General features: G+C 39.9%; 1 protein-coding gene across 2 annotated transcripts; it reads right to left on the reverse strand.

Annotated features, from left to right (window-relative positions):
* Positions 1–55,702: 55,702 nt before the first annotated feature.
* Positions 55,703–117,479, reverse strand: SLC7A11 (solute carrier family 7 member 11). Of its 2 annotated transcripts, XM_058024874.1 has the most exons (13): positions 117,411–117,479; positions 116,644–116,718; positions 113,851–113,977; positions 109,219–109,334; positions 100,613–100,738; positions 97,766–97,865; positions 94,740–94,784; positions 67,602–67,725; positions 66,248–66,351; positions 65,680–65,776; positions 62,519–62,668; positions 60,604–60,781; positions 55,703–55,870 (listed from the first exon to the last, which is right to left on the reverse strand). In XM_058024874.1, the coding sequence occupies exons 2-13, from the start codon at positions 116,687–116,689 to the stop codon at positions 55,803–55,805; spliced, it is 1,281 nt and encodes a 426-aa protein (XP_057880857.1). In that variant the 5' UTR covers positions 116,690–116,718; positions 117,411–117,479; the 3' UTR covers positions 55,703–55,802. The 2 variants fall into 2 exon arrangements, with proteins under 2 accessions (XP_057880857.1, XP_057880856.1); XM_058024873.1 differs by lacking the exon at positions 117,411–117,479 and having other exon boundaries at positions 116,644–117,183.
* Between the last annotated feature and the right edge of the window lie 26,700 nt (positions 117,480–144,179).

The following is a 144,179-nucleotide window of genomic DNA, read 5'->3' on the forward strand; positions in this document are numbered from 1 at the left end:
GTAGTTCCACAACGTTCGGCTCAGAGGGTTTGACTTTTTTAGACCTTTCATTCCACATCTGTGTGGCAGAAGTGCTCTCCAGATGCTGCCATTAGTCACAGCAAGGTGCAAATGCAGCCCTTCAACATGGCCCTAGAGACATCACCCACAGGGAAGAGAACTCACCTGGCTCATTTTGCAAATCTGCAAATATACACTCAAAGTCTGGGACCTCTGCTAATGGTCCTCAACACTTTACCTTCCCATTGCAGGCACACGGACAGTATTGCCTATTCATAATCAACTCAAAATTAAATTTTCTCTTGACTCATCCTGTAAACCAGTTACTTTTAAATTAATTAAGACACTAAGTATAGTTATAAATAATTAGCAAGTCATATGTGCTGCACCATAGAGCAAAATGCTGCAGTTCCTTTGGTGTTTAGCCTTTTTAATGCTCTTCTGATAAAAATGAAAAAAGAAAAAAATAAAAAGGAAAATAAAAAGAAAATAAAAAGTAAAAGAATGTATTTTAATAGACTGGCACCAAAGATTGGCATTCTACAGATCTGTGGCACTCTCCCTTCTCCAGCACACCCAGAGCACTGTGCTCATGAACAGCTCTAGACTGGAGCACTTGGGTTGGCAGTGACCACAGAGGTACTCATGGAGCAAGCAGGGATCTGGAAGGGGAAAAAGGATTCTCCAATGGAATTTCTCAAAGCCCCTTGGCTGTGTATCAGTCTGCCTGCTTACACATACTGTTTTTGGCTTCCAGGGGACTAGGGTCCTGTCTCACAGCGAGTGGTACTCTTTCCTCTGCTTAAATAAATATGAGCTGTGCTGAGAAAAACAATCTGTGCTGGTCCTCACCACAATGGCACATGATTTTTAACATATTTCCTGATGCCAGGGGCTGCCAGGTGTACAAAAACACTCACTGCAAGCATGGCATTAAAGTTTGGTGACAACCATTTTCCTGCAGAGTGAGCAGACCAGGCTATAGTCAATCTTCCTGGCATGGCTATTGCACATTTATACCTACTAAACAATTTCTCCTAGTTTTGCACAATACTGGCAAAGGGTCAAAGTCCCCTTATCCATGTTGAGTTTATTCCTCATAGCTTCAAACACTCTGACACTATTTCTATGTGCTAAAAAGGGGGCTCTGCACCCCTTATGTAGTACAAGGGATGCACAGGTCTCCAAAACCCATCTGCATCCTAGAGAGCATAGAAAAGCACAGTCCTAGAGAGAATAACCTCTGCAGGGTTCAATCCCACATAAACTATTTCATGGGAGTACATGGACTGAAGTGGGAAGCATTTGAATCCTGAAAGAAGAGATTTCTGCACGAACCAATTCTTCTCAAACATTTGCAGAAAGTGAATTAAAATGATAGAATAGTTGAATTAACCTCTATAAATTATACCCAGGGGTGTACATTACCTAAATAACGTACATAAAATAAAAACAGGATAAAAAAATTGTTCTGATTTTCATACATTAATCAAAAGCATTGGAAGGATTAATTTATTTTTTGTTGTTTTCTAAAATAATGCACCATACTAAATATGTAAATGCTGACCCTGAGTAATTAACTACAATTCAAGTTGCAGACAAGCTGCTGCTCTTTATTTGTTATATAGGTTGAAGTCTCTGTCACTTTTAAGTGCACCATTATCTTCCACTGAAATGTTTGATTTATGATACAGACACAGAAGAAGTTTTAAGTTTTATTCCCCAAAGTCTCAAAAAAATAAAGACAAAGCAAGCATGTAACTAGGAATGACACCAAATGACAACATCCTAACAGTTTATACAAGAAATGGATTCACATGGGTAGTGCTGTGGAGGGCCAGGGCAAAACAAAATAAATGGGTCACCCACAGGGGGGAAAAGGCCACTTTGGGGTGATTATATAATACATTTTTTGACAGAACCTTAGTCATTCAAAAACAGCTTTCTCTTCCCCAACCAAAATCAACATGTTTTTCCTCTGCTTTGCTTTGACCTTGACCACAAGCATACATCCTTCCTGAGAAACAATTCTAAGTCAACAACATAAGCTTCATTATTGCCTACATTTTTCAAACAGACAAGAATGATGCACAGCCCAAATCCATGCTTGAGACCCTTGTGAACTGCAGTGATCCTTCTGTACATGGAGGAGCTTGGAGGAAAAGCAGCCTGATTTTTTTTTTGTCAGGATTCACATAGTTAATTTAGCACTAGCAGGAGTGTGAACTTAGGAAATGTCATGTCAGGGATGTCAGACCATGATATTACTTTAACTTTTCAGTTAATAGCACAGCACTTAAAGTCACTTGATAGTCATTTGGTGGGCAAGAAATTGTGACTCAAAGGTCGAGCTGGTCAGGATGCCCACCTAGTTGCAGGTAACAGGGGGCCTGTTGTTTCCTGGGCCAGCACCCCTGGCAGAGAAGGAAGGTGCATTAATGACTGCAAAAGCCTCTGCACAAAACAAGCCCACCAACATTCAGCCAGGCTGACATGCACACATTATCACACACTGTGCTAGACATGCCACAGCCCACACAGAAAAGGAAAAGGAGCCCTCAACTCTGAGATCAGAGTTTACATATTTGTAGAGATTAGCACAGAGAAATCTGCATCCTCACTGCCATGGCTCTTAATGGCCCACCACATAGTCTCTGCAGAGCAGTCTTGTTCATGCTCAGGAAGATGTTACCCAGACTTTAGTGAGTGCCTCCATTGGTCAATAAACCTGTTGACTTTCAGAAAAATATTTAGATGTTCTATGAAGGGTAAGTTTAGACACTGTTTTAATAAAATCTTTATATTTATGTAGAAATACACAAAGTAAATTTTACAGATATTCTTTTCAGATATTGATGCACAGAGAAAAGCAGCAGAGATACAATATGGAAAGTTGCTAGAAGAAAAAATAATTACAACCTTACAATGTCCTGTAAAACTGAATCAGTGGATCCTTACCAAATTTTACTGGAGAAACAAGAAAAAAACAGTAGCGTTGTAGTAATGGCATAAAATTTTTATTGACATTCCCAGAATAAGTTTCTCAATATTTCTGCCCTTAAAAAGTGGCAAAACTCCTACATGCTAAATGTCTAGGACAGCAAGTGCTATTGAACTGTTTTGCTTTCCCTGTGGAAAGGAAAAGAGATGAAGCTGTTATTCTCCCAAATACAAAGCTGTGCAAAAGAGAGGCTGGCTAAAATTCTCAGATTTACTCTGTGGCTACAGGCAAGCTTTTTGTAATGAATTAAGAGTGTGAACACACCTGTGATTGGTGGCCATGCAGAAGAAGTATCTGTGCCTCAGGCTGCCCACTGTGCTCTGGGTGAACAAAGCAGAGCAGCTTCTCTCTCATGCTCCAAATGGTGCAAAACATGTTCTCAATAATGCCACTCATGGAAGCACTAGTGGTTCTGGGGCTGATGTCCAAGAAACAGCTGTTTTCTGATCTCTGTAGAGCTTGTGCCACCAGGGTTTTAAGCCTTATTAAGCAGAAGTTGAGATTTTACCTAAATACTGCAGCAATAGGGACATATGTTAAGTAGCAGTGATTAGTTTGCTACCAAAAAACCTATGCCTAATCTGAGAGCAAACACTCAGAGTTCAGTAATTCAGCTTAGTTATTCACCTCCCTTCCAACTTGGAGATAACTTTGGAAAAAAAATATTACTATTCAAATTGGAAGTGTTGTTACTTTATCTAACTTGGAACTAAGGTGCCGCCTACTAGAATAAATCAGGAGGATTTAACTGGGTCCATTGAAAAGAGCAGGTCAAAAGCAAATCTGTCTGCTTACATAACTGCTAAGTAAAATACACTATAATTAGATTTCTGTATCCACAGATACCAAAAAGGGGGTCATTATACCTGCTCTTCCCAAGAAGACTTGGTACTATTCAGTAGTTAACTGTCCATGTCCATTTTCCCAAAAAATGGTGATTATAACAAGTACTCATCTTCAGTTCTTAACTACTTGACAAGGATTATTCAGTGCTTAAAATTGCAAGCTGAATACCTTTCTTAATTATTACTATTAATGTTGAAATGTCTGACTTAAGAGTCCCAGGCTTTTTCAAGATAGCCAGATGCCTCAGCCTTGCAACAAGGGGGCAAGAATGAAGGAATGAGAACTTCCCACACAGAAGGGGGGATGAGGAATTTAATTTCTAATTGCAGATGCAAGTGTCTCTCTACACTGCTAAGTACCAACTGCAGAGAAGCAGCAATACATGCCTATTCTTAAAGGATTTGTATGGTGGTGGACAGATGCAGGCTTTAACTTTAAAGAGGGAGAAAGTAATAAATGTTTTAAAACACCCACGGGTAGTTTTGAAGAGTAGTTAAAGTCTGTTCCAGCTACCGAGGACACCTCAAGGAGAGAAGACCACCAGCAATTTGCCCTCCATCACTTCCACAACTTTCCCTTCAAGCATAAGATGCTTCACTTATCTTCCTGCAGTTACCTCTGCCAATATAATTTGTCCATTTGGAATAGAAAAATGCCTCATCACCAATGCCTCACTAAGTCCTAAGAGCTGTGAATTCTGTCATGAAGCATCTGAAACACAATTCCTCTTACTTTAGCAATAAGAGTTCAATGCGCAAATTTTATGCCTTAAGGTGCTAAAGATTTCCCTACTAACAACAGACAGGAACGGAACCAAACTTGAGTAAGCCAAAGCCTTTGACATACTCCAAGTAGCATGCCCTGTCAAGTTTATCTTATATCCATCTCTTGTCCATGTGACTGAGATATACATAGATAAAAATGAGTGGAAGAGCATTGCATCAACTGCTCTTCAGAATCAGTTGATTTATATCCATTACTTTTTTCTGTTTAAGGCAAGAAGTTTATATTTATAGGGCCTAGAAACTTGAGACTGACTGAGATTCAGATCTCATAATGCAATACTGGGAATTGAAGCCTGACAGCTGACAGTCTGCCAAGTGTAGGTAAGCACATAACACAGTTTCTCTCCCTTGAATTTGGTCACTTAAATACTTTGGGAATCTGAATTACAGAAGAGGCTTTAACCTGCCCTTGCTCAGGACACTAAGTAAAGCAAAATATATTGAAACTTTCCCTAAATTGGCAGCATGCTCTCAGAGCTAAAGGAACCTCTGAAATGGAAGGGACACTCAGAGAAGTTACACTGAAGAAACTTGTAGCTTTTTCAGCAACTACTATAACACAGATTCAAGTTGTAGCTCACAATCCTGCCATACAGTCCACAGGTCTGTTTGCCCAATGCTCAGGACCCAACCTCATGACAACAAAAGATTTGGGAAAGTGGGCACTTATTCCTGGACTTAACATCCCTGTGATTTTTGTAAACTTGCCTGTTAGATGACTTTTGCACTTTTGGTTTGGTACAGGCATTAAACCGTTGCTGATGAGTTTTGCATGCACAGTGGAATTCCTCAGGGCTATTTGGAGAGCAGAGGAAATGATGTGTTACTGGGTTTGACCCCAGTAACATCTGTGGAATTGAAATATTTCTTTCCAGAAAGACTGAAGTGTGTATATACCTTCATAACAACCTCAGTGAAAAGGAGGCAATGACTAGTCTGGCTGTGTATGACCTTGCTTCCAGATATTGCAAAGCACACAGAAAAAAAAAGTTTAAATAATACTCCATGAGTCATGGACTTACAAAAAGAACTTGAAAGAGTCAATTCTGATAAAAGAAGATCCAGCACATGTACAGAAGACCAGGTGTGTGCAATTCCTCAACAGGGGAGACCACAGGCCTGTTTCAGGTTTCTCACATCCTCTCTCAGGGTCAAGCTCCACTTGCTCCTACAGCTGTGCTTTGTCCTTTATAACACAACAAAATGCACTTGAACCCCAACTCCTTTTCCACTCCCCTGGCATGAAGTCTCCTGTTTCCAAATCAAACAAGCAGAACGTTTACAGAAGGAAAGCAGAGAACATAATCACCTCCCCCTGCTAAGCATGCTGGCTTCACACTCCAGAGCAAAACCATTAAATAAAGCAACCCAAAAGCCTCCAAACTCCTACCCCTACCCCAAAGCAAGACAGCCTTTGCACAGAGCCCACCCACCACTGTACCCAAAAGGTTTTACTGTGCTCACAACGTAAACTCTAGACACTCCAGAATTAAATCCAAACTACCTTGGAGTCTTTATTGTTAAGGTGGTGCAAAATATGGCACAAATTATGAGCCAGTGAAGCCATAACTCACCCCTCATGTTTTACTTAAATATAGATCAGCCTAATATGTTGCAGCCTTATATTGCAGCCTAATATCAAAACATTTATGTGGTCCTTAAAGCATAACATGAAACTACAGTTATTCTGCTTGTGATTCATACATGTTAAAAACCTCTTTCAAAACACTGCTCTTTCATCTGTGAACTGCAAGAATCTATTTCTCTAGTGAAGCATATATAAGACTAAGGACTATTCTGGAACTAGTTTTTCCCCCAAAATATGCCAATGTGCATACATAGTGGATGTACCTCTTGTCTTGCAATAATTTCTGAATTATAGCATATATTCTACTAAAAAGAAAAAAGCAGAAATATGAAGGTTGAGTGATTGACTGACTGCTTTATTCATCCAAGTTATTACAAGACCTAAGGAAACACTTCAATGGGTAAATTTATCACTGTATGTCTAAGCTTATCATATCATCTGGTTATGGTTAGAATCTCATTCTAAAACCATCCTGTCATTGAAATAAATAGCACAGTGTCCCATAGCACAGAAAAATGACTAGATGTGAGAAGACACTGAGCATATAGACACCAGATGGATAATGTAGTTCTGAGCATTGTAGAACACAAGTGAACACTATTTTCCAAAATTTCTTTTCCTGCTAGTGTGTTGGAGTTTAGAGGAGAAAAATAATATAAATAGTTTTTTATAATCTGCATTTTAACAATTTGCTGTGAAGTTATACAGTGAATTTTTTCTGAAATTTCAAGCAGTGTTCAGTATCTTGTTAGAATGATGTGAGAAAATTCCTTTAAGACTTTTATGCACATTATTGTAGCCCCTTTATTACAAAAAAAAATCCCTTCATCTAAATTTTCAGAGTAACAATTTTTTGAAAAGAGAAGACAAGCAGGAAAAGAGTAAGAGCACCTTTGCATTCACTACCGTCACCAAATGCAGGAAACATCACATGTTGTTAATCTTAGGGCAGCTTTCAGTGTAATTGTTGGTTCCACCCTGACTATTTGACTCCCCAAAATGGCAGAAGGCGATGTTGACACAAGATAACAGTCAAGGTACAGAACGTCTAAAAGAATGAAAAACTGGAAATGGTGTAATAATGATAGTCCATCACCTCGATTCTGAAACTCCTGACCAATTTGGGGATGGACGTCCATCCTTTTCACCAAGCCACTCTGATTTTTCCACTTCGTTTTCATTTTCCTTTGATCTTTCACTCACTTTGAACAAAATGAAGTGCAGACTTAAGAGCCTGTCAGGAGTGGGAAATGATGCAAACTTTAGAGCTGCCAGAGTTAGCTCTGTCAGCTGCTCCAAGTGAAGGGTTGTACAGCCAAAGGGTGTCTAACATATAAATCCTAATGAAGAACTGCACCAATCAGCAGTGAGAGTAAGTCAGAGTGAATTTTCAGGTATGTTCATAACTTTCAGACTTTTACCCAAAACAAAAGAGGTACTAATTACAAAATATCTAAACTACACAACAAAGTAAATTTGAAAACTTCACAAGACCAAAGGTATTTTCTTAATCTATTTTGCTTCCTATAGCAGCAGGGAAAGAAATTACTCTAAAACTTTGAAAAACTGCACTTCTAATAGCATCTGCTGTCCCAAAGTTCTTGGAAACCTACTTAGCATATGTTTCTTTATGAATGTAGTTTTTTTTTTTTCCCACCACAGCAATACAAAATAAAGAGGAGAAATTTGGTTGTAGAGTATCTTTTCCCAAATATAAGCAGTCCAGTCTTCAGTGCCTAAAGCTACTGAAGATGGTCAGAAATGGCTTCAAAAATAACATCTCTTCTTCCTTTTGACAGAAACAGCATATTCCCCAGAGCAAAAAATATATTTGCCTGTGGCTGAAGACTTGTTGAGGATTGTGAATCAGGACTTCCAAACCACCAGCAACATTTGTTCTGCCGTCCCATACCTGGAGTACGAAGTCCCCCACCCAGGCACAGATCTGGGAAAGCCATGATTAAAATAGCTTGTGAAAATCTGTCAGACCACAGAACAAGGTGGGAAGGAAGGCTGCAGATTTTCCTGACATGAAAAACTGAGGACATTAAAGGACATTTCTGGGGTTCCCAAAAAATCCTGAAAAGACAGAGAACCCACATGGGGAATATGGCTCTGTATCTTCTGACATTTGGATAGGTCTAGTAGAAAATACAAATATGATCAAAAAAGAATCCCCCCACACACCACAAGTACATCCAGTTCCACTTACATGCTTGCAGTAAAAACTAGCTGTGTTCACATCCCAGCCAAAGAACTGAAACATCAGGAAAAGCCAAAGATGTAATGTTTCCTCACCACTCCACTGAGTTACTATACCAAAATTATGTAGACAAACACGAACTCCAATTTATACTTCTTTCTCATAAGACTAAAGAAATTGCACACAAAGCAGCTTGTTAAGAAATAAGTAATAAATTTTTAAAGGCATTTAGCAATCTCTTCCTGCTACAACTCCTTTCCAGTCAATTTGCACCTATAAGTGCAACTGTACATAGTATTATATATATAATACTATATATACTACATTGTATGTAGTACAACTGCTTTGGAATCCAGAAAACATGAGTTGCATGTTTTTATTACACATGAAATGTATAACAATACCATTAGTGCATATATACATAGTTTTCCTTCACTGCATATCACGAACACTTCAGCAAAGACTTCTTATGTGTATAAAATTACTTAAAGGTCCAATATGTAAAATGGTAGAAAATTGGCAGAAACCGAAGAATGAGTTTTGTTCATCTTCTTTTCAATGTCCTCTGCACCAAAAATGGATTTTTGAATGTCCCTGTGACATTTCTGCCTTCAGATAAACACTTTGCCTAAAGTACTTTATTCTCTTTTAAAGCAGAACCTACTTACCCAGAGGGAAAAGACCCCAAGACTTGCCACAATCAATAGTCCTTACAGTAAATCCCTTGTCATTGCATACAACACCAAGGCAATCTGGGCCTGGGATTTTCATTTCCCCATGGGCAGCACTCAAGTGCCCATTTATATCACTTTGTGCTCAGGTATTAACTATAAACATTGCTGGCTCTTTCTTCCATAAAGGGCCACTGGTACCAGTGGTAGAGACTATTTTTGTCTCATAAAATATCAATCAAAAATCTGTTCAGCCTTTCTGAAGATGTGTATTTGTCACATGGCACGTGGGGGGTTGGAGGAAAAACGTGGAATAGATCATAGAATGGACCTTAAAGATCACCTAGTTCCAACCTCCTTCTGCGGACAGGAACATTTTTTGCTATATCAGCTTGCTCAGATCTCCATCCATCCTGGCCTTGAACTCTCCCAGGGATGGAGCATCCATAACTTCTCTGAGCAACCCATGCTAGTGCCTCACCACCATCACACAGTGAAGAATTTTTTCTTAATATTTCATCTAAGCCTACTTTTTCAGTTTGAAGACAGTGCCCCTTGTCCTGTCTCTACATGTCCCTATAAAAACCCCCTTTCCTTCTATCTTGTGGTCTCCCTTCAGGTACTAGATGGCCACAATTAGGTCATCCTGAAGCCTTCTCTTTTCCAGTCTGAACAAACCAAATTTGCTCAGCCTTTCCTCAAAGGAGAAGTCCTCCCTCCCTCCAGTCACATTGGTGTCCCTCCTCTGGAGTAACTCCAACAGCTCCATGTCCTTCCTGTGCTGGGAGCCCAGAGCTGGATGCAGCTCTGCAGGTGGGCTCCCAGCAGACCAGAGGGGCAGAATCCCCTCCCTCCCTCCCTCCCCTGTGCTCTGGATGCAGCCCAGGACACCTTTGGCTCTCTGGGCTGTGAGTGCCATGGCCAGGACATGTCCAACCTCTCCTAAACCAGTACCCCCAAGTCTGAGCAGGTGTCATGGTTTAGCCCTGGCTCAGAGCCAGTGCCCCCATGAGAATACCCTCTCTCTGCTGTGAGATGTGACCAGGAATAAGCAAAGCAGGCTCCAGCTTAGAAATAAAGAAAACTTTATTAACTAAACTACAAGAAAAGAAGAAAAAACACTATAAGGGAAAAAAAAATGAAAACCTTACAAAAAGCACTTTCCTCCTCCCCCCCCACCAAAATTTCCCAATCCAATACATTCCCCCAAATCACCAACTCTCAGTCTAGCACCACCCTTTAGAATACTCAGTCTTCAGTTCATGAAGAGGAGAGGAGTCCTTCTTGCACCATAGGCTTCCCTGGAAACACGCTGAAACCTCGTGTGTTTCCATGTCACTCAGCACCGTCCGGAAATCCTTTTGCCATCGTGACATCTTCCTTCCATGCCCAGTGCTCTCACCACTGTGCATGGACCAGAGCTGCTTCTAGGGTTGTCTTTCAAGGATGCCTTGTCTCACTCCAAAAAAGGCACAGTCTCTGCTTTGGGACATCTGTCCCCCCCACATTTTTCACCCCCTGGGGCGGAGGGGTACCCACACTGAACCCTCCTGGTTCTGAGGCACTGCCTCCCCCTAAATGCAGTCTCTGTGTCACAGGAATAAAAATGGTTGTCTATGGCCACACAAGAAAATTCCAGCCAAAAGGTCACTCCAGTCATCTCTACCCCCACTCAGCAAGCCTTCTCCACTTCCTCCGGGCCTAGTCCTTGTTATCTCATCTCTTATCTCTCTTCTTATTCAGCTCTAGGAGGATCAGCATTTTGCAAGGTCTCAGTCATGTAAGAAAAGGGTTAAAAATTTCAGTCTCTGCCTGTCCCAGAGCTCCAGCACTCCCACGTTGCCCTGGCCGGGCACCTTCTGGCTGCACTCCCCTTCTCCTCCTGGTTGCTATCACATTCCATCACCGGCTCTCCCTCTCTCTCTCCTGGGGGCGGGGATGGCTGCCTGATGTCTCTTGGTGCTTCCACCCTTCCATCCTCAAGGGCCTCCTCACCCCCCATCTCTGTCCAGGCCCAGGCCTACCACATGGCTGCCCCTGCCCTGCCCAGCAGCAGTGGCTGGACGAGGGAGGGAGATCCGACCTCCGTCCCTCGACGTCCCAAGAGAGTCTCCCAGGGCCAAAGCTCTGCTTTTAACCCCTGTGTGTTCTCGGAGGTGTGTCCAAAACCCAACTGGCCACACCAGGTGCCAATATCAAAATCCGAGCACCCATTGGTTTGACCACAGCATCCCAGAATTCCCACTTCTTCCTGGTCAAACCAGCACAGCAGGGCTGCTCTCCACCTGCTCATCCTCTAGCCTGGATTGATACTGGAGGTTGCTCCAACCCAGGTGCAGCAGCAGCACTTGGTCTTGTTAAACCCTGTGATATTCCCATGGCCCCACTTCCTGAGGTTGTCCAGGTCTCAGTGGATGACATCCAATCCTTCAGGTGTGTCAACTGCACCACTTAGCCTGGTGTCATGGGCTGAGGGTGCGCTTGATCCCTCTGCCAGCATCATTAATGAAGATATTAAATAACACTGATCCAATACAGACCTGAGGGACACCACTTGTCACCAATATCCACTGGGACTCTGAGCCATTGACCACAGCCCTCTGGATGTGACTATCCAACCACTTTTATCCATGTAACAGACCATTACCAGACCATTTAAAGAAAAATTATATTTGGATTATCAGATCTTGTTGTCATTCACATATTTTCCAGTATAAATTACGAATTGCCATTTCTGAAGCATCAGGTCACTGTTCTTATGGACTCCCACATTTGTGGTGTTTTCTGAAATCCCCATCGTAGGGAGGAATGAATGAATCTGACTCCATGTTCTTAGAAGACTAATTTATTATTTTATGGTATTATATTACATTGTATTAAAGAATATTAAACTAATCTATACTAAAGAATAAAGGGTACAGACAGAAGGCTAAAAGATAATAATGAAAAACTCATGAGTGTCTCCAGAGTCCCAACACAGCTGGCTGTGATTAGTCATTAAGTAAAAACAATTCACATGAAACCAACGAAACAGCCACCTGTTGGATAAACAATGTCCAAACCACATTCCAAAGCAGCAAAACACAGGAGAAGTAAATGAGATAATTATTGTTTTCCTTTTTCTCTGAGGCTTCTCAGCTTCCCAGGAGAAGAATCCTGGGCAAAGGGATTTTTCAGAAAATGTGACAGCGGCACACATTAACTTGCAGGATGGTCCCAGATAACATGAAGACATCAGACATGCTTTCCTCCAATGCCTTTGTCATTCCTTGTCACCCAGTGTGTGACAGGACAGCTGCTTTCAAAAGTTATGCTGAAGGAACTCCTGGATGCATGGTCAGAAGCACAGGTGCTGTCTTCCTGGACAGGTGTAATTTTGCTGAATTTCTTGCTTTTGTAACAGAAACAGAGAGGGCACCTAAAATCAAAGGTCTCAAAGTAGTATGAAAATACATGAGTAAGAATGAACGTTAGTCCTTTTACTTGAAATTTCAGATATGCTCTATAGCAAAAAAAAAAAAAAAAAAAAAAAAAAAGCCTCTCTACTCTGAAGCTGTGTATGCAAAAAGCTTAGGGAATTACAGAATATTCAGATATTCAGAATCATCACAAAATAATTGTATTATTGCTCTTCATTGAATTAAGTCATTATTCAGTCTCCCTCCATTTAGGCATGACATGCCTGACAGGTGTTTCATAAATCTAGTTCCTAGTGAGAGAAACATATATTCAGCTTTGTTAGTGAATTCAGTCAGGTCAAATTTGGTTTTCTGGAGATGTTGGAGGCAAAAGAACTGAATAAATGTACTTGAGAAATTGAATGGAATACGGGAAAATGTCTGGAATTTTTACTTTTGCTAAATGCTTCTTCCTCTGTCTAAAAGATATTTATACTTTTTCAATGATTTGACTTGCCAGTTTAGACACAATTAGCCTAATACTGTCATCATAATTAGCAACACTCATTCTACTCCAGTGTCTGTTGAATTATAAACGTTATTCATCTCACTGTTAACAAGAAAATTTAAATTAAAATGGTTTCAGCAGAGCACCAGAATTTCACTGTTGCACCCTCAGTCTGTGACAGCTCTTTTCAGAAACTCACAGGGGTCAGTTTTCTCCAGACTTTTTTTTTTTAACTGTTCAGGGAAGAGGATGCAACATTAAGCTCAGATTTTTCTGTGTAATTTTGGGCCACTCTGCTGGAGTTTCCCATCTATCAAATGGTGACCACAGTAAATGTCATTCAATACCCTTAGATAAGTGATTTAGAGTAATAACCAGTCATGCACACAAAAAGTGAATTTCTAAGTAGTCAACAACATAAGATTGCAATTCATACATTTTTTTAGTAATAAAATTGCTAACCTAATTATAATTTAGGATATGCAATGTCTTCTGGGCCAGCCTACCATGCAAGAAGCTAGAATTTGGAAAGAGCTCCATAGGAGCACAGTTAACATTTTCACCTGTGCTGACACTATTATCAATGAGGGAGAAATGCAGAGAAATAGAAGCAAAAGGAAAGATACAGTGAGTTTGTTAAAATCTATATGCACATTAAGAAGAGAGAAAAAGCCTTTTAACCCCTTTGACATTTATATATGCCACCAGTTAATACTTTTCCAAAGATATTTTATTTCCGATTCATGTGCATACTATAATCAACATAAATTAGTGTTTGTCATCAATATTTTAAGGTTCCTGACTAGAACTAGATATTTGATTTCTCAGCTGAAGATAGAAGCTAAGCTGTACTAGATAAGGGTGTGCAAAGAGAATGATTTGACAAGAAGCAACAAAAAACTAAAGGAGACAAACATATCACACCAAAAAAAATGGGCTGGAGAAAAACAACCTGCTGCTTCACTCCCTGGCAAAAAAAAAAAAAAAAAAAAAAAAAAAAAAAAAAAAAAAAAAAAAAAGCCAAAAAGCACAGAAAAGCACAAAAAATATAAAACAAACCCCACCAAAAAAAAAAAAAAAAAAAGGCAAAGCGAGATTGCCCAAAAAGAAAAAAGAAGCATTGAAGAATTGCCAGGAAAATAGCTTTTGAGTTTTTGTGGCTAAGAAGGGAGTGGTGTAAGTCCTTCAGTCTCACACAGATGCTTCTCTAAGACATGATAAATTTTCCAACACAGCTTCGCCATTAGGACTCCATTTCAGGTTACCTTTTCCTGAGTACATGTTCAATAACATCCACACATATCATTTAAAACTTAAACACTGCAAAGGACTCTCCAAATGCATTTGGAGTTAATAGATGCCAGTTTTGTTCTCCGAGGATGAAACTTCAATATTGTTATATAATTGAACATAATTCCCATAGCTGTCACCTATAACCTTATAGTAGCACCTTCCAAACACTGCCATTTTTGATCATCCAAAAAAATCTCTATCCTGATCCTCCAAAAGGTTTTGAAAAAGGCAAATGCCATGTACAGATTAATCAACACAGTTGTCTGAAGGTCTGCATTAAGCCAAGATGAGAGCAGTTCAGCAGAACACAACTATTTAAGTGATCACTGCTATTGTTTCAAATCAATACTCAATTAAAAATTTCCTACAGTCTTAGCTGTTAATTGCTTCACAGTAGAACAAATAAGATTTTAACTGCCTGTAGGCCTGTAACAATCCCATTTCTTTCTGTTGTAATTGCTTCTCTTCTTGCTTGGCACTCTCACATTTCTTCCCTGATCCTGTTGAAAGAAATTGAATGAATGGATGATAGGATAATGTACACACAGAGATTGATTGTACACATTTTGATTATAAAATATCTACTGAGATAAATAAGAGCAAGTAGAAAAAGTGTAAAAAGTGATAATTTTGATCAAAAATATCTTTCCAATGTTTTTTGTTCTTAATTTGTAAAAACATTTCAAACTTTTTCTAATTTAAAAAGCATTCAGACTTCAAAAAACAGAATATATTTATATTTTAGAATATTCAAGTTTCTTTTTATATATAGTTTGCAATTGGGATGATGTCAGTAATATTACCACAAAATCTTACAAAGAGAGTCACAAACATCTAGCTAGATGTAGAAAGTATTTTGTATCCAAAGTTTCCAACGCCCAAATCATGAAAGAAATTTCTTGTTGGCATCTTGTTCCTGCAGCTTACAGAACAGCAGAAGTCGATACACGATGCTGGACTTTATTCTCACCATAAGATAAGCAGTAAAACATCGGCTCTGCCTAAAAAATAAAAGAACTTTATTTTCATTCAGAGACTTCTTGCATACCCTAGGTCATTGCATCACCTGCACAGACCTCTGCTGTTGCTTCCTTTCTGCAGAAGAATTCGTATGATGCTTTAATTTCCTCCTTCCCAGAGTGGTCAAATACCCTTCTGTGTGTTTTTTTTCTGCTCCAGGAAGCTGCTCAGACCTCAGGAACACAGGGACTTGAAGGACTGCATCTCTCTCACACAGCTCCACTGCCCCCCATTTGTCAAGATTGGTTTGCTAACAGGTTTGCAAAACCTCAATAGATTTGTTTGCGAGGATATCTGCTTTTGTACTTGATCCCTAGCCTACCCGTCCCTACCTGCCACTGAACATCTGTATTCGTGGGCTTCTGGGGCCTTTATCTAGAACAGCCTTTCCACAGCTTCTTCTCTTGACCTAATTACATCAATAAAAGAATTGCAAAACGCCTTTAAAAGTAATGAGTTCTCTCTCACACACACACTACTGCTGTTTCTTTGCTTATGTAGTCCATAAAATGTAGCAGGAACTGATGATTCTACTTTACAAACTGTAACCAACTCTGGCGATACAGTGCCCAGCCCTCTGTTTATAACTTATTTATTAATAGCAGTAATAAACAGTAAAACTACTTCATGCAACAAAGCAGGGACCTCAATCTGATGCTCAAGATCAAGACTTCAACAGGTAAACTGTGACTGATATTCTCTGAGCATCAGTGAAAATTAAGAACACTGAAAACACAGCTTATCTGATTTTATCACTCAAAAATTGACTACACCCTGTCACATTGTTTTTCAAGTATGAGGTGCAGCCCATGTGAAATTATTATGTCTTCAAATACACTTCTAATAGGAATTTTCAAGGCTTCCCTGCAGCTCACATTCTTAAAAATAAAAAGTTCTGCGTGTCTACAAAAAATCTTCTGTTAGTAACAATAAAGTAATTTTCACACAAACATCTAATGAGACGACACAAAGATATAAATCTCAGTGGGATGAACTGACATAACTTTCTCTAGACTAAACTAACTTGATTTGTTTAAATCCATTTCTATGGAACTATGCACTTGTGTTCTGTGCCCCACTGTGGCCCAATCACATCCAAGATAAGAAATGAACATTTCTGATCGAAAATCACTTTTAAATGTATATGTATATTTTTTTCCTATGTTCTTTATTTGGTTATTGTTTGAAAATAACATGAAACTAACAATAAATTATTATATAGCAAACTGGCTATCTTACTGAAATACTAAGAGGAAAAAGATCAAGTCATTGTATTCCAATGAGCTTACAGGAATGCTTCTGCCACAGCAAATGCAACTGTCCAACAGCACTGAAGGCAAAATTAAATACTGGGGAGGTTGTTTCCTTTGATTTTTCACATGAAATATAATCTAAGAATCCTGAAATCACTGCTTCTAGAGACCACACAGGAATTTAGTTTAATTGCACTATGAATCTTTCCAATGGTGGAAAAACTTTAAGGGGGAGAGGGGAAAAAAAGAGAGAATTTCATATGCCATCTGAACTTCTCAAGTGAGCTGTGTTCCTGTTTTCCAAATAGTAAAATTCAACCAGAGGGTTAAAACACAAAATCACTACATTGTTCATTCACACCTCCAAGAAGTTCTGATCAAAAACTTGCAGGAAACCAGTTTTTAGCCTTCAGCTTATGCTTGGAAAGGACACACAGAGGAAGTGATGTCCCAGACTGCCTTTACAGTCATTCCCTCTCAAAGCTCACAAGTTTCTCCTTTTAGAATGAGGACAAGCTCTGGCAGGCTGTTGACACCTCAATGCTGCCCACAAACACCCCAGATTCTGGCTGTCAGTGGGTTTTTAAAGCATTTTAAGGTCTTCCTGCAGTTATTTGAATGGGCTACTCCATTTGGATGCTCTTCTAAGTAATTTTCCACTGGTATATTCACAATTACTCCTTAAGAGGAATTGTGACATCTGTTCCTCACAGAAAGAAAGGGTGGACTGAGCAATGCTCTCAACCCTCAGCCATTTTTTTCTTGGCCAGTGGCTAAAACAAAGTTTTACATGAGAATTTAGAACTAATGGGATCAATAATAACTCTTAAAATTGTGCGCACAGCAAGAGTCTGGAAATTTTGCCTTTTGTCTATTCCATCTTACACAGCTTTAGCTTGCAATAATTTCACAGTGAGTGATACAGGAAGTCAAATCAGGAAGCATATTGCCAGTGTTCTATTCCCACATTCCCAATGTATTCTACCAGTTCTTGTAAACTGTGTCACCAAAAGTAATTAAAATTGAGAAAAAAGGATAATAAAAGAGGAAGGAAAGTACAGTTCCCTCCCTCCTCATGTATATACTTACTGTTTTTAAAATATTGCACAATGTTTTTCAAAATTCAACTTTCCACTGATGTCAACTTCTTATATAGTTATATTTTGGGTTATATAAATAAGGATAGATAGATATCATCAGTTGCTTCCTTTTGACTGGTGAATGAAGCAATTTCTAGAATTCTTTTATTTTTAAAATATTGATAAACCATTCATTCTTTTCACATAATATAGGAAAATACATCTTCATTTTGTAGGTATGGTAAAGAGAAATAAGACGTTTCCCCTTTCCAGATAATTTGTGTAACAATAAGAGGCAGTCTCCAAATTTTTTTTCCATGAAAAATTTGCTGAGGATTTTATGTAGTTTTTCTTCTAAATACCCTATTTGTTCTACCTATTCATCAGAGCAGCACTCGAGATCCAGCTGTCACTGAACTTCATCCATCCATAAAAGTAGGAGAATAAATTATATATAAATAAATCCAAACTGTACAGTGACAAAGAGCACTCAGTATGCCTTAGTTAATAGCAAGTGTGCCCTGATAAAGGATAATGATGATCTTTTGTGATCTTTAGGTGATCTTTTTCTTATGAAGAATCTGTAGAGAGAAAATAATAAATGCATGTGCTAAGCTAAAATAAATAAAAATGGAAGATTACAGGAAGGAAGGTTTCCTATGTGCAACTTGAGAAATTATAGCATCAATAAATAGTAACACATTTCCATTCTGTAACATTTATTAATAATCTTCCAGGAAGTTCAGCACAATAAATTAGCATTCCTGCTTTCTAGAAAATTCTGAAAGGAATTGGAAAAATCAGATCATCTGAATCCAGTGTCCTGCATTCAGGAGAGTACCTTTTTGAATTAAGATAAAAACCATGCTTAAGTCTTTTATTGACTGCATTAAAACTTTCTTTAGGGGATTATGTCACATAAAGTATAATGGCTGAGAAATTTAACCTATATAAAAATACATTTAAAAAATCTAAAATTATGGTGTTCTATGGTAAAAAGAACTCAGCCAACCCAAAACTCAGTTTTTACAATATAATAAACAAAAAACAAAAATAAAACCCGCAAAAAATAAAAACAAAAAAAAAAGACAAAAATAAAACCGAAGTTGTATCGTTCTTCATAATGAAAAAGAGTGTCTCTAGAATAAAATGGGACTCCGACTTCTTCGACTACATATTACTTGGGGTAATTACATAGTGCCTCACTACAGCCCACAGAATCTACCTTTACTACATGGTCCTTTTCTTTTGCATCGAAGAGTTGTCACATTTTACCCTGCTAGAGACCACATTTCAATAGGGATGAACAGCTCTTGTGTACTGCTTGCAAACAATTTCAAGCTTTAAAAGCTTCACAGGGCTACTTGGTCAATTGTTCCTTACAGAAGATACAAGGAACATATATAAAATATACCTTTTTTTTCTCAGAGGTCATGTGAAAATGTTCTCCACCACAAGGACAATTTCTCTATAATGACAAAATAACTTATTTTCTACTCATTCTTATGAAGAGGTGCTGTTAAATCTTCCAGTTAAACCCTAAAACCCCGAGATGAGAAAGATTTGGAAACTGTTCAGTTTTCTTTGGGTTTCTATAATAATTCCTTCAACAATATTTCTAATGTGGCTCGTGGTCAATTAATACAGATAACATAGTCTTATGACTCCAGGAGTTTCATAACAACCACATGAGATCACCTGCAGCAAGAGCAAACACAGCGCCACAGTTTTCTTTTTTTTAAATAAGCCCTTACTACTTAACAACAAAAACAGCAATGTTTTGCTGTCCTGTGTTTTGCAGAAAGACTCAGTTCTGATGCTCTGGATCCTGCCAAGACCTCCTTCCTGCACAAACATTTACTCTGACTGCAGTGTGGTTATGCAAATCCTTGAACCAGGAGGCAAACTTGAACTCTGGCATGTAAAGAAACCTCAAGTTAATTGCATTCTTAAATGTAAGCAGAGGCATAAATTCTTTGTTGAATTTTGCTTAAGATGATAGTCAAGACAGAAAAAAATTAATTAGAATTTTACTTGAAAGACTCTAATCATCCATAAGGGAAAAAAATACTACGGTTTAACTGCATTGAACTTCAGTAATTTGATATCCAAAGAAAATTCATCCACGTCTGGTTCTGACAAAATGCCATAACATAGACATAAACCTCATTTACCATCTCTTAATTGTCTTTTGAAAATATTGTCATTCCAGATTTAAATCTTATCACAAAATTCTGCAGCCATTCTTCTCCTAAGGATATAACTCTGGAGAGGAAAACAGTAACATAAAATTGAGGGAGATTTCCAAAGACAGTTAGTGTAATCCAGCCTGAGTTTTGCATAATAAATAATTATGCAAAACTCAGAAAAAGTAGATGAAAGTAGACACAGTATTTATGTCAAAGGCTATTGAACACATGACATAAACCCCATATAATTCAGTAGTAGGAGGATTTCCTTATGCCCCAATTTTCTCTTCCAAATGGAACACAGTTGATTTATAACCAGAATTTTCATGGAAAGTGGGATGAAGCAAGTGGATGAAGCATCCTCCCTTTCAGAGAGGGGCAATGAGAGGTTCCCCCACCTTGGAGCAGCCTCCAAGCCACTGCAGGATGAGAAGGTGGCTTTGGAGCATCTTCTCTTACTGACTTCAGGAGGAAGAGGCCAGTCACAAAAAGTGTTCAGAGTGGGTCAGTATTTGGAAAAACCAAAACCAACAACGCAACAGGCAACACCAGCAGTGAATATTTTATAAGACAATGTTCTTTTGGTAGTGTGGTGTTTTTTTGAGGAAAACACCTGCCCGTTTGCCACTGAAGAAGGGTTAATAAATCTATAGTCTCTCTCAAGAGCTCCACAAGCCCAGTGGACTATTCTGCCCAGTGCAGATGAGTCTGTTCTTCTACCAAATGTTGCCACCAGGGAAAATCACAGGCTTGCTGGCCACTTTCAATGTACCAGGGCACAGACATGAAGCAGGAGGAAATCAGCCCCCAAATCTCTGCACAAGCCCTAAAAGAGGCACTTATAGTTCCTGCAGTTTTTAAATGAAACTATCCCAGCTCCTGAAGAAAAAAACAGTGTTTTTCCCTTCTCTACAGTAAAAACACCCTGCTCCTGTTCTCCTTAATCACTTAAATGCTTTCCCAGCAGCAGCACATGGAAAAGGATCCTTACATTCCCACAATGCCTGTGCTAGCAGCAATACCAGAACCAAGGATGGCAGTACACGCCTTTCTTAGTCAAACACTGTTTCTTTCTCTGAATTCTGACCTTCAGCCTCCCCATTAAAAATGTTGCTTTTGGCAGAAGCAAAAGCTTTTAGCCACAACATCGGGTGAAGCTGGAGGAAGAGGAGGGAACAGTGATGAAATGGAAAAAGGCAAGCATCTGACCAGAAATTACACTGTTGTAAGAATAACATTTCCAGCAGAAATTTGTCCCAGCAGAAATAAGGGCGTGAATGAAATGTCACCATTCCCTTTGGGATCCTGAGGGGATGAGGTGATACCATGAAACAAGTCTGCCAGGTGACTTATCTCCATGCCTTTCCCTTTCTCTCCTCCCTCTGAGAGTCTCACCACATCCAGTTCTTGTCACACCCAAACGGGCACCTGCAGCCAGCAGGGACAGAGCCACTCCAGGCCATCTGCTGCTTCTGACTCGATGGCAAAAGCCTCAAGGATGATCTTGTAAAGAGTGCGTTTTACCTAATGCAGCCCAAATAGGAAGGGGCATCTCGTGCAGAACCTCCTTGCCGCAGAGAGATGTGCTTGCATCTCTCAGAAGGGAAAGTCAGGAAAGAGAGGGAGGGAGAATTTATGCCTGATTTTAAAAGGTGTCTGATTTACTGTAAGCCATTAGCCTGTTTTGCTAACCTCTTTTAACTGCTGCTGCTGGGAGCCTACAGCCAGTTCTCTGTTTGTGCCCCACAGTGGGATGAGAGGTGTGTATAAATTTGTGTATAAATTTGTGTATAAATTGGTGTATGTGCACATGTTGCTTCGCCCTTTGCACCACCAAGGCAAAGCACCACAGCAGAAATCTATTCTCTCATTTTCAAGGGGTGTGGGGCTGGGGTACTTAACAAAATGAAAAGCTACCAGCTAAAGAGAAGCATCAGAAAAACAGCTTTGGAAAGGAACAGGCCACGCACTTTGAGTCTGAAACTGCCTCAAGTTAACAACACACATAAGAAGAATAAACTGGTGGTGCTGTAATTGAATTTTTATGGAAATAAACAGGTGGCAGATTTACTGTGGCTGCAGGGATAGCAGGGGGTGAAATGCTGCAGCTACATTAACCTGTTTAATTTAATAGCCTCTCTACTCCAAGAGGGAAAAAAAAATATACTGTGCTGTTAGTTCAGTCAGCTGGATGCCAAATGTAAATAACTGCAATTACCCTACTATGCCCATGTGCTGGATGGGGAAGGGCTTTGTGCCAAGTCCCACTTTCGTTGTCATGTTTATTAATTAAGCTCCAGGAAGTTTAAAAACACAACATTTTCATGAAAAATCAAGGCAAGAGGAGCCTGCATATGGCAGCAAGTGCAGGGTGTGCCTGAGTCATCTCTGTAGTGTCTGCTGCTTAAAGCCAGCACTGCATCAGAGATGTGGCCAAGTCACTGCCTCCATTGGCAGGCTTTTAATGCCTGCTGGAGTCTTTGAAACCGGTCAGCATTTAAGAGCAACCTTTAATGCTCACAGGCATCCTGCAGCAATTCAGCACAGGGAATCCAAAACCATTATGTATTTATAATCAAGGAAATTGTATGGGGAGGGATGGAAATAGTAGATTTAGCTTTTTTTACCCTAACTGCTGATGCAAAACAAAAATAGGTTGAAGCATTAGGAGCAATATATTTGCATCCTAGCATGAGAGAGGTATATGAAAGAAATGCTGCAATAACACTTGAAAAGGGCTCCAGAGCATCCCTATAAAATTACACATTATTGGAGTGGGGAAACTGCACATTTAGGCAGCTGCCAGCCAAAAATGGGTTCCAGGACTCTGCCCCATGTCCATATGGATGATGATACAGGTTTTTAAGTATATGATCAGTCTTTAATGATGTAAAATAATAATAACACATTTCCTGGTGTACTGCCCTTAATAAGCTTATGCAGCCCCCTACACCTGTGAGTAAGTAGACCAGATTAAAATACATAGAATTTTTTTAATTCAAGTATATGAAGGTTCTTCTCTGGAAAATTGCTCTGTTCAAGAAAAGGAATTACATTCTCTATTAGTGTACACTGGCATTGACTCTGAGGGAGCTACAGTCATTTATATGCATTGTGGGTCTGGTCCAAGCAATCATGTAATTAAAGACTGCAATGCAATTGCATCTCATTAGTATGACTGAGATAAAGCTTTAATTTATCACTACCTGCCTTATGAGCAAAATATCTGGGGTTTTAACATACTGCCACTGTTAGTCTTTATGTAATTTTCTGTCTTAAAAGAGTATGACTGAATAAAAGAAGATCCCATAATTTAAAACACTTTGGAAAAACATGACTAGAAGAATGCATATTGATCTCTGTCTCATTTACTATGTCCTGTGCAATATACTGACTGCACACACAAGAATCCTTCCTTATTCCTCAGTAATCTTCAGTAAATTTTTGGCTTTAGTTGTGTATTCATGGACAAAAAAACTCTGTCTTCCCCTTTAAAAATTTCTGCTCAACTTGCCAAACATCTTCAAAATCTTCATCACCAAAATACTTTGCCCTACCTGCCACTTTAAATGATCTAAGAAGGTCAGGAGGACAGTGAAAATGGAAAGGAGAAATTAAAGATAACTGTCTTTTAAAGCAAAACAGGTAACATTTAGCCTGGGAAACTGAAGTCCATTTTTCTATCACTCTAGATATTCTCTGAATCTCAAGGAGAAAAGCAGGACCTTGTACTCCTGGCTCCATTTTAACTTGCTCCACTGCACTTTCTGAAAGAATACTGATTTTGAATAGTTACAGTGATAAAAGTATAAAACATGTGCAGAACAAGGGCTCAGATTTCTGACCCAAATGATGCATCTGAACAAAAGATAAATTTAAACACCAGTAAGGACTTTATGTTGCAAAATATAACTGCTAAAATATAGCTCGTTCTGAGACATTATTAATGGTCTTCCTCTTAGCTGCTATCTATGTTAAATATTGCAATCAAAAATTAGAGTATGCAAAAGATAGGGGATAATCAATCTGAGGGTAAAAACCAACACTGTTAGAGAGATGATTCTTATTTCCTTTGTTTCTCTCAATAGTCTTCAGCCTGATCTGCACAAAGCTGCCATGTGTGCATCCCTGTCCTAAGGAGAAAATCATAGAATGGTTTGGCTTAGAATGGACTTCTAAAGGTCACCTAGTTCAATCCCTGTGCCATGAGCAGGGACATCTTCAATTAGGTCAGGTGCACCTAAATGATCTGTCCAACCTGACCTTGAATGTTTCCAGGGATGGGACATCTACCACCTCTCTGGGCAACCTGCTCCGGTGATTCACGACCATCACAGTAAAAACTTCTTCCTTATATCCAATCTAGACCAAACCTCTTTTAGTTTACCACAGTGGGCTCTGGAAAGAAGTCTGTCTGTGTGGGAATCCATAAAATCTGAGGGTTTTGGGAAAGCTGCAAAAGGCAGGCCTCGGAGACAGCAGAACTGTGATTAGAGCTAAGCAGCAGCCATGAGATTGGTCAGCGGAAAAATTATTTAAAAAGTAGAAAAGCAAGGACAAATAGAACAATGGTCTGTGTATTCATGCTTGGATATAATAACTCTCTAAGCTACAGAAAAGTTTATCTAGCAAGATATTAGGAAGTTTGAAGTTTAATAATGGAGATCTGTGCATTGTGTTTAAGGCTTACAAGCAGGTATTGTATTTGAAATAAGCAAGCATTGTTTCAACCAAAGGTACCTGTGCTTATAGTGGTTGGATAGAACTACTGTCAATGTGCTTTTGCTTTGTGTGATTGGTCAAAAAACTTATAAAGTGAGTTGTAACATTAAGTTCTTTGTCTGCTGCCTGGGATGTGAGCTGGTGGCATCTTCCCATTGTCATAACCATGGAATCAGAGTGATGCTAGAAAATAAAACAGCTCAAGGCACGTTCCACAGCAGCTCTGTCCTGTTTGTGATTTGTACAGAAACCCCGGCCAGCGATATGTCCGCACCCTTATTATAAGCTGCTGAGTGTTGCTCAGGCTGAGCAACTATTTTTCACAGCAAGAGGCGCTCCATCCCTCCAGCAACCTTGGTGGCTCCTCCTCTGGAGTCACTCCATGTCCTTCCTGTGCTGGGAGCCCAGAGCTGGATGCAGCAATGCAGGTGGGCTCCCAGCAGAGCAGAGGGGCAGAATCCCTCCCTGCCTCCCCTGCTGCCCACAGTGCTCTGGATGCAGCCCAGGACACTTCTGGCTCTCTGGGCTGTGAGTGCACATTGCTGGGTCACGTCCAGCCTCTCCTCCACCAGCACCCCCAAGTCCTTCTGGGCAGGGCTGCCCCCAATCTGTTCATGCTCAGCCTGGATTGATTCTGGGGGTTGCACCAGCCCCATCCGATAAACACCGCTGTCACCTTTCTGCTGAGACACCACCCCAGAGGCAGCACGGGGCTCCTCAGAACGGCAAGAACAGAGATTCCTTCCACAAAACAAACCAAAAAAGAAAACATAAAATAAATAAATAAATAAAATAACTTTTTTTTTTTTTTTTAAAGGGCAAATCCCATGGCTGGAGGAGCTGGAATTTGGAGCTGGGATGACACTACCATCTAGTGGGGATGGCTGGGAGAGCCAAAGCAGGGAGGCAGCACAAAACAGCAATCCAGCATCCTCCCAGCCCTCTAACACGCTGCAATTCCACTGGAACCGCGCTAAAAGGGATAAAAGGTAGCCTTTCAGCATATTAACCCTTCTCCTGTGGCAAACAGTTGGGTGTTTTCCTCAAAAAAATAGCACGCTACCAAAGGAACCCTGACTTATAAAATATTGACTGCTAGTGTTGCCTATTCCATTATTGGTTTTTACAAAAAGGTAAGTTACAAATTACCAAGTCTCACAGTGTCTGCTGCTTTTCAAGGAGGTCTCAAACTAAGCAGGAAGACTTGATGGAAAATATTTTATTTGAGCAAAAAAAAAAGTTCAGAGCTATTTAAAAGCAGTCAGGAGTCTGTCATGCACAAGGAGCAAAGGATGATCCATGCACTGTTTCTGGGTTATGAGAAACAGCCTGTATCTGGTAAAAAAACCTCAGTATTTCTTATTATTGAGTCTCCCACTCAATTATTAACAATACAATATCAAATGAAAACAGCAGAAAATTACTTTATTGATATTTTTAATTGGGTTTTTTTTTTTCCTTTTTCCTTTCTTTTTTCCCCTTTTTCTTTTGGGTTTGGGTTTTTTGGGGTTTTTTTTTGGTGGGGAATTTTTGCTTGTTTGTTGTTGTGGAGTTTTGGGGTTTTTTTCTAATTGGGTGTTTTTAATGTAAATAAATAAAACCAGCATTTCTTTTTCCTTTTTTTCCTGAAGTTCTGTTAAACTTCAGGATTTCTGTTCTAGAAGAAATATCTTCAGGCTTCCTGGTCCCTCCCAGCACTAGGATTTAGCACACAGGGAAAAGACATTTTTATAGACAAAATACACAAAATACTATACTGGTGGGGACCTTCTTAGTCAGAAGCCTGTGTATATGTGGCTGCGACTAGCCATAAACATGGGAAAATTATGTTACTCCTCATGGTGGTATAGGATAATGAAAGTGTTCAAACTAGAAAAACATGATATAGGTGTATAAATGTCCTTGGAGTCTGAAGACATCATAAACTACTCATGTTTTTATCTTTTACTACCATAACCCCATAATGCCTACATAGTGGTTTCCCATCAGTTTTTCCTCAGTTGGCTTTTTATATATAATGGATAAAAAACCTCTCATAGCTATGGCTGTAATATTCATCTAAGAAGTACCAGTAACCAAGAAAGTCTGATTTTATTTCTTCTTCAGGAAAACTGGTGGTTTTTAATCCTTGTTACTCTTTGGCACACATGAATGAGAAGTTAATATTCCTTTCAACAAACAAAAAAATTTTAGGTAAACCTAATAGCTACTAAAATAAATCTTGAAGGATTTCCCCCTGACATGATGATGAATATTCCAAAGAACCCAGTTCTATATGAGTACAGGAATTTTACAGCCATTCAACAATGTAAGTGTAAAACCACTGCAAAATGAAGGCCAAAGAAACTTGTATATATTTACTTATCATACTTCTAAATATTTTACCTCTTTTATGCTGTTGTCTCCTTTTTCTTGTTGTTTCTGTATTTGTTTACTGCCAATAAAGCATCTCCTGTTTGTTTTCTAGAACGCATTTTCAGTCTGGAGTAGCATATGCAGCTTATATTTAGGTCTTCTGATAATGATTCTTGCTTTGGTTTTGGGATTTTGTTTTCTTACTTGCTCAATGGTTTCTTTATAGCATTGTACTTCAAAACATGCCAGAATCTGACTTTTACTAATAGATCATCTTGTTTGCAATTACATGGGTGCATGATACAATATTCTTCATCTTCCATTCCAGGAGAATTTAAAAGCTTTTGGTTTAATGGAGTTTTGGTTTGGATTGTCAGAGGGTTATGTAAAACATTCCTCCTAGTCTAATCTGAATGTGATATCCTGGAATTTTATTGTTCACGAGCACATAAAAGGCCTGACCCCAGCGAAACTTTGTCTGAACTTGAGTTTATTCTGAAGTCACATCCCCTCTATCCAAACCTTTTTTTTTTATTTTTCTAGATACAGAATTTTAAACCAAGTGAAATTGAATTCACGTTCAACCTACCGTCAGTGCAGTCACCTGAAATGTTTGAGAAGCTTAGAATGGTGGATCAAGCACTTATCTTTGTGAGCTTTAAGGTAACTTGAATACCATGCAAAAATAAGTCCCACGGTTCTGGAACATCTCACATTCCAAAAGTCTGAACCACCACAGCTGAAGCATGACTTCAATTTACATGTTTCCATTTGTTTGCAAACAGATCACAGTGCTTTTCTGTTAAACCCACCCAGGAGTGGGAATATGGACACATTGAGAGCCCCCAGCTCCTGCTCATGAGAATCAGCTGATGTCAGTGGAATTGGGTAATTTACACTGTTTGAAAATCTGGCCCTCTGGAATTTTCCATCAAATAGAGCTAGAGTAACAGTTGAGTGGCTAAGCATAAATTCACAGATAGTGAGCATATGTAAAACAGTTGTCCATTTTGTAATTGGCAAAGTAAGAAATAGGTTTTTCAGATAAGACTTAGTCCTTCATCTTGCACAAAAGTGCATTCATCTGAAATTTAGATGCTGAAAATACTTGACGATAACTTGCCTTAACACACAGAAGTACTTCAGGCTGGGTACACACAGACCTCCCCAGCGCTTAAACTATGACAAAACCCCTGGAGTGTTCACCAGCCAGTGTTTCCCTCACCACTCAGGGATATGCTGAATTTCTCCTGCTCAAGTGGCTCTGCTTGCAAAAAGGGATTCAATGTTAAAACAGTGAGGAGCCCAGCTCAGGGAGATAACATCTCTCTCTCTTTCTCAGTCGTGGTAGAAACCAAAATCCCCTCAAGCCCCCTGAAAGCTTAGCCTGACACTGATAACCTCTCCAAGTGAGTCCAGAGGAGGGCCAGGATTGAGATCATAGACCTGGAATATCTCTCTTGTGAAGAGAGGCAGGGAGAGCTGGGGGTGTTCTCCCTAGAGATAAAAGCGCACCAGGGGGACCTTAAATTACCTTCCAGTACCTAAAGTGACCTACAAAAGATCTGGAGAGGGACATTTTACAAGGGCAGGTAGTGATAGGAAAAGGGGGAAGGGCTTCAAACTGAAAGAGGGCAGATTTATATCAGATATTAGGTAGAAATTATTTACTGTGAGGATGATTAGGCATTGGAAGAGGTTGCCCAGAGAAGTTGTGGATGCACCATCCCCAAAAGTGTTCAAGGCTAGGCTGGATGGAGCTCTGAACAATCAGTGTATTGAAAGCTATCCCTGCCATTCTGTGATGTTGTGATTCATAGGATTTTTCTGCTTGTTTGCTTTTTCAGAGCAGGGAGGGGCTGGCCAGCTTCCACAGCTGTGCATCCTGAACACACACAGAGACCTTTCCCTCCCATTACTGAGTAAGGTATCTAAACATTTCTCTTGCTTTCTGCTGGGCAGGCTGAACAGCTTCTTACTCAGCATGCCAGTTTTTATAAGCCCCAGTCTTAGACTTTTAAGAGATATTTCTAAGTCCAGGTGGTGCTATTCAAGGCAACACGGGTAGCAAAAGTGATGACTGGGCTGGGCTGTGTGTGCCCAGGGGGGCTGTGGATCCAACACAGCCATGCTACGCCCAGTGCTCTGAGACAGAGCAGAAATTCTCCAGAGTAGAAATCCATTTTAATTTAGGTGAAACGCACATCTTTGAGTCTGTAGTTAGAAAACACAGCCCAGCCATCTGAGCAATGCAAACTGGCTCTCCCTGTGCATCATCTCCCTGCATTGCAGCACTAATCCACTAATTGTGATGGTGTTCACAGGGGTCTCAGGCTGAGGGAAGAGAAGAGGATCTGACTCCATGTTTCAGAAGGCTTGATTTATTATTTTTTGATATATATTACATTAAAACTACACTAAAAGAAGAGAAGAAAGGATTTCCTCAGAAGGCTAGCTAAGAATAGAATAGCAAAGAATGATAACAAAGGTTTGTGGGCCAGCTGACTGTGATTGACCATTAATTACAAACATCCAACATGGGCCAATCACAGATGCACCTGTTGCATTCCACAGCAGCAGATAATCAATGTTTGCATTTTGTTCCTGAGGCCTCCCAGCTTCTCAGGAGGGAAAATCCTAAGGAAAGGATTTTTCATAAAAGATGTCTGCGACAGCTAATCTTAGTTTTTTTTCTATGGCTAGAATAGGTTCATTCGCCTCCTGATGAGGCAATGAGTTAACTGGATTTTTTTTTTCTTTTGGGGCAATCTGAATCCAGACATAAAAATCTTTCTCATGCTCCTATCACCCCCTAAAATTTGTTCCATGAGTCTTCTGAAGCTGTTTGTCTAAGCTTCAGTCATCACACCAAAAAAATTCGGTCATCTCCCAAGTGCCAGCCGCTGCCATCTTCTCAGCGGGAAAAAATGGATCTTTGATCTGAGCTAATTATTCAGCTTGCCCCACACCTACTACTACTGTTGAAACACATAACACATCAGAAGTAGATTGCTATATTTCATGAACATTCACTGCTGGCACGAAGGGACATACCCATCTGTTATTTGCTCTCAGCTTCGCTTGCTGATAAAACAGGAAAGACAGAATGCTGATGGGCTCTTTGGAGCAAAAGGCTTCACTCTTTTACAATTAAAGTCTATAAATTATTTTTTTTCAGTAGACAGCATGCAGCATAGCTCAAATCAAAATTACTTCTACTAAATTAAAACTAAGTACTCTGTACTTTTTTTTCTTTTGCATCATGTAACTTTGAGTGATGGAACCTTACAGCAGCATGACTTTCTTTAAATTGTATTGGACTTTCTCCCAGCACAATCTGCCTTTCTGTTATCTGGATTTCAAACATATGCTCTAGTCTGTTTTTCAGCTGTGTCTTTGTAGAAAAGTCTGTGAGGGGATCTGTGCATTCTGGCTCAGGGACCCAAGGAGGGAAGCAAGGGCAGATAGGCAATGCAAATGTCTGCAGGATGGAGGCTTTGACAGATTCTGTCCTTTCAGAGGTTCTCTCTGCTAATTTTTGTGGCCATCACAGATCCCAAGAACTTCCCAGCACAGAGGACAGACAGCCTGTAACGCACCAGGAGGGAGTCACAACCCACTGGTAGCAGACATGGTGTTTGTTATAAATTTTCACCGGGCTGAACAAAGACACCAGACACGTGTCAGGAGCTCTTCTGTTTTCTTGTACATTGTCGCAGACATTTTTTATGGGAAATCCTTTCCTTAGGATTTTTCCTCCTGAGAAGCTGGGAGGCCTCAGGAACAAAATGCAAACATTGATTATCTGCTGCTGTGGAATGCAACAGGTGCATCTGTGATTGGCCCATGTTGGATGTTTGTAATTAATGGCCAATCACAGCCCAGCTGGCTCCGACTCTCTGTCTGAGATACAAACCTTTGTTATGATTCTTTGCTATTCTATTCTTAGCTAGCCTTCTGAGGAAATCCTTTCTTCTATTCTTTTAGTATAGTTTTAATGCAATATTTATCATAAAATAATAAATCAAGCCTTCTGAAACACGGAGTCAGATCCTCATCTCTTCCCTCAACCTGAGACCCCTGTGAACATGGTCACAGTACATCACACTTCAGTGAGTTTTCAACTCCCACCACAAACTCCTGAAAGGTGCTGACTCACAAGCCACAACAAACCTCCAGCATCTTAACAGGGATGGTTTTCGCCTCCTGGAACAGGTTTTGTACAGGCAAATTGTGCTTTCAGAGCGTGAGTTGCTCCCTCCTTTTTGTCACTCAGAGCAGTCACCACACTCCCAACCCCCATCCATCAGTGCATCAGCTCAGATTTAATCCCAAAAGTATTAAAAGTTACCCTGGAAGATTTCCAGTTTTCCCAGACACATAACCTGGCAGCAGCTCATCTCATACACGTTACCTGTGTCACCCCTCGTGCCCTATCAGTGGATCTCTGGCCAGCCCTGAAGTCTTCATTCAGCACAGGAACACTTGGCAGGGACCTCCCTGAGGATCAGACATACTCAATGTCACTCACATCAGTGACAGGGGACATAGAGTTTCTCTTGATATACATCTCAAAGCAATATTTAAATCTTTATGGAGGAAAGTTAACTTTCTGATAATAATTAAACTTTCTGCATGCTGGTATTCTACAGGCAAGTAGTACAGCAAGAGCCATCCTCTGTGATTCATAGTCAGTGAGTTCTGAGCTTTCAGGATTCAGATGCACTATCCAATAAAGTGCAACAGTTAACAACACCTTCTGTGTGCTTCTCACGATATCTGAAAAAAAGTCATTGTTCTGGCAAGGTCATTTCTACTGCTTGAACCAATTAAACTGCTTAAGGAGAAAAATAGCCTGCTAAGCACAGAAAATTCAGCTCTAGGCTCAAAGCACCTGAATAGTTCTGAGTAAATAACCTTGTAACTTGGGGACAAATTTGCTAACACAAACATCTCTGCATAACTACTGTCATTTTGCTCAATGGGATCAACATATAGATATAATATAACCTTGTGGGTACGCACCCTCCATATGAGATACCCAAATAACTAGAACAGCAAAATTTTGCTGTCCTTCTTCCCCACATCTTGCCCTATTGTCCACAGCAATCTACAACGGGACCAAAACCTGAGGAGGTCTGTTGACTGGTGAATTCTTACTGCTTTGGGAGGCTGGAGGTCTTCATGAGCTGAGTTACTGTGCCACAGACAGCATACTAAAATATCCTAGGAGAACACTTCATGGAAGAACATCAATGCTCCCTGATTATACTATTATTCTATCTTTCCCATACCAACAAGCCTTTTGAGAAGACTGATGCTTCTGTCTTACTGTCATGACTTAACTCCATCCAGCAACCAAGTACCGCTTAGTGAACCGATGCTCACTCGCTCCTTGCCCACTGTGGGATGGGGAGGGGAATCAGAAAAAGAGAAAAAATCCTCATGGATTAAGGTAAGACTTTAATAATAGAAATTAAATTAAATAAATTAAATAAAAATAACAAAATCCATTATAGCGATGAGGGGGAAAAAAAGAGAAAGAAATAAAATCCATGACAGACAAGTTGCACATGATAAAATTGCTTACCACCCACTGACCAATAGGCAGCTCATTCCCAAACAGTGATTGCCCTTTTTCTGGGTAACCCTCTCCAGATTATACTGACCATGACATTCTAAGATATGGAATAGCCTTTTGGCCAGCTCAGTTCAGCTGTCCCAACCATGGTCCCTTCCAGATTCTCGTGCACCTCCTCACTGCAGGGCCTGGGACACTGAAAAGTGCTTTATTTAAGGTAAGCCCTGCTGAACAACAGCCAAAACATCAGTGTGTTATCCATGTTATTCTCATACTAAATCCAAGCCACAGCACTGTTCCAGCTGCTAAGATGAACATGAACTCTACCCCAGTGTGAGTAACTACTGCTCACTTTGAAAATCTAAAAAGGTTCATTAAACCTTGACAAAAATACAACAAAGGACAACATAATGAAAAATTCTCAGTGCTGGGAACTGCCCTGGTGGTTACCACATGGCTAGTTCATCTTCAGGAGGGATGCTCGGTCTTTTATACCCCTGGGGCTGCATCAGCCATCCCCGGCCCTTCCCAAAATCTGTCAGTCAGCTCTTCTTTGCCATTTATCAGTGGAGACTGCTTTGTAACTGGATTGGAGCTCAGGAGTTGCCATGCCTCACCCCCTATGCAGCCCCCTAAACTTCTCCATTCCCCACTGCCCCAGGGAAGGGACACATTTCTTTTTAACCTGTTCTAGACAACACAGGCTGTCTGATGGTCACAATATCAGGGGGAGAGAGAACCATGGGGAGAACAGAGGACATCTAAACTACAATAACATAACTATACATCACTAAAGCTTTTATTAATATCCACACAATAGTTATCCCTTAACTGCAAGAGCAAATCATCTCATTATCCATCTATAACACCAGCCTGAAGCAGGACACTTACCAGCACCAGGGGGGTGTTTTGAGATCCTTGAAGAGAAGCATGGCTGAAGTGCAGGCAGCAAGAGGTTTGGGGCAGCAGAGGAGCTGAGCAAGCACAGCCCGGGCAGCTGGAGCCTGCCAGGGAGCTTTGCTGCTCTTCATGGAGGGACAGGCCTCACAGCTGCAGTAAGCAGCTTCACCTGGCTGATCCCTAAAAAGTTAAATTTAATTTGGAAAGCAGCTGAAGGCAAGTGCAATCAGCCCCTTATGAGCCTCTGGCTGCAGGACTTGGTCTGCCTGGACACACTACTGATGGGTCAGCTGGGTTTATCTGGACTTGGGGGAGGTACATTGATGTGTACAAAGTCAGGATAACCTCACAGTGCAAAAATCCCGACTGCATTACTGCTTTGCCTGCAGCAATCGTTGTTACCTCCTCTGTAACTATATCTGTCATTGTTGCAGCTGGACATAATTACACAGCAATTTGTCTACACTTTGGAAAACAATGTGTAGTTTGACCTCACTCTCACAGAGTGCTCTGACTCCATTGTTCTTCTCCATGCTTGTCACAGGTTTGGGGGGTTTTTCTTCCTCTTGGGCAGAATAAACAAAAGGATACACAGCAAAACCTTTCCTCCTGCAGGCACTGTGCTTGTGGTGCACAGTTCCCCTCCCTGGAGGCAGAAAGGGCCACCTCTCTCTACCAGTCCTGCAGCATTTCCGAGCCACTAGAACAGAAAAAGGGATTTGGTAGCATCAGGCCATGAACTTTGTGTCATAGGGAAAGGGCAACCTCCTGTGCCCCTTCCCTTGCCTAGGAAAGTTAACAAAGGGAAACAAGGGAAGTCATGCGCAGCAGAAGTAAAAAAATGCTGCTGGTAAAAAGTAGGCAGGAATACCTATGTTTGTGCGTTATTTACAATGGGTTAACAAATGGTTTTCATCTCTGATCATCTCATACCTCCTGTCTTGAAATGCCCCTGTATCCGTGTCCACGTACACAGATGTATATAACCTGGTGAAATTAGTTATGTTTTCAACCTGTTTTCATGCCAAAAGCCAGCTGGGAGAAATGCTAAGGACTTTATGGGTAGTCCGAACTTTTCATTTCTTCCTTTCAAACAAGGTCTATGGATTATTTATCCATTCCCTTCAAGTGTGAACACATTCTGTCATTCATTATTGTATGAACATCCTTAGGGACAACATCCTGCAATTAGAACCCCTTCTGTCACCTTCCTGCTAGGCGTGGAGATAATGCACTATCCAAACATCACCTCATACATAACTCATTCATTTAATTCCCTGCAGTGCACTCACTCCTCACCCTTCTTTGCACTTCCTAAAGCATTTAAATACCATTTTCAAACTATTGCTGTGAGACTAGCCCACAAAACAGCACACAGGACTTAGACCAGTTTTTTGGAGATGCTGTGAAGACGACTTTTCTCTGACCCATAAGAGTGTTTTTCATGGTCTTCTGGCAGCTCAGCCCTTTGAGAAAAGGAGGCCCAAGAGCAAGCCCTTCCTAAAAGAGAGCTGCAGTTTATTGCTTTCTCTGCTGCATTTGTGTTGTTTCCAGGGCCTTGCTGAGCATCCTGGGTCATAGGATTTCCTTTTGCTCAAGTGTGTCAGCAGCAAATCATCTCTGTTCTGGTGGTGCTGCACTCAGCATGCAAACAGTGCAGGCAATGAATTTCAAAACAGAAATGCTGGGAGCTACAGAGAATGTTCCTAGTGTGACCATGTTCACAGGGGTCTCAGGATGAGGGAAGAGATGAGGATCTGACTCCATGTTTCAGAAGGCTTGATATATTATTTTATGATATGTATTATATTTAAACAATACTAAAATGATAGAAGAGAGGATTTCATCAGAAGGCTAGCTAAGAATAGAAAAAAAGAAAGAATGATAACAAAGGTTTGTGGCTCGGCTCTTTGTCCAAGCCAGCTGGGCTGTGATTGGCCATTAATTACAAACATCCAACATGGGCCAATCACAGATGCACCTGTTGCATTCCACAGCAGCAGATAATCAATGTTTGCATTTTGTTCCTGAGGCCTCCCAGCTTCTCAGGAAGAGAAATCCTAAGGAAAGGATTTTTCACAAAAGATGTCTGTGACATTCTTAGTTTTTTGAAGCATTGCCACAATGCTCAAACTTCGAGCACCTACAATGAAACATCTGCTTGGAAAAGAAAGGTTATCATTTATAACAGCAAGAGTTTCTTTTGTAAAACAAACAAAACAAAACAAAACAAAACAAAAATCCCAAAAATAATCAAGCACCTGAGGGAGCAAAATAACAACCAAATATCAATTCCTCCTCAAGCAGCCCTCTGGAGAAATCAGCTATTTTCTTACAAGAGGTGCCACTTAGGAGGAAAGCATTCTCCACTTTTCCTTCTGAAATGAATTTTGTGTTCAATAAAAGCACGAGCATGTGATGGCCCTATGCTTCTTACCCTTGCCAGTGCCTGACTATTGTTAGTCTGCTTCCAAAGCCCGCCAAGTGCGCCTATTTCCCCTGTTGTTAAATAGCCTGTTTTGTGCAGTTTCTTCCCTCTGCACAATGAGTACAGTGGTGTGTGTCACTCCTGTGCTGTCATTAGCAGCAGGCTGGAATGAGGCCATGCTTTGCTGGAGCAAAGCCAGACCGGAGAAGTGTCTTAATAAATGCCAACACTTTTCTGAAAGAATACCCCAAACAAAGCAAGCCAGGAAAATTCCAGAAAAATATGTTTTCATTGAAATGTATGGGATTTTCCAAACATCAAATATTGGGGTTTATTCATTTTTATTTATTAACTTTTTTTTAAAAAAAAAAAAGGCAAAATCATTATTTTGGTGAGAGGGGCCTGGAGAAGTATGATTGGTTTCTTGTCAGATGAAGCAACCCTCAGGAGCCTAGAGTCTGTTCTGAAAATGTCATTGCTAATGAAAACACAGAAATTATTCTATGATTCACAGTCCAGGAGCAGGTCCCACTTGCTGGCTGCCACATGTAAGAGGCTCTACAAGTTTCTCAAAGAGTTTTTTTCCTCCTACTTTTCCCTAGGTTTTTTTGGTTTGGTTTGGTTTGGTTTGGTTTGGTTTGGTTTGGTTTGGTTTGGTTTGGTTTGGTTTGGTTTGGTTTGGTTTGGTTTGGGTTGGGTTTTTTTTGGTGTTTTTTTTTTTTTTTTTTGTGTGTGTTTTTTTGGTTTGGTTTGGTTTGGTTTTTGTTTGTTTGTTTGTTTGTTTTTTGTCTCAGGTTTATCACACATACTTCCCTCCCCATTCCCCCAAAAATTAAAAAAGAAAAACAACAAAACAAATATCTCCAAAGCCCCAGGGCTTCTGAATTCCTCAAAACTGCCAAAAGGAATTTCTGTTTTCTGCTCACTGTGCTCTCCAATATTGACTTCTCCAGAGAGTTCACAGTAAGTATGAAATGCAGGTCTACACAACACAACACAACACAACACAACACAACACAACACAACACAACACAACACAACACAACACTCAGGGTGACCATGCAGTTTAAAATGAAAGTTCTTTGGTGTCCCTACAAGCAGAAGAAAACCCCAATAGTAATTGAGCAATGTTGCCTGCTCTTAGGTATTTCTCTCATTTGTTTCTCTTTTGGTGGAATACACTATACTTTAAATATTTCATTGGAGTCATGAGCAACACTGTGCTGCCTCATATGAAATGAATTAGGCTCCTTGGAGAGTTAGTTTGGATTTAATGCTGGGTTTAATGGTCTAGCTAGTGTGGTTCTCTGCATAACCTGAGTGTCATTAAAACTCGCTCTGTGTGGAAAGATGTGAAGATCCAAACCAGATGAATCAGTGCTACATCTGCAAAATTAGTGTAGTGTTGAATTCTGGTCCTCAAAGAGTGCAATGCAGAGCGACTGCAGGGATGACTTATGAGGCAATTTTTCTGTATTCATTTAAATGACATACTCTGCCCTGCAAACATAACTCAGGCATTCTTCTGTCCATGTCACAGGCACAATCTGCTGAGTCAGCTCTTAATGGCTTTTGATTTCAGTGCCATAAATTTCAGCAGCTGCTGATAAAATACCTTCTTGTTCTTGTTCTTATTCTTGTTCTTGCTCTTGCTGACTAGAGCCAGAAGTTAGTTTTACATTTCCCTGAACCTGGAGCTGGGTTTGGTATTACAGTGGTACCTGGAGGTAAAAGTAATTAATTGTTCCTGATCAAAACTTTTCCATAAAAGCTATTCTCCTTTTATATATATGAATTTACAAATTACTCTGTTAAAAAAAACAAATCAAAATGTTTTAGACAAGTTGAAAATTCAAGAGGTGTAAAAATCTGCTTTATAGTTGGGGTGAGTGGGCTGTAGTGACAGACCCTATTTACAAAGAAAACTATGGTCTCTTTCTGTCTTAAACCCCAATACTTTTGCCTTAAGCATTCCTTCAGCAGTAGCACCTATTTAACACAATCACAGAATCACTTTGGTTGAAAAAGTCCTCTAAAACTATGAGTCCAACTGCTAACCTAGTACTGCCATTACAAAACCTTGTCCTTAAGCACCACATCTATTCATCTTTTAAATATCTCTAAGGAGGGTGACTTAAGGACTTTCCTGAGCAGTCTATTCCAGTGCTTGGTAACCCTTTCCTTGAAGAACTTTTTTCCTAATACCTAATCTAAACCTGCCCCAGCGCAACTTGAGGACATTTCATCTGGTCCTATTTGTTGTTACTTGGGAGAAGGGACTTGTGTCACTTATACAGGTCAAATTCTAAAAGTAAAATTTTATTTTACTGTTATTCTCAGTCTAATAGGTTGCTCTTTCTGCCATTTTAATGCTTTTATTTGCTGGCACCTTGTGTGCTGTCATGCCATGGCATGAGAGAAGTTTGCTTTCTTTATGAGAAACCACAAACATTGACTACAGATTCACAGATCTTTAATGGTAATAATGTCCAATATCTTCAGTTCCCTCTGTCCTACTCACACACTCAGTATCAGTCCATAAGCCAGGCTTCAGCATAGACTGGAGTCTGTCCAGTCCATCCATCCATCCCAAATAATCTGTTGAGGTCCCTTCCAACCCAATTTTTCCTCATTTGATTCTTGTGCGCAAATATAAAAGTCCTACAAAGAAATGAAGCAAAATACAAAACCACAAGAAGTGGTATAAATAAAGGGAAGAAACCAGGGCAATTTTAATCCTGAGATAAATTCCTCTACCATTTGAGATGGTTAAGTACTTCACAAACATCACTAGGAAAATGTCCAGTTCCTAAGGTTCATTTATAAAATGCACTAACATTGAGAGAAGCCTTCCAGGATGACATTCTTCCTCTCCTCACAAAATGTGCTCAGATTTTTGATGATATTTCACAGAGGGACAGCCAGCCCTAGAAGAGCTGATTAATTGCACTCCCTGTTCAATGGGCTAGGTGAAAAGTTGGAATGCAGGCATCTGGCCTAGCAATACCAGTAAGGATTGTAAAATGACTAATGAGATGACTAATGGCTTAAAATTTCACCTTTCCCAGAAATGAAAAGTGGAGGGAGTTAGTTGCATTTATGTGCTAATTCCTCCTATAGAGAGACCAGGTGACTTTTAGAACTTGTTCAATTGATTTTCTCTATTTTTTTCAAGGTTTATTTATTGACATTCCAGCAAGAGAATTCTTCTTTCATAGCACCGACATAACTTATCTTTGCAGAGTTTTACATTTATTTCTTCCCTCCCCTTCTTCCTGATCTCTTTTTTTATAACTCAGAAGCCAATTTTGCAAAGTTTAACTGTAACAGCAGTGTAAGGTTGTGTGACAGTGTTCCCAGGGGTCTCAGGTTGAGGGAAGAGACGAGGATCTGACTCCGTGTTTCAGAAGGCTTGATTTATTATTTTATGATATATATTACATTAAAACTATACTAAAAGAATAGAAGAAAGGATTTCCTCAGAAGGCTAGCTAAGAATAGAATAGCAAAGAATCATAACAAAGGTTTGTGGCTCAGCTCTCTGTCCGAGCCAGCTGGGCTGTGATTGGCCATTAATTACAAACATCCAACATGGGCCAATCACAGATGCACCTGTTGCATTCCACAGCAGCAGATAATCAATGTTTGCATTTTGTTCCTGAGGCCTCCCAGCTTCTCAGGAGGAATAATCCTAAGGAAAGGATTTTCCATAAAAGATGTCTGTGACAAGGTTGTTCTTTTGCTTAACCTAGTTTGTCACTTATACTAAACAAAAATTTGGCCCTCAGAACAGGGGTTGCATGCAGGAGATAAATGATGGCTCTGTACAGCAAGTTGAAATTTTTGCCTTCTTCTAGACCCTTGTCCTGTCCAGTATCATATGTCTAAGTCACACCTGAAAAAGCACTTAGGCAATACCTGTTTATAGGCATCAGAAGTGGTTTCCTGACTAGGAATGCACTACTCAGCTGGGGACTGCATTTGCAAATTGCACATTTATCAGTAAATCTGAGTCAGTATTTTAAGAGGAACTGCCTGAATAGCACACATGTGGTGCAGAAATTGCCATAGCACCAGAAAGAAAAGATACAGCAGGGTGATGATAATCACTATTACTAGTATTTTTATCAATGGAAATTATGAGTAAGTAGTAATAATGTATCCCAGTGTTTTGATTTTAAAGGGTTGGTTGGGTTTTTTTCTGAGATTGTTTCACAAAAGTTTGCATTATATTTTAATATACATAAGGCAATATCTCAAGAAGGAAGACAGGCATGTTTCACAGAGCTCTGAACATCAGGACATTTCAACACTTCAGGCCCATGCAATCATACATTTGCAGAGTGTTCCACGGTGGCACTGCTGGATACTGTGCCAGAGGTGTCCTGTTCCCTGCTGAATCCATGAGCAATCCTTGCAGCAGTACTGACCATGCTCAGTGTGCCACTAGGAGCTTTTACAAGTGGAATTAGAGCATTGGGAAAGGAAGATATTTTACTCTCTGCTTTAGACTTTTCACCCATCGACAGCTATCGTGGTGAATAAATAACTTCCAAAGAATTTAGCATCTCCCTGAAAAGGGAGGTTTCTGTTTCCTGTTTTACAAGCTTTGTAATAAGTTTGTTTGCCTCTGTCGAGGAGACAGCTTGAAAGACTGTAATATCTACTGCATTTAGGAATAGGACAACTCCATTAATTCAACCTTATTGCACAGTGGGTGGAGGGGGCCAGTTGCCTTTAGTAGGTGACTCAGAGTCTTCAGATCTCTGGACAAGTTTGAAAGAGATTTTAATGTTTTCAATTTATCATTCTGAATTATTTTCAGTTGAAAGACTGACAGTCTGTTTAATGGCTTGAATTTATAGCCTTCGGTTAATAACTTCATCTGACTATGGGGTTCAAATAACAATGGTAAAGACAGACAGTAGGCTTATAGCAAAATATCCTCTGAAAAATTGAGTTCAGTATATGCTACTATAGCTATAAATAAAAGGAACTAGTCTATGACATCTTTACAGAGGAAAAATACCACAGCAGAGCTTCTTCTTATGGCCTTTCTAACTGTTTTTTTGTGATTGTTCAATGACTTCATGCATTTCAGAGAAGTGCAGCAATGCCTACTTTCCACGTCAGTACTGAAAACAAAATGTTTCACATTCACCATGAGTGTAGTGTCTTGCCTGTACAATTTTTTTTCTCCTGGTACTGTCAGCCACAGAAGGCACAGTCCTGATCCATGCATTGCCAATGGGAAATGGGGAGTATTTGCCTCATATGAGAGGAAGATGTAAACCTTCGGGTGGATAAGATCCTGTTTCTATTGCACACTTCCAGGAGCTATTTATGTTTTCACAGGTGGAAGGCAGACCAGAAGCCACTGGCAGATACACTGGAGAAAGGGGGGTTTCTCACAGTCCTTCCCTCCCTATTCCCCTCCACTTATGGGCATTGCCTAACAGACCTGAAAAAATCCTAGAATAGTTTCATTTGGAAGGGAACTTTAAAGATCATCTAGTCCAACTTTAAAGATCATCTAGTCCTCTACAATGAACAGGGACATCTTAAATTATATCAGATTGCAAAGAGCCCCGTCCTTCAGGCCTTCGATGTTTCCAGGGATGGGGCATCTTCCACCTCTCTGGAAACTTGTTTTACCACTCTTAGTGTAAAAATTTTCTTCCTTATATCTAATCTAAACAGAACCTGTTTTAATTTAAAACCATTACTCCTTGCCCTGTTGCTCTAGGCCCTTCTAAAATGTATTATGATGTAAATCACATTGTTTTGAAAAATAAAAATTTCCTATGACCATTCAACTAAATAGTGGCCATAGGTAATGCCCTTAATTATGAATAGAACTAATCAAAGCTTCTTGAGAGTAACAGTTCTCCTCATTCTGGAGAAAGTCTTCAAAGTCTATCCCATCTTTCTTACAAGCTCCTTGTAAAGAATGAAATGCCACAATCAGGTTTCTCAAGAGCTTTCTCTTGTGCTGAGCAATCTGATTTGGTTTATACTCACAGCAGAGATGCTACATCCCTCTGACTGTTTTTTTGCAGAGAAGAACAAAGAAGCCTCCTCCATAACAGTGAGTTATTGCTGCTGATATTTATCCAGGGTCTAGATCTCACACCTGTCTCCTTCTTGGTCTTCTTTTGGATACGAAGCCTTTCCCTTGTTCAACACTTTCTGACTTGCAGATGGAACTTTGACTGCAGCTGAACCGTTGCCCGTTGTCTCTGTTGCCCATCCAATTGTTCTTCCCATAGGAACACTGCAGTTCAGACGCCAAAGTCTGACCCAAATACACCATCAGGAACTGAGGAACCAAGAGGGTTCCATTCCAAAGCATCACACAGGCGCCTCTGCTACGCAAATATCTGGGTATCTGTGTTTGCATGCACCTGTGGGAGAGTGCATGCATCCCCCAGCTGCTAAGTTACACTCTCTTCATCACTTCAGTCTGAGACAAATGAAATTGCCCCCCAAAAAATGCTGAAAGTGGATCAAAACAAGCTTAACTGAAATAGATGTGGGAGTTTATCAGACTTGATGTAGTAAAACACTAATAAGATCACTCCCATTTCATACATATAAGACTAAGTTTTCAGCACAGATTGATTGTATTGCCAGGGATTAATGGGAATTTTGAGTAACAGATTAGTGCTGCAAAGCATTATTTTTCTTGTCACAGACATCTTTTATGGAAAATCCTTTCCTTAGGGTTTTTCCTCCTGAGAAGCTGGGAGGCCTCAGGAACAAAATGCAAACATTGATTATCTGCTGCTGTGGAATGCAACAGGTGCATCTGTGATTGGCCCATGTTGGATGTTTGTAATTAATGGCCAATCTCAGCCCAGCTGGCTTGGACAGAGAGCTGAGCCACAAACCTTTGTTATCATTCTTTCTTTTTCTATTCTTAGCCAGCCTTCTGATGAAATCCTTTCTTCTATTCTTTTACCATATTTTTAATGTAATATATATCATAAAATAATAAATCAAGCCTTCTGAAACATGGAGCCAGATCCTCATCTCTTCCCTCAACCTGAGACCCCTGTGAACACTATCACATTTTCTAAGAAATAGTAGATTTTCTGCTTACTGCTAGCAAGTTTTTAATGCTGCCTTTCTTTTGATCAGAACACTAGGTGCTCTCTGAAATGCTTTGTTTCAGGAAATAAACCATCAGTTCATTGTCTGCAGCATTTTGAACTGAATGGGACCAGAGAGAAAGAGTATGGGAGCAGAAATCCCTTTCTAGCCATGACTGTTAAAGCAATCCTCTTGGACCTTATTTTGCTCCCTCTACCTGCATTTATCACATAAGGGTTTGGATGAAGTGAAGCAGCCTCAGGGGAAGGGATGGAGAGTCCCCAGCAACCCTGCAGGGATGGGAAGACCTGAACTGAAGGCCCCAATCACTGGCAGTGACCACTGTATATTTGGCACCTTCTCCTTTAAAATTTGTGCTTGAGGTTTACTGGGAAATAAAAAAAAAAAAAAAAAAAAAAAATTAAAACCTCTTTTCCCTTAACTCTTTTCCCTTAACTCAATGTCTATAAAATAGGTCACTCCATCTGCCCCAGTGACAGTCACCAACATAACCTTTTGGAGAGGGACCAAAGCACCCTGGTTCTGCATTCTCCCCAGATGTTTTCTTCCCTCTGCACATTATCCTGGCTTCTCACTCAGGCATGTGCACTGCTAATTGGATGGATAGTCTTGGGTTGGGTTGATCAGTATTGCTTCAAAGAGTAGGATTTATTTCTTCTAAATTCTCGGTTGCCTTGGCATCTGATGTGTGACTTAGCCTCTTCTAATAGTCTAAGAGTGTTCTTTGTGGTCAGTGGGGAAAAAACAGAGTGCTCCAGAGGGGGTGAAGAGAAAAAGAAAACCCACCATTCTCAAAATGCTGTCAAAGGGTGTGAAAAACAGCCAAGTCCAACAGTGCTGGAGAGACAAAAACGTGCAACTCCCCTACAAGCAGAAGGCAGACAGAAAAACTCATCCTTCATAGAGCAGAATATATATATAAAATATATATATTTTATATATATATATATATATATATATATATATATATAATATAACATTATATTATATTATATTATATTATATTATATTATATTATATTATATTATATTATATTATATTATATTATATTATATTATATTATATTATATTATATTATATTATATTATATTATATTATATTATATTATATTATTATAAAATAATCATCTTCAAAGATCCAGCATCCACAGCTCTGAAGTTAGCTCTTCATCTGCTCCTATTCTTTTCTGCAAGGCTGTTCATGCAGATGGAATATAACTTTTTTGCTGCAGCTTGATCTACTTAAGAGAGGGAAAAAAAGAAAGGAGCAAAGAAAAGTATTCTCCTGGTCATTTACATATATATGTATAAATAAATGTATCCAAAAGGAGACAGTCCATGCAGAGTTTTGCCTTTCTTTGAGTGACTCCTAAAATACAAAGAAAACAGAAGGAACTGCTAAGAGAAATCTTGTCCTTTGGACATGAGGAGAAAAAATAAGACTATAAAGTTATTATAGCTATAACTTTTTATAGACTAAAGAGAAAACTATAAGGTTTGTAGATGAAAAAATCCATGTTTTGACTATGTAAAAATTTGTTAATGCGGGGAGGTACTTTGTGTACCATTACACAAAGGTTTTTTGTAACCCAGGCTGAAGCTGGTGCATAATCTTAGAAGTGATGCCTATTATTGTGAGCTCATTTCATTGAATAAATGATTCAGATTCCCTGCTGGTCTTGTGTCCTTGCCTCGGTCCTTCACAATGGGGCATCCCCAGCTTCTCTGGGCAGCCTGTGCCAGGGCCTCACCACCCTCTCAGGGAAGAATTTCCAACTAATATCTATTGCAAACCTACCCTCTTTCAGCTGTAATCCATTCCTCTTTGTCCTATCAATAGTCTGTTTGTAAGGAAATCCTGTAGTTGTTTACAAGAGCAAACACTGAGTACCAAGGACAGCAGAATGATGCTGAAGGTTTTGGCAGAAAAACAAAAAAAACCTGCAGACTGAAGTGCAGGACTCTGAAGATTACCAATTATTAGAAATAAACTTAATGAAAACCAGAAAGAAATTACGAAATTTAAGATTTTCTGGACTAAAACTTCTAAACATAAATTGTTGTCTTAAAAAAAAGCATATTGAAAATGTCGCATGATAGATAGGAAAACCAACTGGAGTCACAATCAATTTTTGTAAGAACAGAAGCATGAATAAAAAAGCAGCAGCATCATGATACTCATCCAACCTGTATTTTGGTAATGAAGAATAAAGGATTTCTGCAAAACAGGCTGTTAATTCAAAATCCACAAATCTGCCTAGACTTCAGCTAGCTGCTTCTGGAATGATAGTTCCTAACATTGCCAAGAATGCAATAATATGAAATGTGTATAAAATAAAAGCAAAGTGTTTTTTTAATCAACAAAATCTTTTAGGAATGGACTTGAACTGCAAGCAAAAATTTCAAAGTGCTTTTGGAGCCCCATGAGCAATATGAACACAGTTAAGAGGAAAAAAAAATATTACCTTTCCAAAAAGAGTCTAGAACTTCTAAATTATGGCTCTGTAAGCTCCTCTTAAATTTGAATACTCAGTTACTCAGTTTAAAATACATCAAATTAGATGTTTCAAAAGAAATCCAAAATCTGTGGCTGTCTTTTAATTTATTATTTTTTTACTTCAAAAGTGTAATTGTAACTAAAGCTTCTTCCTGTTATCCCTTGAACATAAATGTTTGGAATTCAAACATAAAATAGTTTGGGCTGGCGAAGATCTTAAGGATCACGTTATTTTGACCCCCTTGCCATAAGCAGGGTCACCTTTCATCAGACCAGGTTGCTCTAAGCCCCATCAAACCTGGCCTTGAATGTTTCCAGGTATGGGACATCCACAACATCAATAGGTGCCTTAGGAGAAAAGAAACAATATTATGTGCCTGTCTCAATCAATCAATCAATCAATCAATCAATCATCAATCAATCACAATTTTTTTATGGATATAATTCCTCAGTTGTAGACTAAAGATTTCAAAACAATATTTCTCAAATACTGCTGAATATGAGTTGACTGTCAAGAAACCATAGTTTGTTAATTAGTACAATGTCACCCACACTCAAAAGCATTTGTTGCCTGAATGTAAAATGGGGAAAAACATGGAAGGCAAATCAGATATTTTTAAATGTTTATATAAACATTCATTCTCTGTTCATACAAACAATGACACCACAGCTTGGGCCTCTTTTCAGCTCAGTCCTGGTCTTGTCCCAGGCAGTTCTTACCTGCCCCCAGGTTTCATAGAGCAGCCACTCGTTTCTTCTGGAAAAACACACAGGTCTGCATCTCTGGCATCCCCCTTTAAGGGGAATTTAAGTCTGTGGTTTCCTCCTCAAGACACCAGGACTTGAAATTCATAGGGAGAAAACTCTTCCCATTCTCTCCTAGAGGGGATGTCTGTTGGCACCCTGTCCTGATGCTCTCAATTCAGCCTGTCTCCCTGCTGTTACCTTTCTCCTTTTCTCCAGCCTCCTAAAATAACCCAGCTTTCCCAACTGCCCTCCTGAGCTGAGGCTTCTTTTTTCATTTTGTATTTCCTGAGATGTGTTTAGCTCTCCAGGGAGCTGAATTACTCATCCCCCACGGAGACAGCAGCACAATACTGACAGCACCTCTGTGTTCGCTTTGGAGCTCAATTCCTTTTACACAGCCTATTGGAGCTCGATACAAAAGACTTCCTGGTTTTAGAGCTTCCAGTGACTTACATTTGTCACAAACATGGGCTGCTGGGTAGGTTCTCAAAAGCCACCCACTTTTTCCCAGACTGTTCTCACTGTATTTCACAGTCCCACTGGGTATGGGGACTGATGACTTTCCCAGGTACATTGCACCTTTTCCACCACCCAGACAGGAAAAACCACTCCAGCCACATTTCCTCACAGTGGCAGCACCTGAAAGACTGATGCTGGAAGTGCCTGGGAGAAAGGACAGGAATATCAGAGTCCCAAAGTTTTGGCAGCACAACTCCCCTCCCGAAGCACTCAGTCCTTCCCAGAGTTTCAGGATTAGTACACAGAACATTGCTCTCATGTGTTCTCCCTCTGCAATGCTTCATTTCTTCTCTCATGCACATGTATTTGTCTAATTTTATTTAAGAACAAAATGTTTTATATAAGTGTGGAGAAATTGTTGGGTTTTTGTTTCCTAAATATTTGCAGCAGTACTTCTGAAGCATCCCATCATCTGACAAAAAAAGGGAATTTAATGCAAACCCATATTTCCATCTCTCTCCCAATACTGCTGCTTCCTCCACAGAAATTGTTTTGCTGATTCTGATTTTTTTTTTAATTATTTGGTATTCATGAAAGAGCACAGATTGATAGACTAGAAAGTGATGGCCAGATTTCTGCACAGAACTCAGATAAGCAAAACTATCTCAGTTTTAAAAAGGGTTCTGGTGGGATTTTAGTTCTAATCCACAGGGAAACGTTTCACCCCTGTGCACAACATGATGCAAGGCAGTGTCCCCACTTCTTCCCAGGTCCGTTTTAAAGGCTTTTTGCCTGTTTGGAATGCTGTAAGATAGCAGGCTCCCTACCTGGAGACGTTGAGAGGCAGCTTAATGAGAGACAGTGGCCAATAATGTGGTCAAACAGTGATTTAAATAGCTGATCTAACATTAAAAAGATGATTTATTGCCTGAGAGATTGAATTTTCTCTTTCATCAGTTCAGTTAGAAAGAAAGGAAATTGTTGTATTTTAAGAGCAACATTGAAAAAATATGGATTGGATGAAATACAAAAGAAAAAGCATTTTAATTTTGAAAGTATCAGTGAAGAATACCCAGTGTTCCAGTAGTGGTTACGCCCTCTGAAGGACTTCAAAGTTTGCAGCAGCCTTTCTACCTACCCAAGGGCTATGTTCACATGAGCTGGTATGCACAGTCACTTTGATATGAGTAAACACAGGTGCAGATTTGCATCAATCAATCAAAAAAAAAAATCTGTTTAATGTTTTTCCAACAGCTCCTTTTTATTAACTTTTCCTTTTTGATCTAACTTTGTTCCAAGACCAAAATAACAAGCCTTCATCCCATGTATGCACAGTTGCAGTGTTTGGCAAGCTAGGGGCTGGTATGATACCTTACCAAAAAGATGTTCCATTCTTAAGGAAAAGAGGGTTCTTTTGTCTCACTGATGTTGGAGAAAAACAGAGTGTGAAGTACTATAAGTTTGCTACAAAGAGCTTGAAAGAAACCTCTTGATTATCATTCACTGCTTTATAGATCCTTGTTAAAAGTGTTAATTTCAATTATCTAAATGTTTTTCTGGCTTGTGTGTCATTTGCAGTAAAATTACCAGGGCCAGATTTACTGGCGTACACCATTTGCTGACTGCAATTCCAGCCTCAGCTTTAGGGCTGCTTTGTGTTTTTGGAGTGGTGCACTGAGCTTTTTAATTATTCTGGCTTATTGCCTATTCCCCACACATTCTAAATCAATTTATTATTCCATGGTGGATAGCTGTGTACTTGCTGCAATTTACTTTAGAAACAGCATTAAAAAAGAAGTTGGCATGCATTAAATAATGCTTCATTGATTGTCTTAAACTTGCAACACAGGAGTGCAGCTCTGCATCACTAGCCCTAAAGAATACACATATACATGTGTATGTACACACAGAACATTGTTTGTATTATAAAAGAGAAAGCCAAATGAAAGCAATGCAAGCCAAACATAAATGCAGCTCAAGGAGCATCTTGAAAAATCGTGAGAAAACCCAGCACAATGTGCTGCACCACTCTGTAGTTTGTATGCAGGCATATTCCTAACACGAATGAACTGCAATTTCTCCATGAGAGCAGCTTCCAGATGAGTTCTGTTTTTACGACAGATGCACAAAGCCCTCACCAGCAAGGCAGGACAGGGAGATAGTCACAGGCTGCTGCTCCTTGCTCCCTCTGCCGAGATCAATTTTTGGCTTTCAGGTCCAAATTCGGTGTTCAAGACCAGAGCCTTGGTGCAGACATCCATTGCCAAGAGCCAAACAGCAACCAAACTCAAGTTTGTATGACCAGAGAATTTCTGATTCTTGAGTAAGCACTTTTTTCTGAGGTAGGAGGAACATCAGTGTTTGCGTGACCACCTAAGCTTTTGACTAACACATAATGATTTCATTTCTAAAAGCTGCACTCTTAGTGAGTGCACAGATGAGCTATTTTATTACCCACATGGGTCTGCTTTAGCTAAAGGCTTTATGTTTCCATTTTAGAAAGGTTTTTGAACAATTTTTGTTTAAAATATGGGTAAAGGAATAAAAATGGGGAGGATGGATTCAACACAAGAGAGAATTATTACCATGAGCTACACTCTGAAGCCTTTCAGCAGACACACACCACTAAATAAATGTGACAGTGGTGCAGCACTGTATGATTTTCATCATCCAGATGCCTCTGTATGATCAAAGCAGGGCTGCATGAGACTTGCAGTCAAATGCAGTGCTGTCAGAAAGGTAGGATCAATCATCTCTGCCAGCCTGACAGTACAGGATCTGATTTATTCTGCCTCTGACTCCTGTATTTATTACAAAATCAAAGGCAGGGCTTAGCATTAGTACAAAGCACTGGAGTTTTGTTCAATAGTGAGCTGTTGCATGTGGAACAAGCATCAAATCCCCTGATGTTTAGTGATTCATTTTAAATATATCTGGTACGTGAATTAGCAAACAGAGATGGGAAATACTAACAGCAGCCAAAAGTAATTTATGAATATTGAATTGCACTGTGCAGTACCTGTAGAGAAAATACAGTGAGAATTCCCTTAAAAGCTTCTTTGTCTGCCCCAGCTTTCAAAACACCTGAGGGAGCTGTCCTGAATATAATGCTTAAAAGCAAAGGAAAGAAATATGAAAAAGAAAAGGGAAAAAAAGGAAAAAATAAAAGGAAAAAAAGGGAAAAAAAGAAAAAAGAAAAAAAGGAAAAAACCAAAACAAAACAAAAAAGAAAAAGAAAAAAAAAGGAAAAAGAAAAAAAAACCCAAACTCGGGAAACCTGAAATGTCCCTCTAGAACAGTAGAACAGATATTTTTTAATGAAGCTATTGGTAATTGAAAATATGCAAGTAATTAAGTATACATAGAAGGCTAATCATAAAATTCACTGCTGTGCATGTAGTCTTTCAGCTTGTCCAAATCTCTCACTGTCCCCACAGAGTTTTCATAACCTTGAATGAGTTTTGCCACGTGCCTAAATTTTCTAATGCCAAGTTGGCCAAGTCAGGACCTCTAATCAGGTGTTGGAGTGCAAGTGCAGGATTCTATTAAAACACCACACCCTTGATACCTGAAAGGAGCTGGGCATTTGCTGTGATAAACTTTAAGATCCTCTGGCTGCAATCTGCAAACAAAACTATATGAGCCTGTTAGGAGAGAGCAGCTTGGAACCGCTTTAGAGCTTTATGTGACCCTAATTTATGACTGTGTTGTTTTTCAAAAGTACTGGTTACAGCCTGAAAAACCAGTTTTCTATGACATGACAGCTTTTAGGTGAGGAAAAATAGGAGGTGTAAAAAGATAACAAGCAAATGGACAAGAATAGCACCCAGCTTAAAATTAAATCCAGATGTTTCAAAGAGCTGGCTTGCAGAAGAGACACTGAATAGAAATGCTCTCAGTGAAAATGTATTTGTAGCCTTCAGTCAGTGTGAATGCAGAAGAAAGCACTGGGGAAATCATCTGCCTAGGAGGTCACGTTTATACCTCTCAGATTTTCCTCATTTTCTCCCAGAAATTTTGCCAAATGTGGAAGAATGCATACTTATATAGAACCTGAAACATCTCAGGCTTTGCAGTCATGGTGTGCTGGGCTGTGTCATAAGCCCATCTGAAGGCCTGCATCCAGTTTAAGCCAGAGATCCTGCCTTATTGCTTTTAAACACCTTGATAGCATGAAAGCTCAAGTTCCCAAGAAGAGTTATTCATCTGCACCAGTCTGACTGCCTTGCTATGCATATTCATTGGTGGGAATCGTCAGAAATCAGCTGGAAATCATAACTTAGACAAGCCAGCATTGCTAGCAGCAAATTATAGACATGCTTTAGTTCTAATTACACTGTAATGACTGAGTGGCAAAGAGATATTGGCAGCTGAAGCTGCATCAAACAGCTCTCTTCAGGCAGAGCCAAAGGTGCAGGGTAAAATTAGAAGATCCCATAACATTTAACTTCTCATAACTAACAGGGAGGGGGGAAAATAGAAATCACATTCACGCACATTCACACACAAAACCACATTTAAAAAACAGCACTAAAATTCCTATCTAACTGTTTTACAAAACAAATGAGAGAGGTGATTGCAAAAGCCAGCTTCTTTTTAAAACCCAGGGTTCCAACTTCCCTCGAACAGAACAAGCTCTGGGCTCAGCAAAGGGCCTGTCTGGAGCTAAGGTCACCTGCTCACATCCAGGTCAGGTGCACCACGAAGGAAGGGATGGCATTTCCCTTTCAAAGGAGATGTAGGTGAATTCCTGCATCTGAAAAAGGCCAGTGGAAAAGCTTGGCAGTGAGAACATTTTGTAGCCTGGGTTGGGAGCAGAGAATGAGCTAGAGGAGCATAAAACTGACTGTTGCCACAGCATTTTTAGAACCGTGTTGGATCACCCCCAATAGCATATTTAGAAAATATCAAAGCTTTGGTATGCATCACGACACCGTAGACATTGCTGTTATAGGGAATATGAAGAGGATCCAAACTCTCCTGATAAAGTTAATCCTTTGTTGGAACAGGTGTTTTATCCACTTGGTTCTTTGCACTTCAAGGAAAAATTATTTCAAACGTTCTTTGGATAAATAAAGAAATAGGAAAGCGAATGTAAACAGAAATGGTGTCCATTGTTGACATGTCCCCCAAGAGTTCCTTGGCAAAAATACCGTAGAAAACAAATTAAACCTGGACTAACACACAGAAGAAAATTCTACAGGCTTCTGAAGGCAACAAAAAAATTCCATGAGTTTGCCAAGTCTCAACAAATCCCCAGAGGTGTTGAAGGCGTGGAGGCTTCCCGCAGTTACTGCAGACACCCCCAGAGAGGAATGGCTCAAAGGATGCAGGGGGAGGGTCAGGGGGCAAAAGGAAAATCACAAGTGATGTGTTCTACAGAAAAGGCTCAGGGATATCTCAATCTGCCCTCTCCTTTGGACAGTACCAGCCTTTCCTGAGACCTTTCCTGCCGGGGGAGAGCCAGGCTAAAGGGACTCCACAGCACCTTCGGCAGGACACAAACTGGCATGGGCACAAGCATTAATTTTTAGGATGCTTGTCCAGCAGAAGAGTCTCCAGCCTCAATCTGCCCAATCACCATTAGGAGTCATCACACATCGTCCTGCACTGCCCCCTGACCACTCCTGCCTGGGTTCAAATGCCAGACTTCATTCACACTTGGCATCCTTGGCAGACATGAATACAGCTTGTGTATTGGATTTCAGTATATTGGTTACCTGCACCGTGCTCTGATGTCCAAGCTGTCTGTGGTCTGCTGCTCATTGAACACAATATTTGATAGGTACAATGAAAAAAAAATGAAATATCTAGTTCCTCCTAGGAAAGATCAACCCCTATTTCTTGAAGACTTATGCTAATTAAAATCTGCTTGGATTGTGATGTATGGCTAATTCTTAAGTCAGAAATTCTGGAGGCACAGAACATAATGGGAAATCCTCTTTATCTTGTTATATCAATTATGCACCCTGGGAAAATAGGTAACTACTACTTTCTTCTGTAGAAAAATACTTGAAAACTATTCTTAAATTGAAGCCTGATTTTCCTGTGAAAATCAAAAAAGCAGGAGCATATGCATTCCGACAAAGAGTTATATTTATATACATATAGTGAAATGCACATAAAACTTTGGCAAGCAAAGTTTTTGGGGTTTTTTTTTCCATTCAGATTGAAAAATATGGAAGATGTAGCGTGGTCAAGAGAAGCCTCTGTTTCAATTTGAATTGAAAATAAGTAATTCTTATGGGGGAATTGTGATGCTCCAGATTAGGAGATGCAAAGGCATGTCAGCCCCTTCAAAGCTTCAGGTGCTGAACAGTTTCTCTATCTTATACTAAACCTGACCAGTATTTGCTACTCACATAAGATACACATTTCTCTTGCCTTCAGTGAAATTTTTACCTATACCCCAGAAAAGTGACAAATTCAAAGAAGAAAAAAAAAACAGCAACAACCACCTAAACAAACAGGAAAATATCTTTTGGCACATCCAGTTGATATACAAGTGCAAAAGGCAAGAAAAATAAGAACTACTAAATATCTCCAGAGAAATGGTCTCATTGGCTGACCACCTCAGGCCCTAATAAGAAAAAGTATATATAAAGTTTATTCTTTATTCTAGAAGAATTTCCTCTATGACTCTGAAAATAAATACTTAAAAATCTTATAAGAGAACTTGATGCTTTAAAAAAATATATTTTTCCTCCATTTCTGAAGATATGCCTCACTTTCAAGTGCAATAAAAATCCTTAATACTGATTTTCATCATACTGTGGAAACCCAATTATGTTATTTTGTATTGCTTTTGCATGTGCTATAGAAACTAAATCTGAAATTAAAATCCCTGTGCACCTTCAAAAACCCCAGATTTTTATTTTCCATGTATTGTTTTTCCTCCTAAAGTATACAACTTCACAATCAACAAGTCCTAGGATTTCCCTTGGGATAAATTAACCCTTTACATGAACTAATGCTAGTAAAGATATGTTCACTGAATCAGGCTTCAAAAACATTTCTAAACTTTAAAGACCACAATGGGAAAATAAAGCAAAATTCAGTTATATTTATGGAGCCCATTTATTTCTACAAGTTAACACTGCCAACAATCCAATTTTCAAGTAATGTGGCACAACAGAAGTGAATACATGGGAATGAAACAGAGTGAAAAAGTCATATCCGCTGTGGCTCTGGAAGTGGTTTGCTCTGGATCCCATGCACTTTGCATTCATCAGGGGAGGAATGGGTTAGGTGCACTCCTGCAGGGTGCCAGACAGTTTATTTCTGTCAGAGAGGAGCAGAGTTTGTGTGCTTTGGAGATGCTCCATGGTGACAGAGGCCAAACCCCAATGAACGGGGATGACCTCAAAGGCAGAACTGTGACCCAAAGGTAAGTACTAAATAAACACACCCACTGTCAGCACAAAAAGCAAAGCCCTCTCAAAACGTTTGCCTAAAAAAAAATTTCAAATAACACTAAATTACTGTAAACAGAAAACATTTAAAGAAAAACACTATTTGCAAAATGCTTTCTGTGTCTTAAATTACTGCTCTTCTCCATAAGCAGTTACGTGCATTTCCCTACTTTTGTGAAATTCCACCACAGAGATACAAAATGAAAAAACATGTATACATTTAAGACACATTACTCTACGCCTTTAAAGCAGTAGATATTCTGGATATATACAACACATATACAATACACAGTCTCCCTTTACTGTAGTGGTCTGGCTACTAGTTGTGCTTTTCTCCCAGTTTAGGAAGTTAAATGTTGCTTAGTTCCATAAGAATTTTCATGAAACGTGACTTGCTGAAAGCAGACAGCTCAAATAGTAGTGCATTCAATAGTTAGGTGTTATGTTCTTAACAGAGGGATAATAAACCTTAACCTTAAGGTTGGGTAGTCATTAAGAATATAAAATTCAATTTCTAAGTATTAAAAAACTTCTTCAGCTATACAATTATCTTTTAAAAAGGGCAAAATTTCAGCTCACATTTGAGCCAGAGTTCAGCTCAAAAATAGCTCTGGAGATTCATTTCATTTCATTTTATCTGTTTTGAAGGCCTTTCTCTGTTTCTGCTGAGATAAAACCCATGAGAAGACAGGAAAAGCACATGTTCCTCAATGTTCCAAAGCTCTGTTAACTGGAGTGTGCTTGAGTGAAAAGCACACATCCTACTCAAATTAGCAAATCTGCCTTATATCTTACTCATAAGAAAATATTGCATTTATTGCCATGTCTGTACCATTTCCCACCAAGTGACATCTATTTCTGCCCACCAACACTGATATAAAACTTTAAAATCAGGCTTGCCTGACTGATAACTGCAGGATCATATGCTCCTAGATAAGAAATATTCATACAGCAGTGGAGGTGATCTTCAAATATTTTGATTCATTTTGAAGGTCAGTGCTCAACTTGCTGGATTTTGTGTGTGTAGGCCCACAAACACTGGTAAAACCAGTGATCAATTCCAGCCTGGTAAAAAAGTTAGTGTGCATAAAATTACTGCTAAAATTCCCATGCTAAAATCTTTCTGCCCCACTGGCAGAAATGTTGAGTCCCAGGAGATATTTCTGTTGACTACGGTTTAAGAACTCTGGAATGAAGAAACCTGGAGTTTGCCACCACAAAGGTCTGAGGATTGGTGCTCCTGCATCTGTGCACTAGGGCTTCCAGCAAGCCAAAAGAAGTCAAATCAGGCTGCCAAAGAGAGTGGTGGGAAGAATGTAGGATGTGAAACTCAGCAGCTTTACCTCACCCTTGCTCTGGTGAGGGTTGAGATCTCCAGGGACAGAAAGCAAGATCCATCTTCACAGTACACCGAGCTGTTACACATCACTTAAACCCATCTCCAGTGACAAGGCAAACAAAATCCCAGTATGATGAACTTACAGTCTGTTAAAATAATACACTGTTAACCAAAAAAAAACCAGTAAAGAGTTCCCTCGTAGCACAAGTACTTGCTTTCTACATATAGATCAACCGTGTTAAAAAAGTGTTGCAAGAGCATCATGGAAGACAATTCTGGTGAGGGACTTGTTCGGTATCCGTTGCAACTGTGACTTGTTCCTCCAGTTTGCAGCATGTTAGGAAGGGAGATAAATCTCCCTGCTCTTTTTATTTCAGGTAGAAATGAAACACCAAGCCAAAAGCTGTGCATGATGATCATGATTTTTGATTTTCCTCTGCTGGGATGACTTCCAGGAGGATTTGCAATGTTGTGGTTACCCTGCCTGCAAAGATAAAAGCATATACATGGTAAGATTTTGCAGGAGAGATTAAGGAGGAGCGGTCAGGAAAATTATCTTAGCTTCTATGCAGGCTACTTGCACATAGACTTCACACAGGTCATATACATTTGTCATTTAAATTCGACTTTTTCCTATTAACTGTTTTCCATGCCTCTGATCCAAGGCTATGCATACACAATAATAATAGAAGGGTATGGATGTATAATCTTATTCAATAAAAGTCTGCATGCTTTTAACGGCTATCTTAAAAAAATTACTACTCTGCAGAACTGCTTAGCTTTATCAAGATTTTATGTTGAAATAAAAGTCTGGAAAAATTCAAATAACTTAATTTGTGCCAAGACCTGCCTAAGCAAAAAAAAAAAAAAAAGTCACTCATCCAAGTAACTTCATGTTTTCTTTTTTTCACTCTGAACATTTATTTCCTTCTGGTGCTTTTGGTGGTTTTCTTTTTAGGGTACTGATGCATAAATGGCACAGTTAATTCTCGTACAGCACATAGAGAATAGTAAAAGAACATTTTTTTCCAATTTCTTTCACTTATCACTCTTTTTTAATATCCTATTTAAAATAAGCAGAAATTGTTGAAAAGAAAGTTCTCATTTTCCTTGAATGTCTGGCATGAATGTTGACAAGAACACAATGCCAGAAGGGTAAAATAGTGCAGCTCACAGAAGATATGAACTGAAACCGTTTCTCTGATCTCCTGTCTAAGGCAGATTCCACCACCCTTTCCTCTTTTCTCTGGATGTCACCAGTTCAGTGCAAAGCCAGGTTGCCCTTAGACTATAAACGGACAGGGGCAGAGTCTCCAGGCTTTGCATTTTCCTCCCATCTGCTTTCCCTACCCGTTGTGGGGACATCAGAGCTGGGCTGGGTGCAGCAGGGAGCAAAGACAGCAGCAGGAAAACAGCAAGGCTTCACCCCTGCCATCCCAGCCCTTCCAGCTCTGAGGACAAGCAAAGGGAAAAAGAGAATTTTATGAAGCTGAGCAGAGGCATGACAGTTCTTAGGAGAGAGCACAGCAGCAGAAGGAAATCCTGGGCATCTCTAGAGCTGGCTGTGATTCTGTTCACCTCAGTGGACATGCCCACCAGCAGCAAGACCTTGCCCAGCTCTCCATTTCCATGCAGCAGTTTTTCTCTCTCCTGGGGTGAAGCCACAGCGGAGCAGAAAAGTTAGGGGAGCTGGCATTCTTTGCATTTTTTGGTTGCAATACACCCTGAAAAAATCAGTATAAGGAGCATTTTCCCCTATGAAAATGTCCCAATCTGTTTCCAGTCAATACCTACCTCTATGTGGACTGCTTGGAGCAGTACCTAGAGTTACAGGACCAATTTCACATTTGTCACAAGACAACTTAACATGCCATGGCAATGCAGATAACTTCCCCAGCCCACTTAAAATCCTAATTATCCCTTTTTGAAAAAATTCACTGCAAATGGGTCCCAGGGGACAACCTTTATTAAAAAAAAAGAAAGAAAAACAAAAAAAATCCCCAGACTTTGTATCCACACAAGCACTACATAAAGTTTAGGTGAGGAAAGAAAGCAGGAATTTTATCACATATATATATATGTGACTGGACATGAAATCTGTAACAACAAAATGTTGAGATAATCTCCCATGGATCCCACCGCAAACTTGACAAAGAGAAGCAAATTGAGCATATAACACTTTGTCCTAAGTGAACAAGTGTTATCCTCTGGAATTGCTAAATAATCCTGACAGATATTTTTCTATATAAAGAGATCTCATTTCCATCAAGGGCTCAGGTATGAAAAAAAAAGTAGGATTCAACTTTTTACCTCTTTGCAATTCAACTCATTGTAAAGGAATAGATGTTTTTAAGTAAAAGTCTAGGGTTGGGTTTTCACCTGGGGAAGTACAGATAGAAGCATTCTCATGCTGGTGATGCATCCTTTTACACACTGATTTGCTGCTTAGGATTTGCTAGGCTCAACTTTTTTTTCATTTTCACCTTAGTTTTACAAAAAGAAAGAATGCAGTTGTCAAACGAAGCCTGTACCAGCTGAAAATTATTTGTCCCAGCACACCTAGTTCTACAGCAGAATTCCTTTGAAAGAGGACAGAACAAAATGTTATTCTCATTGCAAAACACCATCCCAGAATCTACAAACCCTGAGAGCTGTAAAGTTACCTCTTGTTCAATGCAGCAGTTGCATAAGGAGAATGGGCACTGTAAATGCCCTAAGTACAGATCAAAGCCTTTCAGCCTTGGGAGGGGATTCCTTGGGTAATCCATTCCAGGGCTCTGCTGGTGTGATCAGCGTGAAACTCCTTTCAGAAATACAGGTATCTTCAGCCTGGCTCTTTTATCCCACTACTCATTCTGCCTTTCCTCTGATCCTTACAAAGCCTGTTCAGGATATTCTCTCTGACCTTACATGGGACTGGTCTGCGCCCATGGGCATTTGCACCTTATGGGGTTTATGAGCACAGCTGGGCAGCTGAACCAGTCAATACCTCAGGGAGGTGACATTTTGAAGCCCCACACCAGCTGCCCATGTGCTGATCTGGGCACATGAAACAGCTTGGGAATAGTATTGGCAGCACAGCAGTGTACCCAGACTAGCAGGCTGCTACTTCTCCTCTGGTACCACAGGAAACACTTTGGTCAAGTATAAGTAGATTGGATTCATCACATTTGTAAAAACAACAACAAAAAAAAAAAAAAAAAGTCATTTATATTCTCATAGAAAGTTACCCAGTTACTCTGGCAAAAATCTACCTCTTAAATGAAAATCCCATTTTTTTATGCTGTCCTTTACCTTGTGTCAGGAATTACACTTTCATGCCCATGCAAGACATATTGTTTCAAGGTTAGAATATCAAGCTTGCAGCAGCCCAATTTCTTTTCTATATCTCACAGAGGTACCTTAAGTGAATTTATCCTCAATCAATACCTTTTGTAAATATTCTCAGGCTCCCAAAATAATGCCAGCTTAATGACTCCACAGAGAAGGTTTATTGCTTCTCTTTAGGGAAAAAGAAAAATCTGTTTCACAAGTAAATCTCCACTCTGCCCCTGCTCAAAACTGTCAGCATCAGTTTTCTGTCATTACTGTTGCTATTTTGGGGATAATAATTGCAAAGAAAACGAGCTGTTTCCCTCACTGACTGGCTTCTGCTGCATTCCTCTCTGAGCCAGTACACCATGCCCATCCATAGATATGACACAGGCACACAGGCTTCTTTCTAGGAGGAGAATTTTTTGTTATCTCAAATCTAGAAATTATTCACCTTCCTTGTCACAGTTGGCAGAAAAATCTTCACATCTATCCAGTCTACCTTAAAGAGAAGAATATTCTTTCTCTTGCCCAAGTAATGTAGTTCAACACTGTCATCCCGTGGCCAAAGATTCAAGTAGCTGTATTCCAAAACCTCTGAGGCACAACAGAAAATGCCAAAAAATCTCCTGAATTTTGATGAGGGGAAAATTCCTACACCCTAAATGTCAAGACTGAGAGATTATAAACAGACTAAACCCCAACTGCTTAATAGAATGTCCTTCTGCGTACAACTGCTTTAATTTGTACTGAAGATTTCTACCCATTCCGAGGATAATGCAAGTAATTTATAACATTTTTGCTATAAAATTAAGATTTTGCTAGTGCAAACTAACACATTTTGCTGTAAATACTTCCTGCCCTATTGCCTATGGACTTCCCAGCATGTATTGAGAGGGAAATTCATATATTCTACAGAAGATAGGATATAACTCTATAAATTATTTATATTGAGAAAATATATACAGCTGGTTACACTGTAATTACATATAAAAGCACTATTCTTTTCTTGAGAGCAGCTCATTTTAAATCATCAATTAAGACTGAAGCACAGAAGACAATATGCACTTTTAATTCAGCATCTACAGAAATCAACTAGTTTTAGTTAAAGATTTCACAGGCTGAGTTTTAGTTTTGCAGAAAAATAAATTATCTTTTTTTATGTTTAATAAATTATCCATCATTCCTGAAATACCTTGCCAATAGTCTTATTTGATATTTTGAAAATTCCCTTTATTTTAGACGCCTATCATCCTAGTAACAAAAAAATGAGAGTGAAGAGCTGTAATAAACTATAAATAAATACTGACTTCTAATTGATTTTTTTCAAATAATCCTTCTCTAACACATCAGAACTTCCACAAATCCTTTCAAAACCTTTCAGAAATGGTACAGAAAGTATTCTCAGTGTATTTCAGGCATGAAATACTACCGAGCCAAGCCACACAGAAATCATTCTTCATGAAGCACAGAAATGATTTCCAAAGAGGCCACGGTATATGCTGCTATTGCCCTGTCAGGAGCCACTGCTAAGGAGAGCATCCCCATGAATCCCCACCTGCCTGAATCTTCCAGACACTTCCAGCCCCATTCCAAACACTCCTCAGTGGTCCACAGACACACAGTGTCGGCAGGGAGCACCAAGCTCATCCTGATAGCACACTTGCTTTGCTCAAGATTCCAAACAGATTCTCCAAGGAGTGCAGTGCTGTCTTCATTAGCACAGAGGCAGGGCCAGGAGAAGGTGATGGTGGTTTAAAAGGAATTAGATTTAGGGGAGGGCAGGAAAGAATCATCAGTCCTTTGAAGTCAATCACTGGCTGAGGAACAGCCCTGCTGTGAATGTCCCTCATTAGTTATGGGACACTGGACTTGCCTAGAAGGACTTACCACCCCAGGACTTACCCAGAAGCTTTCTGAACCACTTTGGCTTGTTGTCCCACACAATGAAGAGGTAGTAGGCAGGAATGCCGGTCAGGGTTATGGCAAATCCAATCCCTGTGTTCACTGGGTCAGAGTAAAGCGACAGCGCCACCATGAAGAGGCAAGTGAAGGAAAACAACGCTGGAATAAATAAAGGAACCTGAAAAATAGCCACACAAAGGACCATTAAATAATAAGGTCATTGTAAAGTAATGACCAAGGTATTTAGCTTTCCATGAGATGTAAATTGGATAAGACCCAGCAGTACAGGACAGTTCTGGAGAAATAAGGGTACCTAGAACAGGCACACAAAATGTCAGTGACTGCAGAAGCCAGGCCCTGCCAAGTGCTATGCAGTGAGTACCACAGAAGTGTCTTAATTACACTCTAAAACACTCCAGTGTTTTCCTTCCTTTAAAATGCAAGGACTGTAAATAAGTTACATTGTAAAAGTCCTTCCTCTAATCCCCCAGCCTATAAGCAAGCAGCTCTAACCACAGTAAAGATTTCCATTTTGATAATTACCCATTAGAAAACATTTTAAAACACAACCAGGAGCTCAAGTCACCTTTTAAAACTATTAGGAACATATTGATTTTCTTCCTAAGGTAAAAATCAAAATCTAGCAGGAAGAGAGCAAATTAAACAGCAATTTGATTAGTGATAAAGATATTTGATAGTGTTATGCACCTGATAGGGATTGAAAAAGCACTTTCTGACTGTATGACTGATGGCATTGCCGGTGTCACTGCTGAAAGCACACAAAGTAACCATATCAAATTTATTTGCTCAATTTTCAAAAACACCAATACAATCACTCTCTTAGCAAGTCTCTGAAGGAAATGCCTACAGGCATGGCTTATGAGACATTAAGTGTAATGAAAAATTGAGAATTCCTTGGAGATTGTTCTCTTCCTTTCATGCCTCAAAGCATTACTGTTCTTCTTTTGTGCACTGTCAAAGCTTTTCTTTAATCAAAGCAAAATAGGCTGTACTTATTTACTATTATACCTCCTTATTTACTAATATACCTACAAGAATGCAACAATACACATTCTTAGTTCTGCACAAAATAGTTGTCTTGGCAGCATCTAAACAGAGATATATTTCCCAGTTTTTTGATGATGGATATTATCTTTCTGGATACACAATGGGACAACTTACTTTGTATGATGCTACTTAAAACAAGCAAGAAAAATAGCAGAACCAAGGCCAAAATAGATACTATTCAAGGGGCTGGACTACTAGCATTTTGTTTCAGGGTTCACAATAAGTCTGTCTGCCAATCCACTGCAAGTGCCAAATATTACAATAATCACACTGACCACTTATTTGCACAGAAAATTGGCATACTTGATATTGGACAGGCAATGACATAAATGCCCTCTCTCATAAATTCTTGTGCTTGACATGACTTTTTTGATCATGTTATTATATATTTGATCATAAAATTATCCAGGCCTTTATCAAAGGAGACATTAAACAGAGGACTGGCTGAAAATCAGGTTGGCTCAAGTAACCCCAGTATTTGCAGCCTGAGCCCTATGTGGCTGCAGAGTGCCCGCGGTATTTTCACACAGCTCGCATCGCACAGCCTGAGCACAACAGACAGGCAAAACTGAGCAAATGCCTTCATCTCAGCACAGCACCTTCAGTCTCTGCTCCCCAAGCATAGGCAAGAGGGAAGAATTCTTTTCCAGGATGGAACACAGCTGGGGTAGCACTGGGGACCTTGCAGGAAAGCTTTCACTCTTCACAGCAAAGCACTGTTTTCTCTTAAATCGGTTTTTCCTGAGAAAGAGGTTAGCCTGTTACATCAGAAAATGCTCCCTTGCTGCCTGACTGCAGGACAGAGAGGAGGGAGGATTCATGTAAAAGAGTAGAGAGCAGATGTTACCTTGAAAGGACGAGGCATATCAGGACGTTTATATCTGAGATAAATCAACCCAGCAACTACCAGTCCAATAAAAAGCCACCTGGCAAAGCTGAGGAAATTCAAGAGGCTGTAGAGATCCCCGTTGAATAACATTATCATTGTGAGAGGATGCTGCAAAAGAAATTCAGAGCATAAGAGGGGTTTAGTAGATCGATCTCTATTATTTTACAGCGGCGATGACAAAGTTTTCCTCAGGGACAAGCAGCACAGCCTTATGCACACAGTTGAGTGCCACAGACTTCAGGCTTGCCTTTGTCGTAAAATCAGGTGTGTGATCAATGTCTAGCTGTCCCCTGAGACCATTTTGCATCAATATATATCTGTCCTGGGTGGCCACACATAGTCAATACAGATCTGTCCCCTGTGACCCAGACAAAAATACACAGGCACACTGCACCACCAAAGTGCTGAAGCATCCTGGGCAGCACTCTCGTGGGATATAAGCTCACTGCAGGTTTACTTGCTCATTGCTGATGTAAATAATAAGAACAGTTAAATTTTGGTCACATCTAATCATATGAAAGCAGAAGTTTCTAGGTGTTTTGTGGAAGGAAAAAGTCTTAGTGCCCCAGGCTTCACAGGGGAAGTGAGCAAGGAGGACATGGCAAGGGGCAGTTCCACACCATGAGATGCCAGCTGGGCACACTGGGCTGCCACCAGCTGGGGTTTGCCTTTGTCCAGACTTGCTGAGTGTAGACTTACGGCACATTGGAAATGCAAATATTTATGAGAAGAAGGAAGAATTTAGCTGTCACTCAGGTAGCTACTGAAGAGCAAGAAGGAGAGAGGACACCGGAATACACACAGTTCCTCACTAAAAAACTAGTCTGAGATACAAGGCTTCTGTGGGGCAGGCAGAAGGTTATGTACAAACTGGTGTTTTGTTGTGGGTTAGATGGTTAGGGGAGGCTACATGGATCTATTTCAAAGGCGTATCTGGAGAAAAAAAATGTCCTTGCATTTGGCCATGAAGGAGTAAGTCAAATTCACCATATCCCTCATTCTTCAGCAGGAGGGAAGGTCTTGGAAGTTAGAGGTTTATAACAAGGCCACCGGTGAAATCAACTGCAGATGCAGTAAAACACTGGGCTAAATGTTTACACATAGAAAACTAACTTGTATTATTTACCTAGATTCACAGCCATGCTCTCCTTTTTTTCAAAGGAGTGCGGACAACATGGATTTGAATCAGAAGACTCAATATTTCAAATGTGGGTCTCTGGCCTCCAACCTGTAATAAAGTACTTGGTTCCCTACAATAGATAGTAAGCAAACTCCTATGTAAATGTCAAGGGAAATTATACCACTGAATTGTATTGGGCAAGATTTCTTCTCTGCAAACTCAACCTCTAAAGGCTTAAAATCTGAGTCATAACTAGAATGCAAGCTATATACAATAATGAAAGTGAAGGAGAGCTATCAAGAGAAAATACAAGAAAGCAGGATTACAATCAGATGGCTTGATTTCTATGAGTCACTACACACATCTATCAAATTCCTCATGTTGGTGTTCTGGTCCAGGTAGTTCAACTTGCAGACTGAGATGCAGATTGAAATGCAGGCTGAGCTCTGTGTAGAGGCCTGAGAGAAGAGGCCATGAATAGCCAACTTTTGAGGCAACAAAAAATGGTCAGACTGGAAAATTTCTCTAGCAACATACACACATAAACAGATTTCTTAATTAAAAAAAAAAAAAAAAGGTGTTGGTTTGTTTTGTTTTGGCTTTTTTTTTTTTTTAATTTAACAAGCCTCAAGCGCATGCTCGTTTTCTCAGTTTATCCTCAAAAGCTCTTTCCTTTTTTACAGTGTGTAGAACTTGGAAGGAGAAATAAAATAGGGAAATGCTAAAATTACTATTGATGTAGAATATATCCTGCCATTGCTCTATTTGCAGTAAGGTGAGCTAAAAAATTGCAATCTTTGAAGGAAAGCCATCTTCATACTAGAATCTGACTTTTTCAAAGGAAATCAATGCACTGGTGTAACAGGACCACATGCAATACCAGGAAATGTCTGTCAGGAAAAAAAATAATATTAATCCGTTTTGGGCATTTCATTCCACAAAAAACAGTCAATGCAATTTACCCACAAGGTATGACTACACCCAAAGAAATAAAATGCAAAGTAAATGTTTATGGAAAATTAATTTCATTAAAACATTTCACCATAATCACACTGCCTAATTTTCAAAACTTCAAAGCCTATGGTTATATGTGCACATATGAAATTCAACAATTCAGCGGTGAGCTTATAGGCTTCAAGAGCAAAAACCAATTTAAATTCCACAAGGATTTGCTCTTAGTAGCATAGACTCATAGGTGCATCTTTTGCTTTGGCTGAGAGTCCTTAAATATGGCAGAGACCCATCCAGATACACTGCAGTCATTGATCCCCAAAGTGGGGCTGAATACCCATGAATATGAGGACTGCATGTTAAGTGAAAATCTTCCTGGCACTATGAAAACTGAACTTTGAAGCTGGCATTTTGACATTCAGTCCTAACATTTTACCATAAAAATTAGTCTGCAAAGCTAACACATGGCCAACATTTACCTTTGCTGCTTATTTTAGAAGTCTGTAATAGGATTTCCACTGAAGCACCAGTGGTTTTCCTTAGAAAACCCACCGACCATTTCACAGGCACACGTTCTCTCATTTTTTAATCATCACTATGCTGGACAGCTGAGGGTTCTTCCTCCTTTATCTTAGTTGCAAAACTGCTTGCATTTTTTACTATAAGGTAGTAAAATGAGCCCTTAGGGTACGCCCAGATGCTGGCGTTTAATTCAACTTTCAGTTAACTGAATCCCTTTTTTGTTTGTTTAACTAGAATTTGTTTCTCTGAAAGGCAACTAGCTCACCACTAGCAGGTCCTTAGAAATTAGAAAAGAGCAATAAGAAGTGAATTAGATTGCAGTGAGAGGAAAGAAAGAAAGGAGGAGATGATGGAATAAGAACAACTCACAAATCTCATTCCTCTTTCTCCTGTCCTCCACCCTGCCCAAAGCCCATGTTCACATTAATAAATGAGACTCAAGCAGTGCCCAAATTCTGTTTGAATACTCTAGAGCAAGCCTTGTAATATGAATTCTAGTGCAGGAACATTTGTTTGTATGATTTACCAAAACAATGACAGCTGGCAGAGGAGTGTGCTTGCGGACATGAATCATGGAGAGAATTTCTGGAAGGTGACCCTCACGGGATGCAACGAAGAACATCCTGGTGGGAAATAAATGTGGACAGACTTTAAATGTGCTCATTACTGTGAGTACGCAAAGTGGCTCATGAAAGTCACAGAGCACAGCAGAACTTCTTAGTCTTGTTTGAGGTGTTCTAAATGAAAGCACTGGCAGGAGAAACCCCCACACAGAAAGCAAAACTATCTCTGAAGGTGTCCCTTGACTGGTGTTGGGAAGGAGTTAATATTTTCCCTGCAGTTTTCCTCCTTTACATGAAAAAAAAGCAGCCATTGATTAAGGGCTAGCCTCAGAGACACTCATTTCCAAACCATTCAAAGGATTTTTAAAATAGTACCCCACACAAAGTGAGAAAAAGCCCTACACCTGGTAAACAGTGTAGTCATTCACCATATCCCGCTACAGGAATAAACCTTACTCTCCCTTCCCCTTGCTTCCATACCTTCAGTGTGTCTCCCAAGCCCTGACCCCCAGGAACATCAGCAGTGCTCACCTGGATACTGCAAAAACGCCACCATTCATAGATCCAAAGCAGGAGAGAGCCACAAACACGGGCACAGCTAAAGAGAAGTTTCCCATCAGTCGTTCGGCAAAGGTCTGTTAGAAGAGAGAGAGAAACACACAATGACTTTTCAAAAAACGGGAAAATAATTTCCTTCTATTAACAAATTATCATGGCGTTAGTTATCCCCCTTCTCTGCATCCCTCACTGAAAACTGTGCAGTGCATTTGTTCCTTCTTTTGTGAGAGTTCAGCTGATACAGCTGGGCTGTCCTACCCCCACCGCTGAGGGCGTGTGGAAGGGCATGGCTCCAGCTGAAGCCACGATGGGGAGGTGGAATCAGGCCCAGACTCATACCAATTTAAACCATTATGGCTCCAAAGAAGAAGATCAAGACCTGAATGGATTAAGATTTGATCTGCACACTTAATACCTTTTTTCTCCCATTTTCCTTGCACTCAGCTGGTACTACCCAGTGCTATCATCTATCCATTCAGGCTTTAGTGTTTTAGGCTAGCAGAAGAGCCTTAATGGGAGTTTGGGGCACCACTGATAAGATGCATAATTTTTGTTGTGTTTATAAAATGTTTTCTTTCTAGATCTCCCATTAGCTACAGAATTTGGTCATTTTTCAAAACTCATGTCAATTGAAATAGCCACAGGCAGTATCACTACTGGAAAAGAAATGGAATTATTTATTTCCTCATTGTGCCTCAGACACCAGAAATTTAAAAATATAAAATATAAAATATAAAATATAAAATATAAAATATAAAATATAAAATATAAAATATAAAATATAAAATATAAAATATAAAATATAAAATATAAAATATAAAATATAAAATATAAAATATAGTGTTTCCTAGCCAGGTTGCCTTGCAACTCCTTCCCAAATGAGCTCCAATACTCACAGCAACCCCCTTCCCAAGTACTCAGGACACACATTGTGCAGAGACAAAGTTACTGTATTCTGCCACTCCAGATAGTTCAGAGTTCTCTCTTCCATAAATATCTGTAATTCCTGCTTCCCAGGAGCTGAGTTTACAATTTAGCTCTGAATTTTTCAAGCATGTACTTGGCTATGAAATGTAAGTCCTATTGACTTTGTTATGAGGTAAATAAATACAGTCCAATGTTACATTATAAATGCTACCGATGACCTGAACTGCAATCCCACTCATCAGTCAAAAATCAAATTTCACTGGGATGCTGATAAGTGCTGCCATACTAAAACCTGACTGGATGTGTCCACCCAATCTTTTTCCCCCCCGAAAACAAGAATAATATCAACAAACATAACTGCAGCAGGAATATATCTTTGTACTTTTCTTCTGTAACTTACCACTGCTACAGCTTTTGAAAGCAGCAATTCCCCAGCACTGATTGTAGTGAAATAAGCCACGTTTGTTAACACATAGCCAACTGTGACGATAATCATTGAAATGCATATTGCGAGGGGTATGTTTCTGAAATACACAAGGCAGCTCATTATTTTGCAATCTGGTTGCTAATCCCTGAACATGAAACAGATAACATGGGAAAAAGCCACTAATGATGGTGAATGCACATTTAGAGATCCCAAAATATCATCACTAGAAACTACCAGTAAAAAAAAAGGAATAAACAAAACCTTCTGGACAAAGGAAATAGGTTTATAATGAAGAGGTGAGAAACCATTTGAGGGAGGAGTCCTTTGGGGACGCCAAGGGGATTATGGCCCCCATGCTTCCCATTGGTCCCCCACTTCCCATTTAAGTTGCCTACTCAGATTATTGACCTGTAAGCTGAACCCAAACACCTGGAGGTGTTTGACATCTTCCCCTGGATACCAAAATATCCAGCATGCAAAATTCTGCCCTTTCCTCCTGGGTGTGTTTCTTCTTTTACACACCTTACCACATCCCAGTGACCTCTCTCACTATTCAGGGGAACATGAGAGCAGAACATGACATAGAAAAGGGAAACAGTACAAATTTGTAAATTTAGTACAGCACAAATGATACTGAAAAGCACAACCCTCCTGCCATCCTAGCTAAAATAGAGAACAACAAACAAAAAAATAATAATACCAAACTTTTATGTAGCATGTCCTTCTAGTCAGAAAAGTGGAATTATTTCTGTTTTTAAAAGGAGAAACAGAGGCACAGTGAATGTGTCCAAAGCCACACTGCAAGCAAATGTTTGAGTCAGGAGAAAAACCCAGGTGCCCCAAGTGTTAATCTAGTCTCTTTCCACCTAATATTATTGATATCTACGTCACACCGAGAAAAACCTCAGATCTGAAACCAATCCTTTAGTTCCAAGGCTGGCATGTACAGTCCCTCTGAGGAGAGCTGAGAGCTCCTCCTTCACGGCTGGTTCCTTCCAGCTTTCTATATTAAGGCTGCTTTTGGAGGGATGGTGGGGTTGCCATATTTAAAGAAGGTCACCCTAGCAGGTGGCTAAAGGAAAGACAGGACTAGGAATTCTGGAATTCCAGAAGAGATCACAAGTACATTTCTCAAGGACTTTTGTAATCACCTCAAAGGAAAAGGTATTTTGAAAACCAGCACAAAGATTTTTCTTTTCTGATATTTTTTTTTCTCAAAGAAACATAGCCAGGTAGGAATTTAAGGATCTTCTTCACTTTATTTCTCAAATAGATGCTTCACATCATTATGGCTGTATAGGGCTGAAAACAAGCTCTAAGCTGAGACTGAATAAATAAATGTATTTATAAATAAATAAAACAGAACGGTATCATTGTTGCACATCTTGCCCACCTCAGAAACCATGGTGTCAAATGCTCCCATTAACCCAGACACACAGGTGGGTAAGAGGATCGTGCTGGGAATGTAACACCAAATCTGAGTAGGCATCATGATACTGTATTAAGCCACAGTTACCTCATGCACACATCTCAGGTGAAGAAACTGGAAGAAGGAAAGCCAGTCAGCTTGTAGGATATGTCTGTTGATGGAGAAGATGACAGCAAGGACTAGAGCAAAGAGCCCAGAATACAGGTGCTGTATTGCTGGAAAACCCACAGTTATGAACACAAGAAATAACTGCAGCTCTGTGTGGTGATAATTTATGCCAAAATGAGGTTTGCAACTCAGCTAGATAATAGAAGGCAAAATGGGGTCTGTAAGTTGCTAGATATATTGGAATCAATTGGGTTAAGCTTCTTACCTGACCTGGGTGTATAAATTGAATTCAATCCTCTTAGCATCTGATTCAAGGTAGGGATACATGGATTGAAAGCCTCTCAGAGCAGGTATTTTATCTATATTTTCTGCATCGCAGATGAATGCTTCAACCACCAAGCTTTTGGAAAAATCAGCCCTGACTCCAACCTTAAAAAGAGTGTTTTCAGCCAAATATAGTAAATTTGGACTTTTTTCACAAATACCATTTAAATGACTGAAAGCATAGTGCTAAACTTAATAGATAATCTATGTTTGTTCTAACTCTTACTAAACACATTATATCCACATCTAATTTAAATCCCAGTTTAACTTGTGATAAAACAAAATGGCAATTCAAAATGGGGAGGAGGTGGTGGGGCTAAGAATCATGCTTCCAAACATGTGAAGAATACATATTTTATGATTGGCTTTTCACAAATATTAAAATGAATATTACATGTGTTATCTTAGAAAGTGATGCTGTATTCATTTTCTCAAGTAGCATGTTAAATATAGTTTTAGGTTAAAACATAATGGTAAAATAGAAACTGTGCTATGTAGGATACTTTTTTTCTAAAGAAAGGACTCACACTGAGATGTCACAGGACACCTAAATCTTTGAGAGAAAGAGAATTTATTGCTCCATTATCAGAAGAAACAAACATCTTCCTGCCTCACTCAGCCATGAAGACACCGTTAGAATTGAGAGGAAGAAGCTGACGATGACCAGACAGAATCCTGTGTTTGAATGGAATTTATGCATCATGTATGAAGTGTATGAATATGCAACAGGCTATTATTTTTAAGGGTTAATCCTCTGTTAACGTGTGTCCTTTTTCAGGCTTATTTTGCCCAGAAAAAGGTACCTGGATATCCGTAACTCTTTGTTTCTATTGTCTCATATTGTCCTAATCCAAATTGTCCAAATTATTATTACTCTAATTATATTACTATTGTTATAACCATTTTATTACTATTAAAATTTTAAAATTTAAAAAAAACAAGTGATTGGAATTTTTCACAAAACGTGACCATTCTCTGAGCACTGCAAATCCTGCTTTGTTATGCTGAAGAGTGCTAACGCCCTTGGATAGTAATACCAACAAACACATTCAGAAGAATAAAACCCCTGAACAAGTCAGAACTAGTCAGGAAGCACTGTTAATTAAAAAGCCTGCAAATCATAACCCAGCGCCTGGAGCAGCACAAGGGATTCTGTGACTTCTCAGCCCCCAAGCCCCTGTTCCTGGAAAAAACGAGTGCTCAGGCTGCAGCACCTTTTGTCTCCTGGGCAGGAGTGAGTTTTCAGAGGGCTGTGCTATCCCTGCACAGCCCTTTCAAGTGCTGCTTATTACCCCACTGCTTCCAGTGGCAGATTCTGACAGAAATACAAGGCCAGTTTCGAGATTTCGGGGATAAGCGGTACAGTATGGTTCACTTCTCACTGACACCTCCATTCAGATTCGTATTGGTCCTCAAAACACCTGAAAACACAGGCAGACAGGCAGGAACCATATGCAAAACCACTGAGTGAGGGCTTAAATTGTGTCTTTTCTATCCATCCAGTTTAAGAGACAGTGCCCAATTTGCAACAGAATCCCATTATCAGATTCTCTGCTGTGAACTACAGTCTCCATGCTGGAATAAAAGCTATAATGCCATTAGCAATAAAGACTACATCCTTTCCTTAGAGGATCACTGTATCAATTTTCTTGGAATATTTTAGATACTCTCCAGACCTCCAAATCTGTCTCTAAATAAGAAAAATCATACCTAGGTTCTAGTCTCCATAAACTGCCTCTACTGATGCAGTTTCCACCTTTTCACTGCTGCATTCTATGAATCACACACAACACAGGGTGCCCACAATACTGATAAGCCATGTTTCTGATGTAAAACAAATTCACAGCTGCCTCACAGCTAGCTGAGACTTTTGGACTACAGAGAGAAAACTCAATAATTGGTTGGAAGGGGAAGCTGCTGCCAGGAAAGTCTTCTTGCAACACTCATGTCTTCTCCCAAATCTTTGAAGAAAATCAGTATCAAAGGGAATCTGCGGAAATCTGAATGAGGACAATGTTGACCCTATAATTAAACAGTCTTTTAAAAAGTGGGTGAGAGACAATTAGGATAGCTTCTGTGCAGCTGAATGTTGACTACAGTTGAATTGAATTTTCATACCTTTTAAGACTTACCCATCCTTAGCTGCTATTCAAAGCTAAATCTTCCCCTTCTGCCCTATACACAGAGTAACTGTAATGAAGAATCACACTTGAGCAAAGAGTGCATTTACCCTGTGATTCCCAGAAAAAGAGTCACCAAGGAGCCTACCATCACACAGAAGTTCAGGGTTGGGAATACAGCTAGCCCATCCTGTGCCATACAGGGCTGAAATGGTTGCCAAGCCATGCTGTATATTGCTTGGGAGAAAATTTCCTTCCTCTAGAGCCTGTAAAAGGCACCAGAGCTAGGGCATATGGTTCAGTTAATCAGGATAACCACTGGGCTTTGCACTTAACCTTCAGTGCTGCAGAATCATAGATCTTCTGATAATCTGTTCTAGTACATCTCTACTCCTACAAATATTTTTGCAGGAAAAAAAAAAAAAAAAACGAAAGCAGAGCAAGCAAGAGAAAGGAAAGAAAAAAAAAAAAACAATATAAATGGAAAAAGAGAGAAAGACAGAGGAAGAACCCGAGGGTGACAAAAACCATGTCAATAAATCAGCTGAGGAACATTCCTAGAAATGCATAGCACATATTCCAGGTTAATGTCAACTTTTATAACAGCAAACAGAGCACTAAGAGCCATGTCCACTGAGGGCTCTTTTCCCTATGAAATGACAACCACACAGTCAAAGACACCCCTCCAAGCTGAGCTCACAACAGTGAAGCATCTTCCTGCCACATTCTTTGTCACTTAGAGGTCATACCAAAACCTCTTCCTTGCATCCATATCAAAGCCAAGTTTTACAAATACTAACATAGTCAACTGTCCTGGACAAAGCTGCACTAGCAGGACCCAGCCAGGAAACATAAATAAAAAGGTTGAAATAAATAACTTAATTACTGGTACAGTTACATGAAATTACATCTTTACTGTAGTAAAAAAATTGTGGAAGATAATTTTGCATATAAATTTAGAATGACAATAACAAAGAAGGAAAGAAATCCTAATTTCCTCACATGATTTATGGGCAAGAATTTACTTAGCTTTCATGAGCATGATGCTGTATATTCTATATTTCCTTACTTGAAAATTTACCACCAGAGGAGTTTGAAAAGTTCCCTTGTGCAATAATTTATTCACCATTTGCAATCCGCTGAGCAATTTTTGAAATGAACTCTTTCCAGATTTTAGCACTCTTAAAAAAAAAAATCTAATCATCCACTGCACTGCCCATGGCACCAAAACTTGGCAGAAAAAGAGCACATTTATCACAAGAGTAAATTTATCCAAATAACCTGACACTGAGAAAAAAAAAAAAAAAAACAAACCCAAAAACCAAAAAACAAACAAAGAAAAAAAAAAAAAAAAAAACAAATACAGAAAGTGGCAAGAAAAATTTAATATTTCCAGGACTTCAGTGCAAGACTAGAAGACATACAGGCTTGCCTTAGTAAGCAGTGTGTTCCAGAGTCCAAACTATGTCTCTCACCATTCCCAGGTGGTCATTCCATGAGCTGTGGCAATCCTAAATCCTGGACAGCAAGCAGCACATTTCAATATAAACTCACTTATCCCTGACATGTTTGTCATGTAAAACGCAGCCTATAAGACAAGACTTTACACTGAAGGGGTCAAATCATCCTCACCATATCAATAGGTGAAAAAACTACAATCTCATCCATCTGCTAGGAGAAAAGGCAGACGTAAAACTGCATTTTAGGTCACCTCCCAGGACTGAATCGAAGCCAGGAATGGAGAGACAGAAGGGATGGGCATCATCACAGCACCTCTCAGATCCACATATTTCTACATGCTAACCAGTGTCTCAGCAACTGCTGACTTCAGTGACAAGCTGTTATTTTGTTTATCAAAGATTCCCATCAGCAAACCATCTCTTCACTGCCTTCCAAAATGTTCCATCCTTGTGTTCTAGATGAGAGGGACTTGCAGTCTGTGGGCTTGCAGCTTAGGCAATATTCAATTATAAAACTGCCCTCTGTCATCCTGTGATCTTTTTTTGATTTTTGAGAGGAGGAATGAAAGAAAGGAAAGCTCAGTCATTAAGCTGCACTCTCATTTACACCACCACATGCTCCATGGAAGCTACTGCTGGAGTGAAGTTTTAAAGGGCTCCCCTTATTCATTTCCATGCTTTGGTTCCATATCTCTTACTTCAGAGACACAGCAGCATGATTCTGGGATAAAAGAGTGAAGAATCAGGCTGCAGTCTGTATTTAAAAGCCTTCTTGCCTTCTATTACCTAGCAAGAGAAGAAAAGAGCTTCTGCTGTGCTAATTACTTATTGTCTTCTCAGTGTTTGGCTTCACTGGTTCAGATTATAATTGCTTATACTTTGTAAATAGGGTCTTCCATGACCAACTGACTTTAAAGGGTCATATGTGTATTCAGTGTGCTGCAAAAGGCAGGAAATTTTATTAACTTCTCAGATGTTTTTGGCACTTTTTCCAACAGGTTTTCCTTAAAAACTAATCAGCATAAATACTGCCTTAAGACTTAGGTATTAATTGCACAGGGTAACACTCTTCCATAAAATATCTCCTTTCAGGCAAACTCTCCCAGCTCAAGTCTCAAGAGGCAAATCTATCCACAGCCCTTGAGAAACTAAGAATAGTTGTTATGCTTACAAGGGGATTTGCTTTATTTTAATAGATGTTTAAAGTTGGCTGTGATGTCTTTGTGTAAACTCAGGTTGCCAACCAGATATCTGACCACAGTGCTCATTTATGTCAAGCACCACCCTGTCAAGTCAATACCTTTTATGAAACATCTTTCTTGGAAGAGCAAAATGAACTCTGAAACTTGGACTGCCAGCCAGAGACACTCCTCATGGTCAAGCAGGATCCTGAAACATTTTTCATGGAATGCATAGCACTATTGGCATTCCCAAAGAAAACTGTGCCAACACAGCAGATGTCAAAGGCGACAGCTAAATACACAAAGAACTTTTGAGATTACAGCACTAAATATTAGTCCCTCTGTCTCTGCTTAGCCTTTTCTTCTATAGCAGGCATGTGAGCACTCCCAGGAGCCAGAAATTAAGCATAAGAGGCAGCACACAGAGCTACTATGGGGACTAATTTTTAAAATCTCTGAAAAAGAAGAAATGGAATACAGACTTGAAACATAAAATATCAACCACCCCTGTGATTTCTCAGTCAACTCTATTTCCATAAATACATCAAGTGCCAGTGTTCAACATCTTCATATTGCAAACTTATTGTACTAAGTTTAAAACTGTTTCCAAAAGACGTGTGAATAACCAAATGTGGCTTTTATTTTGCACTGTAACGTGACCCCAAGTTCAAGTGTAAAATAAAAGCCACATTTGGTTATTACAAACGGCATTATCACATCCCTCTTGACAACCTGAAAGTCCCAAGGAGCTTGCTTTTCTTTCCTACTGCTACAGTCATACCTGCAGGGAACTAGGCCTACCCTAGGAACTCAAGTGTGCTTATTGTTAAGAGTCTGGGAGGCTTAACCAGAGAACAGCCAGGTGCCTGGAAAATGCAGGATCTCTAGCAAAGGATCTGCATTTTGCATTTCAGAACTTGAAATGGTGATGAAGATGGCCAGAAGACAATGGTAATTTATCTAGTGTACTGCAATTAAAGTGAGGTTTAGTTAAAAGGTTGTCTGCCACTCTCACAAAAGTTTGCCATTTAAAAAACAGCACAGTCTAAATTCAGAGGATTCAAATACAAATATACTGTCACACCTGGGTTTGATGAATGACTTCTATGTTTCTCTCTTACATCATAATTTAACATCACCCTCCTTTTATTTCATTTGTGGGGAATATTATTGTCCTCGAGGAAGTTTGTGACCTTTTCCACCACAGGGACAAAACGTCAGATTTTACCTTTATTGCCCAGCTCCCTCCCTCCCTCCCTTCCTCTGCTCTCTCAAAGAAAGTTCCAGCATTTTATTTGCTCCTGAGGTCTATTTGTGGAAGTGCTCCCAGTACTGCCAGTGGTGTAGATCATGGTGAAAAGCACTAGCAAATCATGGTGCTTGCTTGGAGGCAAGGAAGCCATAAAAACAAACCTGACACAGGTCTGTAAAAAATAAACATCTACCTGCACCCAGCTCCTGCATGGAAATGAAGGGGAAAGAGGGCAGAGGCACAACCCAAAGCACTTCCTCCAAGCTGCTTTATTTAGTGGGTCTAGTGGGTCAAACTTCCTCTTAACTACTCCATATCATCACATATCTCATTGCCAGACTTAAATAAATGCAAAAGGGAAGAAGTGAAGTGATTGTGTATCAAAAGTAGTTCAATTTATTACAGCAGTGTGACGGTGTTCACAGGGGTCTCAGGTTGAGGGAAGAGATGAGGATCTGACTCCATGTTTCAGAAGGCTTGATTTATTATTTCATGATATATATTACATTAAAGCTATACTAAATGAATAGAAGAAAGGATTACAGCAGAAGGCTAGCTAAGAATAGAATAGCAAAGAATGATAACAAAGGTTTGTGGCTCAGCTCTCTGTCCGAGCCAGCTGGGCTGTGATTGGCCATTAATTACAAACATCCACCATGGGCCAATCACAGATGCACCTGTTGCATTCCACAGCAGCAGATAATCAATGTTTGCATTTTGTTCCTGAGCCTCTCAGCTTCTCAGGAGGAAAAATCCTAAGGAAAGGATTTTTCATCAAAGATGTCTGTGACACAGCGGGCTCTCCTGGGAGTTTGAAATTATTAATTCCCTGAGCGCCTGATTTATGAACAGTGTCTACTTTCTCCAGACAGGATCACTTTTCTTAGGAAAAATGGACCACTGGCAGCAGTTGGCAGTGGGGGAGTGAGGGATATTTAGAATTATAAACAAGGGAACCTGATCTGGGAAATGTGCCGATCAGGCCACGTAGCTGAGAAACCTAACCCACCATCTCCTGCATAACAATATCATGGCCAGGGAAAGAGATCACAGTGGCTATGAAAGGAATCCAACTGAAAACAGTGCTGCCTGTCACAGTACCCTCCCCACACTGCCACAAGTACCTCAGGGTTTGCAGGGAGTGGGGCTGGGGTGGAAGCAGAGCCCTGCCTTGATCTGTGAGTATTTCTACTGTCTATGTTTGTAATTTGGGCCAGGGCAAAGGACAGAGAAGCACTTTGAGGAATGCAAGGGAGCTGGCAAGGCTGCTATCATTCCCAAAATGATCTACTCACACTCACAGCCTGGCAACAAGTAGCCTGAATACCAAACTCCTCACTCAGTTCCAGTGGAAGGTACAGGAGGGAATGCTATCCCCTTAACCCCTCAAATAGCTGGACTTTTGGGGAAGCATCACTGGGAGCATATTAATGACTCTTTACAGGAATAAAGGAAGGCAAATGCTTAGATGCACAGAGCACAAAGGGAAGAACATACATCTCTGCATGTATGTGAATAAAAGGAGCCAGATTTTTCATACTTGCTAAATTCCTTGACATTTAATTTTGAGCAGGAGAGTTTCCACAATTCCAAGGATCATAAAGGAACAATTTGCTGCTGTAGGTTACCATTGATATTTCAGCATGAATGAAAATTGCACCATTTGGTGATGAAAAGAGCAGCTATTTGTAATAAGGAGCACCATGGAAACTGAAATATCATTTACCAATGTGATATGTAATGGAGTTCATTCATGCTGTATAAACAGATATGTGTGGGTATAAAATACTGTAAAAATTATGTTTTAACCTCCCCAGCCAGGAACAGAGATCTATTCAGATTGTAACTAATTCCTGGCAAGAGATCTATTCAGATTGTAACTAATTCCTGGCAGCTCAAGATAGCATCAGACCTGTTTATCGTCTGAATGGAACCTTCCTGGACCATCAAGGATCATTTCGTTATCTCCTGCACCTCTGAGATAACATCGGGGCCTTCCTGGTGATTCATTGCAGTGCCCCAAGAATTTCACTAGATTCAGACACCTCCTGATTGCATCTGGGTACTCAGGGACCTATACCAACTTATTACATGTGAAAGCAAACTTCCCCCGTGTACCAAACTTCTGTCTGCAGACCGGGACCCATCTTTGTCTATTTCAACATATGTATGGAAATAGATTTGCATTCGAAAAAGTGAATAGAAAGATGTGGTCACCTGTGCCTCAGGCAGAATAAACTGTATATAAGCTGGATGCTGGAAACACTCAGGGTGAACCTTAGAGGGGACACTGTCACTCTGTAGGTCAAACCTCTGGTTTCACCCAGCGCCCATACCCGGGACTGACGCTGTCTTGATTGTGGTGGTTGCTCGAAATTATATTTTTTTTGTAATTGACCCAATAAATCGTTGTTAAATTTTTCATAACTTCGGCTATCGATTTGATAATTTATAAAAACCAAGACAGGGTCTTCTTCCAAAGAAATTCAAAATGAGAAAAAATGGTAAATGCAGGTGCCTTAAAGCATTAGCATTTTCAAAGACACAAAAAGGTGTAAATGAAATTAAAAGGAGATGTCTTAACAATACTGCACTGCCATGAAGGTGGCTATCTGGCAGATAAATTGTTTTCTCTGCAGAAAGCAGGGAAATTCTGGTCTTGCTAAGGACAGCCCAGCAAAGCACCTACAGATGTGGGACAGCCTATACAGCCACTGAAATAACTCTGTAGGAGTTCTGACATATAACAGAAATCCAGAAAACTTCATATGTGAGCTTAAATATGCCTTTGCAGCACACAGTAACTGGAAGCACTTGAATGGAGTTCAAATGTGAATATCAGCTTTTTCTACTTTATTACCTTCTGTGCTTTGAGTAGGGAAACAGTAAGCTGAAATCCTCTCTCACTAAAACTTCATAATGCTGAAACTACAATCACAGGCATAGGAGAAAAACTTATCCTTGTCTTTTTTGATGAAGTGATATCATGAATAAAAATATGGACAATTTTCAGAATGGCCAGTAAGGCTGAAGTTTCCTTTTTCTGTGTTCAAACTGAGAAATCTTAAACATCACCTTAAACATAATCTTAGTTAATCCTGAAATTCTGCTGCAAATCAAGTTCCCTGCAGTTGATAGTGACATGAAATAGCCAGACTTAGAAGCCTATTCCAATTATCTTGGACAGTATAATCAATGAGACTCAGGATTTTAAGGCTGACTCATCTTTGCCATTGTACATTGTTCAGTGTACCCTCTGCAAAATGCCCTACTCTTCCATGCTAAAATCTTAAAATGAAAGTGATAACAAGGGTTCATACAGAATTTACCACATTATCTCTTATCCTGACCCATAACATCAGCTTAAAAGGACCATGTACTGGCCATCACAAATCCCTACATCCTGGCACTCCACAGCAGCCTGTCCAGCACCAGCCTCCCTGACTTCTGCATTTGAAAGTAAACCTAGATAATCATAGAGAGAAAGGGACCCTCATAGGTTGAAAGGGACCCTTAAACATTCCCCTACTTCCCCTGAAGAGCACAGACACCTTCCCCTGGATCAGATAGCTCAGAACCCCACCCAGCCTGGCCTTGAATGTTCCCAGGATGGGGCATCCACCACTGCCCCAGGCAACCCATTCCACTGCTTTGCAATTGTAAACCTCTTCTTCCATGTAGCTAATCTAAATCTATTCTCCTTTGGTTTAAAATCATTACCCCTTTTTCTGTACATTGCAACAGATCCTTTATAAAAATTCTGTCTTCATTTTTCTTGCAGGACCCCATTTAAAAACACCAGCTCTGGGGAACAGAGACAAATTTATGTGTCAGTGTAGCAATAGTGCTTGCAAGACATTTTTTCAGTAACCAAAATAAGCACAAAGCAAATGGCAGCTTTTGGGCCTCTCTGTGGGCAAAAATATATTCTTAAAAGCAGAGAAAATATGTAATTCACTGCACTCCAGGGTCATTCCCGTACAGCATCGTGACTCTGTCAACACTTAACACCAAGCTGAGGTGGCCTAAAGCTTGGATCTGTTCATGTCTGGGATAGTCTGCAACTAAGAAAAAGCCTCTGCTCATGACTTTTACAATCACCAAGCAAGAACCTTAAAGCATTGCTGCTTTTTTTTCACATCCACTGAAATATTTCTTCCTTAGACTCACAAGCAGCTTATCCTCTAATGGGAGTTTTGCCCAAGGAAAATGAATTTCATGGTCTTCTACATTCCTTGTGGATAAATCTTTACTTTTATCTGGTTTTGCTTAGCAACTGTTGGGTTTTTTTTCTGTAATCAACAGATACGATGAACTAGAAGTGCCTGTCATTCCTTTACAGTGCTAGATCACTGTAAATTTTCTTTCCTTTAAAACACCCCCACATAGAAGTTAAACCTCTTGCCATATCAGAGTGCTCCTATTCATTATCCATTCTTATTATCTATGGAGTAGGTATCTAAATTGCTGTCAGATCTTTCCAAATGATGGTATCAAAACTATTCTTGTAAGGGATTTTCCATTCCATCATACTTCAAAAAATTAAATACTGTTACTGTATAGTCCACTTTTTGACAATAAACAAAACATAATGTCAAGGTGAAGATGGAAATAACAGCACTTGTTCAACAGCAAGTGCTACAAGTGAATGAGGATTGACAGAATAAACCACAGCAACGCTACTTGTGAAATGCAGATTATTCACTTCACAGCACCCCTGGAGCATTAATAATCTTATATAAATCCTCTTAGTTTACATTTCATGGATATAGGCTGTACTGTAATTTAAATGCTTAAAAACCCTAATGGTCACTTATTTAACAATAGTTGTTCCATAAATAAAATATCACTGTCACTTTGTGTTTAAAATTCCAAGATATTCACAGCCAAATATCAACATGTAAATGATCAGAACCTGCTCCCAGAACATCTGCACACCCATAAGCACTCACATAAAACAGCCATCATGCTGTGAAGGGGTGTGCAGGGGAATAACAATCTTAGCATTCACTAGGTAAAGATCAATTCTCCCTGATGGAAATTCTGCTGTAACACAGGAAATTATGCACTCATCTACAGGAAAGATATACAAAGCCAAATTGTCTCATTTTTATATGCTATTACAGATCTTAAATACAAGCCAGCAATCTCACTACCTATTAAAAATGAACAATCAGATAAGAGAACCCCATTTAATGTCTCATACAAAAAGACTGTGTCAGAGTAAGTCATTGTGCTGGCTGAAGTAAGTGGAACATATTCCTTTTCTTGTGTGTGTAATACCATTGCTATTGGAATTGTGACCATGCCAACTACTCATGGTGACATGGCACATGTTATTAACTCTTTGTGCATTATAAAACTCCAATCTGATCTGCATGACTGCAATAAAGGGCATATGGCCCTTGCCATTTTTGTTGCCCATTGCTTTGTTTGTATTTTGTTCTCTGACTTTTTATCTTATCCCAGTAAAAAATGCTGTCTTGCTTTCTCTGAAAGTCATCTCACCACCTCTGTCAGATGATGCTAGCCAGCACCAGCCTAGTGGTATACTCCAGTAACAGATTTGCTGTTAATGGCAAGCAAGATGCTGCTACATGTGCTGGTGTAACACCCTGCTTACCTAACACTGCCTTAGCACTCTGCTCTTCCTCATTTTCGAGGCTCAGCATTAAAGAGAAAATGAAATAAAAATTGGCAGAAGAGGGTCATCCCCCTCCTGGCTCCAGGAGAGGATGCACCACATACAGATCACAACATTGCACTATGAATTAAAGTAGCTATTGCTGCCCTATATAAATAACCATAGGTAGTGGGGGTCATTTGCTGTCACAAATACCAGGATAAATGGCTGTGAGACCCCTTTTTCTATACCCAGGCTATAAACTAACACTGACTGTACCCATGAGAAAAGGCTGACCTGTAATTTCATAAGGAATTTCAGGGTTTTGGCTGGGGTTTCCAGCAAGATTTCAGTGCCATTTGAAAAACAGATTTAAATCTCAGACCAAAACATTAGGGCGAGTGCTCTGAGTCACGTCCACAAGAACTAATGCTGTTGGTAAACACAGAAATAAGAGCTCAAGCATCACACAAAGCCAGGTTCCAGTTTTAAAGTGGGAAAGAGAAAATCTGGGAGAGGTTTACCTACAACACAGAGCAGCACCCACACTAGAAATTCTATAAAACACATTTGCTTTCACAAAGAGTGCAACACCCCTAGGACCCAGGACAGGAGATGTGAGGTGCAGCTTCAGTGACTGCTCTGAATCACCTCAGCTGGACTTGTCACCCTAGTGAATTTACTCATGTTTCTATCTACCCCTAATACACTATTGCCCATCACTTTTACAGTAATTTCAGCCAGGCCTCCTGCTTAGGAACCACCAAAAGAGAATGGAAATGTCTAATGGAACCTTCACTGTGGCAGAGAGAAAAGCTGCTCAGCCCTGAGAAACCCATCATCTCTCCAGTAAAATACACTCTGTTCTGCAGCAGAGCATCAGTCTTGCAAGGGATTTTTATTCCCACCATGAATATTTTGCTGAGCAACTCAGGTTCCCCATGAAGAGGAAACTGTCACCCTTCTCTACAGGTACTGCTATGTAACTCAGTGAAACAGAAATAGATGTTAGAACAGTTTTGCATGTGTATCAGCTGGTGAAAATGAAGGAAAATCCGGGGCAATGGAAACTTCAAAGGTTACAATATTTTGTGTTACATTACCGTGCTGGTAAAGCAGATTACGATTTTTCCAGCTACCCAGAGAGACCGTGGATAAACATTTGTTTTACTTCCTTAGGAGAGCTGATTCATAGTAACCATGATTCATATAAACAAACAGAAGCGATTTTAAAAAAACAAAAAAAGTAAAACCAGCAACAGGAAAGCAAACAAACCTTACACTCAGCAGGTTATCACATTGGCAAACAAAATGAGCCACGAGAGCTAGAAAGGAGCAATGTGTTGCGCAGTGGCACGACACCGTGCACCACACACTGAATAGCCACTGTGGGGACAGACAGACAGCCACTGTGGGGACAGACAGGGCCAGCACATGGGCTTGCCACATCCTCACACCTTGGAGACACCAGAGCTCCGGGAAACAGAGGGGCTGCAGGACCCTCTGCAGCGCCCAGGACACACCTTCTCCACTGCGGAGCAGGAGGGAGGGCAGGAAGCTCCTGCACCCGAGCTCCCTGGACTTTGCTTCCTCAGAAGAGGTGCCACAGGCTTGGCAGAGGAAAGCCTGTTTGAGGGCTTGTATCCTAAGTGGGCACCTCCACGTAGATGTTTTCCCCTTCTGTGTACACTGCAAGCAGAACCTCACCCATACCTTCCGCTGTCACCTATGAACTAACGAAAACAGGCACTTGTAAAAATAAAAAGATTGAAATCATGCAATAGTTTTGGTTGAAAGGGACCTTAAAGACCATCTAGTTTCACCCTCTGCCATGGACAGGGACACTTTCCCCTTGACCAGTCTGCTCAATCATCATCCCTTCAGAAGAGATTAGTCCAGACCCCCTTTCTCCACTGGCCCTGGATAAAAAGAAGAGATAAGGACAGGCATCACAACAGCCCAGGCATTCACACGGCCATTCATCTGGTGGGTTTGCAGGAACCTCTCCCACCCTCCCAGGATCCTGCCCCAATGATGCATTTTTAGAACTATCAAATAGTTCTAACAAATAATCTTCAAAAAGTTTTAGTTGTCTCCACGATTCTGAAGGAATTTATCCAGTCATTTTCATTTCAAGTTGGTTCTTTTATCTTAAGCCACAGAGTCTACACAAACAGAAACAAACATATCAAAGCAATGGCTTCTGAAGTATTGCCTTAATGTAGATCTGCCTTAGAGGAGGAGGACGATCCCTCGGGCAGCACGCGCTCCCACCCTGCTTTACCATATTCCCTCCCAACAGCACACACAGAACAGAACCACTACTGCCCCTGTGTCCTGGCATATAGCAGTATGGAATTACACTGGGATATAGCAGTATGGAATTACACTCTCTGCCCTTGCAATTCATCTTTTTCCTTCCATCCTCCGCCTATGCTTGCTGCATAGATTTGATTTTTCAGGTAGCTGACTACTGTCACAGACATCTTTTATGAAAAATCCTTTCCTTAGGATTTTTCCTCCTGAGAAGCTGGGAGGCCTCAGGAACAAAATGCAAACATTGATTATCTGCTGCTGTGGAATGCAACAGGTGCATCTGTGATTGGCCCATGGTGGATGTTTGTAATTAATGGCCAATCACAGCCCAGCTGGCTCGGACTCTCTGTTGAGCCACAAGCCTTTGTTATCATTCTTTCTTTTTCTATTCTTAGCTAGCCTTCTGATGAAATCCTTTCTTCTATTCTTTAGTATAGCTTTAATGTAATATAAATCACAAAATAATAAATCAAGCCTTCTGAAACATGGAGTCAGATCCTCATCTCTTCCCTCATCCAAAGACCCCTGTGAACACTGTCACAGACTACCTTCCTGATTTCTGACTAATGTCTTGGCAGTATCCTTATTACATTTTTGGGACATAAAAGAGGTTAAAATCAGATTGTCTATCAGACAATTAAGGGAAAAAGAGCAGAGGTAGCACTATTAATTTCAACTCACATATCCACAGATAAATCCCAGCGCAGCAATACTGTATCTAATCATGCATTTATAGGACTCATTTTTATTCTGCCATTTTCCCACTCACTCTTCTCCAAAACCCATGCCAGGTGTGTGCTATAAGTTAACTTTGTATGAGATAATAATTCAGTTTATAAAAATCAAACAAATACATAGAAAAAGACAACTACTGTGTTTCTTTATTGTGCACAAACCTTTAGGTATGAAAACTGCATTGCCTCATCCTGAATATTTCCACAGCCTTCAGCTTGACTTTTATGTGAGTAGGAGTATTTTACACAAGGAATATAAATGTTAGAACAGGCAATTATACAAGTGACCTTGCCTTGCTTCATTCAATAATGAATTATTAGTCTTCTCAACTGCAGTTTTATAAGACATCCTTATTGTCTTAATTAATGATCAAGGTACATCTTTGAAATCTTTACAGACACTATAGATTACATCACTCTCTTTTCTAATTTACTCATATTGACTGGCATATCAGTTTAAAGCCTGCCACAGGTAGCTCTTCACTACAGTCAATTTCTAAACAGAACATCACTTTTCTTTTTTTTTTCTTTTTTCTTTTTTTTTTTTTTTTTTTTTTTTTTACATAAAACAGAAAGATAAAGAGGAAGTAGGAGTTAGAAAGACCTGAAGACAGCTGAACCAACTCAAATGCTAAACTGGGGTTTAGAAATCAGCTGCCAATGACAAAGATGCAGCACCCCAGGGTCATCTCTCCTATGGTGTAGACTTTCACCACAGGACTCAACAGTGACATAAGCACCCCCAAAAAAATGGGGTAGGGGGAAAAAAAGCAAATAACTGCACATGGGAAAAGGAAAAATAAATAACAAAATCTGATAATATGTATTGAATTATTGAATATGTGTGTCACATACACACCATGAACATCATAGACTGTAACAACATCCCTAACTAAATGCCTTAGGAAAACATGCAGCCTCTGGAAAGCAGCAGGCACACACAGCGGCTGCCCCTGCCTGTGTCAGAGGAAAGGAAGAGGAATAGTGCCCAATGAAATCTGCAGCCCTTTTGTTATCCCTGCTGCTGGAGCCTTTGCTCCCTGTGAATTCATGCAGGGAGTCATCTTCCCAGACCCTCTGCTGCCCGCTTCTCCTGCCCTGGTGAATTCAGAGCGCTGCTCAGACACAAGGTGCATCTGTCAAAGACAGGGCTGGGGATTTGCTGTGTTTTCTGCATGCATCTGGGTCCCTCCAGACTCAGGCTGCACAGCACACTGTGCTCTCTACTCCCTCTCTCTTGTGACACAGCGCTGCTGTGAAGTAGGGCCTCATGCACCTGTGGGGCAGGGGACACTCAGGTGAGGCAGGAGGAATTTGCATTCAACAGCCAAGAGTAAGGAAAACAAGAACAGAAGGATTGAATCTGCATCCTCACTTAATTATATATGGTAGCTACTATGTTGAAAGTCTCAAAAATTACAGGGCCAAAGAAACGTCTTCACTACAAGACTACAGGATAACACACATTATCAAATCCAAAAATCCAGTCCAATGTAATTGAAGTTAACAAAAAAAGAAAGAAACCAATTATTTGGACTTTAGTTTGGGTTACCATCCAATTCTATTCTGAATCTTTCCCCATTTTTACCTCAAGCTGGTAACACAGTTAAAATCACAGTTTTCCTTCTTACTCTGGTTGGAAATATTTTGTGAATTCAGTGACCCCCAACAAATCCTATCACAGACAGAACCCAATTAGGGCTCACAAGCAAGTTGCAACCCTTGAATCATTTGCATCTATCACATGAAACTCAATCATATTTTGTCAGCAGATCCAACAGATTGTCAAGATTAGGGCGTTTATGGCACATCTCCTGAGGGGTGGGATGGAGGGTAATCTTAGGTTACAATGTAAGATGTTACCAAAAGTATGTATTCTATGACCACCTGTTAAAATCAGGTGGGGCAGTGTTCTTTATCTCCTCCATGACTCATTCCTGATAACTCCAGGGGATATCTTCTGTTAAAGGGCCATCAAGCTTCACTGAATGACTCTTAAAATTACACCATCCCATTGCGAGAGGCCCCACCCAAGGGGAGGAGCCAAGCATTCCTAACTGCATATAATCTGAGACTTGGAGCACCACAAACAGCCTTATCTATTGGATTCCCAGAGGACAAGAGCTACATAAACACCCCTGGATGGTCAGAGGAAGACCAAACCCTTCTACAGGATCCCTGCTCCAACAGAATCACACCTGGCACTGCAGGAGGGCTGCAGCCACCATTTAATGGGACTGCTGCCAACACCCTGACCCACAGGGTGTCAGGTTGTATCCTCACTCTGTCAGGTTAAGCCATTTTTTTTTTTCATTTATTTTAATTTTCCTATTAAATTGTAGATCTGATGTGGAGTCTCTTACTGATTTGCTTTCAAACTAGTGCAAGAGTGAAGAAGAGAAATGTTGGAGCCAGAACTCTGGAGTATCCAAGGCGAGGTTGGAGGGGGCCCTGAGAAGCCTGGTCTAAAATCTCCCAAACTAAGAGTGAAGAAATAATATAAATAAAAGGCAAAGCAACTCAGGATAGTTGAGTCCCATTTATAAGAGAATTTCCACCTTCCATCAAGAGCACCATCCTCCAACTAAAAAGAATAAAATAAATTTATGAAAGGAGAAAAGTTTGTGCCCATACTGAGATGTCAGAAATCATCCATCCAAGACTGAAATACTTAGTTTCAGAAATGAGTTATTAGTAATTTCTAAAAGAAACAATAATTAATGAGTTGAAGATGTGAGTCATAGTAAGGAGCCAATAAGATTAGTAAGAAAGCAAAAGTAAAGGAAAGATCATTTTATTAAGAACAGCTGGTGAGTCAGCTCCCCTGAGAGCTAGGAATTGTCTATTTGTCCCTCTCAAACACACACAAATACTACTGAATCACATTCTTAATTAAATGTTTTTCATACATTTTACAAATAGCAAAACCCATGCTTGGTTTCCTGAAAGCAGATTTGAGCTAGTAAATTAATTTGTTTTCTTTATTTGGCAGATTCAGCTCCCCATTAAAGGATTTTCTAGATCTGAAAACACAATTTTATCATTTACAGAGGGCAAAAATAAACTGCAGAAATTGTTGTTGAATTCACCAGGTTCGGACACCTCATCTGAGGTGCCTCCCAGATAACTGAAAGAATTTAAGCAGACTGCAATGCTGTCAGATATAGTCAAATTTAGAAAGTATAAAACTTCTATTAAAGAGACACAGAAATAGCTGGGGGAGGCTAATTAGGATTAGGATGAAGAATGAGTATTCAAGTGCAAAAAATCTACCAAGACATAAATAATATATAGAGGAAAAACTGCAAATGCTCACTTAACAGACCTGGTTTTCCCTTTAAGGTAATCTGATGGATTCACATGAGCAAATGGGCTTTACAAAATACTGGAAAGATTAGCATTTGTCTCTTTTCATTATCTTCAGGTCAAACATCACAATGTAATCCTATAACTTCTGCACTGAATATTTGGCATTGTAGCTTGACATGAAGAAAATGAATTGGAGTCAAATGTATCTTTTAGGAATAAGCAGAATATAATGATACAAGAAAGATGTCAAGCTCCAAGCAGATAAACCTTTCAAGTGTCTAAGAGTAGTGATATTAATATTTCTCTTCAGAGTAAATCTTGTCATTAAATTATAAAATAACAACCAAAAAATGTAAGAAGCAGAGAGGCAGAAATATCAAAGGTTTGCATCCTCTCAATTAACACTGAAATGATTTTTTTATTCTTTTGCTTACTGGGAATCTGATCCCTAATCAGTGGTTAGATTGACAATGAGCGACAGTGCAATTCAAGTTTCTGACTGACTTTGGCAGGGGGCTACATTTTAATGAGAAGTGCCAAAAATCAGACGGCCACAAATAACAGGGGAGCTGGAAGAGTTGTAGCATCTCAGCCACCATTCCCCTCCCATCCATCTGCATCTCTGTAATTCTCAGACAGATTGAAGAACACACCCCTAATATTTTATTTCTCTCACTCAGTCCTCATAGACGCAAAGTTGACTCTACAATTAGAATGAACGGGCGGCACACATTAGCTAGACATGACATTCACATTATTTAAAAACAGTATAAAAATATATTTTATCAAATATTTTGATAGCCTGATTTTATAAAATGTCTGATGATATCAAGCCCGGGTGGCTTGCTATACAGCTACTGTTTCTTGGTATTTTGGAAAAGAAGGAATAAATGAAGTGAGAAGAACGTGGAAAAATCTAATAGACAAACTGACTGATCTCAGACACCAAGGTCATAGCAAAGCAATTCATTTCTTGGTTTTTCAACAGCACAAGACATGATTTATCAATCTGAGACTACACTTATAAACACTATACATCTCAATAATATGTTCTTTGCACTGTGTAATTTTTTAAACAATGATACATTGCCTGGGCTGGACCAAAGTTATTTTGCAAACAAAAATGAAATATTTGCAAATGAAATGGTTCAATAAGGCAGGGGGGTGGAGGTGAAGGAGAAATGGGAAAAAAAAAAAAGACAAGAGATAGAGAGACAAAAGAAAGGATTATGCCAAATAGCAGCTGTGCTTAACTGCAACTGCAAAGTAATCTATGCTGTAAAATGTTTTCAGAATCCACATCCTTCGAAATTCTATTATTTTTGTCCACTAAATGAAAAATATTCCCTAAGTTCAACAACACCAACAAAAACCTACACTGCCAAATAAATAAAATTATTTAGTAAAACAAGAGCCATAAATTCACATCTCTCTCAAGTTGCCCACTTGATGGCAGACAGCCTTGAAGTCAGTAAGGAATTTGAGTCTAAGTTTCCCTCCCCTTAAAGTGAAATAATATTTTCTCTCTCTTCCAACACAATCTTCACAACTTGAAGAATTCAGGCCAATCATCTACTCATAGTGAGGATGGAGCACAATTTTGTTAAAGTGGGATTCACTTTGGCCAGCATCTGACACAACCTGGCTCTGACTTTGACAGGGCTCTGAAAGTGTTGCTGTGATGTGAAAACACTTCTGTGTTAATCTTCTCGTCTGGAGGCTGCCAAAATTCTTGATGAACTACAGCACTGATCCTGCAGTGCTCTGCCTAGGGAGGGAAGAGGGAAGTGCTCTTCAGGCATGAGCTGCTTTCAGGGTCTTTCTTGATTGAAAAAACTCAGCCTGTTTCTTGAGAGTACATAGTGGGTGTGACAGTGTTCACAGGGGTCTGAAGATGAGGGAAGAGATGAGGACCTGACTCCACGTTTTAGAAGGCTTGATTTATTATTTTATGATATATATTACATTAAAACTATACTAAAAGAATAGAAGAAGGGATTTCATCAGAAGGCTGGCTAAGAATAGAATAGCAAAGAATGATAACAAAGGTTTGTGGCTCGGCTCTCTGTCCGAGCCAGCTGACTGTGATTGGCCATTAATTACAAACATCCAACATGGGCCAATCACAGAAGCACCTGTTGCATTCCACAGCAGCAGATAATCAATGTTTGCATTTTGTTCCTGAGGTCTCCCAGCTTCTCAGGAGGAAAAATCCTAAGGAAAGGATTTTCCATAAAAGATGTCTGTGACAAGTGGGTGCTCATGGATACGGATGAGATCAAAGACTATGTACCAAGAAATTAGTCTGGAAGTTCATGCATGATTTCTACTCCTAAAAATTTCCTGCTCCAGAAAACATGGCTCCTGTCAATTTTCAGGTGACAAACTCCCTCAGAGACCTGGCTGTTCCTTCACTCACCTATTATTTAACAATAAGACCTCAGTTTGAGACTGGTCTTTATAGAGTAAGAAATCAAAAAGATCAAAGCTGCAGGTGATGTGGCTGCACAAGTTTGTTTTGGTGAAGTTCTGCTTCAAGGATTATTTAGGTATTTTATTTGAAACAACAATTGCTATTGACCCAGCCTGTACACGCAAAGCATAATTTTTAAAAAAAGGAAAAGAAATTTCTTGTCACACTTTAATGTTATTCCACATATTCTTGATGCTAAAATTACTTCAGGCTATTTTTAAAAATTGTATATTAAGACTGCAACCCCAGCTCCTTCTAAAATAAACATTAACTAAAATAAAATAAACTTTAACTTTCTTCAGATGCTACTAATAGCTACATGAGAGAAGGAGAGAAGCATTTGAACAAAGAGGAATAAAGAAAGGAGTTCAGGCTTAAAAATGAGACATCAAAAAGGGGTTTAGTAAAAGATAGAAACAGCTACTTTTACATCTTATGATAATTGGGGTTATAATAATGTCCTTACACAAAAGAAGGAACAGGGGCATTTCCAAAGTGAGAATTCAACACTACTTCCAAAACTCTGTTCAAAAAGCAATGACAATCACTTTGAGATTTTTTTTAAAGTGTTTCTGTTCTTCCTTCTGTACTGTCAAGGATGCTTGATCCCCTTGCTCCCTTGCTTTGCTCATTCCCTCTGTTTCTGCTCTCCCTCTCTAGGGTTTTGTATTGCCTCAGCACCCCAGTGTCTCAGACCCAGAGTATTTATCCTACTTATAGACCTAAGTGTGGAATTTATTGCACCTGGGCAGGCAGCTGCACCTCTACAGATTCCCACAGCCTCCAAAGCCCTTCCTGCCTCTACAAACAGCTGCTTGGAGCACAGAGGGGACTGGCCAAGAGCACAAGCATCCCCCTTTCCCTGCCTCTCTCCTGCATTCCCAACAACACATGCCATATTCCAAAGGGTCTCCCTGGTGCCATATACCACAGAAAGAAATGCAATCCCTATCTGGGAAACTTAAAGTCTAATAGCAGATGCTTCCACCTTCCAACACATCTCAGGATATATTCTAGGGTCCACTGCCAAAGAATGTTTTGGGTCGGAAGGGACCGTAAAGATCATCTTGTTCCAATGTTGTTGCCATAGGTGGGGACACCTTCCACTGGGCCAAGCTGCTCAAAGCCCCATCCCCACTCTCTGCTAGAGCATTCCTGCCATCCCTCTGCTGTAAACCTGGCACGTCCCCTTGGTACGTTCACTGGGGGTTTGCAGCCTGCTGGTTCATATGGGCATGGAGCTGATCATTCACCTCAGCTGCTTCCAAAGCTGTTGCACATCTGGAAATGCACAACTGTGACTGATTCTCTGGCAAACATTTACTTTGACAGCTGCAGGGCAGAAGACCTCACTGTGCTCACCTCCTTTGCTGTAAGTAATTTGCATCCATCCTAACCATTGAAAAACATTACAAATTGCACATCTGGATGTGTTACAAGCTCTAAGTGGTCCAAGCCTGTATTTTCCTCTTCCTTTTTAAAATCAGCAGCATCATACCAACAGTAGAATCACAGAATAGTTTGGGTTGGGAGGGACCTTGAAGTTGTAGCTCCAAGCCCCCTGCCCATGGGCAGGGATACCTTCCTCTAGACCAGGTTGCTCAGTGCAACCTTTAACATAATTCTCACAGGAAGAGTGAAAGACAGCATTTTAGGTTAAAAAACAAAAAAAAAAGAAAGAAAAGGCAGTTTAGTCTTAATAAATGCCTACAACAGCAGAATAATCTGTGGCTCATCTAACATTTGCATTTGGTTTAGTGGGAGCTGAGACAGTTGCCACTGAGATTAATCCACACTATTCTCTTGCCCTGTAGCTTTGGGAACCATGGTGGAACAGCCCTTGGTTCAGGACATCTTTCCAACAGACCCATTCACAGGTGACAACCAAATAAAAAATATGTTCCAAATGTTTCATTGAATTGCTTATTTCAGCTCAAGGGAGTCCAGAATCCCCACTTACAGGTGGTACAGAGATCTCTGTCACCACAGACAGTAACAATCCATTTGCCCCACCATCACCTGCCACTTATTTAGCAATTTTTAATATCCCACTCTCTTCTAGTCTACGTTATACCTTAGCATGGAGATTGTAAAAACTGGGCATCCACTCATCCTCTCAAAGTGCAGCCTCAAGAGGAAGAGTGATGAAGGAAAGTTTCAAGAGCCTTGTGATAACATTGCACATGTAATATTGAGGGGTTTTTTTTTTTCCAGTGCCATCCTGGAATACACTAAATCAGCCACGTTACATGGTTTACCCTCCAGTCCTACATCCTCACTAGCAGCACACATAACTTCAGCAGATCTCCAAAGATAACCTGGAGTACAGAGAAGTTCTCCTGAGATGGGAAAAGACAGTCTTCTTCCCTCACATCCTAGCTGCAATGGAAAAACATCATCAGAATTGAACCAGCACCATTTCTCTTAGCAGAGGTATATCATGCTTTGAGGGGTGCTTAGCTTTTAAAAGAGAGAGGAGCTATCCTTTTCTGTCCTATGCAGCAGAGAGCAAAATGTTCAAAAATAGGCATTCCTCTGACTTCAGTCACAAAAAACTCAACAGATGTAAAAATACCTGTAATGAAAATTACCAAGAATTCCAGTTAAAAGAACCGCAGACACAGAAGTTGTTTGAAAAGTCACAAAGGTTTAGACATCTGCACGTTTAAAAAGATCACACGGTATTGGTGGTAACCACATGATAATTTACAAATTTTATTGCTTCTACCTGAATTTAATCATACCACCAAGACTCTGGCTCCTAACCTATCTCCCCAGAATTTCCTGAAGAGCTAGATGTCTTGGACCAGAATCCCTTCACAGCTACATTTAGTTTCACATTTAAAATCAGTCTGTGACACAAAAATTTTTCAAAAGTAAAAAAAAAATCTGTAAGTTGTCTTTTGGTTTTAGTGTCTGTCTCTCATGATTTTATAAAGAGAACAGATCCTTGGTAGTTAACCCCTAGATCATCCAGCTTGAGTTCATGTGTGTCCCAAGGCTGGGAATCTTTAGCCAGCTGCTCTTTTTGATGATGTTCACAGGGGTCTCAGGTTGAGGGAAGAGATGAGGATCTGACTCCATGTTTCAGAAGGCTTGATTTATTATTTTGTGATATATATTACATTAAAACTATACTAAAAGAATAGAAGAAAGGATTTCAGCAGAAGACTAGCTAAGAATAGAATAGCAAAGAATGATAACAAAGGTTTGTGGCTCAGCTCTCTGTCCCAGCCAGCTGGGCTGTGATTGGCCATTAATTACAAACATCCAACATGGGCCAATCACAGATGCACCTGTTGCATTCCACAGCAGCAGATAATCAATGTTTGCATTTTGTTCCTGAGGCCTCCCAGCTTCTCAGGAGGAAAAACCCTAAGGAAAGGATTTTTCATAAAAGATGTCTGTGACAGCTCTCCACTGATACAAATGCCTTAAAAGCACAGAAGCCTTCAGGTTTGAAAAGAACTCTAAGACCACTGAGTCTAACCATGAAACCAGCACTGCCAAGTCCGTCACTAAACCATGTCCCCAAGTGCCACATCTACACATTTTAAATACATCCAGAGTCATGTTTACTAAACCACAGCTCCTAAAATGGCATCGTATCAGAACTGAAGATTACTAGTGAAAAACTCATTTGTACATAGATATCTGTCATAATGATTATTCACAAATATTAATGCAGTATTTTCTACCTGGTCTCAGATTCCGGTCACACAATTCTCACTCTACATATCTAGATCACATCAAAGAGTCTGCTAAAACACAACACGTCCCAAAGTCACTGAAACAATAGAAATCTGCCAGTGTTTCTACCAGCCTCATGTTTTATCATCCATTTTCTTATAATTTCAGGCCTCTGAAATAGCATCAGATTTGGTTCAGACTTTGAAGAAACTAACAAAACTCTCCTGGATGCTCCCAGTCAATGGCTTGGGGTTTTCTTTCCCTATATGTCTCAGATTCATATTATCTAAGTGCACAGTGCTGAGGGTCCTTTTAAAACAATAAGCAATTTGGTACCCAGCCAGCTATCTTATTTTAAAAATCTAAGAAAATTTAGCCATTAATTTCTTTGTAAAGTAAATAGCTTCTTTTCCTCAAAGAAAGAAAATTGATCTGGAAAGATACATTTTCTTTAACTTTTAGAAAAATTTAGTAGCCTTTTATTACTGGCCCCATGTACCAAAACACATCTACCCAAATAGATGGGACAAATCAAACTCTCCCTAACAAGACAACTTTCCATGTTTTTCAGGCAGGTGATGTGGGAGTATTCAGCTCTGACTGGAAACTGGCTCAAACCCATATCGCCTGTTCAGTTTAATTAGATTGGATGCTTTGTGGCATGTATTCAAGATCCTACATTTCTGAGACATCTAGAGCAAGTAGAACTAAGTATTTCATTAATATTTAAACACAGCAAAACTGACAAATATTGCAGCAGATAAGTTTCTTGGGCAAGATTTCCCTGACAGGATATCAGTAGCTTCCACTGAAAGGAGCCGCTGATAGTTACTTGTATCCTGAGGGGGAGAACCAGAGCCCTAGAGACAGATCCACTTAATCCTGGAATACACAAAACCAGCCACTCTTTCAGTGCAGATAAAAGCAGAATACATAATAAGGTCACAAAAGACCAAAAATAGCAATTTTTCGAGCAGTTGCAATTCAAATAGATACCAAATCTGCTGGAAGGCAAGCAGCTTGACCAGCATCTTTGAAGATCACTACTTTTACAACATTTCTCAAAAGTCAAGGAAAACATTAAGTACGTACTTTTCAGGGTTTTCCACTTCTTCGGTGACAAAATTGAGGTAAAACCTAGAAAATAGTTATAAAATGCATGATAAGATTTATTCCTATACTTTTATTCTGTATTTCTCTCACTAAGAATCAAGAAGATGATTTTAGTTAAGCGCTGCTGTCAATTACAGTAGGCTTTGCAGGCCCATGTTTGGATTAAGGAGAGAGGGATATTTAACCTTCCCTTATCCTCACACTCAGGAAGGGAATTCTCAGAAAAGACAGCAAAGCAGGAGAAGAAAAAGACAGTGACTATGTACAGTCAGTGTGTAATTAATTTTTTTTCCCCTTGAGCATACTACACAGTTAATGGTTTACCCTAATTCCATACATACGCACACACATGCACACTTCAAGCTTTATATTGCATTTGTGCTTGCTGCCTTTTATCCAGTACAGGCTGCACTCTGATCACATTCCAGCAGCATTCAAGGGAGAGCTCTGTATGAGAATTCATAGGAGCTGCTCACCAGGCACAGCCCTGCATGCAAAGCAGCCACAAGCCCCAAGGCCACTGAACCCTCTGTTCTACATTTATTAGCACTCAGTCTGTGCCTGCCTGGAACACAATTGTGCCTGGCTCAGAGACAGGCCCGAAGTCAGATCTTGTCTAATCAAACAGAGCAGTCCGTACAGCACCTATGCTGGTCTTCTGATCTTGTGCAGAAAGACAAATGGCACCTGAGCCAGCACTGCTGCTGTGAATAAACCACTGGAGACCAAGCTGGCAGGAAGTCAGGGAGATTTGCCCCATCACAAGTCTTGGGGCAGAACTGGGTTAGCAGAACAAGTTAACATGGCTCTTTGAAAATAGTGATTTTGTGACTGCGCAAGAAATTCTTTGCCACCTTGTGCAAAAACATCAGTACTTGTTTTTAAACTTTCTAGCACATAGAGCACAGAAGTAGATTTAGGTTAGATATATGGAGGAAAGTCTTTCCAGTGAGGGTGCTGGAGCACTGGAACTGGTTGCCCAAGGAAGCTGTGGATGCCCCATCCCTGGAAGCGTTCAAGGTCAGGTTGCATGGGGCTTTTAGCACTCTGGTCTGGTGGGAAGTGTCCCTATCCTTGGCAGGGGGATTGGAACAAAATTATCTTTAAGGTCCCTTTCAACCCAAACCATTCTGTGATAGCCCAGCATCAGTCCTTTAATTGATGCAAAGGCGTGTTTCCTCGCATTCTTTTCTCCACTTTTTCAGCCAACATTTTACATACCCCATAGTCTACACTTGCTCTTGGCAGGATGAACCCACACACAGAAGAGATACTGCTTGTCTTTTCTTCAAAGCTGTATCTTTAAGAGTTAACAGTTAAAATTTAACAGTCTTGTGAGGTACGTATAAAATTCTGCCTGCATCCCAGGACACATCACCAACACTTCCAACACTCCTTCATATTCAGCTAATTGCATTGATTTAGCCCCATGAAACTGATAGTGCAAGGATATTGCCACTCCACTTAATGGTCTGCTCCTTGTGATGAGGTGATGAATTTTAGTTGATAACAAAGGAAAATAGACAGCAGGGAAGAACAACTAGCCAAATTAGGTCTTTTTCCTGCTAATTTCTTTTATAAGTAGCAAATAAGGACCTTGAAATAAAAGTCAGAAGGTGTAAAGGAGAAAAAAATGTAATTTTTATTGCAAGGCTTTGAACTGTTATGTGAAAAATGGGAAAGAAGCAACAGAATAACAATATTTTTGATTAAGCATTTTGCAGGAAAGAAATTCTGAATAATAATCACGAGCTTTTTAAATTGCTTTCATACAAAAACTTAGGTTAATATTTTAAAAGTGAGAAACCATCACATGCATGGATATGAGAGACAGAGTCAGTTATAGGAGAGAGAGAGGAAAAAAGTAGAGATCTCCACATAATCAATTCCATTTCTTTGAGGCTTCAGAATGCCAGGCTCTTTTCTTACATGTCTATCTCAGATAAAGGCTTTGGACTCTCTTGGGTTTCTTCCCCTGCTGCCATTTAGTATATAAAGTTCTGTTCATACTTCAGTGTGCACATTTATAATGCTCCTGCAACCGGGGAGTTACAGATGGGCAGAGAACTCCAATGCCCGGCCCATTGTCCTTTCATATTAAATAAATAAACCCCTTATCTTGCAGCCCTCGCTTTTTTGTGCAAGGTAAAGGACTTGGCTGCCTGTGAGGCTATGGGGAGCAAAGGGAAGGCCTGCAGACAAAGCTATCTCAAAATAAGCCCACTCTGTGCGCTGCAGTCTGCTTCCTTCCCCCCAGGCTGCTGCTGCTAAAGCCCTTTGGCACTGCACAATGCAGAGCCCCGAGGAGCATGAATAAATTGTAAAGGCAGATTCTAGAAGGGGCAGCACCTTTCAAACCAGCTGCTGTGTACTTTGGAGGGAAAAGAGAGAAAGGACTTGAAAGTTCTAAGCAGGATACCTGAAGGTAGATTCTCATACCTTTGCTCACAGTCAGTCGCACCTGACTTTTGTGGAAGCCAGCTGCACTTCTTTTAAGTATGGTCCAGATCTCTCAGACCAAGAAGTTTAAAAATCTAAAGATTCCTATTCTGTTTTGTGGCCCATACCAATCTCATTGTTTGTTACTTGTCAAATACTGCTCTTAGAAAGCAAGGCTAAGGGCCATTTTGCAACAGAATCATAGATTTGTTTTTTATAAAATTACTGACTTCTTCAAATAAATTAAAGCTTCATTTGTACTTTTATCCTTTTATTAAAATATTTAATGAAAAAATGAAGATTATTCATTTCTTGTGGTGTGATTATTGTGGTGGTCAGTGCATATATTATACACTGAAAAAGAAAAATCTTTCCCTTCCAGAGCTGCTTGCACAATCACCACTGAGCATATGGAAAAGTGATGACAACTACCCTAGCTGTATGATGTAGCTTGGCAAAAGATGTAGAATGTGCGACTCATTGTTTCATATAAATAAATAGCTTTGTTAAAGCACATTAGCGAGTTTTTTTCAGGACAAACACATATATAAGTTTCATCCACTTACCAGCCTGAATAGGCATACATTCCTGAATAGAAAGCAAGTGGTAATCCCATAACACTGGCATCATTCCCTGCAAAGGCATTTTTAAAGTGCTGTGTTTCTCCTGCAAAATCAACGACAAAAATGTTGAAAAATGAGCTCTTTGGTCATAACTAGTCAAAAAAAAAAAAAATATATATATAACACATCATGGAACATTTATTTAACATCATTTAATCACCCAACAGTTCACTGACATGAAGTTCTGCCCCTTGACCTTAAATTCTGACCCAACCCTCACAGCCATAATCTGCCAGCAATTGTAAAAGGCTTTGTGGAATCTGTATTCATGCAATAGGAGAATTTGACCTATTAGTTTATTTCAAAGCATGCTGAGCTTGATGACACTCACTGCTCTGTCATTTCCAGCAGTGACTTACATCAACATGAAAGAGCAGAATGAGCTCAGTAGTTTTTGATGTGGAAAATTTCACTTGTTCAACATTTTAATCAGAAGGCACTTTGCTGGTGTTTCATTCAGAAGAAACATTTATAAGATAAATAAACCCAAAATTCTAGAAATTTCTACCATTGAAAAATGAGTTTAGTAACCCCCAACCATGATAATCAATACTGTATTAATATTACATCGAGTAAGAATTATCTATATATCTATAAATGCAAATGCGGAACACTTTTGTTATGCTCTCATTCATTTACAAAGTACTTTATGGTTTGTGAAATGTCCCTACCATATCCCAAATTTCCTGAGAAGCAATGATCCTCCACAAATATGGAGCAGGAAGAAACTTAATTAATTCAGATTTAAATTAGCAATGAGTCAAATCCTCTACCTTTGGTCTGGTTTTACTAAGCCCTCAGTCAAAATCCCTGTTGAAGCAGAGGCTTTTTGGTTAAGGGAGGAACTGTGGCCAGAAGAAGGTCCCAGTGGAGAATCAGGGACACTTAGCTGAGCTACATCAGGGCAACAACCCCCAAGGGTTGGAGCAGGTTTGACCTGCTCCAAAGGTCTAGAAAAAGTGGGGTGGATGGGAACAGAGAGAAATTTTACACATTTCATATGTCACATGCGAGACTGTCCTGGGTTGGCTGTATGGTGCTTTTATCCCCAATCGTCTTGTTCTGTTTATGCTGAATAGTAAGTTTTGCACCTTTAAGACTTATTGCAAAGAGTGAAGGGGGGAGAGAAGTGCAGGTTTTTTTCCTCCAGACACTGCTCTCACTCCCCCACGTTCCTCCTCCTGGACTGTTGTAGTCTGTGGACAGACAGCAGGACAGAGTTCTTCCTTTGCTTTTTAGTTAGTGTTAGCTAGCTGAGGCAAAGAAGTTCCCTGGACTGTGTTTTTTTCCCTTTTCTTTGGAGCTGTTTAACCTGCTCTGGCCTGGGGAGCACCGGCAGCTGCAGCTAGGGCCCACCGGGCCGGGCCTGGCCTGCGACATTGCCAGCACTGAGGGACTGACCAGAGACTGAGCGAGCTGCAACCCGGGGACGGGGTTTTCTCAGTTTGTCATCTCTTTTAGATTAGCAAGAAGTCTCATTGTTTGATATTGTTTTAGTTTTATTGTTTAATAAACAGGTTTTTTCCACCTTTCTCCAAAGAAGTATTTTTTCCTCCTGGACCAGTTGCAGGGAGGGGCCGATTAGACCTGCTTTTCCCACCAGAAGTCCTTTAAGAAATTCTTCCCCAAATTTGCTCTAAACCTATACAAATACAGAGACGCAACGACATTGCAAGTGCCAGAAAGAAAGTGAAAAACAAGAAAACAAAAATAGTGAATCAGCAGAGTGCCACACAGGAAAACTTTTATTTCAGAGTCTATGTTAACCACAGAGAGCCTCCTGTCCCTGAGAAACTGAGCTCACTGCACAGACTAACACTGCGCTCTTCACTTGGGTGGGACATAGCCCAAAACTGTGACAGTTTTTGTTGGATAAAATCTGCCACCAACACACTCAAGAGGGCTCCTTGCTCTGCCCCTGTGCGCTGCATGGCTGCTGGCGCTCTCTGTGGTTCTTGAGGGAGGGTGACCCGGGGCTTGTCACCATCTCACACCTGCTGCTCAGAGGGCTGGGATGGGAAAGTCTCTACAGGTAGCTGAGCACCTGTCAGTGAAAAGAGGGCCTTTACAAGGACATGTAGTGACAGGAAAAGGGGAAATAGGTATAAATTGACAGAGGGCAAGTTTAGATTACATGTTAGGAAAAAATCTGCCCCGTGACAGTGATGAGGCACTGGAACAGATTGTCCAGAGAAGCAACCCAGGATGCTCTGAAAGTGTTCAAGGCTTTGGATGGGCCTTTGAAAAACACGGCCCGGTGGAAGACATCTCTGCCATGGCAGAGGGTTTGAACTAGATGATCTTTAAGGTCCCTTCCAACCCACACCACCGTGTGATTGTGTGGTTCTGTGAATGGGGAGCCCCCTCTAGCACCACACACACACATGTACCATGACTAGGGACTAGCACAGCCAGAGCAGCCATCCTGCCTGGGCTAGGCATGTGCTCTGGGGAGGTGCATGTGCATCTACCTGCCTTTAAATCCCACCCTGCCCCTTTCACAAAGTTCAGGCCAAAGACAGATTCCAGAAGAAGAGCAGTCCATTTGCTCCTTGGAAAAGCAAGTCTGATTGGAATAGTCTCATTGGCATGCTGAAGGAAATACCATTTCATCCCAGTGTTAGTTCCACTTCTTATCAATGACATGACAGTACAGAGCCTCAGTTAAGCAAGCACAGACTAATTAAGAGATTTTGCTGCTATAAGCATTATGGGGTAGAGGCAGGTGGGGAAAGACTGCTGAGTGTAAAGATAAAAGCTCTTTAAAAGCATTTACTTTTCATTTCATACCTTTAATTAGCTGGATAACTCCAGGGACTATAATTATCAGAATTGCTACAAGCTTACAAAAGGTAAGGAACATCTGAATGCGGGCGCTCCAGCTGACACTTGTGCTATTCAGGACCATCACCAGTGCTGTGAGGGGGAAGAAGAAAAGTCAGAAAGTAATAATTGTCACAGAATTCTTTGCCAGCAGAGAGGTCACACAAACAACAGATCCTGATGGATTAAAGGAAGTACACCCTGATAACCCTCTCCAGCTCTTGTCCTCCCTCTTCTCCAATCCCCCTTCGAGGTACTGCAACAAAGGCTTGAGCTGCGCCCCTGTGCCTCGCCCACTGCACTGACCATCCTTCCATCCCTTCTCTGCCTGACATCCTCCACACCAAACTGCAGCTTCATTGACCCAGAATTGTCAGCTGCTGGTAGACAACAGGCTGCCAGGACACTTCTTGAGATGAAATAAATTAATTGCCCAACTCTTGTCATTCCAGATTTCTTTGTCAGCGCTGCTTTCAGTAGAGATTTGTATTTTTCATAAACAATAACAATTAATAACCATATTGAACTTTCTCACCCTCATTTAGGCCACACATAAATTTGTAGCTGCTTTACCTCTGGTCCTCTTTTCCATGTTCTCCCCCCTTTTTGCTGTACCGCCAGAGAAGCAGGAGGGCCAGAGTGTAAGTACTGTACCCACCTTTGCTAGGAATCAGTAAAGAAACAGAGAGCTTTTACTTCTTGAAAACAAAGCCCAGGTCTGCAGCTCTCCAGCATGTGGAGAGATCAGTGAAAAGGGTATTTACATCCTGCCTGGTCAGCTTGCATCTCCTTCTAGGTCAGGGACAGCATCCTCTAGCATTTCCTACAGCACTGACTGACAGGAGGAGGGCAGGTCTTGTCATTTTAGTGCCACTTATTCTAGAATACTTAAACAGAAGGAGTTTAGAGATTAAAAACAAAAATTTCCCTAAAGAATGGAAGACGGGAGCCATTTTACTAGACAAAAAATCTCTTTCCCCCGCTGCTCCAGGTAAACATGGTCAAGCATGTTCCTCTCTTTCTTGCCATCATGTGTTGCTAATGAAGTAGCTCCTCATCTCAATCCTCCTGTAACTCAAGCTCTCTCAAGAGCAGCAGTTTGTGTAAATCGTCAGCCACATCACACATCTCAAGACACAAAAAGCACAATTTGCTAGTTTGTAGGAGCTAGCACTGTAAATCTGGCATGGCACAGGCTTTCTGGAAAAAAATAAACCCACTGATTTATCTCAAGTCTTTTATTTTATACAGTTTCTCTTCACCAGCAAGGTTAAAAATATTTTAAGATCTCATTTCAACTGAAAGTAATTTGAGTTTAATGGAACCGGGGAAAAATTCCATGTAATCTGGATCCCAATGTATTTTTCATATATTTTTAGTAAAATAAAAATTACAGGGGGAAAAAAAAAGTATTTCTCTATAATTTTTATTTGGGAGATACAGTTCCACTCTCCAATGAGCAATTTACAAGTCAATATATACTCACAACACCACCTAACACAATTTTTTCACCAGAAAAGGATCTTGGAGATCAAAATCTTTACTCAGTTTTGTATCTCACCATATTTCAGAGCTGAAGTCTTCTGAAGTCACAAAAAAATTTGCTTGGACTTTGCAACATTTCACTTGAGACCCAAACATGCAATGATGTTTCAAACACTTTTCTTTTTTTTTTTTTTTTTTTTTTTTTTTTTTTTTTTTTTTTTTTGCCTATTACTTCCTTGTATACCTATATTTGACAGGCAACAGAAAAAAATCCCAGGGCCTGATTCATTACTCTGTTGTTCCAATATTACACTGTACACTGACATATCTTGACTCATTTAAATTTTGAAAGATTCCTTTAGGTTGCTGACTAATACTAGTGCTCTTTGAGTTTCCCCTTCTTTCCTTGAGGCCTGATTACCAACAAGACTAACAACTGTTATTTAAGCAAAATATATTTAAACTATTCATTTGACCAAAAATGCATAAGTTAGAAAAATCTAGTGCCGTAGTCAAGCACTAGCTTATTTTAATTTTCCTGGAAGACTCAGGATACAACACTTTCCTTCTGTAGAAAGTGAAACCCAGGCATGGACCAGAGCACAAGAAAATGCCAAGGACGAGGTTTTTTGTGTAAGAGAATCTGCAATTTGATACCCAGTTTACTCAGAGTTCAAGCTGACTGCAGCAATCAGTCTGTCAACCTCACACAGGTCAGAGTAGGTAACATGAGTGGGGAGAGCTTCTCCAGGTTTTCTGATGCACTGGTTTTACCTTCCTGATACACATATGAGAAGGTTTCTGGATGGCATGGCCTCGAACACTTCGGGAATGGGTCAGCCACAACTTCTCTGGACAACCTGAGCCAGTGTCTTACCAGGGACATCAGAAAAATTTCTTCCATATATCTAATCTAAACCAGCCCTTTTCCAGCATGAAGCCATTTCCCCTCATCCTGTTGTCACGGTTTAAGCCCGAACGGAAATTAAACCTGGCAGCAGCTTGCTCAATTCCCCCCTTTCTCCCTGCATCCACCACTGGAATGAGGAGGAGAATCAAAGTAAAACTGGTGGGTTGAGAAAAGAACAGTTTAATAATTGAAAACAAAGTAAAATACAGAAATAACCAAAGGAAAATAATAATTATTGATATTATTAATAATCATTATTAAATAATTATCAATATTATTAATAATATTAACAATAATATTGACAATAGTAATAATAGTAATAATGATAATAATGATAATAATGATGATGATGATGATGATGATGATAATAATAATAATAATAATAATAATAATAATAATAATAATAATAATGAAGAAAAGCAAGTGCTGCCCAATGCAATTGCTCACCACCCACTGAACAGAGCCAGAACCCCCATTCCCAAACCCAGATCAGATGCGTTTTCATTTAAATCTTCCCAGTTTATATACCAGGTGTGATGCTCTGTGGTGTGGAATATGCATTTGGTAATCACCTGTCCTGGCTATGCTCCCTCCCAGTTTCTTTTATGAACCTCCTCACTGGCAGAACATGGAGGCAGAGAAAAATGTCCTTGACTATGGGTAAACTGGACTTAGCAAAAAACCAAAACATCACTGTGTTACCAACACCATTCTCATTCCAAATCCAAAACACAGCCCTGTAATAACTACTGAGAAGAAATTAGCACTAACCTGGCTGAAAGGTTCACATCACTGTGTCCTTATTTGTAAGTCCCTTGTAAAAAATCCCTTGATAAAAATGTCCTTTGGTAGTCCTTCACAAGAGTAAGTGCAGAGCTGAAGGACTGCAATAGTAGTAATTCAGGCTGAAGAGCTGAGACTTAAGTGCTTACAAATGCTTAGAAAATTTGAGGCCATTTTTTTTTTAATTTTATTTTATTGCACTTTTTAGGCTGTAGGAGTTTACAGTCTTCTTTAACATATAATACTACATAATATAAATGCATTATTGTTCATTGTAGACTAATAATAATAATAGTAGTAGTAGTTTTTAATAAAATATTCAGTGTTAAGGGTTCTGTGTGCATGACACTTGTCTAGAAATGTGGGACTTACACCAGTACCGTAGTATTGATTGTGTGAGCAACTGGGTAGTGAAAGGCAATGGGGAAGTGGAGTCATGAAGAAAGCTGCTAAAAAGCAAAAAAAGATGATGACAGCTGTGCCAGGGCTCAGGAAGGACATTATATTCTGGGACTATGGCCATTAGTCAACACCTCTCTTCAGAATAGAGCCTATTGGAGATATTTAGAGAAGCTGATTGCAGACACTTTGATAAGGGATCACAGCAAATATCAGAAGGAGCAGTTTCTCAGAAAAGGGGAAGTGAAAGGAGGACTCAGATCTAACTTTTCTAACTAAAAGTCAGGCATTGAGGTGGCTGCAATCTCAATGAAGAGACAGTTAGCTCCAGAGGATGAATAACAATACCTCTGCAAGATGCCTATCCCAGATGAGATAGTTTACCTTCAGGAAGTTCCTCTTTCCCCACTGTATGGGGAGCACATGAGATTACCTAAACTAAGCACCTTGCTAAGATGAATCCTAACCAAGCGTAGTGTGGAGGGAGAACAAAATGGGGTACATGAACAATCAAATACAATGGGAACACCAAGCATGTTTTTTACAATCTCTTCCCTTCCACAGGCACAGCTGTAGACAGATAACAAAATCTAATGGGAGAAGCAGCAGTGAGCATTACATCCTGGCCTACTTTTCAGAATATATGTACCATTGCCTCAGCAGGAGACCAAGAAAATGCTTTCCCATAACTTGTCACACTTTTAGGGTCAAGGCATTCAAAAAATGCCAAAAAATACTCTCAATCTGCAGACCCTAATGAGCCAATTAAAAGTCACAGGAAGCACAAGAGCACCTATCAGAGCATATCTGCAAGAGAATATCAGAGCAGATCCCTGCAAGCCAAGAGATATTTTAATGTAAACTGTTTGCCTGAAGACTGTCAGCAGTAGAGAGTGGCATCTGCAACATCTGCCATGATGAGGGGAAAAAAGGCACCTAATTATAGACACACCTAGACACCAATAAAACCTGGGACTGGAGCATTTGCCAGCAAGCACTGATAGACCTACAGCCAACCACAGTTTTCAAGCATAACTTTAGCTCTAACAGCCAAAGTTTGGGGTATTTGAGTTTGCTAGCACACTTCTCAAAAGAAAAAAAAAAAAAAAAGAAAGAAAAGAGGGGAAATTATATATTATTGCGGTGTAAAATGCCCAAAACACATGTATGAATTAGTGCAAGAACTCATGTGAGTTGGTAGAGTTAGTGAGTGGTTTTCAGTCTCACAGTTTTTAATGGCTGAAACCTGTTTATCTGCTTTCTGACATGGAGGCCATGTGAAAAGTTTGGAAAAGGCTCAGTTCCTATTCAGGCTACATATTGATAGAAGAGTTTGATACCTTTGCACAGTCCAATTTATCCCTTCCTGTTACCATTATATTTAAGTTTACTGTTAGGAAAATAATTAATAGATACAAACAAAGCAATGTATGAATATAGGGCCTTTTTTGCAATGATAGGCATGGTGACAGGATGTTGCTTCATGTCAAGAAGCAACAAATATGGAGCAGTTTATCAACTTTCACTTCAAGAGGTAAATGAGTTTTAAACTCTTTCTCCTAAAAAGACTACCTTCAGCATCAGAACAAAGGTGGACAACACCCCTTTGCTTTGTGTCCTGGAGCTATTTTGGCCTGCTGGAACAAAGCAGGGAGTCAGAAGGGCTAATCTCCTCCCTGCATTTTCTTCAGCTGTCCTTCCCTGTGCAGGAGCACATCCAGCTTCTCTCTCCTCTAGTTGGCCATTTATTTTCATAAAATTGTAGCAATTAGATCCTGTCTCTGGAAGAGTTCAAGGCCAGGCTGGATGGGGCTTTGAGCAACCTGATCTAGTAGGAGATGTCCCTTCCCATGACAGGGTGATCTTAAACATCCTTTCCAACTTAAACCATTCTATGAGCCTGTGAAATGTATAGTGTAACAAAAATCTTTGAGACATCTGCTCCTCTTTCACATACAGTTAATTAACTGAGTTGAGAAAAAGTTTATGGCAGACTGACAAATTGAGATCTGCATATCCAGTATTTGATCTAGGTTTTTCTCCTTGTGAAGACTTGCTTAAGAAACACCAAGTGAATTTAAGTGATTTATAAGTTTGAAAAGAACAGGAAGGTTTTGCTCAGAGGTTCAGAAAGCTGTGGCATCTGAATAGAGACTCCACACAAGCATCCTTCTCTCTACAGAGACATTGAAATGTTTGGACATTTTGGTTGGTTGGTCATGGTAAAAAGAGAAAAACCATAATAAAGAAAACTAAAAATGAAAGCAGCATATTGTGGAACAGAAAATTTGTTTTTACAGATTGTTCAAGATTGCTCTGAACAGGTGATTTTGAGGGGAATTTTGTGCCCAGCATATGTCTTTTTCTAATAAATAATAAAGCCAGGACAAGGGATTTTTTAAATGTCAATGTGACCAGTAGTTGCATTTTAACTTTCATCTGATCTACATCTCCTTTGCACTGTCTCTCCTTTTTCACTGAAGAGGCACAGAATGGCTCCAGCCCCTCTATAAGAAATATTTTTTGGCAGCTGGTAGAGAAGCAATAGTATTTGTTACTCCTCAGCATAATCCTGGTTGCATCCACCTCAGTCAACCTTTTAATAATAGGCTCCAGATGCATCAGTGGAGATACAGGTGGGCAGAAAAACAAAAAAGGAAAGAGAAAATCTGTACTGTGACAAGGACCAAAAAAACTGGACTACAATGCCAGTGAGGGTTTAAAAAACTCCCATGCTGGAGATTTCAAGGCCAGTTTTGACAAACATCTGTAAGAAATTGTTTAGATAACACTGATTGTGTTTGGGATCAGGAGATCACCTGAAGATTTTTCAAAATTTCTCCCTCTCCTTTCTAGTACAATGAGAAATGACAAGGAAAAACTTTGAGCCAAGGACAGAGTTCAGTGGTGCATCCCACTGCCTTTCCCCATGCAATAAAGACATATACACAATCTGTGCTCTCTCATCAGGCAAGGAAGGAAAAGGGACCAGGCATGGGTAAGAAAAAGGCATGTCATTTCACCTTCTGATTAACTTAAAATTTGAAGTGGAAACAAACACTACCTTTTGCACTGTTATATTGGATTGCAAGATCTCCAGAGCTCCAAAGTGTCTGTTCAGCTCAGCACGCTAATCTTACCTGTCACTCTACCTACATGCCCAACACCAAACATTTGTAGCAATTACCACCACAGCATGATTCTTACCACACAAGGATAACACTCAGACACTCTGGGATCCTTGAGGTTAATTGCAGCATGAGTTCTAAGAACTACTACAAATGAAACTCCGCTGTAGAACATACTGCAAATAATGAGGCCCCAGTCTGACACATCATTGTTTTTCTCAGCATCATCCCATTCACCACTACAAGTTTTCTACAAGAATCCCTTCTTTCAGTGAAATGCCAGCTCACCCTAACTGTGCTGTACACACCCACTCTGAACAGAAGCATCTGACCTCCCCTCTCTCTTTAGGCTGTGATTATTTCAGCCTAACTCCACCTCCCCTGCAATGCTACTTATTCGTTCAATTGTTTTGCCAAGCCCTGGCCTATCATACAGATTTTCACTTAAATTAAAAGTAATAAAAACATATTTCAAATTGTTCACCTATTGTGCTTGAATCACATGCAATTAACAAAATGCTTTGATGGAGTCCTCACTTAATATTCCTTTTGTCTCAGTGACCTTAATGTTACCGAACATCTGTTTCACTCCTATCTTGCACTGAAGTGTTTAGACACATGTAGCTGAAAAAAGTCTTTGACCTCAAAATTCAAACCCCTAATTCAATTATTCCTATGAAACCTATAGTTTGTGCATAATTAAGTTGGAAAGGAATGCAGTCACATACTGATATTTTAACACTTCCAGCAGAAAGGAAATCCTACAGACAGAGCTCCCACAAAAAGCCACAGTAACCTGGAGACTGGAAATTTAAATGTCAATTGAACTCCTTGCCCCCAAGAAAAAAAGTCATCTGAACCTATTATTGTGCAAAACTGAAGGGGTCTCCTGTGGGCCTTTGATCATTTTGCATGTCTTAATTCCTTTTTCCAGTCTTTTTGTTTCTGATATGTGCACTGAGCAAATTTAAAGGAACAACCTGTGACTAATTACTCAGGTCTACTCTGCACTCCCTCCCAGCACAGCTGAATTCCAATGTGTGCCCACAAGGAGCATTCTCACCTGTGACCAGGCAGACCTGGAAATAAGCCTCTAATGCTACAAGCTCCAGAGTCCCAGTCCCATCATTTTTTGTGCCCTCCCATTGCATGCATCCTCCACACCAGCCCAGGTACACTGTAAGGCCTCTGCTCTCAGGGTAGTGCCCCTCTTTCTACTGCAAATATTGGCTTTCTGTGACCCTAAATGATCCCTTTTACACTAACTGCAGAGTTAGCAAGTGTAGGACAAGTCAGCAACAACCATGCACCAGGCCGTATGTTCTGCTCCCAGAATTCAGTTCCTGCTTTCTGAACCACAAGTGCCTCAACAAGGATTATTGCCAGGATGGAAAGAGTGGGACTGGAGAAGATGACCTCATGTTGCTGTCTACACTCAAGAGAACTACATTTCTTCATGACATCATATTTGGCATTCAGTTGCCTCCTAAAACCAAGGTAGAGCAAAGCACTTAAAGAAGGTAATCATTCTTCCATATCTCTGGCACTGCCTCGCCATCTCTTAGGGACTGAAATTGCTTCTACAAAAATAATGAAAATTTGGCCATAAATTCAAGTGGCAACAGAATCAGCCTTGATAATAGATTTTCCCAGCCATTGATAAAGTCTGCTGTTCTTTTTGCTCCTGCGTTTGTTCACAAACACACACACCCAGGCAAAATGTCACACAGGTGTCCCTGGCATTGGATGCACAGTAATTAATGATTTACACCAAGCAACAACCTGCTCAGTGTGCTATATATATTTTTTTAATTTATATAATCTTTACTCCCCCCCCCCCCCCAAAAAACCTAAAATGGGACACTTACTGATGCCAACAGCTGTGATAAGTTTAATCGCAAGTTCTGGGATTTCACACTGCATAAAGAAAGGCTCCAAGATGTAGCGTCCAAATGCCAATGATATCACTGCTGTGGCAGCAGGGCTGGAGGGAAAGGAAAACAAAGTCACAAAATTAATCTGTGATAGTACATAGTTATTATTCTTACTGGATCATACTGTAGCTTCACTATCAGAGAACTGTGAACCTTAATTTTGGTGCTTCCTTGTAGCTTTGCTGACATGCACCACAGCTTCTGAATGTAGCAGAACATTCTTGACAGCAACACTTCTTACCAGGGTGGCTCTTACAGCTTCCACGTTGCAAAGCAGTCATAATCAAACAGTATCAATAGAAATCTTCATTCATTCACTTGAAGTGAACATAGCCAGTGAGAGGAATAGCAGATTTGTCTTTACAAACCATCTCTGGGTCTGCTGGTAGATAAAACTAGCACCGGGAGATAAAAGAAACTATGGGAAGGATTACACTGATTGATGAATGGAAAAAGATATTTGCTTTTACAAATGAACTTCAGATTTGCTGATAAATGAAATTAGACATTGAAAGATGAAAGAAACAATGGGGAATAAAATCCCCTAAATTCCACAAGAATTAAAAATTAAAAGGGGAGGTTGTACTTTAGAGGGGAATCTTCGGTATTAGGCATATGGGGAAGTCTGTACCTCTCAAGTACCTCAGCCAATGGGGAAAGAGATAAGGAAAATGTGGCTGGGAAATTGGGATAAAAAGGAGGCTGTGTCCTCCAAAAATCTGAGAGACCTCAGGGCAATGCCTCATGGCTTCTCCTTTTTTTGAACAAAGTAAAAGGATTCCTCTGTCTCCTTCTTGGACATAAACCTCTGATGTTTGTGGATTAATTTTCCTAACAGCAGGATCAGATTACATGGGCAACACCCTGCTCAAAAGTCAGTGAATTTTAATGGCCAGCTATACCTCACTCCTCAGAGACAAAAGCAAATGAAATTCATTCACAGTGAGAATTCTGGTTCACTAAAATAAGCATCCAAAATCTACCCAGATCTTTTATTAACTTCTGGGACAGTCCAAATGGGATTTTCTAAAATACAAACAGAATATTTTTCTTTTATTGACTAACAATTTCCTAACACTGCAGCTGAAAGCAAAAATCCCTGTAGCAAACCATAGAATACCATAAAACAAAGGAATATGAAAAAATACATAATATTTCTTTATTTGGTCAGTTAGTGCTTTTCATAGTAAGAATTAAGCTCTCCAACACCCCACAAAGTTGTTGCATTTACAAATTTGAAATGTTCATAATATTTATACAGCCTGTCCCTTTGAGGGAAGCTAATTGTTTGACAGAAGCCTTAGCACTGACACACATTAGTAGCAAATTAGCCTGTTCCTGCATGTTACTGTTCATGTTCCATTTGGGAGGACATTTTCACTCTTTTTAGGACAGCTGGTGGCATCTGTGTTTTATCACATACATACTGTAGGACAAAAGGACACATGATTCTCAAAGGATTTCTGAGTTGAACAAGAGTCCATGCAAATTTCTTGTGAAAAAATCTGCAACACCTCACTTCACAGAATTTTGATCAAAATTCTATGGAACAGGGTAAAAATTCTGCAGAGACGTTGTTGTTCTCCATCAAACAATAAAAGAATTTCCCACAAGGGAGTTGCACCCTGGAAACAAAACTCACTTTCTTTGTGCTATGACTCAAGCCAGAAGTCACACACTGTGTTGGACCAAGCTGCAGAGCAGGACAGAACAGAACAATCTGCCTCAGTAAGTTTCTACATGGATGAGCAAGGGCTGCTGCATGAGCATCTCCCACGCATGGGGATGTTCTTCTCACTGGCCAAAAAATGGCTTTACAAATTTTGTCTGGATTTTCACAGACATTTATTGATTTTACCTATTTCTAATTCATATCAGAAGATCATCAGGCTTCTGGCTTTCAAGTACTGCAGGCAGCCTGCCATAAGTGGTTTTGGAGTACCCTAGATCAGATGAAAGATCAGATCTTTGGAGCTGTCCCAGACTTTTTTCCTTGGTCCCAGCTCCTTTCCCCAGAACTTGGATCTTGCCCTCCCATTTCAAGGAAAAGCCTTTTAAAGAAGCTATCTATACCACCACTATGTTTCTAAAAGCATAGCTCCTAAATGGCACCTCTAATAAAAAGCTCTGACATTCCCATGTCTTGGGGGAGATGTTGCTGGCAGCGCAGTCAATCAGTGGAGGGGGAAGTTCAAAGAGTGAAACAGTATTAAAAAAACACACAGATGAGTGTTTAGGGACATAGCTGAGTGGTGGACTCAGCAGTGCTGAGTTAATGGTTGGACTCAAGGATCTTGGAGGTCTTTTCCAGCCTTTCTGATCCTATGCTTTTCCTTTTGCTAGAGTGCTCAATAGCTGTGTGTTCAGGAGCAGGTAGAAAGTGCATGACCAGCTTTCACTGAAGGGCAAGGATATAGGAAGACACCAGATGAGGACCAAGACAGGGTCCCAGCACATACCACAGGTGAGCCAGGCACCTGGCAGCACACTCTGATCCCCCCTTTGTTCAGCAACCACCACAGTGAAGCTCTACAGACCATGCGGTCGCACTGCTGTCTTCCCTTGTTTGAAAAGTAGTTGTTGGGGTTTTTTTAAAGGTACATAAATATGTATAAAATACACACAACCTGGCTTTTGGAGAGAAAAATGTTCACACTGAGTGCACTGAGTGAGAAGCAGTGCAATGCAAAGCAGAACTGGTTGGTATGTGGGCAGAGTAGTTAAGTGTGTCCTCCACTGTCAAGTAGCAGCTTTAAAGAGATATATGAGAGCAGGAAATGTCTGTTTTGGTTGTGACTCCTCTGTGTGATAATCCTGCAATTTTTCAGGATTATCACACTCAGGGAGTGTGATACTCCTGCAATTTTTCAGAAGAAAAATCAGTCTAGCTGAGACGTGTGTGTGCAACTTCATCTGCTGAAAACAAAAAATAAACATATAAGCGGTCTCATGTTCTTTGATGGTAGCAGTCAATTAGTTTCCTGATGCAGGAGTCAGATATAAAACTCCACACAGAGTTTCAGCAGTGCTGCTCTGGTCGTTGCAAGTTATAACACGTATGGCTTCCTCACAGCCTCTCACACTGGGTGATTAAAGAATCCACTGATGTTCTCTCCCATGCAACACGATTATTTTCTGGGTGTGGGGCAGATCACGATGACTAAGAGCATTTATACAACACTCCTGGGACACTGTTGTATGTAAAAAAGTAATTATTTTGTGAGGAAAGGAATTTATGATGCCTGGTTTCTCGTGGGTGTTGTGCCTAGGTTAATAAATTCCCTCTGCCCAACCAGGTGCAGATTAAGAGGGAGATTTCTATTACTGTTCCCTTTTGTTGATTCTCTGATGTGAAATGATATAGCTGTTCACAGAGACCTGTGAAAACATAGTTCTCATTCCACTGCCTGATTTTCCTTCTTGGCAAAAAGTCCATACAGTTGAGACATCTGCCCTTTCACCACATTTGATGGAAATGATGCAGTTAATTCAAAGGTTAGATTTTGGTGGGGAGGTTGTGTTGGACCATCTGACGTACAAAACTATTTCCTCTGGAAACAACACAAGGGTTTATAGACTCATTATGACTCAGCACCGTCAGCACTTCTAAACTCCACAATCTATGCTAGGACTTGTCAGTGTTATGTAAACGTGGCTGTGATTTGAAATCATGCTTGTGCCTCATTTGTGACTAATCTGCTGATTGCAGAGGAGGGGGAAGAAGCGATAACCAGCCTGAGGCAGGGGATGGAGCATTCCCAAAGTCATTTTGTATAAGTGAGTTGCCCTGCTCTACAGGTATCAAGATCTCAGCACAACTGTAAAAACAAAGAGAGGCTACACGTGAGTTTGAGATGTTGATCCATTTACATTATGAAAGTTTATTTTATATGATTCAACACTTTCATATTGTAATTCTTCTGCACAAAGGCTGCATGAGTCACAGGTTTACACACCAAGGCAACATATTGGACATTTTAGGTATGTGAAGACAATGTTTCTTTATTCGGTCAGTCAGTGTTTTTCAAAGTAAGAGTCAAGTTCTCCAACACCCCACAAAAACAAAAAATCAGGGCCCCAATCTGACATATAAATCATGTATATGGTGCCCCTAACTCTGAAAACTACTGGACAACAGTCTCACCAGGAGTTATTCCTGTATCCATAGACAACAGTAATTCCTCCAGAAGGTAGTGCCAAGACTGAGAAAAGGCAAAGGTGATTTCTCTTTTTCACTGTACCATATCTAGGTATGGCTAACAACATTATTAGTGATATCAATGGACATAGTAAGCTTACCAAAATGAAGGCAATTTATTGAATTTTTGTGGTAGGGAGTTTTCTTATTTCCCCCATATATACACATGTGTCTCCTTGAACATTTCAAAGCTGATGAGCAGAATAGCATTTTTAAACTCTCTGAAGCAATCATAGTGAAAGAACACAGTTAACTGACCTAAATATAATTGATTTTTCTATTTTTTTTGCCCAGCATATATCAGAGATTTTTCTTTATGACTGACAAGCGCAGTGCCATCAGAAAAGAAAGAGTCTTGATACACTTACCGAATGATGAGGAGTTCAACCCAGACCCTCACAAATGCAGGCAATGGGCCAAAGGCCTCCAGGATATAGGTGTAGTGACCACCAGATTTCTTAATGCATGTTCCTAGTTCAGCATAGCAGAGGGCACCTGTGAGAATTCAACAGTGCCAACATGAGAGATATCCAGAAATACCTATCAAAACAGTTATAGCCTAAACAACAGAGCTTCTATGGCATCACAACTACTTTTTGTATTTTTTTAATTTTTTTCCAATTAATTTTGTAAGTTTTAATTCACTCAGTTAGACACGCAGTAAAGCAAACCATTTATCCAGTTATATTTAAAGCCTCTGGACAAGCTATTTGCAATTACTACTGTGCTACTCAATACCTTGTGAAGAAGGACAAAAAATTGGGGTGTCACACCAGCCACCATACTTCTCAGGCAGCCAGATTGCACTACTAAATGAAAGATTTCTGACACAATTGCTTGTTATCAAAGGCTGATCTACTCCTTTCAGCCTTAGAGATGCCTGGCTCCAACTCTGAAGGTCTAAAAACTGTATTGCCTCTCCTCAGCCATGGGCAAAGGCAACCAAATGGCCAAAATTTGGAAGCAGGATCTGCAGAATAAGAATTTTCCTCAACACTACTCCTAACATCTTCCATACAAAACTCGGGGGGTGGCTTAGTCACAGCTTTTCAACACTGATGGATTGTTTTTTGTGCACTGCAAATGCAGTGAAAGGTCAGGAACTTTCAGCCAGTTACAAAGCCGGGGATTCACGGCTCCACACATGGACCACATCAACAGCGTTCCACAACCAACACACACAGCCAGCCCTCTTGGGAGACTCTGGGAAAACAGTAATAAACAGCAATGAAGTTTGTTAGCACTGCATCACAGAGGGTTAAGATCAGCAACATACAGGAACTTATTTTAGCTCTCTTCTCCGCACACCTTTATGTCACAACACTTTTAGATAAGAACTACAGTTGTCAAAACCACATCACATGTACAAGCCCATCAAAGCTGTACCACATGGTGACAAATTCCCCAGCCCTGTTCATTTGTTTTGCTTGGGACTTTGCAAAAATGTGGCAACTTTTTATCTGCTATTCTGTAGCTCACCTGAAGATGTGTTTAAAGGAATCCTTACAGCCACATTAAAAAAAGGTCTCTCTGAATTTTCTTTTGCTAGCCTCTTCTGTTGAGATTCAGGATGAAATTAAATTGTGTTTTAATATAAGTTATAAACACAGCCTCAGCAAGACCTTACGTGACCTCTACATGTGATTTAACTATAACTAAGTCACACAAGGAACTAAAACCCAAAATATTAAAAAAAAAAAAAGCAACAACCAAAAAACAAACAATCAATCTGTAACAGGTCCATTCTGAAAACAACATACTATGTTTTGCTGTGCTAATTTACACAGTTCTTCATATCTAGAGGTCTGGAAAATGACCTAAAAAATCTGTTTGATAAAAGAGAGGGGATTTTTTTGTTGTTGTTTTGATTTGGGGTTTTTGTGGTTTTCTGCTTGGGTTTTGGTTTTGTTTTTTGTTTGTTTGTTTGGGTTTTTTTGGTACAGACTTTATCTCACAGCCAGAATAACTTTACTACTGCTAAAGTTATAGCCATTAAGGCAGTGCTTAAGCAAATTCTGGGTGAAGTAACTCAAAAGACCAAGGTCTTTTGACAGGGTTACAAATAGGATCTGAGGTTTTTCTTGATAGCAGAATTTTGTTGCAGGCAGATCTTCCATATTTGTACAAGAGATTGTGCTGCATATTTATCACTTGACCCAAATGGGTCCTAACTTACTCAACTGTTTGGCCTGGGTGGGTTTAGCCTGTGAAGAATATTTCTTTTAAGTTCAGAGCCAATTTACAAGGTGGCATTTGCATGTTCCGCCTATTAAGTAGACACTCAGTCTCTCTTTGTCCTCTTCACCTCCTGCCAGTAAACAAGCAGTTTCCCTTTCAAATAAAGCCAATATTCATGTTACTTCTTCGGTTTCTTTGAGATTAACTCATTAAATAGGTCAATGAACCCTCTGTCCCACAGAGGCCAGGGTGGGGTTTTCCACTCTGAATGAGGGTTTTGTTTTGTACAGAACAACTTAACTGGACTTCTTCACAATTCAACACTCTTCAAGAATACATAGAATCAAACAAAAACACTCCCACAATATGCAGGCCAGCAATCAAACTCCCAGGGCAGATTTGCTTCCATCACACTGGTTTTTGTAGCCAAATCTTTCAAAGCAACATCATGAGCGAGGAAGGAAGAGCTGGGAAGAGGGGTTATTAGTATTATTGCTTTGCTCCCCTTCATGCCAATACAGCTTACCTACAGTAGGAATTATTCCTCTCAGACCTTGCTCTAGCCTCTGGGGAATTAGGTTGAGCTGTCTAAACATTTCAGTGGTGTTCAAGAAGTGTGTTCATCCAGCTGCCAGGGCTTTACAAGCAAACCATAAATACATCTTACAGACAGGAGAAAAACATACAGCACTTTCTATAGGGAAAAATGCTCATTTAGTTTTCCTGTTCCTTTAGGAACCCATTAAAGTATAAAATAAAATTTATGCTTCCAGCTTTCACCAGCTGGTGCCGGGAGTTGGGGGACAGGGGTTGCAAATCTTTGCACCCTCCGCAAACCCATCGTGAAGCACAGACCTTCTGTAGTCCCATTGGTGCTCAAGCTCTGCACTCTGACTTCCTATCCAATAGTAAAATCAGAGAAATAATCACAACAATTCTCCAGCTGCCCCTCTAGACCAATTAGAAACTTTTCAGGGACTTACCAAAAAGCGAGAGGATACCACACACTGTCCAGATAGTCAAGGACATGCCCACGCTGCCTGTGTTCTTCAGGATGCCTTTGGGAGAGATGAAGATGCCAGCTCCAATGATAGTGCCAATTATGATGGATATCCCCCTCAAAAGCGTCACTTTCTTCTTCAGCACAACTTTTCCCTCCCGGGCTGGCTGTCCGCTGTCCAGAGAGGACAACTTGCCATTAGCTTGTCCCTGCAAGTAGCTTCCATTAGAGACCGTGGGCACAGCAGCTTTCCTAAACATGCTACAGTGCCACCAGCACTCTGCTGGCAAGCACAGGCAGAAAAGTTTTCAGCAGAAACTGAAGAGGTTTTTTTCCCTCTCTGTGTAGCCAACTACTTTGTCTCTTCCTGTTTTATCTTTCCAGCTGCTCCTACACACAGGTAACAAGCTCTTAAAGAGTCTGTGAGCCCTTCCTGTGATCCAAGCCCAGCTCAGGAACACCTGCGTTTTCACACTGTGGTACTGCCCTATCATTGGAAACCAGCTCAGCTTCCGCATGGACTTGTATTTAAGCTCTTGTCATACCAAGTTACTCTAGCTGAATGATGATGCAAATTCTCCAGGTTTGCATCAGCCATTTGAGAAACCGCTGGCATTACTCAGCATTTCTTTTTTTTTTTTTTCCCTTCTTTTTTTGGTTGTTGTTTTTCCTCCCCCCCCCCCCCCCCCCCCCCACTTCTTTTTTTTTTTTTTTTCTTTTTAAACTGTAGGGGCATGTTGTGCAACTGACCTGGGGGTGGTGAGAAGAACAAAGCACTCACAAGCAACTCGAGCCAAACCTCACCAATCAATGCAAGCATATCACCCTCGACACCCTGAGACACACTCCCAATTTTTTAAAGCAGCTCAGAGCCAGAAACAAAAGCCTGCCTAAACATAAAGCTCGTCAGAGCACAAGGGGAAAAGAAATCAAACAGGATACGTCATCCCTGGGTCTAATCCAATTTCATTCTCGAAAAACTCCCAACAAAAGTTCAGTTTGCGGGGGCTGAACTTGTAGCGTCGCAGTTGATCCGCCTCTCCCACGTCCGTGTTGCGAATTTGGAGATCTCTGCAGGGACCAAGACCCACTGTAAAGGATCCATAGAGCCCCGGTGTTACCCCCAGTTACTTAGCAACACCTCCCAGTCAGCCTAAGGCGTGATTTCCAGAGAACAGGAGTTTTCCTAGGTGCAGCTGTTTTCCGGGGTGTCAGGAAGCAGCACCGTGACACCACCTTGTTAAAACGCACTGCAAAAGTTCACAGCCACCTGGCATGTGCGAGCAGGCAGGAGCAGGGCAACACCCCGGAGCACAGGATCTCCAGCAGCTCCGGAATCAGAATGGCATTTCTGAGTTATCCCCGATAACACAAAAATCTGCAGCGCTCCCCGTGCCAGATAAACGGGTAATCAGATGCATAAATACGTTTGCTTCACCTGATCATTCAAAATTCAAACGGAGCATTTAAAGTGTTAAAAAGAGGTGCCTTCTCCTAAAACAGATCAAAAATCAATAGCCTTCAAGCATTTTTGACCTAATCAAGGGACAGCCTTTATAACATATGCCAAAGGGGGAAAATTCTTCGTGGCATAACTATTGCAGCTGCTAATAGCTTCAGATTAGATCAGTGTAGTGAGAGGTTATTGCTACAGTTACTGCTTTTACAGGTATAGCTTAATTAGTACCTTGGTTTGGGAGTAAAAAGAAGACCAGTTAAACCATTTTATCCTTCCAAAAGAAGGCACTCAGCTCGGAGCACAACTCTGCTTTCAAATTTATGTGAGAAAGAAGAGATACTGGGCTACCAACATGCTGCAGCTGTAAAACTTGAGTGTTTTTAAAGCCTCATATTTTCAGTTATAACTCACCTGTAATAGTTGGCACTGAGATAAAAGAAAGCGTAACAAAAGCTTATCTGGTTTAAATGCATGCAGGTGAAAAGCAAAGTGACTGTAGCTTTTGGCTGCAGAGCAGTCAAGAAGTGCTTGTCCTGTTTTCTGAACACATCCTCCTTCTGCCTCCCCCTGCTGATACGCTCAGCAGCGGATCCCTCAGCTGTCTGCTGATCCCTGTGCAGAGCCCACATGTGACCGCACAGACTGACTGCAGACAGGACCTTCCCTGCCACCCCACAGCCCAGACCAAGACAATTTCCATGGCACCAGGTACGAGTAAGGCCAGGATTAGGTGGCACGCTGTGCCAAGATGTTTTCTCTTGGTGCACGTTCCACAGGCTGCCCCCCAATAAGATCAGGCAACTGGAGCAAATCAAACCAGCAAAAAGCATTAACCTGAGAACTGAGTTGGGCTGGTGACCTTTATTTTCATTTTCAAAGGCTTTTTAATGAAGAAGCACATGACATCTTCAAACATCTGATGCTTTAACGGAGACATTCTTAACTAATGTTTACCCTTTATTTACACAGGAAGCTGGTTCCAAGATCAAACCAAAAGCTCAATAACCAGACGACCCCGAGGCAGCTCCCAGCAAGCCAGTTGTCTGCAACAACCATCCCGTACAAACCCTGGGCAGTATAATGGCTTTCAAATAACATTTGATTACTAGCCAGGAGAATACATGTTTCCCCTTTGGGCATAGCAATTAACACTCTCCCACGCAGGGAAAAGGGTGCTTGCTCCTTCAGTGGTATAGGGATAGCATGCATGCAAAGCTTAGGACTTTGTGAAATTCCCAGGGAAATTTATGAGGAAGGACCAGAGAAAAGCTAGATGCAGAAAACTCCTTTTCCTAACTCATGGCAGCTTGCTAGTGATCTCATTATTTGTAGTCTTCCCAGGGAGTATGTTTGTGTACACTTCTCCGTGCTATCCACTAAAATGAAGAAAAATAGGAGCTTTTCTCCTTTGAGTTCCAGCCTTACTTCCAATTATTAGTTCCACTCAGGCTAAAGAATACTTATTTGGTGTTGGGGGATTATTTGTTATATTCTGGGAATTTCATGAGAATTATCCATCAACTGAGCCCAGTCCTGAGGAGGTCACAAAGCTGGAAGAGGGTCACAACTGTCTGCTGACCCACTTACAGTGTACTCACAAAATCTCCTCTGATTATTTGTATCTCACCAGCCACTTTTACTTCAATTATTCATCACAGAGCAAGGACTGCTATGCAAACACAACAAACAATGCTCAGTGTCTTTTTAAAGAGCTTTTCTGAAAGCACAGGGCTTAACCTGTCCAACACTCAGAACAGCCCCATTCTTCCATAAAAACTTGCTCTAAAAGCAGAACAAAAAGGTATAAGGTGCAATTTTCTTTAGAGTGATGAATTTTTTTGAAGAAGTGTTTCTAAAGAACATGTTCTGAAAAGAAACCTTCAGCCTCTAATAGCATCTGGCATTGTGCATAGACTTTTTATTTTTTCTCTCTGGTTGTTTTTTTTCCAATTCATAGATATTTTCTCCTGAACAAACATTTTAAAGCATAACTGAGATCATCACTGTGAAGCAGTTTCCTTTTGAATCTCACTGCCAGCCCTGATCAATCCATCCACTGTCTGTTCCAAACAAAAATCCTTACCAGAAAAGCCTACAAGTCCTACACCTATACCCTGCAAAGAGCTAAAACATCACCAAAACATCAGCCAGAAGATTCAGCAACCCAGACTGGTTGCCTGAATGCCATCAGTGGCCTCTCACAGTGTGAATAACCTTGCTGGCCAGCTGCATCTTTCTTCTCAGTGCTTGAGCATCACAGGGAATAACAACAGCTCAGTACCTCAGGCTGAACACACCTGACATGATGTTAGCCCTGCTTTTCACAGTAACAGAGTTTTTGCCAACATGTGGACACAGCTGTATCATTCCAAAGAAGCTACAGTTTTGGTATTTCCCCTGGTGGAATGCTACAGAACACACACAAAGCATTCACCTTTATGGTAATGCTACAACAAATGCAGCAAAGTGAAGAACCTAAAGTTCAATCCTGAACTTGAGTTCCCAATTCTCAAGCCCACAAAAACTCTATAATTTCTAGATGTAGAAAGCATACCTTGACAACGTTTCCAGGCATTTGTCTATCAGCTTATTGCGTCAAACAAATCCAAAGAGTCACAAGTCAAGCCTCCAGCCACACATTACCACGCTGACTGGAAACACAGGAATGAAAGAGGAAGTTCAGCCAGACTGAAAAGGCAAGGAAAGCCCCAAACTATTACATGTGGGTGGCATGGCATGAAAAATGTTGTTTAGAAAACTGATCTGAGTCTTCTGTGTATAATGCCAAGTTGTTTGTGAGCTTCAGAAAGCAGCCCTGCAGAAAGGCAGCAGTGTGGTTTCAAATGTCAAAGGATAGCAAAATACCTAAAAGTATTTGTTTCATGTAGATAATCTAGCGTTGAGAAGTTTTGACTGGGGATTTCAGCTCCTATTGTAGTGTTGAGAAGGAGTTTAACTAGCACTGGGGGGAGAAAATCTATAAGCATTTAAAAACTAAGGTGTCACTGAGAATAAATCGTTATGAGGTAACAAATATCTCAACAGACTGGGAAAGATTTTTAAAGCTTTAATGCAAACATAGAACTGAGAATATCAAAATACTTTGTTATCTCCACTACAGGTCAAATCTGCAGTTAAAATGGAACTGCTGAGAATGTTGGGGGGGTTTGCTATTTTCTAGTCAGAGTCTTACAAATTACTCAATTATTTTGCATTCCACTCTGTGCTGGATACAAACTTATTTAGCAGCAAAAGAAAAACTGAGAAGGAATGAAATACACATCGAGCTCACAGATTTTAAAAAAAAGGTAAAATGTCTATAAGAAATCCAAAAGCAATTCAAATATTTTTTCTTGTATTCTCAGTCAAAAGCTTCCTACAAAATGCAGGAAGCAAATAAAAATCTGATATCTGGAAGACTGCAGGCAAGAGCAGTTTAGAAGGCAAATGCTTCTGAAAGTTTCCCTGTGTTCAATTTGCTGATAGCTGCCAGTCAATTTTCAGCTCGAAAAGAAGGAAAGTAAAAGGGATTTCTGAAATCTGAAATCCCTTCTATTTTTCTCACTATTAAAGCTCTATTTCAAAAGACATGATGAATTTGGCCGAATGGTTTGACAGTTTAATGGGTCTTTTTTAAGCAGACAGGAATCATTAGCACCTTGTATCAAGCATGAAAGCTCCACATGAGAGAAAGCCAATTCTCACTGAAGCCCTGTGGATGTGAAAATATGAGTGTGTTTTATGCTATCCCATTTTTCATATTCAGGATATATGTAATCATAATCTAAGCAATGCTGTACATAAATGTTATTCTTGAGTTTTCTGTGTTTGCATTTCTCATTAGCAGAATGAAACAACTTTCAGAGTCCCCATGTTATTTTTCCTCAGCTTTTGGATGCAGACACTGAGATACCTCATGGCACTCAAGAAATCAAGACCTCAGGGTAAATTTCCATTAAAACTGCATGTGCCAGATACCTGGCACGATGGCAAGATTGCTGGCAGCTTCAGGGAGTCAGGATTTTATTTCAGATGACTCAGGCTAGGCTGGGCATGTGAAGAGAATTAATTGGCACTTCAGAAAAAAAAAAATCTTTGAAAAACTCAAATAGAGACAGGATCAGCAGTGAGAATGTTTTCTAACACATTTCCCCATTCATCATGGGAGAATCCTTCACAGCAGATAAAAGCTTGTAATGTGAAGAAAACATACAACAACCGCATAGATTGTCAAATTTTACCTTGGCTCTTTAGCAACTCCATATTCACTTTTATGGTATTTTTCATACAATTCATACAGTATCATTTTCCATCTGTATTACTCTTCTATTTGATCAGGTGCTGAACTTTCTGTGAATTATGGTTTTCCACTATAAATCACATTTTTCTTTTTCTAAAAAGGGTTAATGACACTTATCCCAGTTTCACAGGTGTGACAGGTAGATTCAGCTGCTGAATTCTGTTATGAAAAGGATCTATGCAAAATCTTGAAGAGGAGAATTCAAGACCTTAAACAAAGTTTTAATTTACTGGCCACTAAGTGGAGAAATCTTTCAGATCCCTTATCGTGATCTGAAGCCCAGTTCCTTACCTCCACCCTCAACAGAAGGTCACCTGTCTGTCCCACCAGATTAGGTGAGCTCCTTCCCCTTCTGCTGCATACAATTTAGACAAAATAGAGAATATCTATAAAGTTATTTGATTTTTCTTAAGCAGAAAACTACAACTCTTACCCAAGAATAATTGTGATGGGAATTGTAGGTCCCATCTTGTTCTCATTCCTGTCTCAATTGCCATATGCAGCAATACTCGCACTTTTTCCCTTTTAATATAGATTTTTCCCCTTTCTCATTTAATGTAGATTGTTTTTGTCTGGAGACCAAACAAATCCTGGTTGGGACATTGTGCAGGCCATGAATGCAGCAAGGTCAGGCTTCAGTCAGTGAGTTCTGGAGTGGTCAGGGCTTCTTCAGCAGCAATGGCACAACATCTCCATCAATAGAGATGGACAGAGGCATCTCAGTTAAGGACTGAAGCAGTGACAGAGTTTGCCACAAGAAGGGATTTAACCTGCAGATAAGCAAAAGCACATACATGCCCAGAAATGACTGGCAGTCAATCATTCACACAGTCGTGGCAGTTTAGTGTTGAAATGCAGCCTGTGGATCATACAGGGAATCATATCATTGGCATCTAAATACACATACTTTGTCTTCTTGAAGTATTAAGAACTCCAACAGAAAAAGCACTTGCTTGGAGCACTGCCAAGGTGCTTCAGCAGTTTGTACTGGTGCAGCTCCATATATTATTCCCACACTTCAAAAGAGAGCAGTATTTTAGTGCTGAGGTCAGCCTCCGTTTTTACTTTGAAAGTGAAGTTCCTATTTTCCACATTCACAATCTATTCTTCAGAGACACTGCCTACTCAAGCATAGTAATTTTACCAAGTTTTGTGACATTTAGTAAAAAGATTAAGAATCCGATGTGTGACAGATGGACACAGTGTCTGGGCTTGATGAAGGTACTTCTGAGTTGCCACTTCTAGACTTTAGAATTTTGTGCAAAAGAGCTACCATGACAGAAATATGCCCTCTTCCCCCTCCCCACATTTGTGAGGAGGTACAGTTTACCCATATCCTGAGAAATTCAGTCTCCAGGACAACAAAAAGTACTGACATGGATTTCTAAGCCCATTTCAAGCTCATGCTTGACATATAAAAATAGCCAACAGCTCAACCCTCTCTGTGTATAATGCACCACTTCCAGCATTCCTCCATTCCTTCCACCTTTAATCTAGTTCAAAGATTAAGAGAGGAGGCTTTCCTATCAAATGTTTCTACTCTTATCATAGGCTCTTTTATAACAAAATGGACACTAACCTCAGATTTTATTCTTCTTTGTTGCACTTCAAAGAGGAGAGTTGAGAGGACTCTGTAAGAGAGCACAAATTGAGGGCTCTTGCCTTAAAATAAATTAATATAATTCAGTATTGTTCACACTTTTCTAGAGGCTTCAGAGCCCTAACAGTCCCCTCACAAGAGATGGTGGCAGAGAGGGATTCAACAGGATAAAAGACTCTCACTCCTCTTTAACACGAACACATACACACACACACACAGAGTGCTGAAATTTGGAGCTGATATACACAGTAGAAAACTTATCTCTATAGCTAAAGAAAACTTATCTCTATAGCTAAAGCAAATCCTTCCCACTGCATAACCTCCCCCCCACTGAAGTGGCCCTCCCCTTGAGGATGCAACCCTGAATATACAGATATCTCCTTTACTGAGTATCCATCTGCTGAACCAAAATACAAATTGTACTTGAGTTAAAACAGCACACCAAGTAACTGTGGTCATTTTTGAGTAGCACAACACGTCCCTGTAAAAGATATTCTGTGTTAGACAGAAGGGATGCAGAGAGGGACTACAGAAAGATGGTGCACTGTAAATCACATGAACACTTCCTGCAGAATAGGTCAGAATGGCACAGAAATTTAGGTTGGGGAAAATTTGAGCTGCTCCTGTATCCATTTCTCTTCAGGTTACACAATGTAGGCTTTTATTTATTCTTAATTAAAATAAGAAATAAAGGGGCAGGAGTATAGTTTAAGCAGAGATATTTCGTTAATCATCTGCATACAGCTTTTGTTAATAATTATCTCCAATTTATAAAACCCTTCAGAGAAACTAAGGAAAATAGCCCAATTCAGCTTTCTGAAAACAGCATATATTTAAAGGCCTCTCCTCAGGCATGACAGCAATGAATCTGCTACATAAGGAGCATCCTGCTATTAATTGTTGCTTTATTTTAGTTTTTGATCTTTATTTCTCCCCTTTTTTTTTCCACCTGAAGGCACATGCTCAGTAAAGTCTGAACTAAAGTAGGATCCAGAAGTTCCAACAAATCCCATAACCAGAGTAGGGAGCTTTTTGAAGTGCTCTCCTCTTTGTATGGACAGCCTTGATATTCCTCACAAAATGGAAGATATCACCATGAAGCATGATGTAAAGGACTGAAAGGTCAAAGTAGTAAAGAATTTTATTTTCTGTAATGTATTTCTCATTATATTTCCAATACTGCTTCTCCTGACAAGAGCTATTCTGAAAACACTGGGCAACAAAATAGAAATTCTACCTCCTGACAATTGTTCTGTCAAAAAACTGGAAATGAGAAACAATGCTCTGAGTCACAGTCCATCTTCCTAACTCTCCCTTCATTTCCCCATGAAGGGTACAAAGACCAGTTTTTCTGTATGTATTCCCTTTCCTCTTGGCTTCTGCATGGCAGCCGTGTATTTGGGAACCTATGCAAATTTCAGAGATCCTTTGACATTCACTGTTTTATTTTTATCTTCTGAGCTTATTCTACCTTATCTATCCAGATATGCAAAGTCCACTCCTATAAACTTCAGAGTCTCCTAATAAGTGAATTCATCTTGGTGTAAGACTCATGCATTTTTATTTCTACTTTCATGATCTTGCATTTAATTTCTTTTCTTCCCTTCTGATAATTAATTACTTGGGAGTGTGGAGAGCAGAGGGAAAGGTGAGGAGAAAAGCCAGGAATTGTGCCAACCTCAGGTTTGAAAAAGTACTTTTCTTCTCTATTTTGGCAGCAAAGTTTTGCAATAGTTGTTTTGAATTCCTTAACTGTAGCTGTTACTACATTTTGTTTAGAAGGAGAAATTGTCAGAGTGCGCAAAAGTAATTCTAAAGATAAAAAGCAGGCATTGTTTAGCCTCTATGTTCTGGATTTTCATGTCTGTTGGCAGTTTCTGTAATCGAAGGAGCAGATTCACAGCTCAGCACCACAAAATACAGAATGAGCTGCAACTACTGAAGTTTGCAGGGTTAAAAGAAAATCTGCCACTATTTTGTTCAGAAAATAAGTCCCAAAAGTAAAGGGAAAAACAAAAGGTCTGGGAACAAAATCAAACATACATTGGTTTGTTTCTCCCCCAAAAATAAATGTCCAAGTGCCCAGCTATCACCCAAAGAGCGAAATTTTGGCACACCAGGGATTGTGCAACTGTAAATGAAGGAAATTCTTCTTCCTTCCTCCTGCAACTTGCTGACAGACTACTCTGTATATTTTAACAGAGTATGGGTGAAGTGCCCTTGTCCCTGTTCAGGAATGGAAAAATCCAGCCATATCTATATGGCAAAATCCATCACATTGAGAAAAAGATGGGGGGTTTTTTTCCCCTTGGGTGAAGACAGATGTGCAGTTTAAACCTCTCAGTTGCTACAACATCCCTCTTACCTAGGTGTCAGGTGAACCAGTCACATTTTCACTGTAGCCTGATAACATGAAGTGGAGCACAGCTCTCGTATTTGAAATTAAGTCATGTCTTTACAGTCATGCTCAGTACTTAACTTTCTCTGCATGGCTTTTCTGCTTCCATGCTTCCCTTCTGATCTCAAATTACAGAAATTTATTTGCATTCAAGGCTTCTCAACATACTCTTGGTTCTTTTTTCTGCTCATCAGAAGGATAATTTCCTCTTCTAGAGTCTGATACCGTCCTGAAGAGCAAACATTAGAAATAGATCACAAGCAGTGTGCATTCAAATAAATTATATGTTTAAATGTGTCAGTTAAACCATAATGCTCAATTAGACAGCTAATTATGTTGAAAACGCATTTGTGTGCATAAATTGATGGCCACGCCCCCAGCCTGCCTGGCTGCTCCCATTCACACATTGTCCCTTTGTAAATTTTATCTTTCATATATCACCCATATAATATAAACCTTTAAGGTTTATCTAAGTGCAGTCAGACACTGCTTTACTGTTATTTCATTTTAAAATATAATTTCAAGCACAATTCAACCTTTGCGCTGAGTTTTACTACTTGCCATCAAAAATTTAGTGGCAGTAGGATTTATGGACCAGGTCCCCAGACTTCTCAAGGTCATATTCCCAAAATGCTTTTCCTCATTTATGATGACTCACTTTCCAGGATGCTTTTTAATCATTCTCACTGCTGCATTTTACAAGGAAAAACAAAATTTCTTTTAAATTTATATGCACATGTGAACTTTAGAGATTGACCTCATAGAGAAGCAGTTCATGAAACTAGAGATGACACACATTTAAAAAACACAGTCTTAAAATTGTCGCTGCATTCATGAATGCTAGTTACAACCTGGAAATCACTTAGGAAGAATAAAGAGTCTGTCAGCATGAACACAAAGGTTTCATTTAAGAGTGATATCTTGGTATGACAAAATACGTCCTTGTACTTAATTCCTGACATATCATCTCACAACCATCAGATAAAATAAATCTTTTCATATATATTTTCTGTGTTTTGTGGTAAAACACATTTATTCAGTTTCTATAGCTTTAGCATTTTTATTGGCAACCAATCTGACTGAAGCATTTATACACAGAAAAACCCAAGCTCTCATAATTGATGAGATCTGAGAAAAGATAAATTATTTTTTGGTGGTTCCAGACAACTACACATTTCATTTCTCACAATATGAAAGGAATCATACAACATCAAATTTCATCACTATAAATGCGTTAAAAATTTAGGCAAAATAAAGACAACAGGATAGCACCAAAGGGATAAAAATAAACTTCACTTGAGCTCAGCATAAAGTACCATTTCAAGCAGACAGCTGTTCCCTTCAGTTCTTAAGCACAGATAATGCAGAAAAATTAATGGTTAAATAAAAACTCCAAACCTGACCATTTCCTTTTTTTTTCTAAGTTGTTTTTTCCTCTGAATTATGGAAGGTGTAAGTTTTATTTTAAGGTCTAAAACCATTGTCATACAGTTAATCCATACAGTTAGACCATATGAGCCATATTATTAGTGTTCTCAGTCAGCCCACATTTCCTGGTAATATATTTAAGATCCCACACAGTAAAGAAAAACTGAAATAACCCCATGTCCGTAGTTCTGGGCGTATATGGCAGTAAAATCCAGCTCCTCAAAACAACCAAAATTAATCTGGATAAGTACTGAAAATAACAATGTATGATCCTGCTTCAGCTTTGACAGCCTAAGAGACAAAATTATCTATTGCATTACACTTTCTTTCATTTTTTAAAATTCGTTACTGCTACAGTCATTTAAGAGGGAAAGCTTTCAGCACTATGTTCTGCTTTGTCCTACCAGGACTTTTAGCAACTCCTCTGAACTACCTTAACAGCTGAAATCCAGGGCATGTTTTTTTTGGCACACATTACAAATTATTAAATTCAATTTCAAAAATGAAAATTCTGTTCAAGTCACTTTTCAAAAATCCACACATCCATTTCTGACATGTCATTTTGGACCAGTAGTCCTGGAACAGACTGACTGATATATATAGAAGCAGGCTTAGTATTTATCATTTGGTCCAAGTCACTGAGCAGTGCTGGTATGCCAGCCTAGAGACTCAGAGAGTGACACTGAGAGGGGCTAGAAACTGCTCAGAAATTTTTAAAGGTTCTTATGATTGTCACTAAGCTCGCTGCTTCACAACAGATTGAAAAATGTGAGGGGTTTTCCAGCTGAGGTCACATGTGTCTTAAAGAGGATTAACATGAACAGCCAACTAACAAATGCCAGAGTTTTTTTCCTTTCCATTTTTTAAATCCTTCTTTCTTTTCTATCCTGTAATAAAACTTTTTTCAACTTTTTTTCTGCCTCTTTTCTATATATCTCCCCCCTTTTGGCATAGCACATAAGGAAACTGCAAGTCATTCAATAGATGCACTTAGCACAACAAAGCTCTGTGCTGCAGACTCTGAGGATACAGAGTGCAAAGTCCTTGAGTGAATCTCACTCAAAGCAGGGAGTATTAAATCACATAACCAGTGAAACAGTTCAGGATCTCACCTGCTCTTTTACACTTTTCAGTTGTGGCATGCTTATCTCTCCATTCTCTACTATCCCCTCTCTGTATATCAATAAAACCTGGTCAGGCTTAAAAACACCTTTGGCTTAGCTATCAAAAGTCTTTGCAGAAATAAAATAGAAATGCTTTGGATGAATCACACTAAAAGGCAGCCTTCAAAGTGACACCTCCATCAAGGCAGAACGCAGCAACCTTGCAGAACTCATCCCAGCAGCTGGCCAGCTTTCAGCTACATCTCTAAAACATTAAAGGCGTCATGGTTCGGCCCAGTTCTACAATTATTGTTTACACACAGTAGGTTGGCTGAGTATGGCAAAAAAATCAGAGAAACAAACACTGTAACTAACAGATGTCACCATTTTTGCAGATCTGAGTAGTTTAATCAATAGTGTCCTATTTATTCATGTTGAAGCCTTTCCACAGTAACCTGATGGTGTCTTGGTGCACTCTCAACTGAAAGCTAAGAGAAAGAAAAAATACCAACCTTTATTTTTTTGGTGGAGATAAGTGAGACAAGAGGCTAATACTGAACTGGTACTGTTCACCTTTCTCTTCTAGGATAATCTCTTTCCACAACAAAGTAATTTCTTGTTTCCTTATTAACTGCTGCACACTAGCTTAATGTCACCATAGCATTTTATCATAGCAGTTCTTCAAAGCCTGCCAAACTGGATTCCCCAGCAAACACTATCCACCTATAGGACATAGGCTTGACTCCGGCTGCAGTCCCAAGAGCTCGTGACACAAAAATTGCATCTGAATTACCTCTATTTTATTTGCCAGAACACCACCCCACCATGAATTTGCATAAGTCCCTTTGAGACATGTTTAACTCTGGCGAAAACAAAACAAAAAAAATGTTTTCCATATTTCTGCTTAAAATATGTTTTATTTTAGACCATCCACTCACATTAAAACTCCACACTATCCTGCTCTTTAGTTCGTTTCCTTTTAGTCTAGAGGAAGTTTTCTTAGTTGTATTTTTCAACCACTTTAAGGAATAAGATATGAAGAAAGAAAGAAGAAAAAAGAAAACTAAATCTTGATCTTCACCAATATCTATCATAGGACTTTTCCCCCTCATTAACACTCTTGAATATCATTCACAAAGCAATTTGACATCTGTATGCACTTAAACTATGAACATCTCAATTTCCTTTTAAATTCTTCAGGAAGTAATGATCAGGCTTAAATGCTAAAGAAGAGGAAGATAAATTTCTGAATAGGACCTCTGAGAGACAGATTATAGCACATTTCACTATTACATTAAGTTTTCTCCTGGCAATAAAAAAAATAAAAAGCCAAAGGTAAAGCAGACCTCTGAGTCTCCCACACTGTTCATTTAGGTCAGAAAGAAAACTTTGTAGTGCTTAAATATTTCAAACCAATTCTTCCAGAAAAACCTCGAACAAGTAATATTTATCTCTTTTTTGGTAGAACTCTCTCCAAGTTTGGACAAGCCAGTCTGAGCTCTAGATGGGACGTGGTACATTAGTACAGTGAGGGACTGATCTCATTACAGTTGCAAACCAACAGATTAATTATTTAGTGCAATACCTTCCTCTCTTGTCCTTGTCTCTGCAAGTGAACTATATATGGACCAATTCTGCTCGCAGATCAGGCTCCAAAAATTTGGATGTCATAATAAAATAAACAGCATTTTTCTCTACTGTAGTTGTTTCATTTCTTATAATTAGGGAATTCTTCATTAATTGCTTACACCAGAGAATCTATCAATTTGGACCTCAATGAGCACACCACACCCTTCAAGAGATACTTGTTGGGTGTGCTTAAAGCTTGAACTAGTTTAATTCAGTTCTCACAGACATCTTCAGCTCTTTATTCAGGTAGTTTTCTGCACATAAGAAGCACAATTTCATCAGAGTATCAGCCATGAACTTTTTCAGCATCTATCCAATAGCAAATTAAATAAAAACAACAAAAATCAGACAGATTTTTATGGATGAAAATAAATTTAGCAGTTCTTCATTTTGAAGCTAATGATTGTGTACATGTAAATAGCTACATCTACTATTACTCCTAATATGTGGGTAAGAAAAGTTCAGCTTTATGTTCTCTTGGAAGTTCCATAAGCAGCTTCTTTCATCCATTTGTTCATAGGAATGTGCACTGACTACATGACAATCTCTGTCATGAACCATCAATAAAATGACAAACCTGGTGATATAAACCACCTCTTCTGCAAAAGTGACTCCACCAGCTGGCAGCAGTAACCAGAACACCACACATTTATTTATCATACCACCAAGCGGCATGGAAGGAAGGGAAGTAATCACTATGTTTACGTTCAGCACAGCAGTGTAGGAAGAAATACTGGTACAAGGCTGTGTGATTTAACTCTACTTACATCCTAAAGCTCATCCAGTGAAATAATCATTGACTAATCCCAGCATGCAGCTGCAGAGACAATGATGGCACTGGACATTGATTTTGCATTACTATCAAATAATTGATTTTGGTTTGGATAGAAAGCAGTCCACCCCCCTTTGTCTGTTGGCTTCAGTTATGCCCATTACCAGTAAATAAGTTTCTTATATTGCTTTTCTCATAAATTTCATCATAATCTTGCGCTTTTGACATTATTTTTGTTGTGAACATCATTACAACTTGGTGAATTACAAATGGAAAAAGAAGCTTCTTTTAGAGTACTTGTCAGGTTTTCTAATGCAAAATTGTTGTAATTTTCTCAAAACCTCCCTGAGTAACAAGCAAAAGGGAATTTTTCACTCTGCTTTTAAAATGAGGAAAACACTTATTAGCCTCCAAAAGACAGTGGACCATAGGCAGAGAATCCTTCAACAACTTCTCTTTCCACCACCTGCCACATCAGCTTTCTTGTATTTGCAGCCAACATCTCCAGTCCCACTGCCTGCCCAGTGACTCCTACACTTTACTTCATTCCACTAGGTATTTTTTTTAGGTATTCCACTAGGTATATTTCAGTAGTATTAGGAATCATCAAATTATTTAGGTTGGAAAAGGCCTCTAAGGTCACCAGTCCAACAATCCAGCACTGCCATCTTCATCTTTAAGCTATGTCACTCAGTGCCACGCCTGGATTTTTTTTAAATTTTAAAATTTCCAGGGAGGGTGACTTCACAGTTTCCCTGGGCAATACTTGGCAATTCTCGACAACACTTCCTGTGAAGAAATCTCTCTTAATGTCCAATCTAAACCTCCCTGGTGCAATTTGAGGTCATTGCTTGTTGTCCCATCACTTGTTACCCAGGAGAAAAGACCAAATTCCACATGGCTACAAATTTCTATTCCTCTCCCCCAAGCCTCCTTTTCTCCAGACTGAACCCCCCACCTCCCTCAGGCACTCCTCATCCACCACGTGCTCCAGACCCTTCCCCAGCTCCATTGCCCTTCCCTGGGCATGCTCTAGCACCTCAATATCTTCCTTGAGGCAAAGGGCGCAAAACCCAACACACAATTTGAGGTTGCAAGGCCTTTAAGGCAGGGACTGGCTCTTCAATTTACAAACACAAACCAATCAACATAACAGAAATTCCTCAGACTGCTCTGTAACCAGGCACACACAGGCGTTTTCGCATCCTGGTATACACATTCCTGTGGCTGCCTCAGTGCAAGTGTTCATCCCAGCTGTTCACTGATTTGGCAGGCATCTCTCCCAGCTATCACATAAACACACCAACAAGACTTGGTCAGTTCTCAAAGCCCAGATTCAAAGCCATGGAAAACAAAGCCACAAAGTTTCTTGTCCAGCTCTACTGATGGACCCTAACCAAAGGCTTCCTCACAACATGGGAAACTGAGCAAGATCACTTCACTAAAATTGGTGCACTTTGCTATCTACAGAGTGGTGACCACTAAAAGCCTACACCACCTTCTGTCTCTTCCCTCAAATATTTTGCAAAAGGGGCTCTTTATGCCACTGTAATTCCTGTACTTTTGAGATTAATTACTGTTCTTTTGAGAGGACACTAACTAAGCATAACAACTAAGCTTTCCATTACAACCACATCCATTGGCAGTGGAGAGAACAAATCAGCCCAAGCATGGATGGCAAAATCCCCAGCGTAGAAAGAGACTCACTAAGAGCCGAGTACTTTTGCAGGCTTAGGGTATGTCATCTGTCATTTTTGGTACTATGGAAATATGCTGCACCTCTGCTAGAACACATCTCCACCTCCACCGTGTTAGCACCCTGACATGTTCCAACGTAGGGTACCTCAGCCATTCCAGCGCTGGCAAGATCAGCAGCTCAGCAACTCTGGCTTTTTATTTTCTCATTTGCATCTTTTTTTTTTTTTACAAGGAATAGAAATCCTGCCTGGAGAAAGTTGATTCATTGCAATATTTCTCCTTTTCTTCTTTCATGTATGGGTCATTGGAGGCAGACAGAGGTCAGACTGGGTTTATAAAAAGATGAAGAATTTGTAGAGTATGCTCTAAGAACTGTCTTGTTTTCAACTTTTTCCCTGTTCTGAGTTCATATGAAAGCTGTGAGTGAGCAATTTTTTAAAACTTAGAAAAGATGATGCCTAAGGCATCTCTAATCAACTCACTGGTGAGGCACATATAATTCTGCTCAATCCTACATGGCAAATAAGTTATGTAGAATTTTAATACAGCAATTACCATCTGCCAATTCAAGATAATGATTAGCTAATGACCCATTTAAGATGCATGTGAAAGTTGCAAGCTATAGGAGAAGAGGCAGCAGAATGAGGTGTTTGCCAGATGAACTACCCCTCAATCCTTCAAGGAGGGTAAAAATAGAGTGTGTCCACTTCAAAGCTTCTGCATCAGGTACTAGTGACACCAAAAAAAAAAAAAAAAAAAAAACCAAAAACAAAAATAAAACAAACAAACAAACAAAAAAAAAAAAAAAAAGAAAAAAAAACCAAAACAAAAAAACAACAAGAAAAAAACCACCAACACATATAAGAACTCCTAGCCTTAAACTGAATCTCATAGACTGACAAACAGGCTGGCATAGGCATATCTTTGGGCAGAGAAAACATTAATAACCAAAGAAACAAACACAGGGAAAAGTGGAAAGGAGATTTTTGGAGGGCATGAACAATTCAGGAAAAAGAGGAACTGTCACAGTAGAAACAGACAAAACACCTTTCCTTCATGCAGCAATAGCCAATATTTATTGCTCACAGCTCATATTTATATGGTTTTCTAAAAGCATCGTTTAATTTTTAATCAGTTAGTAACTTGTTGCTACTCAGTTCATTGGTTAGCAGTTGCTAGTGTACGTGCTCACCAAAGACTTTCTTCCCAAAGATGTTTACATTCTTTTTCATGGGTACAAAATGATTTTTATGGGTACAGAATCTTTTTCTCGTGGGTAATTATAAGGTTTTACCTATATGCAACAAGGAACTTGAAAACATGTCATCATTTTCCTTTCCTCTACTTGTCTTTCTGACCTGTCCCTTAGCTCTTCAGGTTTTAAGGCATATCCCTATAATCTTGGACCATAAAAGGCTCTCACAACAAGAGGTGATGCAGTTACTCTGCTTATCTAGCATTACACAGCACAGCTTTAAACCAGAGTCAGAAGTCACTGGCTATCTTTAAGCTCCATCTCTCCAGGAAAAGCTTTTCCCATGGTTGCTAACTATTAGAGGAAGCAATTGTGTGTACTCTAGTATATGTCAAGACATTGTTATGTTAGATAAATCTATGGCAATCTTCTCTCTAGCTACACAAAAGTATCGCTCTGTATTGTTATGACAGAGTGATGGACAAAATTTGGCAGAAAGACTTCTTTAAAGAAAAAAAGTGCAAGAAGCTACCCTTGGTGGCGAAGGAAAGCCCCAAACAAAATTACCCACAATAGCATGGCAAGGCATAATTTGCTCATACTTGGTACTAGTGGACCATGGGAACATAAAAGGAATCACAGAAGAAACAATTGATTGCTGCATGCCTTTGCCCCAGCCAAGGGAGCAGCTTTGAAAAACAGTCCAGGTTTCTAATGAGTTTCACAACAGCACACAGAGGTATTCAGAAAAACAAGAGGTGGCAGTGAAAAACATTGTGATGTATCAGAAAACTGCAGGGTTTTCACCTAGGGGTAGATGCTTCAATTAATTTGTTGCAATGAATCCTCTCTGTTTTTGTCTTAGAGTATGAACCAAATATGTCCACAAAATTCCATCCAAACTTTCAATCTCTGGTATTTTACATAGGATATATAAGTATATATATAAACTCAACTCCACACTACTTAAGATTAGTAGGATGACAACCACTGAACCTGTAGACAGCTTGAAAATTTCTACATAAAAATTCTCACTAGAAATTTCTGAACAATTAGTGGTTAAGTGAGAAATGGTATAAAACAGGAAAGTTGAACAGAAGTAGTAGAAATTATAAGAAAAATCCCAAAGTCAAAGTAGTACTAAAGTATGAGGCACTAACAGAAGCTGAGACAACTTAACACCTTACTCCTCAGGTTTTTACCAAATGAACAGATCTTCTCCTTAAAGCTTGGTTTGTCCTGTGTTTAAGGTCTACTTTAAAACAAACACAAAAAACAGATCGGGGTGGAACTCTGCAATCCAATGCATACCTTCTGTACTGCTCCTCTGTTGAAAACCCTCTAAATGAGTAAGCATGGGAGATGGACATTTTAGAAGGCTGGAGAATAACATGATACATTCCTCACTTTCCCATGACAAATGACTCATGCTTGGGTCCTTTTTCTGGAAATTGCCTATCACTGCATGACAGGTCCAGAAGATTTGTGGTCCAAGATGAAGCACCTTTACCTCTTCCAGCTTTGCTGTTAGCAGTTCTTTCTCCATCACACATTTAAACATACTTAAAATGAAACATGCTACAGGATTCCTCCTCATATTTATGGATAACTAAATAATATTATACACGCCATTTTTAAGTTTCACTTCCACATCATCTAAAGATTATTATTTTCATTTTTGCATAAATCTCTTTGCTAGTTTAAAGAATAGCTGAAGAAGAATCTCAAGCACTGTCACATTCCCATTTCTGGATCTTGTGGTAGTTAAAATTTTCTCCCCAAGCCCAGTAGTATGCCAAAAGAAGAGCAAGTATTACCAGAATAAAATGTAAAGAAAGAGGATCAGCTTAGGCTGCAACTGAGGTCAGAACATTCAGCAACTTCTTGAAGTGTAATAATTGCAGTAAGAAAAGATACAGAAAAATCTACTGTACAAGAGAATCTTTAGTGATTCACAATCATGTGAATGACAAAAGCCAAAGGCTAAGCTGACTGGTAACTTTGCTGCTAGGGCAGGTGATTCCAGGGCTAGGTTTTTTTGGAACAAAAAACTGTTAAAACTGTTAAAGCAGTTTTTTGTTGCCTCTCATGGCCATGAGGTCATGGCAATAAGGACTTGTAATCTTGTGTCCTGTGGATAGCTTTCGATAGTGAAGTCCTATGGCATTTGGCCTATTTTTCTTTTTTAGTTATTTTTATTTTTGCTATGTCAGGCAGTAATTTTTTGTGCTAAGAGTAATATCAGGCAATAACAGCACCACTATTTCAAGCTGTAGAAAAAGGAAAAACAGTAAAGTTATCTACATTCTGCTTCAATGCAGTGTTAAGATTAGTGCTAGACAGTTGACACCAGCAACAGTTTTATCAAAGCCAAATAATTATACAGTTAGCTTTCCTTCAAAACACATTTCATAGCTGCTGTAACCTGCTAATAACCTTCTGCAATGTGTGGAGTTTCTTTGGAAGTCACACACTAGGTAAAATAGGTTTAGTCTCCCTTTAACCCCACTGATAAGTTTTCAAAATTATGCTCTAGTTCAATTACATTATTCTTCTGGTAATTTACCAGGACATGAGAGTGGCTCAAGCTTGCAGTTACACCTCAGGTATTACTTATTTTTTAATCACTGATTCAAGGAAAAGACGGCATCACTTTTCAAACCCAAGAAAGAAAGATGGAAAATTTCCACCCTGTACAGCTAGCTACTTTGGGAAGATGTGACTCACCAGATAGCCAGCTTTAGGTATACTCTTGGGTTCAGGGGTCTGGCAACAGCTGCCAGCCCTCAACCTCTCTGCTGTTCTACCTCCCTCACCCCGGCGAGGCACTTCTTTGGAAGAGACTGGTACAGCCCTGTCAGCTATAGAGACATCTAGATTCCAGTCCTTGAACAGCTACTGGAACATCTTGCCCTTTTCCAATCTTCAGAGGAACAGACTAGATATCCTGCTTTGTTTGCTCTGTACCATTCATCCATAAGCAAAAAGGTGAGAGATAGTTGTGGTGGGTGGCATCCCTCTGTACCCAGACATCTCCTGATAAGCGTGCTTCTCTTCCTGACTTACCTTCCCCTATAGCTACATCCTATTACAGCGCCTGAGTGGGTCGCTGCTGGTGAGAGAGAGACGGTGAATCTTGTTTTGATCAGAAGGCTTGATTTATTAAGATATAAGATATAATACATTATTACTATACTAATAGAATATAGAGAAAGGTTTGCAGAGCTGCTAGGCTAGGCTAAGAATAGATAGAAAAGAATCTACAACAAAGTTGTGCCCAAGGACTGAGTCCCTTGCTTACACTTTGTGATTGGCCCTTAATTATAAACAAGAAGCATGAGCCAATCAAGGTGCATCCCATTACATTCCACAGCAGCTGATAATAATTGTTTACCTTCTCTTCGGAGGCCTTTGCCCTCCAGAAGACGCAGAAATCCGAAAGAAAGGATTTCTGTGAAGAAATGTCTGCGACAATATTCCATGCCATCCCAGCTGTCATTTTGCTGCAGAATCTGAGCTGAAGCTCTCCTGAAGTCACAGAGTCACAGAATGGGTCAAGAAGGGACCACAGTGGGTGATCTGGTCCCACCTCCCTGCTCAAGCAGGGTCATCACAGAGCACAAGGCACAGGATGGTGTCCAGACGGTTTTTTAATATCTCCAGTGAGGGAGACTCCACACCCTCTCTGAACAATCTGTTAAGAGTGTTTGGTCACCACATAGTAAAGAAATTCTCCTTCATGTTCAGGTGGAACTTCCTGCACATCAGTTTCTGCCCACTCTTTCTTGTCCATTTGCTGAGCACCAATGAGCAGAGCCTGGTCCATCCTCTGACATCTCCCTGCAGACACACAGACATTGATGAGGGTGCTTTCTTCTCAAGGCTGAACAGCACCAGCTCCAAACCTTTCCTCCAGTCCCTCATTATCTTCATAGCCTTATGCTGGACATGCTCCAGGATCTCCATGTCCCTCTTGTACTGGACGAGCCCAGAACTGGGCACAGCACTCCAGCTGTGCCTCACTGGGGCTGAGGAGAGGGGCAGGATCACCCCCCTCAACCTGCTGGCATTGCTCATTCCGATGCACTCCAGGACACCATCGGCCTTCTTGGCCACGAGTGCACTGCTGGGTCATGGACAGCTTGTTGTCCACCATGTCCCTGAGGTCCATCTCTGCAGACCGGCTTTCCAGCAGGTCACTCCCAGCCTGTGCTGGTGCAGGGGGTTATTCTTCCCCAGGTGCAGGACCCTGCACTTGCCTCTGTTGAATTTCAGATAGTTCTTCTCTGTCCACCTCTCCAGTCTATCAAGGTCCTTCTGAAGGGCTAACAGCCCTCTGGAGTATTGCTCACTCCTCACAGATTTGTGCCATCAGTGAGCTCACTGAGGAGGCATCTGCCCCTTCATCAAAGCCATTTGATGACAAAAACCACTACAGATGGTTACTACAGAGCCCAGGATCTGTTTGCTACTGCTCTCCTTCCTCCTTCCTCTCAGGATATTGAACCCCACTGTTTTGGACCCCACTGTAGCAGCCTGGGTGGATGGTAAATTACCACTACCCTCCCAAAAGTGTCTCCAGGTGAGGGTGTTTGGGCAGGTGCTCTGACAATCATGCAGTCACATACGCTCTCACCACACATAGCTGTCAATGACTGAAAAGGGGAATGGCCTTCCATATGGAGTTCTGCTGGAGGTTTATTGAATCCACACAACTAAGGGGCCAGGGATGGAAGCCAGGGAACAAAGGAGGGACCAGGTAAGAGGGGGTGGAGCAGAGCATCAAGGATCAATGATCCGAGGGCACGGGGATGGTACACAGGCAGGGCAAATACTAACAGCCAAGAGGGTGGACAGGCAGGGATACAAGGGCCAATGGGGAAACAGGGCACAAAGAACTTTCTAGAACTGGGGTACAAACATGGTAAAAGGGGTAGGTAAGGCCAACGGGCCATTGGGGAGAACAGAACTGGGGATAATTAACATTGTGCTGCAGAACACCATGGGAGAAGCCCCTTCCTCATCATAACTTGTGGGGAATGCCCAGAGCCTAAGACCTACCCTTCCATTGCCATTGCCTTTTCCCTGGTAGGCTCATGGGCCTCCACACCCCACAGCCGTTGTCCAGAGAAACTGTGCATGCCTCATTGCTGGAAGTGTTCAAGACCAGGCTGTATGGGGTTTCAAGCAACCTGGTCTAATGAAAAGTGTCCCTGCCCACAGTAGGTGTATTAGAACAAAATTATGTTCAAGGTCCCTTTGATTCCAAACCTGACTGCTTACCACATCCCAAAGCCATGTCTTCAATGCTAACAATGAGCAGACCTGTCTGGGCATCACACTAGCTGCTCATTCCAGTGCTTGAAGCAAGAAGTTATTCCTGATGCCCTCCAGAAATCTCCTTGACTGTTTGTGTCCTGCCATGAGGAAAGAAAGTCTCAGGGTGGGTTAATAAGCTGGCTGGTAAAACTGTGGTTTAATAATGAAGACACCAGTGTTAGGTTAATGGTTGAACTCTGTGATTGTAAAGTCCTTTCCAAACTAAATGATTCTATGATTCTTCTGAAGAAACAATAAATTCATAGGCCAGTTGGGATCAATAAAGATCAGGTAGCAACTTTATAAAATTAACTGTGTAAGTGACAGTGCCATAATTAAATTTCTATTCAGATTATGATCAGCAGCTCCTGCAGGCCCCCTGCTCCCCTACATCCCTGCCTCCCTCCTTCTCTCCCTCCCTTCTTCCCTCCTGTCTCCATTTCTTCTGTGACACTTGTCAATGCAGACACACACTCCTAAGAGGCTACTGCATTTCAGGAGTGGCCAAAGTTGACAGCTCAGTCTTTCCATGTGCTGTGGAGACTACGTAAGTCACAAAAGTTACACCAATAGGACATGTTTCTCTCTGAAGGCACCATAAGCACTTAAAAGAATGACTTTATTATCTTCAGCCTGTCCTGTGCGCAACTGTCCTCTTTCTACATTCAAAGTTTTCAATATAAGGAGCAGAATTCCCAATAAGACAGCTTGCATCAATTTTTACTCTATATTTTTTCCTATTATTGCCTGACTTATACTACAAGTAGCCTTTCTTGGGCTCCAGGCAGAAGAGCTCATGAGCTTCTAACACATCCCAGATGCAGTAGGCTTCACTAATAATTCACACCTACACACCTCCTCCTCTCAACCAACTAAATATCACCACATACATGCTAAAGAAAGACACATTAAAGTGAAAAAGTTTAACTGTAGCACATGACATCCAGGCTCACTGATACTCTGTTGTTCTGCAGCTGCTTTCTTTTACTGCTGGTTTCTTTGCGTTATATCTATTTTGGTCCACACAAGAAACAAAAGTCCTTTCCTACTTCTGAATAAATCCATAGAAATCTGTGTGGACATAGCACCTCCCAGACTGCAATCAGACTTAGGCAAGTCAGGATCTATAAAACTGGTGGCAAAATTTATGGCAGCACATAAAAATAATAGAGTTTAATTAAAATGAGATATGCTAGGGTGGATTTTCTTTTCCCCTTATTATAGTTTCATGGCCAGGCTCCTGTGGTAATTCAGGATTCATCATCTTCTTATGACCTTCATCGTAATTATTTTTCTTTGTTTATTGTTCAAACTGAGTTTTGTTTCTATCCTCCAGTTCATTTTACAGATTTTGATCTTATTAGCAGCCTGGACAGCCTTGTTTAATTCTTCTACATGTAAGGACCAAAGAAGAGAACTACTTAAAAAGAAAAACTGTGAGTACAAAGAAGGTTCAGGAGGGGAGGGTTAAAAGGGTTGGCAGTAGCACGACAACAATAATCACCATTAAACACAAACTTTATACCTCAACTCAGCAAGCAGAGTTATTGAGGTATTACTCCAAAGGATTCTCTTATCCCAGTAGTTCTGCCTTTCTTTACTCAGTCTGGAAGAGTTTCTAATTGTATTTTCAGGAGGCACTTGCAGATCTAAATTTCCTGTGTAATAACTTTAGGTCACATTGTGCTTCACAGGAATCCTCACATTACTAATTTGCCTAAACCCAGAAATTATTTATGCCACAGACTCCCCTCCTTCCCCCATTTTCACTGAAAAATTTCACCCAGTTTACAGAGTGTTATGAGACTAAATGCTTATATGCAAAGACAGAAAGTTATGTTGTAACCAGGGAAACAATACATTTGCAGGTTTTATTCGACTATGATACAATTAATTTGAAAACCAGCATAAAGTTGCACATAATTTCACTGAAAATTAAATGAAGTTGTTTGCTTTGACTGCAAAAAGGTGCAAATGATCATGTTGGCCATGCACTTAAACTCAGTGGCAGACAGGTTTTTTTGGTCAGTACTTAGCTATTGTATAGGTATAATGTGACTTATGTCCTTTTTTCTGTACCATAGCTTTTGCATTTTTATCAGCTGTAAGAGCTGTTATTTTTATGAAAATACAGGTTAAAAGACCTCACATTTAACGACTTCAGTAAAGAATAAAAAAAATCTACCAAAAAACAATACAGCTCCAAACTTTCCTGCTATAAATATTAAGGTTACTTAACCATTTGAGACAGGAACTGCTGTTATGTTTGGTTGTGATTTCAAAGGAAAATATTTACAATCTGTGACTTCTACAGAAAATGTTTTGCTGATGTTCTCTCTCTGACATTTATGAGATTCCTTTCTATCTCCTTTAGGCACTAGTGCGTGTAGAATCAATAGTTATTAAGAAATACTTACTTGAGGATTGTCATTGAAGATCTTTATTTTTTTCTTTTTTCAAAAAGTACCTGATATTTGAGGTTAAAATTTAATTGGTGAGCAATAAACAGTACTCTGCATTTGTTTCCACTGCTTAAGGGTGTATCCATTTTCCAAGAACATTTTTTGGATGTAACTTCATGTGAAATCAAACTGCATGTACTTTGGGGGTGTCTCCAAACTGTAACAAATTCATTTGCAGTTAAAATCCCCTTAGAAGTTCATGGTTCTTGCAGTTATGTAAAGACTTTCCTCAGAAAATTAACTTCATGCCAGTAGTTTCCAAAGCAAGTCTTGACCACTTTGCAAAAATTATTGCAACTATAGCAACTGTCAGTGCTGTAAGCTTATGCTTGGGCATCACAACTCAAACACACAAGTCATGTATTTTGTTCCCAGAACATCACAAAAAGACAAGGATTGAACATGCTTGTTGTGTCCTAAGGAAGGACACAGTCATCCTCATCAGGGTCTGACATCACACATCATATAATGCCTGGTCCTTCAGATGTCCCTGGGATTGACTGCTCCTGTGTGTAAGGATTAAATTTCAAGAAATAGTGAGAAATGGGGGAGAATAATGAGATTAATCGGAGAACAGGAAAATGCATTACACTTCCTGCCTATAGCCCACATGCTCAGGTGGGACTGGCTGACTTCTTCACTTTGCTTAGTTTGTTTTGCTCTCACAGAAGAGCTGAGGGTGACCACACTTACAGACTTGCACTGTTCCTTCTGGAAGCTTCCCTCCTTCAGCTATTAAATACCATGGCTAAGTATAACATTTGTTCTAGAAAAAATCCTCACCTGGCAGGAGCAGTAATTTTACTTCTTCATAGATCCCATGACCTTATAATTAGCAGACTTATAGCAAACTAACTCCTGCCCCACAACACAAGGCACCCAACATGTCAGTGCTCAGCAAAACTCTGGGTTAGGAACATTGTAAACAAATAAATGCATAGTCCAAAACAGCTTTATCTCATCTAATTTTGAATTAATCAGATATTACTCATTTGGTTTGTTTCTGCAAGCATCACAAGGGGAGGAATTCAAAGAATATCTTCTATAAAAAAATTAAGGTCATTAAAAACCTGAAAATTCTTTTAGACAAGAAATTTCATTTTATTGCAGCTGTTTCACACTTGGGATTTTCTTTGTTACATTAACAATATATAATAGAATAGTTTTCTTAAAAGTAAGTAAATCAATTACTCGTATCCATATTCATATGATCTTCTCCATTTTTTTAAAATATGGATGATCAGCCTATGATATAGTTCAATATGTGCAACTTTTGGACCATATTTTTTAAAATTATCCATTCAAACACAGGAAACTTATATTTATCTCTTTCAGTTCCTTCTACCTTAATTTCCTGAACTTATCCCATCTATAAAAGGTGAGCAGCTAGAAAATACAGCAGGTGACAACTGGAAATTTTTTATAATTATAATAGAAAATATGCCATAGCAAGACAAGCATTAAGCATTTTATGGATTTTTCTTTTCCTTAGGGAAATTCCTTTGCTCTGGAGTACACTGAGGATTTCGTTTTTATTAAGAAGAGTAATTAATTTTGCTGTTTGGGTCACTGGTTACATATTCTCAAATTTGATGATTTTGTTACTATTTATGTATCTTTTATTGTCCATCAACACCTTCAAGAAAACAGAGTTCAAAAAATGTAACATTTTCTTTTAATAGAGAGGAACGAAGTCATTGCCTAATCAGGACTACCTAGATACAAACATGTGAGTGAAAAATTTCCAAACTTCCAAAACAGGATTAATTTAGTTGAAGGATAATCAGAGTTTTGACATACTTCTCCTTTTACCAATGTGTCCTTGATAAGGCACATATCAAGACTGCCACCTGGCCAACACATTTTTGAGTTGGGCATGATATCTGCATGCAGAGAAAGCTCCCAGTCACTGAGTGACAGCAGATACTGCAGCCACTCATCCTTAAAGAAAACACATTTTCAGTTAATACCCACAAGTGCTCAGCTAACAGGAGTTTCCAAAATCTGTATTATAATGACTTCAACATGCTTTATTGATCTATTTTATTTCTTTATTGGAACATGGCTAGATGAAGCTGGTATGTTTTATATAATGCCCTGACCTTCCCCCAAGCTTGGCGAAATCTCAGGCACAGCTGAAAAGCTGGATGTCATGT

The sequence above is a fragment of the Melospiza georgiana genome, chromosome 5 (assembly GCF_028018845.1).
Source record: "Melospiza georgiana isolate bMelGeo1 chromosome 5, bMelGeo1.pri, whole genome shotgun sequence".
Taxonomy (NCBI): Eukaryota; Metazoa; Chordata; class Aves; order Passeriformes; family Passerellidae; genus Melospiza; species Melospiza georgiana.

Excerpts from the sequence above, each read along its gene's own strand:
- SLC7A11 (XM_058024873.1), bottom strand. The coding sequence starts at position 116,920 with ATGTTTAGGAAAGCTGCTGTGCCCACGGTCTCTAATGGAAGCTACTTG. Across the intron at positions 100,739-109,218 it reads TATCACAGCTGTTGGCATCA|CACTGGTGATGGTCCTGAAT; the intron begins GTAAGTGTCCCA and ends TCCCCCTCACAG. Across the intron at positions 66,352-67,601 it reads TTTCAAAAGCTGTAGCAGTG|ACCTTTGCCGAACGACTGAT; the intron begins GTAAGTTACAGA and ends CTCTTCTAACAG.